General features: G+C 43.3%; 1 protein-coding gene and 1 long non-coding RNA gene across 2 annotated transcripts; one reads left to right on the forward strand and one right to left on the reverse strand.

Moving 5' to 3' along the window:
- Window positions 1–23,879: 23,879 nt before the first annotated feature.
- LOC142652755 (uncharacterized) lies at window positions 23,880–30,642 on the reverse strand. The gene is made up of 3 exons (XR_012847918.1): window positions 30,417–30,642; window positions 26,216–26,323; window positions 23,880–24,218 (listed from the first exon to the last, which is right to left on the reverse strand). It is a non-coding gene; the product is annotated as an uncharacterized LOC142652755 (long non-coding RNA).
- Window positions 30,643–30,763: 121 nt separating this feature from the next.
- On the forward strand, window positions 30,764–66,943 carry NEDD9 (neural precursor cell expressed, developmentally down-regulated 9). The gene is made up of 7 exons (XM_075828428.1): window positions 30,764–30,937; window positions 46,470–46,886; window positions 60,394–60,492; window positions 60,695–60,784; window positions 61,738–62,874; window positions 65,525–65,614; window positions 65,703–66,943. The coding sequence occupies exons 1-7, from the start codon at window positions 30,926–30,928 to the stop codon at window positions 66,210–66,212; spliced, it is 2,355 nt and encodes a 784-aa protein (XP_075684543.1). The 5' UTR covers window positions 30,764–30,925; the 3' UTR covers window positions 66,213–66,943.
- The last annotated feature ends 54,068 nt before the right edge of the window (window positions 66,944–121,011 follow it).

Consider the following 121,011-nt stretch of genomic DNA (forward strand, 5'->3'; position numbering starts at 1 on the left):
GTAGTAGGACCTTTATCCATAGAATAATCCAAACCTTAACAAGCGGTTTTCAAGAGATTTCCAAGTGATTTTCATATTACTCTCGAAGAAAAAAGATGGAACAAGGGTTAGCCAACCAGAACCAGTGAATTTGAAAAGGGAAAATGGTTCTCATCACTCATAGAGACATTTACATTTACATAAGGCATGGCTGTCTGGGGCAAGGCTTTCAAGAGAGCCGACACTATGCAATTTGTCCGGAAAAAAAAAGAGATATGGTGAAGTAGGGGTTAGCAAAAAGTAGATAAAAGGAAACTTTGCAAGAAAAAAAACAAAAACAAAAAAAAACCCTTAGGGTAAAAGGAGTAGCAGTCTACTTTGGCTAAGGAGATTGTAACAGATAAATTGCGGATACCCTAATCAGGTCTAGCTATATGGAAATAGCCATGGCAATCGCAGTGGAATTACATGTATAGCATAATAAAGCTCTGCAGTCTCTATTACCACCCACTATCTACATTGTATCCTCAATTACACCATTGATTGTGTGTATCCCCAGCTAATTTACTCTTCGTGACTATAAAATACATTCTCCAGTTCACCATCTTCAATGTCAGATTTCAGTCTTTTGCATTGTAACATGTCTGTTATAGCAGAGAACAGCAATTACCTATTGAAAGTCTGTTTAAAGGAATTCCAATTGCTCTGTGAAAGATTACAGGCATCAGCCTGTTAAATGAAGTACTTTAATAGTAACCACAATAATTCAGCAGCACAGGCACTCGAGAGCAATAGTTCAAGCGCTTTGTTGCTTGGAATTCCATTTTTAACATTCACTTAAAAATAATTGAGACAGCTTTAGAATAGGACATGAATGGGGATTATTAGTATATAATGAACAACTTTGTCCAAATGTTTAAATGGCCTGTCAATGAAATGACAATAATATTTTTAAATTAAAAAAGTTTCGATACTAAAGGGTCTCTCAGAACTTAAAACAAAATGCGCAAAGAGACGGAAAAAGGATTTAAAAAAAACAAATACCCAATACTCACCTGTTCAATCCCCCACCGATCCAGCACCGCTGCTCCCATGGTACCTGTCGATCCCTGTTGACTTTCCTGCGAGATGACTTTCCGTTCATGCACGTGACAGCGACAGCCAGTCACTGGCCCCAGCGGTAATGCTAGCAATCCCGGACAACCCATTTGACTAGATAGGTTGGCTCAGATGGACTTTTTAGAGAATACATATAGGATAACGTCCTCCCTACTGTAAATTCGACTTGAGAGTTTAATGAACATATAAAAGGATGAACCTTATGATATAACCACCAGGATAGCAGGTCAAGCATCTGCTCTGGAGCTCGCCAGCCGTGGAAGCCCACTTTCACTATTTAAAGAGGCTCTGTCACCAGATTTTGCAACCCCTATCTGCTATTGCAGCAGATCGGTGCTGCAATGTAGATAAGAGTAACATTTTTATTTTTTAAAAACGAGCATTTTTGGCCAAGTTATGACCATTTTTGTATTTATGCAAATGAGGCTTGCAAAAGTCCAAGTGGGCGTGTTTAAAGTAAAAGTCCAACTGGGCGTGTATTATGTGTGTTACATCGGGGCGTGTTTACTTCTTTTACTAGCTGGGCGTTCTGACGAGAAGTATCATCCACTTCTCTTCAGAACGCCCAGCTTCTGGCAGTGCAGACACAGCCGTGTTCTCGAGAGATCACGCTGTGACGTCACTCACTTCCTGCCCCAGGTCCTGCATCGTGTCGGACGAGCGAGGACACATCGGCACCAGAGGCTACAGTTGATTCTGCAGCAGCATCGGCGTTTGCAGGTAAGTCGATGTAGCTACTTACCTGCAAACGCTGATGCTGCTGCAGAATCAACTGTAGCCTCTGGTGCCGATGTGTCCTCGCTCATCCGACACGATGCAGGACCTGGGGCAGGAAGTGAGTGACGTCACAGCGTGATCTCTCGAGAACACGCTGTGTGTCTGCACTGCCAGAAGCTGGGTGTTAACGAACAGAAGTGGATGATGCTGATTCGTCAGCATCATACACTCCCATTCCTAACGCCCAGCTAGTAAAAGTAGTAAAAACGCCCCGATGTACGCACATAATACACGCCCAGTTGGACTTTTACTTTAAGCACGCCCACTTGGACTTTTGCAAGCCTCATTTGCATAAATACAAAAATGGTCATAACTTGGCCAAAAATGCTAGTTTTTTAAAAATAAAAACGTTACTGTAATCTACATTGCAGCGCCGATCTACTGCAATAGCAGATAGGGATTGCAAAATTTGGTGACAGAGCCTCTTTAAGGAGCCTCAGAGCTGAGGGGGTAATCAGGGATTACTGTGCATGGTAGAAAGGCAGCTTATGCACACACAAAGGATGGAGTGAAAGTCAAAATAGCTATAACATTTCCATTTCATGAATTTACTTGAAACTGAACTTGCTGCTGATGGTAAACAGTGTGTAGCTCTGCCCATTCCAAGTTTTTCTATGGTGTCTCATGGTTACTAATTACACCCCTGCATGAGGCCACAAGTGGATTGCTTTAAAATCTAAGGAAATCTATCGTGAGTTCTAGTATTTTTAATAATTTATAGTAGGGATACATTATTCTTTTTAATATACAACTCTGCAAAAACTTGTTTTGAGAAAGGTTAACGAGGAAGTGTGAGCTTTATGTCGAAAAATCTTCAAAAAGAGGTTCTTTAGCTGCTGAGACCGGCCAGATTACTCATACCAATGCAAGCCTTTAACCCCCCCAAACAGTCTCAGTCAATTTGACCCTCATACAGTTCCATTAATGGTGCATGGTGCTCCAAAAAGTGGCAGCCACAATACCACCATAACAATGCCAGCCACAGTGTCCTCTAAACTAAATGTAAGTTAGCTATGTACATATCTTTTGGGCCTGGGACTATTTAAATTCTCAGCTTCTTCCTCCTCAGGAAGTTATCACAGACCATGTGGGATACCATGTCTCCATCAGCAGCATTTACAAACCAGCATGCCTTGTAAAATGAACTATCTTTACCTACCTGTTCCTTCCTCAGCCATGTATCATCTTTACTCCCAGGAGTCGTGAGTGGTAATCTGATACAAATGTGCTGATACAAGCAAGCTGTCACGATCCATGGGTATGTGGACTCACTAGGAAGCACCGACATAGCGGGGTAGCAGCTGGCCAAACAAAAGTCTATACAAAGTCCTAATACAGCAGTACCTCTAATAGTCCAAACAGTAGCAGAGGCTTAGGCACAGATGAAACTTGAAGGTAGATAACGCCACACGTGGCGGAGGATATCAGGCGTGGTAGATGACACCAGACGTGGTGTATGACAGCAAGCATAACAGGTGGCACAACAAGACTCCAACACTCGATAAGGCTCAGGAACAAACAAAGCACGGGATACAGGATACAGGTAGCAGGGCACGTGAACACTGGGAACAGGATAACACTAAGGGACCATTTACTAAGACTAACATGGGAATACACAACAATGCTCAGGTAAGGAGTGAAAAGGCAAAGCCCTTTTTATAGTCCAGGTTGATCATGGGCTAATTAGTAACATTTTTCATGTGTGCGTGTTGGCCCTTTAAGTCGGGGAACGAGTGTGCGCGCCCTAGAGAACAATGCTGTGCGGAGAGGAACCGAGTGCCGGCGTCTCCTAGGAGGGAGATGCTGGCCTGAACTAGGAAGTCTGCGGTCGCAGCAGTCGAGGGGTAAGAGTAGGTACGACGGACCGCGGCGGCAACACAAACATTTATTGTTCATATATCTATACCTTCATTGGTCTTTATTTATATATACATATACCTTGTCCATTATTGTCCCCTGATGAACCAACGAGGGTGGAGAAACACGTTGGGAGGGTTATGAAATATCAGTGTTGGTGTTTGAATTACACAATTTGTGTGTGGTAGTAATTTTTGTATCCTTGGAGTTTGTCCACAGGAGGTGTACGGTACCACACCATCTTGATATAGGTTTCTGGACAGGTAATAATTGTGGATTGCGCAACCCCGTCTGTGTCTGGGGTATTTGTGTATCACAATAATTACCTAGAGTATTTTATTCTTAATAATGAATAAAGGTTATGTTTTATGAAGGGTTCCTACTCTGTAATATTACTTGTTTTTTTGAGGAACCCACATATTGATTGCGGTCATAATAGAGATGTAATATATCCTGATAAAGCTGCAGTGAAAGTCAATCCTGCAATGTACTTCCACCGTGTAACCTAAATGGTTTCTAAGCTGTACCGGATTTCCATCTCAGGAGCCTAGATCATCTAATGTCTGACTCCTTAGACTGCGCCAAAAAAGTAGATTACACCAATAATAGTTACTACTTTTATCATTTATTTTTGATATGTGCAAATAGCAATGATTTATATGAGCACAGTGAACAGTCAAATGTTCTGTTCTAGTGAATCGACAATTTTCACCTATCCACAGGATAGATGATATTTGTCTGATTGCTGGGGAGAACAGGGGTCCTGAACCCCCCTGTTCCTCCAAACTGCTTGACCGCAGTAAAGACAACATTAAATGGAGCATCAGTCAAGCATGCACGCTGCTGCTCCATTCACAGACTATGGGAATAACGCAAACAGCCTAGTCCGTCCCAAAGACCTTGAATGGAGCGGCGGGTGATGCTCCATTCAAGCTCCTCCTCAATGCAGGGGGTGAAGTGAGGAGGTTCTAGGGGTTCAGGAGCACCGTTTTTATGATTAGTGTGGGGCCCCCAGCTAACAGACAATTATCACCTATAATACTTGTTTCTGGAAATACCCCTTTAAGAAAATGTGATTTTGAAAAGCAGACAAAACTATTGCCACATTATTTTAATTATTTTGTATAATTAAGTAACAGAAAAATTACAAGAAGTGTAGAAACCAGATCATCTCGAATAGCACATAAACCACAACCCATTTTACATGAGTTTATATTGTGTTCAGCAGTTAACAATTTTTACACGTGATGTAAAAAAACTTCACTGTATTGCTTGTGCAGTTATTCTAAGAATTAGCAATTTTGAAATGAACTTGTTACAACAAAAATACACTTATGTTAGTTTAACCACACACATTTTATAAAAAGAATAACTGTGCTTAAAGATTTATTTATCTCATAGGGGGTAGAACGTGACAGTTTTGCGCGCATAAAAAACGCAGTGTTTTTCCTGTGTTGCAGTTCCGTGTGACATCAGTGTATGGTGCATGTCTGCGTTTTTTACCCGCGGATTTCATCAGTATGTCACGCATTTCACGTCAGCAAAATAAACTGAAGGAGGTGGTTTTCTTTTTCAAAATCATTCCTTTAGCAACTGTTGCGTGAATCACGCACAGCACACGGATGTGCGTCCGTGTGCTGTCCGTGATTTTTACGCACCCATTGACTTCAATGTGTGTGTGATGTGCAAAAAACGCACAAGTATAAGACAATGCAGTAAGTGTCACGCAGCGGACACACGCTGCGTGAAAAAAACACGGAATTTCTGAATGGCCCCATCGACTTGCATAGGTCCGTGTGACGTGCGTTATTTTCACGCGCGTAACACGGACGTGAAATACGCTCGTGTGAATTAGGCCTTAATCTGAGACTGCGCTGAATGGTTGCTGCATGATGGGGTGCAGATTTATGTTTGGCACCAATGATTACTGCACCCAACGACAACTGAAAAAAATTATCTTCCATATCTGGTTGGTATCTGATGCGGTTTTTCGTGTCAAGGAAAAGTCCAAACAACGACAATAAGTTGTAGAAATCTCTAATTTCGGACAACAAAAATCACTTGTTTATGGCTTGCTCATAGTTGCCAACATTTTTTCCAGGGACACTTAGGGTGTGACGTCTTTGGTGGGTGTGTCTTATCGGGCATGGTGTATTAGTAGGTGTGACTAGTGGGCGTGACTTTCCAGAATTTTTCATACAAAAAATACCACAAAATTTCTGCACTAGTTTGGCTGACAACTACTATGGTGGCCGGTATATCTCTGGTTATCTGGTTGTTTTATAGGCAGGTGATGTCTCACTTTATCACTAGGGTTAGGTAATATGTGCTGACCACTATTGGTAGTGTAAAAACCAGTGTAGATAGTGCCACACTCATTGCCCTTTGTAGATGGTGCTCCACACTGCCCCCAGTAGATATTGCCACACACTGCTCCCTCTAGATATTGCAACACGCTGCTCCCTGTAGATTGTACCACACACTGCTCTTTGTAGATAATGCCACAGTACCCACTGTAGATAGTTCCACATGGCCCCCTGTAGACAGTGCCACAGTGCCCTCTGTAGATAATACCACAATGCCCTCTGTAGATATTGCCACGCAGCCCCCCTGTAGATGCCACAAACACCTCCTGTAGATGATGCCACACACACACACCCTGTAGATGATGCCACACACCCTCTAGATGATGCCACACAGATCCCCTGTAGGTAATGCCACACAACTCCCTGTAGAGGACACCACATTCACCCCCTGTAGAAGATGCCACACACACCCTGCAGATGATGCCACACAGCCCCTGTAGATGCCACATAGACCTCCTGTAGATGATGCCACACAGACCCACTGTAGATGCCATACAGACCCCGTCAATGGTGACAGACACACCCCCTGTAAATGAACACACACACCCTGTAGATGATGCCACTCAGCCCCCCTGTAAATGCCACACAGACCCCCTGTAGATGATGCCACACAGACCCCCTGTAGATGATGCCACACAACCCCATGTAGATGATGCCACATTCCCCTGCAGATGATGCCACATCCCCTGAAGATGATGCCACACACCCCTGTAGATGATGCCACACACCTCCCTGTAGATAGTGCCACATGCTCCCCCTGTATATAGTGCCACATACTTCCCCTGTATATAGTGCCACATAGTCTCCCTGTAGATAGAGCCATTGTGGCTCCCTCTATGAATGGAATACCTGGCCAGGCATTGGCAATGCTCGGGCTGGGGATTCCACTGCAGGAGATGCCCCTGACATCACAACACTTATATGGACAGTGAAGTCATGGGCTCACTGTATGAGCGGAATCCCTGGCCAGGCGTCGGCAACGCTTTGGTTGGGGATTCCAGCGCTCCAAGAGGAGCCCCTAACTTCATTGTCCATTTATGGACAGTGATGTCGTCAGTGGCTCGCTCAGGTGTCGCTCAGGTGTCGGCAATGCTCTGGTCGGTGTCCCTGTCGTCACTGCCCTTATATGGACAGTGAAGTCAGGGCTTTCTCTATGAGCAGACGAGGGCGTCAGCAACGCATCAGGGGTTTACTGTATGAGCGGAATCCCCGGGCAGTGCGTCGGCAACGCTTTGGCTGGGGATTTCGCTCCAGGAGGAGTGAACGGCAGAGCAGCAAGAGGATAGGTTCCTGCTCTGCCATAGTATTCAATTGCACCTGCGTCTCGAGGATGCAGATACAATTTAATGTAGCAGTTGCCGGGACAAGTCTCGGGCAGTAATTTACTGGGAATGTCTCTGTATATTCGGGACAGTCCCGGCAAATTCGGGACAGTTGGCTAGTATGCTTGCTTTACTCATCACACTCTGAAAATTCTATAAAAAGCACATTTTGTATATATATAGTATCAAGGTGCAGACTGCTAAAACAAACAGAATTGTACCTATGTTAACCTACAGTCTACAGTAAGGGTAGTGGTGGCTAAAGTGAAGCAAATTACATAATCAATAAATTATGTTTTTACAGCATGTATTATAGTCCTAAACTGCACTCAATGTTCTGATGGCTTCATTACTGAAATTTTGCAGCATTCCGAGTTAACCCAATGTCTGCACAGAGCTTATTCTGGTGATTTGCATTTTGGGAAGTACAAGGCACTGTACAGTCATCCGACATGAGAAAAACAAACTCTCCCATTACTTCACCTAAGCTGTAATGTGTCTACCAACAGCTTTTTGACACACTCAATATACCACCCATTGCATTGCGTAGGGTGGTATACTGTACAAATAAAATGAGTCATTGTTGAATGGAATCAATTATTTGATAGAAGAAAAAAGGAAATTAATCTAAAACCAGAAAATAAGGCACAGGCAGCCTGCCACAAATAGATATGACGTGCAGAGGTATACTTCAGTTCCCACAGGTGCATTCAATCGCTGCTAATAACTAGTGAAAAAGTATTTAAACTCTTTGATTTGATAGGTCCTGCCCAAAAATATGTAGAATTACCTGAATGTATAATGAATGAAACTCTTTATAGATGTGTGAGGGGTGAACTTAAGGCCCTTTTACACGGGCCAATGATTGGGCGAACGAGCACTTATACGAATGCTTGATCCTGATCATTGCCCTTTTTAGCAGGACAGCGATCAGCCGAAAAACAAACAAATACTTGTTAATCGGCTGATAGCATCATTTATTTGGCCAAAAATGGTCGCATCTCGACAGCACATCTCCCTGTGTAAAAAAAGGGAAGCTTCTGAGGACAAAATGCAAACGTATGGGGATGAACGATCGTAAAAACGATAGTTCGTCCCCATATATTACAACCATTGCTCCATGTAAATGGGGCTAAACAAGTACCGATTGACATGTTATAACATAGATCAGCGCTCGTTACCGGCCAGAAAATCTGCTAATGTAAAGCTACCCTTAGTCATTGGAAATATCTTCAATAGTTAAGCTGGCCATAGACGAGATAGCTGTTGGCTTGTTCAGCCAAAAGCAATTGCTCCCGACTCCACCAGAAATATGCATTTTTGTTTTTGCCAAACATGCATGTATTTTTCAAAGGGGAGAGGGGAATAAACTACTGCCATACCCCCATGGCAATATCTTCCCTCACGTGGAAACAAAGGATTGGGCATGTTGAAATCCAACATACAGTATCTGATGCTTCTTTTCCCTGACATATGCCGTGGGGGAGAGCCGGACAATCCCGCGACGTTCTCTAATGTGTATGGTTAGCTTAAGGTGAGGTTGTGAAGATGTGAAGACAATCACCTAATGTCTATGGGCACTAAAACTGTTGAAGACAGACGCAGCCTTGGATCTGTGAGCTCACTTCCTCACTTCCTCTGCGTTCTGCTGTGTTCCGTAGGGTGCCCAGCCTTAAAGGGCCAACACGCACACATGAAAATAATCATCAATTAACCCATGATCACCCTGGACTATAAAAAGGGCTCTGCCCTTTCACTCATTGCCTGAGCGTTGTTGTGTTCACCGGTGAAAGTCTTGCAAATGGTCCCTTAGTGTTATCCTGTTCCCAGTGTTCCCGTACCTGCTACATGTATGCTTTATCCCGTGCTACCGTTGTCCCTGTGCTTTAGAATGTTGGAGTCGTGTTGTGCCATCGGTCACACCTGCTGTGTTACACCACGCCTGGTGTCTGCTGCAAAGGTCCCATCTGAGCCTAGCCGTTATTACTGTCTGAACCTCTACAGATACTCTTGTGCTTGGACTATATAGACATTGACTTAGTACACTGTTTGGCCAGCTGCTATCCCGCTACGGCGTTACGGCCCAGTGGGTCCACATACCCACAGATCACGATCACCCACTCACATGCCCAATATTTATAAAGCTCATGGCAACCTGCTTTTGGAGGTTTTGCTTATGTTTTATTAAGTGTGTGTGAAATTTTTTATCACAAAAGACTATTGGACATGCTAGACCAGGTCAGAGCAAGTGTACAATTGCAAAAAATGACAAATGTGATATATTCATTGGAAGATAATTAATCTTTTTCATTTATTTTATAACATTTGTGCAAGAAAAACTAGTACTTGCAGAAAATGTACGCATATCTGTATGATGATTTTGAGAATTTTCCACATATACAAAAGATTTGTTTGTACAAAGATACCTTTTATACAGGTGCCCCAATGTGTCTCCTAGTCCAAACCCCTTCTACAGCTTTCAAATACATAACAATAGAACGCAAAATAATGGCAATGACTCCAACCCCGTGGACAGTGCTAGGAGTGGTGGAGGCTGTAAGGAAGGTGACCATACTAAATGTACATAAGTGCATACCGACCCAATGTTGTCAGCTTTCCTGGTTGCTATGTACTCCCAGAGCATAATTGTAATTGGAAACCGTATTTTTATAGTCATAACTTATGTGAATACTGTATATTATGAGATAGTCTGTAACTTCAGCACACACATGGTCAGCAGAAACATTATTCACAATCGCTTTCCATTACCATTACAATACATTGTTCCATTACTATATAATAACAGTTTTCCTATTAGAATATGCTTTTCTACAAATACGAAAATTATTTTTGGGTTATTCTATTTTGTTTTCTTCGTTTTGTAGATGGATATAAATATTTGAGAAATGAAAGCAGTTTCAGCAGTAAGCTCCATTCATTCAAGCTTATTCATTGAAAAACTCTGAACTGAATTTGTTCCTATGGTACATAGTAAAATGATTACATATTTGCCAACTTTTATCTTTATTCTTCATTGTATGCCACAATTCCTTAATGTAAACTGTGTGTTAGAAATGGGACCTGTGTCACTCTATGAAATACTGAAAATTTAGCATGAAAATTATGATGGTGATGATGATTATTATTATTAATAATAATAATAATAATAATATTATAATCATACTAAATAATCCATAAATGTACAGAGAAAATGGTCAAGTAGGGGCCCCCATCCTAGTGCTCGGTTACCCCTTTGCGTACTTCCATGCCATAATCAACATTATCCACCATTTATTATAGATTTAAAACAGATAAGTTTCTTTTATTGTATGATTTTTCTCCTTCACATTGTGCATTTGTAAAAGACAAGGACTCATAGATCAGCAAAGAAAATATGTAGGTTTGTATAGAGAAAATAACCTGTAATTTCACAATTCACTGCTCTGTAGAATGTGATCTTTAAATATTCTTTCTTTGTGGGACGCCAGCTTGAGCAAGTTGAGGAGCATCAAAAGCCAATTTACAGCCATTTGCTTCCTGCTCTGCCTACAAAGGCAACAATCGGTATACTGTACCAGCAAATGACTCAGGGATATTGCAATGATAGTGGGTGCTGATCAGTCACTTCAAAAACAATTGATACTTTATGTAAAGTTTACAAAATGGAATTGGCTTAGGCACAATCATATCAAGGAAATGCTGGCACTCTTGAAGACTCTCTGATTGCCCAGCAGTGGGCAAGAAAATAGTGCAGATTACATCTGCATAAGGACAAATAAGGGAAATGTGTCATCAGAAAATGACCTATTATTGAAATCAAGTTTTTACGTTCCAAAAAATTTTTGGGGGTGATTTTCTATGTCATTATCTATACTAAAAAATTATCCTAAAATCTTACTGTTTTCACTCTGGTCATTGAGCCTCACAATAGGCTGACACTTCCTGTTCTGTAGAGATCACTTCTCAGCATTCATCTCATTATCATCACTGGCAGGATTGCAATAAGTGTATGTTCACACGGCAAACGAAAAACGTCCGTAAAATACAGAGCTGTTTTCAAGGGAAAACATCCCCTGATTTTCAGTCGTTTTTTATGCATCAAGCGTTTTTCGATGCATTTTTTTACGGCCGTTTTTTAAGCTGATTTTCTACTGAGACAATGAAAAACGGCTCCAAAAATGGCTTGACATGCACTTATTCTTTAAGGGGCGTATGTTTTAGCGCTGTTTATTCAAACAGTCGCATAAAAAAACGCCCTATGGGAATGGAACGCTGCCCCATGGGAACTTATTTTCAGCCCCCGTAATTTCAGCAGTTTTTTCGGGGTGTTCACGGCCTGAAAAATGGCTGAAAATAAGCCGTGTGTCACGATCTATGGGTATGTGGACCCACTAGGCCGCACCGTCGTAGCGGAGTAGCAGCTGGCCAAACAACAGTGTACCAAGTCTCTACAAAGTCCAAGCACAAGGGTAGTACCTGTAATAGTCCAAACAGTAGCAAGGCTAGGCTCAGATGGTACTTTGACCGCAGTTAATGCAAAACGTGGCAGGAGGTACCAGGCGTGGCAGATGACACCAGACGTGGTGTATGACCTCAGGCATAGCAGACGGCACAACACAACCCCAACACTAGAGAGGGCACGGGAACAAATACAGCACGGGATACAGGAACACTGGGAACAGGATATGACTAAGGAACGATTTGCAAGACTAACATAGGAATACAAACAATGCTCAGGCAAGGAGTGAAAGGGCAGGGCCCTTTATATAGTCCAGGGGGATCTGGGAGTAATTTACATGTGCGCGCGCTGGCCCTTTAAGGCCAGGAATGAGTTAGCGTGCGCACCCTAGTGGCAGGACGGCCGCAGGACGGCCGCATGTGCTTGCATCTCCAAGGAGGGAGATGTCGGCAGGATGAGAATGGTCTGTGGCCCATGACCGTGGCCGTTACACCGTGTGAACGTACCCTGAAAGGTAAGGCTGACCTTTTATTATAGATAGCTGTCGGCTGAACGATTGTTAGGCCAACAGCTATTTCTCCCGACTCCCGCATACACTTGAATGCTCAATTTGTCGAGTGTACAGTATATGTGTTTTCAATAGGGAGAAGTGAGAAAGCCGCTGCCAGAATCCTCTTGCAACGGTTTATCAAATTGCATGTTTCAAAAGCCTGATCCTTCTTTTCCTCAGCATCTGCCATCAGGGCAGAACCGGGACGCCCCTATACACATTACATGGTTGACTGGTCCTACCGAAATCAACGGGTTCGGGCAAAATACATCTAATGTGTATGGCCAGCTTAACACCTCTATATAGATAATACAGCATCCACCATTGACAATAGGTGATACACACAGCTTCCCTCCAATCCCTTTCTGTGCAATGTCCTCTGCACAGGTCACAGAGCATGCATAGAAAACTTTCTCATAGAAGTCAATGGGTCCCCTCCTGTTGACAGGTTCCTATGGCCATGTGGCTGCTGTAAAGCATATCTCTAAATGCTGTTAACAACAGCTCCAGCAACTAGTCAAATGATCATGTGTACGTCAGTGAATCTCCTATATAAAATACAATAAAATGATTAGTTCTTCAGCTGTTCTCCGATCCTTAGTTCCAGATGTTGTAGTACAGTTCCTAGCGGAGGGCCATTGAGTAATGGAGTACAATATGTGATTTCGCAGGCGGCCATACATGGTTTGATACCATCAGGCAGACAATCAATGCGATGTGTTTAGAGAGATTTTAAGTACTTTGACAACCTACATCATTTAACATTACACATGTTCCAAATTGGAAATATTTGTGTTATTAGCTGATGCTGCCCCTTACAAATTAGAAGGATCAGACTCCTGCTGTGTCAGTGGTACAAAGGGTGTTAAAGAGGCTCTGTCACCAGATTCTCAAATCCCTATCTCCTATTGCATGTGATTGGCGCTGCAATGTAGATAACAGTAACGTTTTTGTTTTGTTTTTAAAACGTAGATTTTTGGCCAAGTTATGAGCTATTTTATATATATGCAAATGAGCTTTGAAATGGACAACTGGGCGTGTTTTTTTTCGTATGTCCAACTGGGCGTGTATTGTGTTTTTAACTCGGCGTGTTTACGTGTATGACGCTGACCAATCAGTGACCAGTCAGCGTCATACACTCCTCTCCATTCATTTACACAGCACATAGTGTTCTTATTAGAACGATGTGCAGCCACATACACAAGTGTCCTGATAATGAATAAACATGACCTCCAGCCTGGACGTCATGTGTATTCAGAATCCTGACACTTCTGACTCTTTACTGTTATCTACATTGCAGCGCCGATCACATGCAATAGGAGATAGGGATTTGAGAATCTGGTGACAGAGCCTCTTTAATAATGAAAATATTTCTCACCACCTATAAGTATTGATGAGACATATCGACATGCTGTACCATCTAAATACACACATATTTTGCTTGCTGGCATCAGAATCAGTAGGGCTCCATCCTATCTAAAATCATATTTTTCTTATTTATCAAATAAGAACATTTTACAAGAGGTTAGATCCCAAAAGGGTTTGAAAGTTATTAAAGGGGTTTTCCAGCTTCTGACAGCAGTTAGCTCCGGCCACGGAATAGCGGCCGAGCTGCAGTACTGCAGCTCTGCTCTTATTCAAGTGAATAGGAGCAGACCTGCAGTTCTGCATCATGGCCGTTATGCTATGCATGGAGCAAACTGCTTCCGGGCTCCGTACATAGCATTACGTGCCACAACATCTGGTGCCCGCAGGTCACCGGAGCGGCTTATCGGTGCGGGGTCCGGGTGTCGGACCCGCACTGATGACATACTGATGACCTATCCGGTGGATAGGTCATCAGTTTTCAGAAGGTGGACAACCCCTTTAAGAGGTTTGTTGCATCAGGACAACCCCACAGTGCTTATATAGCTTCTCTGATGTTGAACTGATCACTGAGGGTCTGACCACTGGAACACCCAGTGATCTGCTGTATCCTTCCACACAGCGATAACCGCATTTTGCAGTGTCTCTTTGCTCTAAGCTAATAAAGGTGAGTTTGAGTAGAAACACTTCCCCAAATCACACCAATATGCCCTTATAGGCCTATTGGAGAGGGGTTGTACTTTAATACATGTGGAAATGTTACTCTTATTTGCCAAATTATATATTTTTCTGGAGAATAAACATGCAATTACATTCATCTTCTATTTATAGGCAAGGTTCGCTCCCTAAGATGAGGTCTTCTTTCGTGTTATAGCAATCAAAAATGTTTCTATGGCTTTAGTTACAGCCTGTGGGAAAAATTACTCATGACTAAACTACGCCTATTTCATTTCAAATCGATCACACCGCCACTTTTATCTCTTTGTACTGGAAAATGTATCAAATATTTTTGGAAACAGGAGAGCAAATGATTCCAGAACTAATTAGAGTTGCTTTATTTATTTTACTATTCTTAGGAAAATACAATGTATCCCCTCTTTAAGATGAATGTTGTTTGGTATTTATGACTTATCGCTTCGTGTCTTGTTTCTATCTTGTCCTTTGGTTGCCGCTTCAGTTTACCTCGTTTTCCTTGTAAAACTTATGACATCATGGTCAGAAACATGCTTTGGTCTGCTTCCTGGCACCACATTGTGCACCTTTTGGTTTGACCTCGGTTCCCGTCTCACCAATCAGAAGCTACTCTGAGGACTACAACTCTGGGATTCCCCTGCAGTGGTGTTAAAGTGTAGCTAAACTTTCAGATAACTTCTGACATGTCATAGTGACATGTCATAAGTTTTGATCGGTGGGGGTCCGAGCACTGAGACCCCCACAGATTGCTAAAACAAAGCGGCACAAGTGCTCGCATGAGCGCTGAGCCTCTTGGTTTCTGTTCGGGTTATCTCGGAAAGCTGATGTAACAGTGTACAGAATCAATAGAAAGTCTATGGGCTCGTACACCGTTACATCAGCTCTCCAAGAAAAGCCAATCAGAAAGTAAGCGGGTCAGCGCTCACACGAGCTCTTCTGCTGTTCGTTTTAGCAATCGTTGGGGGTCTCAGTGCCCGGACTCCCACCGATAAAAACTTCTGACATGTCACTGTGACATGTCAGAAGTTTTCTGAAAGTTTTGTTACCCTTTAAAAGCTCTGTGAGGGGATCGCTTTAAAGACGATTGAATCCCTTTAGATCCAATTACACTGCGTGATATGGGCCGTAATGTAGGACTCCGTTATGTAGGAGACAGGGCACTTATAGTGGTGACAGAGTTCAGCACGACTTCTAAAAGTAAGCTAACTTTTGGGTATTTAGGTATGTTTCTCCTTGCTTTATTTATAAGACTTTGCAGACTCCAATGCTGTCTATGAATGAGTATCACTGGAGCAAATACAACTCTGCTGTGTCTCAGAATGACCAGTCAATTCCGCCACGTAGTACCACCAGACAACTGCCCAGAGGCAGCTAATAGGTCTGCCTGCTTGTCCTCCTGAGCCCATAATAAGATAGTTAAAACTTGCACACACTTCCCTTGTCACACTTTTTGTCCAGAATGTTCGTCTAATTTTCCCATATTTCTGTTACTTCTAGATAACAATGTTGTGCTAGATATTTTAATAGTTCATCTATTCTAGTCATACTTCCCAACTTTTGGAAATGACATTTTGTTCAGTTGTGATCTAAAGAGAAAACACAAGAAAAATATAAAACACACAAATAAAAAAAATAAAAAGACCATAAAACCCAGGCTGGAATAAAACAACCTAAAAACAACCATCTACACTGTTAGAGTACGTTTACACGCTTAATAAAAAACATCTGAAAATACGGAGCTGGTTTCAAGGGAAAACAGCTCCTGATTTTCAGCCGTTTTTTAACCCCTTAAGGACGCAGCCTAGTTTGGGCCTTAAGGCTCAGAGCCCATTTTTCAAATCTGACATATTTCACTTTATGTGGTAATAACGTCGGAATGCTTAAACCTATCCAAGCGATTCCGAGATTGTTTTCTCATGACACTTTGGGCTTCATGTTCGTGGTAAAATTTGGTCGATATATTCAGTCTTTATTTGAGAAAAATTGCAAAATTTAGAGAAAATTTAGAAAAAATAGCATTTTTCAGAATTTAAATGCATCTGCTTGAAAAACAGACGGTTATACCACCCAAAATAGTTACTAGTTCACATTTCCCATATGTCTACTTTAGATTGGCATCGTTGTTTGAACATTCTTTTATTTTTCTTGGACGTTACAAGGCTTAGAACATAAACAGCAATTTCTCATATTTTTAAGAAAATTTCAAAAGCCTTTTTTTTAAGGTACCTGTTCAGTTCTGAAGTGGCTTAGAGCGGCCTATGTATTAGAAACCCCCATAAAGCACCCCATTTAAAAAACTAGACCCCTCAAAGTATTCAAAACAGCATTTAGAAAGTTTTTTAACCCTTCAGGCATTTCACAGGAATTAAAGCAAAGTGGAGGTGAAATTTGCAAATTTCGTTTTTCTTTCTGAATTTCAATTTTATTCTATTTTTTTTCTGTAACAAAGAAGGTTTTACCAGAGAAACACAACTAAATATGTATTGTCCAGATTCTTCCGTTTTTAGAAATGTCCCACATGTGGCTCTAGTGCGCTCGTGGACTAAAACACAAGCCCCAGAAGCAAAGAAGCACCTAGTGCATTTTGGTGGTGCTTTTTTATTAGCATATATTTTAGGCAGCATGCCAGGTTTGAAGAGGTGTTGAGGTGCCAAAACAGTAGGAATCCCCCAAAACTGACCCCATTTTGGAAACTGCACCCCTCAAGGAATTAATTTATGGTTATTGTTACAATTTTGACCCCGTAGTTTTTTCACAGCGCGTATTTGAATTGGGCTGTGAAATTAAAAGAATGACAATTTTTCCAATAAGATGTCATTTTTGATCAGAATTTCTTATTTTCACAACGAATAAAATACCCCATTTTGTTGCCAAATTTGTCCTGAGTGCGGCAATACCCTATTTGTGGCCATAAACTGCCGTTTGGGCCCATGGGAGGTATTAGAAGGAAAGGAGCGCTATGTGTTCTTTGGAGCCCAGATTTTGCTGGATTGGTTTTCGGGTGCCATGTCGCATTTGCAGAGCCCCAAAGGTATCAAAGCAATGGAAACCCACCAGAAGTGACCCCATTTTGGAAACTACACCCCTCAAGGAATTCATTTATGGGTGTTGTGACCATTTAGACTCCACAGTTTTTTCACAGAATTTATTTGAATTGGGCTGTGAATTCAAAAAAATGTAATTTTTTCCAATAAGAGGTAGTTTTGGCTCAAAATTTCTTATTTTCACAAGGAATAAAATACCCCAATTTGTTGCCCAATTTGTCCTGAGTGCGGCAATAGCCCATTTGTGGTGATAAACTGCCGTTTGGGCCCATGGGAGGCCTCAGAAGGAAAGGAGCGCTATGTGTTCTTTGGAGCCCAGATTTTGCTGGATTGGTTTTCGGGTGCCATGTCGCATTTGCAGAGCCCCAAAGGTATCAAAGCAATGGAAACCCACCAGAAGTCACCCTATTTTGGAAACTACACCCCTCAAAGAATTTATTTATGGGTGTTGTGACCATTTAGACCCCACAGTTTTTTCACAGAATTTATTTGAATTGGGCTGTGAATTAAAAAAATATATATTTTTTCCAATAAGAGGTAGTTTTGGCTCAAAATTTCTTATTTTCACAAGGAATAAAATACCGCATTTTGTTGCCCAATTTGTCCTGAGTGTGGCAATACCCTATTTGTGGTGATAAACTGCCGTTTGGGCCCATGGGAGGGCTCAGAAGGAAAGGACCACCATGTGGCCTAGTGGAAATTTTCTGGTGCTAAGTCGTGTGTGCAGAAGCCCCTGAGGTATCAGTACAGTTGAAACCCCCGAGAAGTGACCCCATTTTAAAAACGACACCCCTTAAGGAATTCATCTAGAGGTGTAGTGAGCATTTTGACCCCACAGGTATTGTGTAAAAGATTATGCGCAGCACATGGTGCAGAGTGAGATTTGCAATTTTCTATATATATGCCATGTCAGTGTCCGATATATTGTGCCCAGCATGTGCCACCGGAGACATACACCCCATAAACTGTAATGTGGGCTCTCCCAGGTACGGCAATACCCTACATGTGGCTGTTATTAGCTGCCTGGGCACACGGCAGGGCTCAGAAGGAAAGGACCACCATTTGGCCTACTGGAGCTTTTCTGGTGCTAAGTCTTGTACGCAGAAGCCCCTAAGGTACCAGTACAGTTGAAACCCCCAAGAAGTGACCCTGTTTTAAAATCTACACCCCTTAAGGCATTCATCTAGAGGTGTAGTGAGCATTTTGACCCCACAGGTATTGTGTAAAAGATAATGTGCAGCAGTTGGTGCAGAGTGAAATTTGCAATTTTCTATACATATATGCCAATTCGGTGTCCGATATATTGTGCCCAGCATGCGCCACCGGAGATATACACCTCATAAACTGTAATGTTGGCTCTCCCGGGTACGGCAATACCCTACATGTGGCTGTTATCAGCTGCCTGGGCACACAGCAGGGCACAGAGGGGAAAGATGAGGAGGGGTAAGCTGTGCGAAGTGGATCAGAGCGAGTAAAACTGGGGTAAATTAAAAATAAAGGAATGGATGATAAATTTTAAAACACTCTTTCATACAGAGCTCTGGTTTTTCGGGACACGTGTCACATTGATATATTGTGTCGTTCGTTATCCCCCTCTTATAGCAGACTCTGCACCTCTTTTGACTTTTTCCCTTCTTGCCAGTTTGGGGAACTTCTCCTAAAAAGTGTTGCCCTGGTACGATGCCTGTGGCCCCGCTTCCAGAAGTACTGTAAGGCTTCAGGACTTGATCTGACAAGTCCACCCCTCCCATGTACCTATTGTAGTCCAGGATGCAGTCTGGTTTGGGGGTCTCTGTACTGGTACCTCGTACAGGTACATGGGTACTGGTGTGGCATCTCCCTGGTCTTGTACTTGACACACAATATGTTGCTGCTAGATTGTGCCCTGCTCTCACCCCTTCTGAGTGTTTGCCCAAGCAGAGTCTTAGGGAGGCCTCTCAGGTTTCTTCTAGCAGTGCCGCATGCCGCAGGACTTCTGGAAGCGAGGCACTTGAAGAGTGGGACGCTGGTATAAAAATTATCCAGGTAGAGGTGGTAACCCTGGTCCAGCAGTGGGTGCACCAAATCCCACACAATTTTTGTATTAACTCCCAGTAAGGGGGGGCATTCTGGGGGCTGAGCACTGGTGTCCTTCCCTTTATATATCCTAAATTTGTAGGTATACCCTGATGCACTCTCGCACAGCTCATACATCTTCACGCCATACCTTGCCCTCTTACCCGGCAGGTACTCGCGGAATTGAAGCCTCCCTTTCAAATGTACCAAGAACTCATCAATAGAAATATACTTCTCGGGGGTGAATGCTGGGAAAACCGGGCACTGAAATGGTCTAATAGGGGTCTCCGTTTATACAAACGGTCAAAACTGGGGTCATCTCGGGGTGGGCACGGCTCATTATCAGTATAATGTAAGAAGCGAAGTATTGCCTCATTTTTATTTTATTTTTTAGTTTCCAGCTCAGTTCTGAAGTTGCTTTGAGGGGCCCATATATTAGACACCCTTATCAAACACCCCATTTCAGAAACTAGACCCCTCAAAGTATTCACAACAGCATTTAAAAAGTTTATTAACCCTTTAGGTGTTTCACAGGAATTTAGAGCAAAGTAGAGGTGACATTTAATTAATTTAATTTAATTTATTAGGCACCATTTCCGGTTTGAAGAGGTCTTGTGGTGCTAAAACAGTGGAAACCCCCAAAAGTGACCCCTTTTTGGAAACTAGAGACCTTGAGGAATCCATTGTAGTTTTCTTGGGGTGCATGCGACTTTTTGATCAGTTTTTATTCTAATTTTAGGTGGCGTGGGGACTAAAAAAACAGCAATTTTACTATTGTTTTTTATTCAATTTTTTTTACAGCGTTCACCGTGCGCTATAAATGACATATTCACTTTATTCTGCGGGGCGATACGATTACGGCGATACCAGATGTTTATAGTTTTTTTTTTATGTCTTATGGCGTTTGCACAATAAAATACATTTTGTAAAATATCATTTACTTTTTGTGTTACCTTATTCTAAGAGCCATAACGTTTTTATTTTTCCATCAGGAAAGCCGTGCGAGGACTTATTTTTTGCGTAACGAACTGTAGTTTCCATCAGTACCATTTTTAGGGACATGCGACTTTTTGATCTCTTTTTATTCCATTTTTTGGGAGGTGAAGTGACCAAACAATTGTGATTGTGGTACGGTTTATTATTATTTTCTCTTACGGCGTTCACCGCGCGGGATAAATAAAGACATTGTTTTGTAGTTCAGGACGTTACGGACGCGGCGATACCAATTATGTATAGTTTATTTGTTTATTTATATATTTTTATTAATAATAAAGAACTGATAAGGGAAAAAGGGGGACTTTTACTTTTATTACTTTTAAATCTTTTATTTTCTTATTTTTACACAACTTTTTTTTACTTTTTTACACTTTTTTTACTTTGTCCCACTAGGGGACATGAGGGCAGGAGGCTCTGATCGCTATTCTAATACACTGCACTACATACGTAGTGCAGTGTATTAGAGCTGTCAGCTGTTCGCTGACAGCAAGCATAGTGGGTCCTGACTTTGTCGGGACCCACTAGGCTTCCGTCGATGGCGTAGCCAGAGTCCATTGTTAGGATTCTGGTTGCCATAGTAGCCATCACGGCCCGCTATCGTGTAGCAGGCCGGCGATGGCAGCTTAACCCCTAAGAAGCCGCGATCGCTATTGAACGCGGCTTCTAAGGGGTTAATCGGCGGGGACCACCGCGATCGGTCCCTGCACACTAAGCTGTGATAGCCTGCTGTCGGAAACAGCAGGTATCACAGCTCAAGCACGCGCCGGGATTAAATGGCGCCGTGTTTACTCAGGTCAGTAAGGGTATGTTCACACGAGGGCGTCCGTTACGGCTGTAATTGGTGCTGCTATTCATTGGAGTGAATGAATAACGGCTCCAATTACGGCCAAAGAAGTGACAGGTCACTTCTTTGACGCGGGCGTCTATTTACGCGCCGTCATTTGACAGCGGCGCGTAAATATACGCCTCGTGTGAACAGACAAACGTCTGCCCATTGCTTTCAAAGGGCAGATGTTTGTCAGCGCTATGGAGGCGCTATTTTCAGGCGTAATTCGGGTCAAAAACGCCCGATTTACGTCCGTAAATAGGCCGTGTGAACATACCCTAATAGTACTGACCTGAGCGCGAACGTTCTACTTAGCAGGACGTACTATTACTGACCTGAGCGCGAAGGGGTTAATGTATCACAATGGCTCCTCACCTCCTTTTACCAGATAACAATATCACACTTAATGTACAAAGATCGTATGTAAAAAATTACATCATAAAATGAATCCATCATATATACAAATGGGAAGGGCAAGGGCATATTTTTCTCAACATGTTTATTTGATTGGTAAATATTAGGGTGAATTCACACTGGATCTGCAGTGTCCACTTGGCGTATGTGCTGAGAAAGCTCCCGGCGCATACGTCAAATGTATTAATAGGCCACCATTCATCTGTTGGAGGCCAAATGAGTGTCCTTTTAGCCTCCGTCTGGCTGGTATACATAGGTATAGGTATACATATTTTTTGGATGTTTTTTACTCAATATATTTTGTGCTCAAAAGCCCTCAGACACCACTTTGTTTCAGATGTTGGCATGGGACCTGCAAACCTCCTCATTTGTGTATTTAATGTTTTATTAAGAAATTTTTGTACGTTTAGTGTTATAGTGTGATCTAATAAAAGTATCTTTCATTCTACCTGTGTGTAAATCCTATATGAATGTTGATTATTGCGTTATTGTGACTTATGGGTAGTAGTTACTTTTGCATTTAATGTCAGAGATATAATTTAACTGAATACCCGTTCCTATGGCCGAAACATAATAACATCTGGTAATGTGTATGGTTACTTTACTAATGGTAAGGTGTCCAGGTCTTGAGGCAGCAAAGTATACCCACACCATCACACTACCATCGTGTTGGTTGGTATTATGTTATCACTCTGGAGGGATGTATTTCATTTCACAAATTACAGCCTCGGTTATACCAAATGTCCACAGAATATATGTCAAACAGCTTGGGGATTGTCTAGGTGTGCAGTAGCATGTACGAAGGCAAATAGCGTACCCACGGCTCAGTACTATGGAACTGTAGACCCTGCGTGTCGCACAGTATGGTTCTCAATACGGCACCCCATTATGTGGTTGTTCCCCTAAAAAAACAATGCTTCTAGGGGAGAATAGCTCCATAATATGGCATACAATGGAGCATGCCATGATTTTTTTTATGTTAGATTCAGAAAATCCACTGTGGATTTTTTAGGCTGAAACTCGCATTTCTGCTACCATTTTATCCTCATGTGGATTAGCCCCATTGTAATTCAATATAGCTAATTTGCGGCTTTTCAGCACGAAATCTGCGGCAATAATCAGCTTGCTCTTGGTTTTAAAAGCCACAGCGCATTCATTATTCCATGCAGATATTTTCCTAAGTGTGTGAATGGGGTATGAAATACAGCATCTACATGCAGTGGTGGTGGAATGTTAGCGGAATCCTTTACATGTGAACATAGCCTTAACTGTACAAAGATGTTTCTGGAAGTTATCATAATTAAAAATATTGGAAATAAAGTAGCTATCGTAGAGACAGACATTTTTTTAACTTCTTGTCAGCAAATAGAAGAATACTACAGTCAGTGTTTTCCCTGTTAAAATAGCTGATAAAAGGGACCAACAGATTGAATTTAACTGCAAAGTGAATCTACATAAAATAGACGATAGAATAGATGAAAATATTGAAGCAGCATCAGAAATTAGATTAAAGGGGTTTTCTAGTCCCTAAAAATTGATAGGATAGGCCATCAATAGCTGATGGGTCGGGGTCCGACTCCCAGGACTCCCGCCCCGATCAGCTGTTTTGAAGGGGATGCAGAATTCGTACGAGCGCTGCTTCCCCTTATTTCTATTTGCTCACAGTGAATCGTCGACACAGATATAGAGGTGATTCAGAGTATTGCAGCCTTCTCCCATTCACTTCAATGGGAGAAGGCTGCAATATTGTGAAGCGCTGCTACATCTGTGTTGACGATTCACTGTTAGCAAGCAGAAATAAGGGGAAGCAGCGCTCGTACGAATTCTGAATCCCCTTCAAAACAGCTGATCGGCCGGGCTCCCGGGGGTCGGAGCCGATCCTGAGGATAAGCCATCAATTTTTAGGGACTTTAATTTGTTTTTGTATTCAGGGAGTTAAAGCAGCTAAAGATGACAGAGAACCCAAGCTCTACCACTGGGCTCTTTAACATGAGGCACCTTGAATTACAAAATCTAAAGGAGGCAAGCAAAAGAATTACCAAGAAAGAAAGCCTGCATCAGACATAAGCGATTTAATAAACAAAAAGCAATGAATTGGATCCTTTCTTAGCTGTGATTGTTTTCATTTCGCCTGCATTCCTCCTTTCTGGCCCACGCATAGCTTGGATTCCTCCTGAATGGTTTGCTTTTCCTTCCATAGTGATGCTGAGCGTGCCAAGTAGACTCAAGGAGTCCAGGCAGACCAGACATGATCTGCACACCAGCCATAGCTCACGATTTAGCTCACTGTCTGGCAGCTTTCAGACACAGTCAGATAGAAGTACGTTTTCTTTATGGTAATTGATTCAAAATTTGCATCGTCTTTAATGTTTCGGCAGAAGCTTTCTTTGCCTTTTCTAAGAAAAATACAAAGTCATTTGTATATTAGTAAATGTAAATTTATACAGGTTATTTTGCTATTATAATATGCAGCCTATTAAGTAGGTTACTGTAAATATCATATAATAATAGATAGTTATATAAATACATATTTGTTGAAATGTGAAACTGCAGTGAAGGGGCAGTTGGGCTCGCTGGATGACTCTGGTTGACAATGTTTATGGGTGTACTGTCTAGCTAACATTATTTACGGGAGAACTCCCATACTGATAATAGGGGCTGACAATGTTTATGCGGGGGAACTCTGGCTGCCAATGTTTATAGGGGCACTCTATGACTGGCACTCTTAATGGGCCATTCTCTTCCCGAGACTGTTAATGGGGCACTCTCTGACACTATAAGTTTCAGTTATTTCGGTTTTTTTTCACTGAAACAATAGCGAAGTCGACTACGCAATTGTTCCCGTGAAAAAAATGGAAACTACGGAATGGAAAAAAAACGGAAACCAACTGCAACGGAAGCATTACCATTGAAATCAATGGTAATGCAAACATAAGCTATATTTTCCGTTCATCGGTTCCTCCGACAGAAAGGTTGAACGGAACCGATGAACGGAAACCAAACGCTGATGTGAACAGGCCCTAAGTTGGAGCACATTGTTTATGGGGGGATACGTTTTGGCTGCACTTGGCATATGTTTAGAAAATATTAAACTATATATTTGTACAAATAAATTTAGACGGAAAACCTAATTAACTGGAATACCATGAATGAGGGGACATCACTATAAAGTGTTTAAGAAAGAACACCTTAAAGAATTTCAATAATATTGAACGACATCCCAGTAAAGATATTGCCACGTGATTCTAAAGTATTGTTTCATTACAATTCAATCAAACCCAAGCGATTGGAACAATATTTGCCGAGTTTAAAATGCCAACACAATCAATGATAAATGTATCATTGCTGTGAATTGGTCGATCACATAAAAAATATTGTTATCGTTTGACAAATTGTTATAAGAAAATTGCAATCCAATGACTTTTCCTATTTAACTGCACTGTTGGGTCCCCCCCGCACACGACTGTGGCCGTAATCACGGCCAGTGATTACGGGCACAGCCGGCCGCTGATGGCTGATGGACAGCCACCCGCATTTGCGGGCCGTGCACCCATATTAAGTATGAGAGCATGGTCCGTAAAAAACAAAAAATAGGATATGTTCTATCTTTTGGAGAGCCTTTACAGCACGGACACCTTCCCGTAAATATACTGAAAGGTGTCCGTCGGCCATAGAAAAGAATGGGTCCGTAATTACGAACTAAATCTATGGTCGTGTTCATGGGGCCTTAGTACGATCAAATAAGCATTGAAAGTCTGTCCTAGTACATTCTATAGCTGCAGTAAAAAACCAAATATATGCATTTTATGTTTGTAGTGTTTTTTTTAGAGTTGGGGACTGTTTCAGCGGTTTGCAAACTGAAATATGGCCTCAAACCACTTTCTCCTGACTAAGTAATGTCTACAAAAGAGTGAATGATAGACAGCACACATTTCATGTCGCCTACAGGCATATTTTTAGTCAACTTCATTTAAAACGGTGGAGTTGCACATACATTTGCAATGTAAATCAAAGACTTAATGAAGTGTATTACTAACTTAAGATGTATGTCTACAGATTCAAGAAGTGCGGCCTGTAGAATTATTATGCAGACGTCCCCGTGCTGGAATTCAGAAGCGCTGCTATTGTGGGCACGGAATCTAATTCCTACTGTGCATATTTTGGTTAGGGGAGGATGTGCTACTGTATTGTTTCGTAATCTCTTTTTGGCTGACTCTTAGTAGCCTCAGGGCCTGAATTTGTAATACACGATTAGCATAACGCTTACATGCAAATTTACTAGCATTTACACGGGGCAATAGGTTTTTACTATAGGTCACTTAACATTTGACCTGCACCTTCACATATAGTGAATGGAACAAAAGGATACAAAGGCTATAGAATTTGTACTAACAATTATGAAAAAATGGCTTTTGTCTGTATGTATTATATAGTTAGTTGATCTTGGGATCCATAGTCACATCAGCTAGCGTCTTTAATGTGAAATTAGGAACATTTCCATCTGAAATACAAGGAAACTCACATTATCCTGGTAGATGCGATCCTACTGTATATTATCTGAATAATGCTGCATAGCTACCAACATTTATTTGATATAAACACACACCTTATAACACCATAGAACAATCTCCAAGGAAGTCAGGCCTATCAATTTATATATTGTCAATGGACGCCTCCTATATGGGTGTGGGTGGTGGCTTCAAATTCTATGTCCTATGTCATTATTTATACATTTGGTAATCAGACATCTATAAGTACATTTTTAAATAAATCTTATCAAATGTCTTATGTCCACAGGACAGATCCCTGTTCATGTGAACATCAAAATTAGGAGGGCGGTGAAATCCTGAGACCTGGTTCCGACCAAAAGTTCAGTCGGGAATAGTAGTAACATATAAATATGAACACCAACCACTACATCTTTGGGCCACGATAGCTCTAAAAATGTAGTCCTAGAGATATCCCTGTTCAAGTGAACATCTAACTTAGAAGGGTGCGGAAATAATGAGACCCGGTTTTTATTTAGAATACAATCTATTTTCACCACGTTATTAGCGATTTTAGCTTTATGCTAATTAGTTTATTAATGGACAACTGGGCGTGTTTTTACTTTTGACCAAGTGGGCGTTGTACAGAGGACTGTATGACGCTGACCAATCAGCGTCATACACTTTTCCCCATTCATTTACTCCGCGCATAGTGACACTGCGTTATTTACTATGCACTGTCTTATACTGACACATTAACGTTACTGAAGTGTTTAGACAGTGAATAGACATTCCACGGGATGTCTATTCACAATCCCGACACTTCACTAACGGTTCTGTGGTACTTACAGCAGAGCAAAGCGTAATCTCGCTGTAACCTGTCATTTACAGCGTGATCTCGCAAGATTACGCTTGCTCTGCTGTAAGTACCAAACAAACGTTAGCGAAGTGTCGGGATTGTGAATAGACATCCCGTTCTGGCTGGAAGGAATGTCTATTCACTGTCTAATCACTTCAGTAACGTTAATATGTCAGTATAAGACAGCACATAGTGAACAACGCAGTGTCACAATGCGCAGAGTAAATGAATGGAGAGAAGTGTATGACGCTGATTGGTCACTGATTGGTCAGCGACATACACTTCTCTTTACAACACCCACTTGGTCCAAAGTAAAAACATGCCCAGTTGGGCATTAAGAAACTAATTAGAATAAAGCTAAAATCGCTAATAACGTGGTGAAAATAGATAGTTTTTCTAAATAAAATGCACTGCTGTCACCTACATTATAGCGCCCATCTCCTTATGTAGGCGATAGGACACTTATAATATGGTGACAGAGCCTCTTTAAGAAATCTTTGGATTTGAATAAATTAGGCGCATCTTACTCCAGCGCACTTTAGGTTAAGGCTGGCGTATAAAATGCCAGTCTTAATACATTCGCCATATGTCTACAAACTGTTGTTTACAGAGGCTCTGTCACCACATTATAAGTTCGCTATATTGTACATGTGATCGGCGCTGTGATGTAGATTACAGCAGTGGTTTTTATTTAGAAAAACTATCATTTTTGATGGAGTTATGACCTATATTAGCTTTATGCTAATGAGTTTCTTAATGGACAACTGGGCGTGTTTTACTATATGACCAAGTGGGTGTTGTACAGAGGAGTGTATGACGCTGACCAATCAGTGACCAATCAGCGTCATACACTTCTCTCCATTCATTTACACAGCACATAGCAATATAGCTATATCGTTATGTGCAGTCACATAAACACACTATAACATTACTGCAGTGTCATAACAATGAATATACATTGCCTCCAGCCAGGACGTGACGTGTATTCATTCTCCTGACCACTTCTGTAGCATCTCTGTGATTTACAGCACAGCACAGCGACATCTCGATGTGAATGACAGTTTACTTATAATGTGGAAGGAATGTCTATTCACTGTCTAATCACTTCAGTAACGTTAATATGTCAGTATAAGACAGCACATAGTGAACAACGCAGTGTCACTATGCGCTGACTAAATGAATGGAGAGAAGTGTATGACGCTGATTGGTCACTGATTGGTCAGCGACATACAGTTTACATTATAATCTCGCGAGACTACGCCTGCTATGCTGTAAATCACAGAGACGCTACAGAAGTATCAGGATTCTGAATACACATCACGTCCTGGCTGGAGGGAATGTATATTCATTGTCAGGACACTGCAGTAACGTTATAGTGTGTTTATGTGGCTGCACATAGTGATGTAATAAGATCACTATATGATGTGTAAATGAATGGAGAGAAGTGTATGACGCTGATTGGTCACTGATTGGTCAGCGACATACAGTTTACATTATAATCTCGCGAGACTACGCCTGCTATGCTGTAAATCACAGAGACGCTACAGAAGTATCAGGATTCTGAATACACATCACGTCCTGGCTGGAGGGAATGTATATTCATTGTCAGGACACTGCAGTAACGTTATAGTGTGTTTATGTGGCTGCACATAGTGATGTAATAAGATCACTATATGATGTGTAAATGAATGGAGAGAAGTGTATGACGCTGATTGGTCACTGATTGGTCAGCATCATACACTCCTCTGTACAACGCCCACTTGGTCATATGGTAAAACACGCCCAGTTGTCCATTGAGAAACTCATTAGCTTAAAGTTAATATAGGTCATAACTCCGTCAAAAATGATGGTTTTTCTAAATAAAAACCACTGCTATTATCTACATTACAGCGCCGATCACATCATGTACAAGATAGGCCACTTATAATGTGGTGACAGAGCCTCTTTAAGGAAAGGGTTTGATTCAGATGCTGCACTGGAGATTTCATGAATTCTACAGTCCACACTATGCTTTTAGCTGCTATGCAGTGGTCAGATATGGTAGATATGTGAATATTTGTAAAAGTGTACAATTGTCGTTTTTTTTCTTCTAGAAACTACCGCGTGCCCTATGTAACACATTTTGTTATTATTTTCACCATTGACTTCACAGCAACAAACAAAACAGCTGTGTTTTTTACAAGTGGTACCAAAATGCAGTTCTCTATAGAAACAATTGAGAGTTTTTCCTTGTTTGATTTCTAGCATTAGAGGCAGGTTATCCCTTACGATTTTACATTTATTGGGAATTTCATGAGCCCCGAACACACCACATTCTAGACCCTTATGTTAGGATGCTTCGCTGACACATCATTGGTACTTGAGAAGTTTGACAGCTGCTAAACTTTGAAGTTCCAAAGAGCAAAAACAAGAGCCTGAGGTAAAAAGAAGCAAGTATGGCTGACAGGGGGGAAAGGACAGACATTCCTTTGTCCCCTCATGTTCACACATCCAGGATTTGCCATAGGCAAATCTAACGTGGGTTTTTAAAAGAATCCATGGCAGAAATCTGAGAGTGACTGATTTCTCTGCAGATATGACTGAGGATCCACCTGCGGATTAGCCCCATTAGGGTACGAACGCACACAGCGTAAACACTCGCAGATTTTCCATAACGAATTCATTGGGGAAAATCCGCAGCGTATTACAGTAGCAGCAGTGTGGGTGAGATTTCAACAAATCTCGTCCCCACACTGCGGAAAAATGCTGCCGAAAAAAACGCACATTAATTGACCTGCGGTGCGGTTTCTTCAACCGCAGCTTGTCAATTAATGCTCCGGAATCGCAGCTCTTCTGTTGCGGGTTTTTCCATTGAATTCAATGAAACAAAGTTGTGTGTGTTGCGACAAAAAAAAAAAAAAGTTATACTTACCCAGAGTTTTCGGCTTCCTCTCCAGTCCGGCCTCCTGGGATGATGTTTCATCCCATGTGACCGCTGCAGCCAATCAGAGGCTGCAGCGGTCACATGGCCTGCAACGTCATCCCAGGAGGCCGGACTATGCGCAAAGAGGAGGGAGGAGGTAAGTATGAACTTTTTTTTTTACGGCGCTGCTTTGTGGTGCGTTTTTTTGAGCGGCATTCCCTGCGGTGTTCAGGGCGGATACGCTGCGCAGCTTGACGCAGTGTATCTGCCCTGAACACGCTGTGTGTGTTCCTACCCTTAGTTTAAAACTGTTTTAAATGGAATCTGCACCCAAAAATTCACATACTGCAGCTTCTTAAATCCGCATCGTCATTTTTCCGGGTGATTTTTTTTTCTGCTGCATGTGAATAGGGTATAACCCTATTCACTTGAATTGGATGCAAGTATTTTTTTTCTTTTACATGGAGACCTCTGTCAGGTTACCGGAAGCCATTTTGTCAGCACACAAGTATGCGAGCTGCTGTTTTGTGTGAGCACATTTCTGTTAAATAAAGTTATGCCCTGATATAGAAATCCCCTCACATCGCCATAACGTGAAATAATAAGTGTACACACACAATGCGGGGAAGAGAAGAGCCCGCTGCCGGGAAGTCCCGCCCCCGACCAATCAGGAGCGAGTATGCTAATGAGACTTACACTCTGCAGTGTGCAATCCAAACAGAGCCCCCAGATAGAAGCAGCAGCGGCGGCCAGTGTGACTGATTCACTTGTGTCCTCTCACAGGATTCTGCAGACATTACTGCACGCTTTACCAATGTGGACTTCTTAACTCTAGCTACCAGGAAAACTGCAAACATGAAGTACAAGGTGAGGGGACTTTTGCGTTCTTAGCGCCTATGTATAAGACGCCGTATGTTAGGACAGCGGTAGACGTCTTCTGTGAGGAAACCAGCGTGAAAAGTAGGTGTTTATTACTGCCGCCCTGCTTCTATGGCGGGTGTATGCTGGTACCGTTCTGGAGACCGTGGTCCCACCATGTGAAGTCTCTATTATATGAGCCTGGATTCCTCCCAGCTCCAGTATGTGAGTGAGGGATTGCAGTCTGACTTTATAATGAGGCTACATGACAAAGGTTAACCCCTCACTGTGATGGTGCTCCGGGCAGCTGACACAACCATCGCAGTTCCAGTAGTTTGCTGGAATTCTGGCAAGTCTTCTACTGCTAATTAGACAAAATGTCTAGTGACTGCTCTGCTCTCTGATGTCATCCTGCATTCGGTTTAAAGTTTCGTTATTTTTGTACTTAAAGTTTTTCAAAACTTTTTTTTTTTTCCCCCAATTATTAGTACCGTAGTAAGAAAAGTTTTCTGTTGGAGCTATACCCACACTTCTAGTCATGTGACATGCGTGCGATTTGCTTGCGACCGACTTTTTTTTACTGCATGAAAGTTAGATGAAAATCGCTTCGATCTGTCATTGAGAGCCATGAGCGGACCTGATGTAAAGTTCTTGTTAGGATTGATGGTGACCTATATCTGGCAATCTGACTAGCCGTGTGTGGCTACTGTGGTGGCTTATTGAGTGTAATGGTTGTGTATCTGCTGTAGACTGTCAAGTGCGCTGCAAACCCTTCATCTGACTCATGTATGTTTTATTTATGGCACACTTGTGTGTTCTGAAGCAATCCAGAGCTGATCGAGAAATCTTTGGTTTGTTAGCAATGACATTTAGCATAGATTTAGTAAGGAATGTCCATTATGGTTTGTCGATTTGATGTGTCCTGAGGGCTTGTTCGATACTTGAGTCGTGATATGATCAATATCTGCCATGAATATGTTTATCATCTGAAACAACTAAGTGATCATTGGTTCATCACAGTTTGACGGAAAACAAGACGACAGACCCCATTGACTTCTAATGCGTTACGTCGTGGTGTCCATCATTTTGGCGCTATTCTTCCCATCAATTCTGATGGTATCTGCGTTGGAGACTTTAAACAGAGTCGGAATAGAGTGCTTCCAGAAAACAGAAATAAGCTGTGACATCAGTGTGAACAGAGCCTGGGAAAAATGTCTGTCCCTAAAATGAGAACTAGGACAAGTTCACGCTAGCGCTTTTTGAACAATAATCATATACAATTTTTTTCAGTTTTTATTAGAACTGTCATGATAATTTTTTAAAGGCGATAGATCGAAAAACTGCTGAACATGTTAATTTGCCATACATTTTTGAATCTCTGGATCGGTTGCAGTGCCAAAAAGCCAAATCATACTGCAATAAAAAACACCCAAAAGTAAACCAAGGCTAAGCGCTTGAGATGGTAACATATATCGATATAGTGTATTTTTCAGATTATAAGGCCCTGTTCACACTGAGTTATTTTTGTTTTTTTTATGGCGAAACCGCCTCCCATTGATTTCAATGGGAGGCAAATTTTTTTTTTTTTTTTTATTTTTTTTTTTCAGCAGCAGATTTTAGCTGCTCGCAGTAAAAAAAAAAAAAAAAAAAGTGGTATGCTCTTTCTTGCCGCAGCTCTGCCTCTGATCTCCTATTGAAATCGGTGGGAGGCAGAGAATGCATTTTTCGTGGTTTTTTTTGCCCACGGCGCTCAATGGCCGCGAAAATAGCGGCAAGATATTGCAGGCAGGTCAAAATCTGCCTCAAAATTCCTGAAGGAAAAAACCTTGTGTGAGCAGGGCCTAAGGTTGGGTTCCCACGGGTTTTATACACTGCATAAAAATTGCGCAGCGTATCCAACATGGAACCTGCACCAAAAAACTTGCATGGAATTTCTGGCCTGCCTGGATGATGTTGTAACCCATGTGATGCTTCAGCCTGTGATTGGCTGCAGGGGTCACATGGAATGCAATGTCATCCCAGGAGGCTGGACAGCAGGAAGGAGGAGGGTGTTCTATGATTTTAATTTTTTGCGGCGTAAGCGCTGCGATTCCCCTGCAAAAGTCGCAACACTTGGCTTTCTGTTGCGGGTTTTGCATCCCCATTGAATTAAATGTGGAAAACCTGCAATGGAAAATCAACAAACGCAGCATAAATCTACATGCTGCGGATTTAAATTCCACACCGCAGGTCAATTTATTAACGTTTATGCTGCGGTTTTGTTCCGCAGTGTGGGCATGAGATTTTGTAAATCTTATCCACTTTGCTACTACTGTAAACACTGCGGAATTACAGCACAGCGTTCTGTTTCGGAAATTCCGCAACGTTTACGCAATGTGCGAACCTGGCCTGTGTGTGTGTGTGTTAGTGTGCGTGCTAAAACCAGGATCGAAACCTAAACAGTATAAATATATAAAGGAAGGCCCCTTAGCTCTGATCTCCTGGATCCAGTTTTGGGTTAGAAAAATACATGCAAAATCTGCACTGTGTGAACAAGGCATAATATTCACGTTTTTGTTGAAAAAGAAAAACCGTGACAAAATGTTTTCCAACCAAAACTTGGGTGTGTCTTTTCACCCTGTGTCTTCTAGTATGTACATAGCTTTTGTCACTGATTGTAAATATGTCAGAATATGATGGATGCAGAGCTGTTACTAACACTGACTGACTGTATGGACGCCCAAGGGTCAGCATTCACAAGTAGCAACAAGCTGAAAAGATGAGGGACTCCTGTTTCAGCATGTGTGCATGTCCCTACTTAACCTACATGACAATTGTGTCTACTGTAAGGGTATGTTCACACGGCCTGTTTTCGGCCGCTTTTGGGGCCGTAAATGCCCGAAAAATCGGAAGGAGAACGCCTCCAAACATCTGCCCATTGATTTCAATGGGAAAAACGGCGTTCTGTTCCAACGGGCCGTTTTTTTTTACACAGCCGTTTTGAAAAACAGCAGCGAAAAAGAAGTGCAGGTCACTTCTTGGGACGTTTTTGGAGCTTTTTTTCATAAACTCTATTGAAAACGGCTTCAAAAACGGCCGCGAAAATCGTGAGTGGCTTAAAATACGTCCTGAAAATCAGGAGTTGTTTTCCCTTGAATACAGCTCTGTATTTTCAGAAGTTTGAGTTTGCGTGTGAACACACCCTAAGGCTACATTTACACGAGTGTATCAGATCCACGTGCGTGAAAAACACGCGTGAATCTGGTCCGTGTGTGTTGCGTTCTGCATCAGTGTGCATTGCCAGTGGCATGCGTTATTCACACACTCGCAAATCACTTTTTTTTTACATTTTCAATTGAATTGATGCACAAATCACGCACCGCACATCCGTGTGCGGTGCGTCGTTTTCACGCACCCATTGACTTCCAATGGACGCATAGGTGCGTGAAAACGCACCAATATAGGACATGTAGTCGGTTTCACGCAGCGGACTCTCACTGTATGAAAACTTGTGTGTGTGTGTGAACTGCCCCATTGAAATCAATGGGTCCGTGTGCTGAGCGTGATTTCCATGTTCAGCACACTGATGTTGTTGGTGTGAATGGACCCTAAGCCCCAGAACAGGATCTTTATACTTTGCTCTTGACATCTTATCTGCACTGAAATAAGACTGCTCGACAAGACCGAGCAAAATAATATTCTTGAACCGCTTTGTGTCTGCTTCTCTCATTCATCTAGCTGAACCGCTTGTCGTATGTAAATATAGCATTAAACTGACACTTTCAAACAGTGTTAATACGGGTGGATGCCAAAATCTACTCCTGGTCAGTGTTTTCTTTCATGATGTCCATAAGCAGGAATATAGCATTAATATTTGGATTTATTTTAGCACTTTTGCAATGACATTGATACATAGTCTTTACATAATGAGACAAGCGATCCTTACATTAAGGGCTCATTCAGACAAGCATAATACTTGTCCATGTGCTGGCCGTTGAAATAACTGACAGCGCACGGACCCATTCATTTTAATGGGGCTATTCAGACATACCTGAGTTTTCATGAAGAGAGTGTCCGTTGCGTGAAACTCACTGCATCTCCTATATTGGTGCGTTTTTGCGCAACTTGTCACCCATTGAAGTCTATGGGTGCGTGAAAAACATGGACGACATCCCTGTGCTGTCCGTGTTTCACACTTCAGTTACAAAGAAATGCAAAGAAATTAAATAAAAAATAAAAAATCCTTGCACGGACGTGAAAAACGCATGCCGCATGCAAAGCACACTGAGAGGACATGAACTGCTGGAAATAGGGTGTTTTTTACGTGCGCAAATTGGACACGCCCGTGTGAATGTAGCCTAAGGGTAAGGCCACATGGGGTGGCCCTGATACGGCCAACAACCGCGCCGACACCATGTTCGGCGCGGCTGTGAAATACCCTGTTAATGGCTGTGCGTTATTGCAGGTAAAATGTCCCTTTACCTGCAAAATCGTGCCGCCATAAAGGGTGTATTGATTAATGGCTGGACGAGTTTGCAGGTAAAGAGATGTTTCACCCGCAATAACTCGTGGCCAATAACAGGGTGTTTGATAGTCGCGCCGAACATGGTGCCAGCACAGTTGTTGTCAGTGCCGCTCCGTGTGGCTGTACACTCTCAGGCGCTACCTCCATAGGACTGACAAGTGTTATTTGGGGACACATTCCCTATGAAGGTACAGGTTGCATGGATGGGTGGCCAGCTTAGTTAATATTGTAATGAGGGCAAAAGCATGGAATGACTATCCGGACCTGGGAATCAGATTTTCAGTTGTATATGAGAAGTTGTTTTTGGAGCTACATCTAGTCAAGTTTTGTCTATGCTTAGAATTTGGTCACATCTGTTTTGCCTTGATGACTATAATGAATTATGGGGTGACATAGAATTAAAGAAAAAAGGACACTCCTCTTAAAAGCTACTTCATTATGCCTTGTCTCAGTTGCTGTCAATCATCATAAGTTACAGAGAAACCACACAATCTCACCCAAGTGGAATATTTACATTTTATCCTTCAGAAATGCGGGGCTTTCCATTGATCTGAGTTAGAGGTGGTAGAAATTCCCCAGAGAAAATGAAACCTAATATTCTCAGTTCAGTGGATTAGTGTAATGCCTCAAGATTTAAGCTCTGTTAATTTTATGTAAATAGTGGAGAGAGCAGTTCTATATCCACTTTTACCATTTGGTCAATACCCTAACGTAAACAAAATGCAATCATTGAGAGAGCTGTCAAAATGGTCATCTAGCCCCAGCCTCCGATAGTGAAGAATCACCTTACAGCTACCGTAGTTTCAAGAGTAACAGACGCGCAAACATCATCTACTGCCTTCGTGTCCAATGTTCAGCTGGAAGAATGGAAAAGCAAGTTTTGGAGCTTCTTGAGGGCACTGGAAATCTGTCTAGAAATCCTAGTTAATGCTGATTATATAGTTTTGTTAAGTAACTTATTACAAGTATCACCAACACAATGAAAATATTCTTATTAACCTAGCTAGTATTATTGTATTTATTTACAAGGTGTGAAACAGACTTGTGTGACAGCAGTCCACTGTTGCAATTGACTTTCTTCAAGATGTTATATCGGCGGATATGTCTGACGGAACCCATGAACGGAAGGGTGGCGCTGATGGGAACACACCCTTATACTGATTTACAGCAATTTGCTATTCAAGAAGTAACAAAAGGCAATGCAGTGTTCTGGATATAGACCATTGTATCCAGACAACATGTGCGATGACTACATTAGATTAGAGTAGTAAATAGTGCTGTGCCAGGAGACGTCTTGTCCCATACATAATATGATGGCCTCGGTCTCCAACCCTCTCATTAGTATGGTTGTTATTTTATCATTACCTTCAAATAAGCATGTTAAAAGTCAGGCAAGTTAACTTCAAACAAGTTTTGCTGTTTCAATGGTAACAACTAGAACACTTTTATTACAAACTACCTATGTCTGTAGCAACATGGGAACTTTTACTGGAGAGAGTCGCAGGAATAGCAATAGAGGGACAGGAATTACCTAGGCAACACAAGACTCCATGTATTCTGCTATGTACAGAGGGAAAGAGAACAGCATGTGCTTTGTAGGCTTCGAGCCGCTTACCCCTCACATTCCTGATTCCTGTGGTTGTTCAATGTCTGCTAACTTTGTAAATCGTGCTGAGAAAAAATTCTAAAGTGTATCCTCTGGACAAACTAACCTCTAACGAAAAGAATGACATAGCTTTCCATTTCTGGCACATCTAATACCAAAATAGATGTTTAAGTCACACGTATTTTAGAGGTGATTTTATGGGAAATAGAACTATAATCATAGCTATGCAAATAGCCATTGGAAACTAAAGGTCCTCTTACATGGCCCGTCCTGGGCCATGTAAACGAGCGCCGATCAATGAGACAGATCGGTGCTCCTTTCACAAGGCGCTAGTATGGGGACGAGGGCACTTATAATCTGGTGACAGAGCCTCTTTAACGTGGTACATTAAAGTAGACATCTATGTTTGTCTTCTAGTTATTGGCAAAGCTTTTACTTTCCTACGAGGCTGGGGGCGTCACTGTAGAGGTAGGAAGTTGGTGGGATATTAGAAATTCTTTCTGGATGTATACTTTTATTTGAGAAGTACACAGAGCTTCAGAAGATGATACTTCCCCACAGAGCTCCAACAGGGGGGCATAGTCATTGATATCTACTGAAGGAGGTGACCCTTTTTGTGGTGGCCGAATATTTTCTAAGAGTTGACATGCACTGCTAAAGTCGGCGCAGTTAACAAACACAAAGATCCAATGAGAGAGTTGTTTTCTGAGAGGCAGGAAAGCATTGGTCACGCTCATGCATGCATTAATATAGATTAAACGTATTTTAGGAAAAAGTGTCCTATTCACTGCAAGTCGGGTTGCGGTGCCATGAATTTCAATGGGTGCTGAAGGATGCAAGATTTTACAGGGAATTTAGAAGGTCTGCAATGAAAGCTTTTGTGCAGCAGATATTAGTGTGTGAAGTCACTGGAAGCTCCTATCGAATAACTTTCGCATTAGTTAGAAAAACATTAGGTGTCTCTGGCCATGGGTGGAAGAATTTAATGTATATCAACATATGCAGATGATAATCTATAAAAAGGTTCACTTCTTTTTTTTTTTTTTTTTTTTTTATATATATGCAGATAAATGTAGTGAAGGGTGGGACATTGTACTAACCATTGTTTTGGTGTGCATAGGGAGGATACAGGAATGTCACAATTTATGATTAGAGATAGAGGTGCTATGACTGGTGTTGGGCTGAATAGATAGAGCAGGTGTGGGTTCTAACCACTCACTAGTATTTCAAAGTCTTTTTCATCTTATAGCTACTTACTTGCTTTATTAATTTACTCCGTGCTCCCGCTCCAGTTCTAGTAGCCTATGGCATCATCACCTATTACTTTAAGTACATAATAACACACCTTGCCAGTGCCTGGAGTAATGAACCTACGATTTCACACACGCCTATGAGTAGATGTTTGTGTTTTTACTTGGTGTGGTGTCTTTTAGTCACAGTGAGATCATTTTATTGTATCATAATGCTGTGTTTCTTGCTTTTTTAGGCTTGTGCTGTCATGGATTCAAACAGCTTTCAATGAGCGAACGTAAACATGATTATATATATATATGTATTACATACATTTTATTTTTATTCCTGTCAAGTCCTGGTTGGATGTCGGCTAATAGTGTTTCCTATTCAACCCTTCGGGTAGAAGTTTCTACTTCTTCATATTTATATATTTTAGGCATACAATTAAGTTAGCATTCTTACTGGAAGGGAAATGGCATTCTCCCCCTTTTTTTTTTTTTTATAGTGTAGAGAACTATTAAGAATGTGCGTTTACACAGACTAGCTTTTCTAGCCAGAGATAAAGGTAAGCCCCCTGCACTTGGGACGGAAATGCTGCAGATTTTCCATGCGGATTGGTGCACCAAAAATCTGCATTGGATTACAGTACATGACAACAGTATTTGAACAAATCTCATCCTCATGCTGCGGAACATTTTCTGCACGGAAATCCGAACATGCTGCAGATTTTCAAATCTGCAACATTGTCATTATGGAAAAAACCTGTTCACTGTAGATTTCACCCTTTTCAATGTAGAAGGGGATTAATCCTTGGTGAATCTGCAGCAAATTCTACATAGAACACATGCAGATTCTGCTGTGGAAAAGTCTGCAACCAATCCACCATGTGTGTAGGTACCTATTGCTTGGATCTGTTCTTTATTAAATAAGTTAGAGCAGAAACCTGCCAAGTTCCCCCATAGATCAGATGAGTATGCATGTTTATATCGATAGAGCGAATGCGCTGACAGACAAACTTGGCAGTGTTTATTCCTGGGTTTACAAAGGAACGGTCATGTTGAAATCCAACATGGCCATTCCTTGTTATCCTCAATGAAAAGCGTTGAGGGCAGATGTCGAGCTGTCCCCATACCCAATAGGGTATCTAACACAAGATCTTGCTGGTTATCGTGAGATCATACAACTAACTAAAAGAGCGCTGTCTACAGTATTAAAAGAGCAGTTATCAATCGACAACTTCTGTATTGGGCTACATGCACACGTTGAGTAATTTGGTGCAGATAAAAAGTGCGTGTTTTAAAGCGTTTAGTTTTTTTAAAAAAACTTGTCTGAGATGGAAACGCAAGATAAATTAACATGCTGCAGATTTTAAAATCCACACCACAGGTGAATTTACGTGTAGAAAAAAATCTGCAACATGTAGATGAGATTACTTGAAATTTCATTTACTTTGCTGGTACTGTAATACGCTGAACATACCCTTAGGGTCGCGAGATCTAGTGGTCTGATGTTGTATGCTGCTGTAGGAGGTTGCTCAGCACGCCCTTACCAGGATCACGACACTTTGTTAATGTTTCTGTGGTAGTTACAGCAGAGCAAGCGTAATCTCGCGAGATCATGCTGTAAATGACAGGTTACAGCGAGATTACGCTTGCTCTGCTGTAACTACCACAGAAACATTAACGAAGTGTCGGGATTGTGAATAGACATCCCGTGGAATGTCTACTCACTGTCTAAACACTTCAGTATCGTTAATGTGTTTAGTATAAGACAGCACATAGAGATCTAACAGGATCCCTATGCGCTGACTAAATGAATGGAGAGGAGTGCATGATGCTGATTGGTCAGCGTCATACACTCCTGTACAGTGCCCACTTGGTCAATAGTAAAACACGCCCAGTTGTCCATTGAGAAACTCATTAGCATAAAGCTAAAATCGCTAATAAAGTGGTGAAAACAGATCATTTAAAAAATAAAAGAAATAAAAACCACTGCTGTCACCTACATTATAGCGCCGATCTCCTTATGTAGGAGATAGGGAACTTATAATGTGGTGACAGAGCCTCTAACTTTAAAAGGAATAACCGCCGCAGATAACTGATCAACTATTGAATTGATTGACCTCCCGCAAATCTTGAGTAGTCGCCTCTATCCACCCATTTTCATCCTATTTCATTGATATTCAGCTGTTTAGCCTTGCTTATGGGCCAGAATAAGTTAATGAATCGGGTGTCATTTTAATTTTGTGACCTATATTTCATGTTTTTGTTTTCCCTGGGAAAAAAAATGGAAATAGTAGATCAACATGCCGATAATGTTAACCTCCATGGGACGTGACTATTTGCAGCTTTACCGGATTACAGTGGCTACAGACAGACTTATGTTTTATCATCGTTTTGTTCAAGGTGTTTTAGATCTAACTCCTTTCTTTTTCATAAGTGAATTATTAACTTAGTTTTATTGTTATGCTTTTGAAACACCAAGTCTGATACATTGGACATTGCACTCATTTCAGTTTGTGAATTCTATTGGTCATGGAGTCATACATTTAAATCCTACTTGAAAAACACTAAGGCTATGTTCACACGGAGTATTTTGGGGAGGAATATCTGCCTCAAAATTCCGTTTGGAACTTTGAGGCAGATATTCCTCTCCCTGCACGCCGATTTTCGCGGCAATTATCGCGCCGTTTTTCGCCCGCGGCCATTGAGCGCCGCGGGCATAAAACAGCGAGATATACGCTTTCTCCTGCCTCCCATTGAAGTCAATGGGAGGTCGGAGGCGGAAGCGCCCGAAGATAGGGCATGTCGCTTCTTTTTCCCGCGAGGCAGTTTTACTGCTCGCGGGAAGCCGACGCCTCCCATTGAAATCAATGGGAGGCGTTCTCGGGCCGTTTCTGCCGAGTTTTGCGACGCGGTTTCCGCGTCAAAAAACTCGGCAAAATACCCCGTGTGAACATAGCCTAAAGTTTCCATATTAAATCCAGTTAGTCATAACCATGAAATGGCAAACTGAAGTGCAAGGTAAACTGTAAATATTCTCACTCTGCTTTTATTCATGGCTTACTGCAAGATCAGTCCTATACACAAAGAAGTCGGCCATCATAACTTTTTATTCGATGGTTTGTAGGATATATAAATGTTTACGAATAAGGGTGGAGTTTTTTGGACTTTTTGCTCATTTATAATTATTTTAGGGTTATTATCCACACAAACATTCTGATTTAAGACTATCGGCCTCCCACCTGACATGTATGGGCAGATTTATATGGACTATAGTCTATCATTTTGACTTTGTTAGGAGGTGGCCATACACATTAATTGAATGTTCCCAAACACGCTAATTTCGCTGGGACAGGCCGATCATCTAATGGGTAAGGCAGTGTCCTGACAAAACCACCCCCCCGTCTGCAGATATCTGGGGAAAGAGAGGTCGGCATGTTGGATTTCAACATTCCCGATCCAGCAGATTTCTCCCTACTGAGAACATGCACGATCGGCCGACAGCTGTCTAATAGAAGTAAAGCTGGCCATACTCTTTAATGTTAGCATGTCTGTTGTAATTGGTACATGTGCCTTTATGAAACCTGCAAATCATATAGTTTCTTTGTTGTAAGGGCCTGTTCACATCCGCGTTGATTTCTGTTCATGGGTTCTGTCAGACCTTTCCGTCGTAGGAATCCATAAACGGAAACCATAGCTTCAATTTGCATTAACATTGATTTCAATGGTAATGCTTCCGTTGCAAATGGTTTTGGTTTGTCCCCGTTCCGTAAGGTTTCACGTTTTTTATCGGAAACCATAGCGTAGTCGAGTGCTATTTACGCGGAAAAAAAACCTGAAACCTTTACTGAACGTAGATAAACAGAAACCATTTGCAACAGAAGCATTACCATTGACATCAATGTTAAGTCAAATGGAAGTAATGGTTTCTGTTTGCCTTTCCGTTCATGGGTTCCTCCGATGGAAAGGTTTGACGTAACTCATGAACGGAAGGGTGACGCTCGTGTGAACAGGCCCTAACCAGTTCGGGAGTCAGTGGTAAAGTTTAGTTTACCAAAGGTGTAAAGTTAAGCCAGCCAGCGCCTTATAATAGAAAGAGAAGTCCCGTCAGAGAAAGACAGATGGATAACAAGCATTTTATGTTTGACTAGTCTAGGTTCTTGCTGCTAGCAGAAACTGCGCGCTGTTCATTCTCTCCTGGTGGTAAAGATGCCCTTGGAAAGTAGCTTTTATGGTTTTGTTTTTCCTGCTTTTAATGCCAAAAAGTTATTGTCTCCTGACAGTAAATCTCATAAATAATCTAATGAATGGACTGATACATTTAAACATACCCATAATGCACCTGCTAACGTCAGTCCTATTGTTTACTGGTTGGCATTTGTCTCCTGCTATCATTTGATCATGCTGACTCAGTACTGCATATATCCTTTTTATTAGGGTATATTCACATGGGCTATTTTCAGCTGTTTTTCAGGCCGTAAATGCACCGAAAAACGGCTAAAAATGCGGGGACTGAACGCCTCCAAACATCTGCCATTGATTTAAACAGGAAAAACGGCGTTCCATTCCCACGGGGCGTTTTTTACGCAGCCATTTTTAAAAACGGCCGCGTAAAAAAGCGCCTTTTAAAAAGAAGTGCATGTCATTTTTTCAGCTGTTTTTCATTTGACTCAATAGAAAAACCGCTCCAAAAAACGGCCAAAAATGCAAGTTGATAATCAGAGGCTGTTTTCCCTTGAAAACAGCTCCGTATTTTCAGCCGTTTTTTGTTAAGCGTGTGAACATAACCTGACTGCATTATTATAAGACTGTTACAAGACTAAAAAAAGACAATTCTCATATTCGGCTCCCCTTTTTTTTTTTGTCTTGCCCTTATTTGGAGAAGTTGCTGAAACGTAGTTCTCTAGTCCGAAGTATTATGACATTCCTGAGGATCACGTTCTTTCTCTCGATGAAGGAGTTATTAAATATGCTGCCAGCATTACCGAGGGTGGGGGGGCGGGTAATCACACTTTAATACTGTAGAAGAGACCTTAAGAATTGTGCTTTCTGCATGAACCAGATTAGTGGAACTGATTAAAGAGGCTCTGTCACCAGATTCTCAAACCCCTATCTCCTATTGCATGTGATCGGCGCTGCAAAGTAGATAACCGTAACGTTTTTTGTTTTTCTTGAAAAACGTTCATTTTTGGCCAAGTTGAGCTATTTTATATATAGCTTTGAAATGGCCAACTGGGCGTGTTTTTTTTCGTATATGTCTAACTGGGCGTGTTTACTTGTTTTACTAACTGGGCGTTGTGAATAGAAGTGTATGATGCTGACGAATCAGTGACCAATCAGAATCATGCACTCCTCTCCATTCATTTACACAGCACATAGTGTTCTTACTAGAACGATCTGCAGCCACATACACAAGTGTCCTGATAATGAATACACATGACCTCCAGCCTGGACGTCATGTGTATTCAGAATCCTTCTGAATCTTTTCTGTGAGATTCCAGCAAGCCACGCGTAATCTCGTGAGATTACGAGGTAAACGAGATTTCATTTCCCTTGCTGGAAATCTCACAGAAAAGATTCAGAAGTGTCAGGATTCTGAATACACATGACGTCCAGGCTGGAGGTCATGTGTATTCATTATCAGGACACTTGTGTATGTGGCTGCACATCGTTCTAGTAAGAACACTATGTGCCGTGTAAATGAATGGAGAGGAGTGCATGATTCTGATTGGTCACTGATTCGTCAGCATCATACACTTCTATTCACAACGCCCAATTAGTAAAACAAGTAAACACGCCCAGTTAAAAACACAATACACGCCCAGTTGGCCATATACGAAAAAAAGCACGCCCAGTTGTCCATTTCAAAGCTCATTTGCATATATATATATATCTCATAACTTGGCCAAAAATTAACGTTTTAAAAAACAAAAACGTTACTGTTATCTACATTGCAGCGCCGATCACATGCAATAGGAGATAGGGATTTGAGAATCTGGTGACAGAGCCTCTTTAAGCTGCAGAAATTTCTGCAACAAAGTGTGTAGGGGACGTTAGAGTAAATTCACACATGGCAGATTTTTTGCAGAAATTTATGCGATTGAAACTGTTACATCCATCTGAATGGGGCTTGCAGGAATTCATGCACCTGATGTTGAAATAACCTTATTCAAATGAATGGGACTGATTTTTGAATAAAATTATTTCTGTAACAAATCTGCCAGGTGTGAATCTACCCTAAGGCTGGATTCACAAGGGACTGAAATTCTGCAGATTTTCTGTGTGGAAAATCTGCAGTGGATTACAGTCCCAGCCATGTGGATGAGATTTTAACAAATCTCATCCACGTGATGCTGAACGGTTTTTCCAGACAGAAATGATCGCATGCATGTTTTATTCTGTTCTCGATGTTCCCTGCGGATTTCACCCAAAATCTGCGACACATGCAGAAGTCCTGTGAAAATGCTGCGGAAAATTTGCGTTATTTCTGACCTAGCAAGTCAGCCAAGAGGATGGTAGTGTAGGCAATCCTGCGCTAGGGCTCCTTTCCGTCTGAGCTTTCTGTCGGAACGGAGCCATGACGGAAACCACAGGTTTCCGTTTCCATCGCCATTGATTTCAATGGTGCTGGATCCGGTGCCAGTGGTTTCCGTTCGTCTCCGTTGTGCAAGGGTTCTGTCGTTTTGACTGAATCAATAGCGATGGAAACGGAAACCCATGGTTTCCGTTTGTGTCCATCAGGGCTCCGTTCCGACAGAAAGCTCAGACGGAAAGGGGCCCTAGCGCAGATGTGAACGAAGTCTCAGTTCATGGTAACCACATTGTAAAGGAAGTGATCAGATGTTCAATGATGCCTAATTCCCATGTGAAAAAAACAAACCATGTTGCTCTGTAACACTTTAGGGTTTGGCTATTTCTAGTCAAAAATAAATCTATGAAAAATGGAAATGAAACAAGAGACCAAAACTACACGTTTCACGAAAAGACCAAGACCATGGAAAAGAGACCGATATGGATTCAGATGACTGGTCTAAAGCCCATACACTTTAGCTGTTGGCCGACCACTATTCCTCCCGACTCCACCCTAAACGTTAACACTTAACTTGGCCTTAAAGGGAATGTGGCGCTAGAATTTTTTTTATTTTTTTTTAAGTTAAACTGTTAGTATATAAATGATTAAACATTGTTCTAATTTTTTTAATTTCTTCACGAGTCAGGAAATATTATAAATTAGATTCTAATTTATAACATTTCCCTGTGCTGGTCACTAGAGGGAGCAATTCCCAAAATTTCAGCATTGGCATGTGGTAAAGCAACCACATTGCTTTATGCTGCAAAATTTGAGAAGACACACTCGCTCTAGCGTCCTCAAACAATCCCCCCTCCTTTATCCTGGCTAGTGCCAGGAGAAAGGAGGGGATTGAATGTTCAAACCTCCTACACTGTGTGCCGCCATTTTTTGAGCGAATACACAGTGTAGTAGGCTTACATACAGTGGTAATCACACACTAAAACACAAACATAACTTACCTGCTCCTGCCGCCGCCGCTCCCTCCAGTCCGTCTGCTCCCTCCGCTCCTAGTGCTTGCTTCTAATCACATGTCCGGAAGCCAAGACCAGAAGTAGTCATCTTACTGTCCGGCCGCAGCTTATGGTCCACAAGAAAATGGCGCCGGATGTCGCTCGGCCGAAGACCTTCCATATGGACTGTGTGGGAATGCGAACGGCTCCCGTTTGCATTCTCTATGGGGATGTGTGTCGTATTCCATCTCTGTATGTGTCATTAATCGACACATACAGAAATGAAAAAAAAAAATGGCAGCCCCCATAGAGAAGAAAGTTAGAAAATAAAAAAAAGTTAAACACAAATATACATTTTTTTTTAAAATAAAACACTAAAAGCAAATTGATATAAAAAAAATTATTTTCCGCGACACTCGTCCTTTAAACTACCTTTACATCTAATGTGTATACTCCGCAGCGGATCTGTTACCTCAATATGCTGCCCTAAGCAGCTTATTACAGGCATAGGTCCGTTCTCCTGATTACCAAAATGGCGTTCACACGTGGTGATTTGGTGGAAATCAGCCACGTTTACAAATCGGATAAATATATCATCATACATGTAATTGAATGTTTTTGTTTTTTTTATGGTAATCCAATTTTAACCAAAATATTTTTATTTTTCGTGTTTAGAATCTCATGGCCAGAGCTTTGTATGATAATGTTCCAGAATGTGCAGAAGAATTATCTTTCCGGAAAGGGGATATCTTAACAGTGATTGAGCAGAACACTGGAGGTTTGGAAGGGTGGTGGCTCTGCTCATTACATGGGCGCCAAGGTATTGCACCAGGAAATAGACTGAAGCTTCTTATTGGCCCTGTGTCAGACACTTCTAAACATGACACTCCAAAGCAAGAAGCATCACCTCAATCCTGCTACCCACATCAAATCTATCAAGTGCCACAAAGCTCTATTCAGGATTGTGTCTACCAGGTTCCTCCATCTCACCGTAGTCCAGCCATGTTAAAGGCCTACAAGAGTCGTGATTTAGAGGACCTAAAGCAAGCTCCACAGTTTGTGGAAAATATGGACAGTTCTCCGGGTGCTCAGGTGAGTTGGTGTTTACTCCTTTTTATTTTAATTCTATTAATGTTTTGTTTTCTCCAGGGGTTGAAAAGTTGCATTTAAAGCTCATTCAAACTTTTAGCTTTCAAATTCTAAAACTAGAAACTTTGAGGTGGAAAAGTTCATTAAAAAAAAGAAAGTATGAAGAGCAATTTTAGATTTTGTCTGGGTTTGTCCGTATTTTTGTGTGTAATTGTATAGACCACTTACTTACAAGGGTTGTCTCCTTGCAAACAACCCCTTGAGAGGCCCCAACCAAGAACCCTGGCAAACAGCTGATTTTTGCAGAGTTAGGGTATGTGCACACACACTAATTACGTCCGTAATTGACGGACGTATTTCGGCCGCAAGTCCCGGACCGAACACAGTGCAGGGAGCCGGGCTCCTAGCATCATACTTATGTACGATGCTAGGAGTCCCTGCCTTTCCGTGGAACTACTGTCCCGTACTGAAAACATGATTACAGTACGGGACAGTTGTCCTGCAGCGAGGCAGGGACTCCTAGTGTCGTACATAAGTATGATGCTAGGAGCCCGGCTCCCTGCACTGTGTTCGGTCCGGGACTTGCGGCCGAAATACGTCCGTCAATTACGGACGTAATTAGTGTGTGTGCACATACCCTTAAGATTGATTCGGCGGTCACTGCAGGGAAAAGTAGTAGTATTTGGGCCGACTGTGTTACACATTTATCAGAAGGGCCACACCAAGTCCGCTAGAGCAAGAGCCGTTGCTTGTTAGCAGCTCTCCGCTGTGGCTCATAGAGAAGGCTCCAAGGTGGGAACCCCCGCAGTAATGTTTAAATGCCCTAATATGGCATCGTACTCAGACATAGTATATTACAAAGTGGGAGTATTCGGCCCCGATCAGAGTTTTTTTCAGGCAGAAAGTTCTGCCTGTAAATATTCGCTCCAGTTTTTTAAAGTAGTTTTGCACCACAGGCGATTTTTGATGCGTTTTATGCCGTGAATTTTGCAGAGTTAAAAAAAAAAAAACTCCCCGGGGCCGTTCGCGGTGTTTATTTCTGCCTACCATTGATTTTCAATGGGGTTTTTGAGGTGGAAAACGCCTAAAGATAGGGCATGTCGCTTTTTCCCCACCAGCGTTTTTTTTCCGCTTGTGGGAAAAAAACGACACCACCTCTCGTTGAAATCAATGGGAGGCAATTTCGGCTGTTTGTTTCCACAGCAAAAAACGTGTAAAAAAAAAAAAGGTATGTGAACAGGGCCTAGAATTTGTTCTAGTTTTTATCAATATTTGTTAAAATACATGCAATACTTTTGTGTTAAACAACTTTTCAATAAGGCCCCATGCACACGAACGTGCTTTTGTGGCCGCAATTCCCCCGAAAATCCACGGGAGAATTGCGGCCCCATTCATTTATATGGGGCCATGCACACGACCGTGGTTTCCAAGGTCCGTGCATGGCCCAGGAGCCAGGACCGCAGAAAGAACGGACATGTCTTATTACGGCCGTGTTCTGCGGTCCAGGCTCATAGGAAATAATGGATGTGGCCATGTGCATGGCCCGTGATTTGCGGCCAGCTTGCGGGTGACACTCCGCCCCCAGCCGACCCGAAAATCATGGTCGTGTGCATGAGGCCTAACTCTACTAAACAATGGTTTGCAGTATTCAATGTTGTTTTTTCGTATATGGTTTGCAGTTCTGGATCTGTCACAGCATTCTTGGGTTCCAGACTTTACAGACTTGTTGTCAATCTGTTTTTACCATTCACCAGCGGACACAGGCAGGACAGTGGAGGAAATGCTTGGCTGCCTTTGCAGTTTAGATTTTGAAAAGCAGCTTGTATTGGCAGAGAGGTCAGACATTTTTCTCTCTAGACTTAATGCTGCTTACAGACCTCTGTAATAATTCTTGTGGGACTTGTACTCCAGCCGACATTTTTTTTTTTCCTCTCGCTCTAATGCATATTTGGAAAACCAAGGCTCACATGTGGAATTTTTGTTTCATAACACTTGGAGAAGCTCATCTTGGTTTTGATCAAAGCCAGGTGCAGGATTCTTTTTCAAACAGTGCATTTTACCCATAGACAGAAGATCTATAGAGCTGGTGCCTTTTGTTTACTGGTCCTTTCATTACCTTTCCTTTATTTGCCTCTCTGTTAACAGTAGTGAATGTAGCTAGGATCACTTTACTAGACAGCGGACCAGTTAATAAAGAATCTGTCAAATATCATACCATTTAAAGTTGGGCACTAATTGCCTATCTTCAATGCATTTCTTTAAGGGTCCTCAAAAAAACGTAGTGATAGTGTGCCATGTACCCAGGAACCAAAACACATTGAAACCATGTGCATCACCTGTACAAGCCTTGTGGCTAAATACTCTTGTAAATTATAATGCTTTATGTAAGAAATTGCACTTTATGGCCTCCTTCACACACAGATATATTTTCTGGAAATTTAAAGAGGCTCTGTCACCACATTATAAGTGCCTTATCTCCTATATAAAGAGATCGAGGCTGTAATGTAGGTGACAGTAATGCTTTTTATTTAGAAAAACCTATTTTAAACCACTTTGAGTGATTTTAGCTTTATGCTAATGCATTTCTTAATGCCCAAGTGGGCGTATTTTTACTTTAGACCAAGTGGGCGTTGTACAGAGGAGTGTATGACGCTGACCAATCAGTGACCAATCGGCATCATACACTTCTCTCCATTCATTTACACTGCACTAGCGATATAGTTATATTGCTATGTGCAGACACAGACACATACACAAACACATTACTGCAGTGTCCTGATAATATATATACATCACTACCAGCCTGGACGTGGTGTTTATTCAGAATCCTGACCGCTTCTGTGAGATTCCAGCAAGGCAAACGTAATCTCGTTTGAAATGACCAGTTACATCGTAATCTCGTGAGATTACGTTTCCCTTGCTGTAAATGTCACAGATGCTACAGACGTGTCAGGATTCTGAATACACATCACGTCCTGGCTGGAGGTAATGTATATTCATTATCAGGACACTGCCATAATGTTAGTGTTTGTGTATGTGGCTGCACATAGCAATATAACTATATCGCTATGTGCTGTGTAAATGAATGGAGAGAAGTGTATGACGCTGATTGGTCACTGATTGGTTTTCATGTGTATTCATTATCAGGACACTGTAGTAATGTTAGGGTTTGTGTATGTAGCTGCACATAGTGATATAACTATATCGCTAGTGCAGTGTAAATTAATGGAGAGGAGTGCATGATGCTGATTGGTCAGCGTCATGCACTCCTCTGTACAACGCCCACTTGGTCGAAAGTAAAAGTACGCCCACTTGGGCATTAAGAAACTCATTAGCATAAAGCTAAAATCACTCAAAGTGGTTTAAATAGGTTTTTCTAAATAAAAAGCACTACTGTCACCTACATTACAGCGCCCATCTCCTTATGTAGGAGATAGGGCACTTATAATGTGGTGACAGTCTCTTTAAACTGCATCAAAAAAGCTTCTAAATGTAAAATGTACCGCACATTTTTAGTGGCGTATTTCAATTCGTGTCATTTTGTACATCCTTTTTTCTGACGTTTCTATGTAACTTTTGGCTGTACTAAAAATAAAAACAGTTTTTGATTTAAAAACGCCGTTAAAAAGGCAGCAAAACGCTGTGTGTGAATCCAGCCTTAAAGAGGCTCTGTCACCACATAAATTCCCTATCTTGTACATAATCTGATCGGCGCTGTAATGTAGATTACAGCAGTGGTTTTTTTATTTAGAAAAACAAACATTTTTGACAGTTATGACCTATATTCGCTTTATGCTAATGAGTTTCTCAATGGACAACTGGGCGTGTGTTACTATATGACCAAGTGGGCGTTGTGAAGAGAAGTGTATGACGCTGACCAATCAGTGACCAATCAGCGTCATACACTTCTCTCCATTCATTTACTCTGCACATAGTGATCTTGCGTTGTTCACGCTGTGCTGTCACATACTCACACATTAACGTTACTGAAGTGTCTTGAGAGTGAATAGACATCACTGTGTAGCCTCATACACAAAGACTAACGTTATTGCAGTGTCCTGACAATGAATATACATTACCTCCAGCAAGGACGTGATGTCTATTCAGAATCCTGACATTTTTGTTTGTCTGTGTGAGATTTACAGCAAGACAAGCATAATCTAGTTTTAAATGACAGGTTACATCGTAATCTCGCGAGATTATGTTTGCCTTGCTGTAAATCTCACAAACGCTACAGAAGTGTCAGGATTCTGAATAGACCTCACGTCCTGGCTGGAGGTGATGTATATTCACTGTCAGGGCACTTCAGTAACGTTACTGTGTGTTTATGTGGCTGCACATAGTGATGTAATAAGATTACTATATGATGTGTAAATGAATGGAGAGAAGTGTATGACGCTGATTGGTCAGCGTCATACACTTCTCTCCACAACGCCCACATGGTCAAAAAGTAAAACACACCCAGTTGTCCATTAAGAAACTCATGAGCATAAAGCTAAAAGCTAAAATAGGTCATAACTCTGTCAAAAATGATCGCTTTTCTAAATAAAAAACACTTCTAATCCTACATTACAGCGCCGATCACATCATGTACAATATAGGCCACTTATAATGTAGTGACAGAGCCGCTTTAAAGAGATGAAATATAATGGTATCAAAGTTGAAAAGAATTCTGTAAATAATGGCAATTCATTAGATATTCTACTGAGTAGCTTGCAAGTAAATGATCATATATTTCTCTGCATTTTCTGAGCGTAAGCAAAACTGAGCAATTACATGATGTTAATTCCAGACAAATCCCTGCATAGTGAACAGGGGATTAGGCTCTACATTACGGAGAGCTTGAGACGTATTTTGTGAACTTGTTAAGTTCAGAGAAAGTCGATATATTACACTCATCCATCTGCTCCAAAGGAATGCAATAAAGGACTGATGAAAACCACCAACAAACCACATTGTGACCTTGAACTACTCCCTTGTAGTCTAGCCTGGAACTGCTTGAAAGTGGTGGTTGTCCGTTCACACCCAGCCTTTATTAGGTGGTTAAAAGTAAAGCTCTGCTTCTGGGAAATTATCGTCCAAAGCATGAAACCTACAAAACAAGGTCATTATACATCTGTAATGGCTTCTTTTTGTTGGACCAGGGAGTCAGTGGCAGAAAACTGCTGGTATGTAATTGGACACCGTCAGCAGGTAGGGGAATGATCAGAACACCAACATGAGTATCATCCAGTGAGTTTACGTTTTCCTGATGTAGTGGGAAGGGGATGAGGCTGAGAACAGCTACATCAGAGCAGGTTCATGTAATCATTTCTCACTACTGGTAAAATGTACATGGAAATGTATATTTCCATATGGTTTTGGTGTGATCTAGCTAAATAAAGAGAGAGTACGGTGTGATTTCCATTTAGAAGGCTCCGAACATATTTACTGAAATATTTGTTGCTTGATTTGTAGTGCATTCTGTTGAATTACACCCCTTAGTATCTCAGAATAATGACACATTGACACTTGGGATCCTGTGACAATGACTCATTGCTTCTTTTAAGGTTGATTACTTTATTATCATAAGACATTGTTACTCAGTCGGGATCTATATAGGGAACTGTTATCTAGACAACACTGTTCTTATAGCCAGCATGTAACCAAATAGTCCAAAGGTCTGAGTGATAAGACCAATGACTACACTGTTTTGTGCTTTCGTGGCCAATTCGAGCCATATCAAGAGTCCAATCATGTGATGTAGTAATGTGGTGAAATATGTTCTTTCTAAACTGCTCACGCTGTCGTCGTCCCCCCCCCCCCACGTGGCTCCATGCAGACCCACGTCTTAAATAGCTAGACCAGTGTATCTAAATTTTAACCCCTTCCCTCTTTTTAGCCACTTTTGACCTTCCTGACAGAGCATCATTTTTCAAATCTGACATGTTTCACTTTGTGGTAATAACTTCGGAATTCTTCCTTAGAATCGCTTGGATAGGTGATTGTTTTCTTGTGACACATTGGACTTCATGTTACTGGCAAAATTTGCTCGGTACATTCAGTATTTAATTGTGAAAACACCAAAATTTGGCGCAAAATTGCAAAAATTTGCATTTTTCTAAATTAAAATGTGTAAGACAGGCAGTAATACCACACATAATAGTCTAATTAACATCCCCCATATGTCTACTTTAGATTGGCATCGTTTTTTGAACATCCTTTTATTTTTCTAGGATGTTACGAGGCTTAGAACTTTAGCAGCAATTTCTCACATTTTCAAGAAAATTTCAAAAGGCTATTTTCACAGGGGCCAGTTCAGTTGTGAAGTGGCTTTTAGGGCCTTAAATATTAGAAACCTCCAAAAAGTCACCCCATTTTAAAAACTTCACCCCTAAAAGTATTCAAAACAGCATTTAGAAAGTTTCTTAACCCTTTTAGACGTTTCACAGGAATTAAACCAAACTAGAGGTGAAATTTACAAATTTAATTTTTTTTGTTGCAGAAATTCATTTTTAATCCATTTTGTAAGCTGGGCGGAGTACATCAGGGGCATAGTCAGTGGGTATAATAATGGGGTAAACCATAAAATAATCCATAGATGTGTTTTACACTGTGAAGCAATCCTTTCTGCACAGGCCGGTGTCACACTGATAAACTGTGTCTTTACTTATCCCCCTTCTCCCCGAAGCTAACTTCGGTCCCCGCCATTACATCAGGTTGTCAGCTGTCAGATACAGCTGACATCCGGGGATGATGGCACAGACTTCTGAGCCGGTGCCATGTATTTGTCGTAAGTATACTACATTTTGCGGGAAGCACTGGCTTTCCATGTCGTATACTTACGACAAATGTCGGGAAGGGGTTAAAGAATCTTTTAGGTAGTACTATCAGCAACCAGACACTGTGCTCACATATCCCAGCGTTGTAGTGAAGGTCAGTTCTAAAACTAATACAAAGAAGTGGCGTTATCAAGTCCGGTATCGATTTGTTCTTTCTGATTGGCTGATACAGACAGCACCGTTTTTTTCCATTTATATAATAGGGCATTGCTTAAAGGGGTTTTCTAGCCAGTAAGCCATCAATGGCTGATGGGTCGGGGTCCGACTCCCTATCTGTTTTCTCACTGTGAATTGTCGACACAGATGTAGCGGCCATTCACAGGTATTGCAGCCTTCTTCTCCCATTGAAGTGACTATTCACAGTGAGCAAGTAGAAATGAAGGGGAAGAAGTGTTCGTATGAGCGCTATACCCCCTTCAAAACAGACGATCCCGGGAGTCGGACCCCGACCCATCAGCTACTGCTGGCCTGTCCTATAGGCCATCAATTTTTACTGGCTGGAAAACCCCTTTTAAATATTCTTAATCTTGGTAACACTCCCTTTAATATAGCAGATTAGCTGGAGGACATCAAACTTCTCACTGCTTCCCTGGCTTCCCGCCAGCAGACCTCTGCAATTGTATTCCCCACATTACTAAATCTAAATGATCAGAACAGTCCAATTTGTGGGAGAAATAGCAACGTTATGTTAGGAATTGCTATTTATGCTCTTACCTTCCTATTCCATTCATCTAAAAGTGTTTTTTTTTTTAAATCCTTTTTACTATAGAATAATTTAGGACATTAACCCTTTCATGACAGTGTGTGTGTTTGTAACCATTAGAGTATGTTCACACGCAGTGTTTTCAGACATTTTTTGGGCTATAAACTTCCCAAAAAACAGCTGAAAAATCTGAAGCAGAACGCCTCCAAACATCTGCCCATTGATTTCAATGGGAAAAACGGCGTTCAGTTCCGACGGAGCATTTTTTACGCGCCCGTTTTTCAAAAGCAGTACGTAAAAAGACACCCACGAAAAAGTGCATGTCACTACTTCAGCCGTTTTTGGAGCCGTTTTTCATTGACTATAGAAAAACAGCTCCAAAAACGGCCGTGAAAAACGCGACTTTGATTAAAAAAACTTCTGAAAATCAGGAGCTGATTTTCCTTGAAAACAGCTCTGTATTTTCAGACGTTTTTGTGTTTGGCGTGTGAAAATACCCCTAGTCGTGTTCTCTGTCAGCCTGGATCGCTGTGAGGGTAGAGTGAAGAGGGCTATAAGGATATGTTCACACGACGTGAAAAAAAAGGGCGATAAAAACGGATCAACTGTCAGTGTTTCATGGCTGTTTTGAATCAGTGTTTCTCAAAATATCAATTCATTTCCCGGCCTTCTGACAGTTTTTAACCGCCATTTGCCATCCATGGTTCATGGCTGTTGAATAAAATTCATTATTTTTTTGTTTGTTCCAACCTCCTGAAAACCTCAGTGCCCCTGTAGATAGTGCCGCCACGGTGTCCCCTGTAGATAGTGCCGCCACGGTGTCCCCTGTAGATAGTGCCGCCACGGTGTCCCCTGTAGATAGTGCCGCCACGGTGTCCCCTGTAAGTAGTGCCACACCCTGCAGATAGATAGCGCCATCTAAGCTCCCTCTAGGAGTGGAATCTGCGACCTGAGTGCTCTGAATGGGGTTTACGCTCCTAGAAGGAGCTTAGGTGGCGCGATCTACAGGGGGACACCTATAAGTGCTGCGCTGCTTACACTGAAGCAGCCCCTCACACATTAAACCCCGCTCCAGGCTGCCAACGTTTATATATGTGACAACTGCACGGGGCATTGGCAGTTGGACCGTATATAGTTGCCACTATGTCGTGATGGGATTATCTTCTAATATAATGGGTTAATAAAGAATGAATTTTAGGAGCTGTCCACATTGATGAACCCCTCAATCTCCCATGAGGCGCTTTTACTCACGAGGCTGTTGCGATGTGTGCAAACACATTGAATCATAACCAGAACCAGAGCTGTTGCTTTTTTTTTAGCCCAGAGTCTGAGCGCACCGGTGTTGGCTAACATGATTCCGATTTTTGGCCACCCGAGTAAAATCCACCCTCAGAGAAAACTCTGCTAATGGGATACTGAAGTAAACGCCATTTGGGTAAACCTGCTGTTGGGTCAATGTGATCTGAACTACTTTATATAGACATTAAAGAGGCTCTGTCACCAGATTTTGCAACCCCTATCTGCTATTGCAGCAGATAGGCGCTGCAATGTAGATTACAGTAACATTTTTATTTTTAAAAAACGAGCATTTTTGGCCAAGTTATGACTATTTTTGTAGTTATGCAAATGAGGCTTGCAAAAGTCCAAGTGGGCGTGTATTATGTGCGTACATCGGGGCGTTTTTACTACTTTTACTAGCTGGGCGTTCTGATGAGAAGTATCATCCACTTCTCTTCAGAACGCCCAGCTTCTGGCAGTGCAGACACAGCGTGTTCTCGAGAGATCACGCTGTGTCGTCACTCACAGGTCCTGCATCGTGTCAGACGAGCGAGGACACATCGGCACCAGAGGCTACAGTTGATTCTGCAGCAGCATCGGCGTTTGCAGGTAAGTAGCTACATCGACTTACCTGCTAACGCCGATGCTGCTGCAGAATCATCTGTAGCCTCTGGTGCCGATGTGTCCTCGCTCGTCTGACACGATGCAGGACCTGTGAGTGACGTCACACGTGATCTGCCAGAAGCTGGGCGTTCTGAAGAGAAGTGGATGATACTTCTCGTCAGAAAGCCCAGCTAGTAAAAGTAGTAAACACGCCCCGATGTACGCACATAATACACGCCCAGTTGGACTTTTACTTTTAAACACGCCCATTTGGACTTTTGCAAGCCTCATTTGCATAACTACAAAAATGGTCATAACTTGGCCAAAAATGCTCGTTTTTAAAAAATAAAAACATTACTGTTATCTACATTGCAGCGCCGATCACATGCAATAGCAGATAGGGCTTGCAAAATCTGGTGACAGCCTCTTTAAATAGGTCGGTCACTTTCATGGAGAATGAAAAATTATATTTACATGTGTCAAATCATATATTTATTGTTGTCCTTTTTCCTAGACTGGCGTTCACTTGACTATCTGTACATTGTCTCATTCAGCTGAAGGTCTTGTGCTTTTTTGACCACTTTTAGCTGTATTCAAAATTTCACATGAACCGTGTCATTGGCCTTTGGTTCTCTGACAGGGTTAATTAAAAGCCATGTGGTGTAAAGATAGGCCCTGTTCAGTCTGGACTGTTTGTACAGCAGAACACCTGCTGTTTGTCCAGTCCCATACACTTCATTCTTTACCTGGGGCGGCCCCGAGTGCAGTCAGTAAAGCTTTTGTTACTCCTAAAGCCCTTCTCCGAGTGTTATTTACTTGTTTGTTTTAGTGGATTCTGTCTATATGCAGCGCTGTCTTTTATCTGTGTTTGAAGTCCTGCCAGGCGGCTATAACTTAAGACTTCATTTACATTGCAATATACAAACCCCATGGTGAATGTAGGTTACGTAGGGAAGCTATTTTTCCTGCTGTCCCCTAAAGTTTTTTTCATATATAAGAAAATTCTGCAAGGGTGGGAATAGCATTTTATTCTGTATGTGATTTTAATGCTCTGGAAATAAAACTTTTGCTTTTATGGACGCATTCTGTGTTGGACTCCATATCTCTCTTGTGGACTGTACAAAAAAGGATGCTGAACAAGGAGACGACAAGACAGTTGAAATAATTTCTTGCCGTAAGGACGGTAGCGAACATTGATGGCATTCCGACCTGGGACAGCGGTCCCTGCCTATAAGAAATGACCACAGATATTCAGGGCTAAAGGTCAGACTCCTTTCCTCTGATCTAAGTCCGGTCCATAGGCTGTCGCCTTGCCTTTCTGATGTCTGGAGCAGGTCCAGTAGCGGAAAGAAATGATTTGTTTCACTATTTTCTCACACAAAATCCCTTATTGTTCTTAACCTGCCCCTCCATGAGAAAATCAGGGTCTTAATGAAAGGACCAGGAACTGAATTGTGAGCAACAGGAAGTCTAGTAACCTCCGTGTGCGGAGGAAATTACACAGTACAGGGCGGTTACTGTAAGGCTGGTTTGATCTGCGCTTCTATATTCTTTCGCTGCTTATGACTTTATGAACTTTTCTTTCTTCTCTTTCACTATGGAGGCTCTGTTCAGGTCTTGTAAAAACAGTGGGAGGACAAGTATTATTCTCCAGCAGTGGAAAAATCATTGCGAAAAATGGCAGGGTTATAGATTTTAAGGTGTCAGTTATTTATTTTTTTTCTTTAAATAATATATAGAGACTGGTAGACAAAACACAAAGTTTGAGGAACAAATAATCTGCAGATGGCCAACGGTTACTTATAAAAATGTGCTACTTTTTGGGAAAAAAATAGAATAGAATTGTTGTTGCCATGAGAGATACAGTAAAATGGGAACATGTATTTTGTAGAAGCCACATGTGTGAAAGGGCCCTATCAAGACCCTATCTTAAAGGGGCTCTGTCACCACATTATAAGTGCTCCATCTCTTACATAATGTGATAGGTGCTGTAATGTAGATTACAGCAGTGTTTTTTTAGTTTGAAAAACTATCTACTTTCACCTAATTATGAGCGATTTTTATCTTTATTCTAATTACTTTCTTAATGCCCAACTGGGCGTGTTTTTACTTTTGACCAAGTGGGCGTTGTAAAGAAGTGTATGACGCTGACCAATCAGCATCATACACTTCTCTCCATTCATTTACTCTGCACATAGTGATCCTGCGTTGTTCACACTGTTCTGTCACATACTCAGACATTAACGTTACTGAAGTGTCTTGAGAGTGTATAGACATCGCTTCCAGCCAGGATGGGATGTCTATTCACACTCCCGACACTTCTGTAATGTTTGTGTGGGACTTACAGCACAGTAAGCGCGAGATCACGCTGTAAATGACCGCTTACAGCTAGATTACGCTTGCTGTGCTGTAAGTCCCACACAAACGTTACAGAAGTGTAGGGATTGTGAATAGACATTGCGTCCTGGCTGGAAGCGATGTCTATTCACTCTCAAGACACTTCAGTAACGTTAATGTCTGAGTATGTGACAGAACAGTGTGAACAACGCAGGATCACTATGTGCAGAGTAAATGAATGGAGAGAAGTGTATGATGCTGATTGGTCACTGATTGGTCAGCGTCATACACTTCTTTACAACGGCCACTTGGTGAAAAGTAAAAACACGCCCAGTTGGGAATTAAGAAAGTAATTAGCATAAAGCTAAAATCACTCATTACTTGGTGAAAATTGTTTTTCTAACTAAAAACCACTGCTGTCACCTACATTACAGCGCCGATCCCATTATGTAGGAGATAGGGCATTTATAATGTGGTGACCGAGCCGCTTTAAGTGATGCATTTAGGTTGCAATGTTTTTTTTGACTTGTCTGATTTTAAGATGGGATTCTGTGTAAAGCAAATCTCTAAAGTCTCTAGTTGTTACTATTTCACTGATTGAAACACTGCTACTTCTTATCTGTTCAGTGTGTAGTGAACATGTCATGCAGCCTGGTAGGTGCTCACTGTCTACGGCTGAATGTTTGGGTTACAGCAGACATTAGTAAGCTTTCCTGCTGCCTCTCTGATTACACAAACAAGTCTGAATTATTTATATGGATGGAATTCAGCGGTAACTGGTGGATTGTAGCTCATTATCATGGAAGTCAAGATGCTCATTCTGAGGGAGTGCGCACATAGGGTGAAGAAGAATGGAAATCTTTTCTTTTGCTGGAATGTCTCTGGGTATTCTTTAATGGATGAGCAGTTTACGATAAAAATATGCTCCATTCCACAGACCGTATTGTCATCCCACGCAGATGTTGGGAAGTCCGCGCTAGATGAATGAAGAAATCTTGCATGCTTGTGGATTGCTGGGATACATTTTTCACAATGCCACTTAATGTCACTGTGATGTGATTTTGTGTAAAAATAATAATTTATTATTGCAACTGGCATTAGACTTTTCTATACCCCAAAAATGACTACCAACCAACATTCTAAGTGGGTCACACGCCGACGTGTGTTCCAAACCTAACAGTAACTTGATCTAGCATGATTTTGTGCGTGCGTGCGTGTGCGCGTGCGCACCTTTGGTTAATACATCAAAATTGACCATCTACTGAGATTTTAGTCCGTTTTAAACATTCATTTTAGATTGTAATTGCAGCAACATGGCTGGTCCCTTTAATAGTAATGGCATATAATGTCTAACTGGTTTAAAATCCTGGAATCAGACTCTGTTAAACCTATAATGATTCCCACACATAATTATACCTTGTTTATACCTCATACGTACGTCAATGCAGCCCAGAGAACATTACACATAATGAATCTGCCAAGTATACTTAACCCTGTTCTGCCTGATCGCAATAACTATCACATACACTATTAATAAATACATTTTAAGATTGGTTTTTATTGAAAAATTATATATATATTTATTTTAAACCATGGTATTCCTCCATAAGTTCTAATACTGTGCAGTGGTATATACGGTATATAAAACTAAAGGTATATAGAAAATTGCACTTGCAAACTTGTTTCTTTACTTCTATTTGGCTACAAGCCTAAAGTGAAGATCATAAAATGATCTTTTTAAAATTTTATATTTGGTTTTGTATTACAGGTCATAACACCAATACGGATGGGACAAGGATACGGTTATGAATCTTCACCAAAGTGGCAGGCCAATGTCTATGATATCCCTCCTGCTCGACCTCAAGGGGTATGCCAATAAATAAAAAAAGCAAACCTATATACTTACTTTAAAAACAGATCGATAAATCAAGTCAAAGTACCGTACCATAATATACAAAAAATGTATTTAGTATATGATTTTCACTGCCCAGTGGTTCCAAATGGATTTTGTATACACTGTACCTCCTAGAATTTGCATATTAACACAATGCATTCTCATTTTATTCTAGGTATATGATGTTCCACCAGCTTCTAAAAATAACATGTATTTAAGTCCAGCCAAAGAACAAGGAATTTATGATGTTCCTCCTCCCCAAGGGGTAAGTGCGGATGCCTTTTCAAGGGGATTAAACAATACTTTTTACACGGAGTCTGATATGCAGTGTTACATCTATTACATCAATAAGTAATTTTTCTGTACAGTGCATTTTTGTACTGTATACAAATAAAAATAAATAACCGTGTGTGTATCTAGTTTAAGTTTCTATCACTAAACCATATAATTAAGACTAAAAATTGGTATTGGATTCGTAGAAAAACAGTGTAAAAAAAATTTTTTTTTGTAAACCAATAAAAGTTATGCTGAATCAATATTTTAAACGGTGCACAAATTACGTGTAGGTCATGCTTTTGAAGCCGGAGTTAGTTTTAGATCTCACTCTAAGGCCAAATTCAGACTAACGTAGAGTACGTCCGTATGACGGCCGTTAAAGCAACGGCCTTCACACAGATGCATGTATTTCTCATTCACATGGGTGTTGTTCCAACGGACCGTGTGAAGGGTCCATTGAAAAATAGAACGTGTCCTATTTTGTTCCGTTTTCACGGAACCCTCCATAGACTCAAGTCTATGGGGATCCGTGAGAACGTAACCCACATGGGGGCTCCTCCGGCCGTTTTTATTTTCCCCACGTTCGTGTTTATCTGGCTTAACATGTAACCCAATGTGATCAGCATATTGTAGTGTGAAGAAATCATGAGTTGTACTCCATGGTTATAAATACTCCTCAAATGTCAGGAGGTGTGAAAGATTCATATGTACCCAGGTCGGTGTGACTGGGTACCGATATCCCCAGGGTATAATGGCAGAAGTGCTGTATAGGTTAATTGTTGAGCGTCTAAATTTAATAGAATATAAATATACCCTGTAGTAACCATCAGGGGTTATTTATTGGTAATAAAGGTGCTTGGTATGCTGCCTGACCCATGGTGTTGCTAATGTAGACAACAAATTCCATAAACTACTAATTTTCAATACTTCTTCTATTCTCAGGTTTACAACATTTTACCCTCTGCTAAGGATAAAGCATATGACTTTCCATCATCAATAAAACAAAGGCCAGAACCAACTTATGACACCCTGCCTCCAACCTCGAAGACCTGTCAAGAGCAGTGCAAGAAAATGAATGGTGTCCGCCATTTGCATTCTGACGTTCCTTCAAGGAATGGCAGCGTATATGACTTTCCTCGTAACCAGCTCAGTCAAACCTCATCAGATGACTATGACTTTCCTCGAGGAGTCCACCTTTCTGGTGTTACTGGATCAGATGACCAGGAAGGAATCTATGATTTCCCACCACAAGTTCAGCAGGACTGTAAAGGAATGCAGGATGTAACTGATGGTGTAAATCGGTTGTCCTTCTCCAGCACTGGAAGCACTAGAAGCAACATGTCTACATCCTCCACAACGTCCAAGGAATCGTCTCTGGCATCTTCCCCCTCTCAAGACAAAAAACTAGTAATGGACCCAGACTCTGCCATAGAATTGTTGCTGAGACTTCAACAAAAAGTGGAAACGTCGGTGTCTAAGTTATTAACCTTTGTTAACGCTGAGTGGCGATCGTATGTTTTCATGGAAAGACATATAAATGAAATACACTCTGCTGTAGACCAAGTACAGCAGCATCTGTACGAATATCTCCAGTTTTCAAAAGGGGCTACGATAAATGCTGCTTGTATTTCAGAGCCTGGCCTTTATAATAAAATGAAAAGAGAATTGCAGAGACTGGATGATTCCCACCAGATCTTGGCTCAGACTTGCCAGGACCTCAACAACTTCAATTGGTCACTCAATGTTCTCTCTTACAATAAAGCAGCCAACAAATGTGATAGCCTTGAGAGATTTGTCATGGTGGCGAGGACAATTGTAGATGATGCTAAGCCGTTGACCACCACTATTGGTATTAATGCAGGACTTTTATTTAAGACCGTTAATCTCCAAAATCAAAAGCCTTCAGACACGATCAACAGTAACTCAGAGTTTATGGACAGCGGCACAAATCCCCAGATTATACAAGCAGATGGTGTTCAACCATTCAAGCAATCGGGAAAAGAGCACAACCCAAATTTTAAGAGTCGGGAAGGTTCACTGAGAAGTTGGATGGATGACTACGATTATGTCCACTTACAGGTAACAGACTAATAGGTTCCTCTACTTGTGTATATAATATGTAGTATATAATAGAATACCGCAAGTGGGTCCCTGTAAAGGACTCTATATACCTCTATTTGTGAGCAATCCATGGTACCCTGTAAGATTTCAAGAGTTTATTATCGACCAACCAAGAAAAAGACTTCATGAGATATATAAAAGATTTACATGTCAAGGTCTGTTGGATGTCCTAATAACTGTGATATAGTGGGTGATGCCCCCCAGTGGGTGATGACCCCTTTACAAGAAGGCTAGCAAGGAGTCTGTCATATAATCCCTCATGACTAATCAAATTAAAGAACACCGTTTTCTAAACAGCAAATCCTTTTTAACCCCTTAATGACCAGATAATTTTTGGCCATAATGACCAAGGAATTTTTATTTTTTCTGTTTTGTTTTTTTTTCACTGACTCAGAGTCATAACTTTTTTTTATTCTTCCGTCGACATAGCCGTATTAGGGGTTTTTTTTTGCGGGATGAGTTGTATTTTTTTAATTGAACCATTTTTAGTTGGATATAATATATATTGATTAATATTTTGTCCGAGGGAATTGAAAAAAAACCTCCGCTATTCCTGCATAGTTTTTCGCATTTTTAATTTTTACGGCGTTCACTATGCGGCATAAATAACATGTTACCTTTTATTCTATGGGTCGGTTCGATTACGGCGACAGCAAATATGTATAGTCTTTTATGTTTTACTACGTTTGCACAATAAAAAGGATTAAAAAAAATAATTATTGTGTTTGCATTGCCGCATTCCAAGAGCCGTAACTTTCTTATTTTTCTGTCATGTGGGACAAGGTGTAGTTTTCATTGGTACTATTTTGGGGTGCGTTTGACTCATTAATTAACTTTAATTTTTTTGGGGGGGGTGGAAAAAAATATGGAAATGTGATGTACTGTTTTTTAATTAAAAAAAATATATATATACATTTTTTAGTCCCACTAGGGAATTCACAATGCGATCTTATCGCAGATATAATGTAGCATTATCGCCTGTTTGTGTAAAACTGACAGGCAATCTATTAGGTAGTTTACTGATGGCAGACCTGGGGGCCTTTGTTAGGCGCCCAGCTGCCATGGAAAACCCATCGGCGCTCCGCGATCTAAACGCCTTAGATAACGTGATCGCAGTTGACCATGGCATCAAAGGGGTTAAACTACCTGAATCCGAGTGCTCTACAATTCCAGCAGTCGTGGCAGTAGACTGGCTGTGTATATCCGTCACGATGTGATAACTAGCACCAGCTTGTGACGGATATATCCGTCGCTCAACGTTAAGGCTTTATTCAGACGAACGGGAAAAACGTCCATGCAACAAGCACGCGCGTTGCACGGACCTATATCAGTCTATGGGGCCGTGCAGACATGTCCGTGATTTTTACTCAGCGTGAGTCCACTGAAAAAAAGTCACATGATGTCCGTTCTTTGTGCGTTTTTCGTGAATCAACAAAACCACGCATGGCACACGGAAGCACTTCTGTGCGAACAGCATGATTCGCGCAACCGCTGTCAAAAGGATGAATGTAAACAGAAAAGCACCACGTGCTTTTCTGTTTACAAACATCCAAATGGAGTGTCATTATGATGGCGGCTGCGCGAAAAGCACGCAGCCGCGCATCATATGCTGCAGCCACACGGTGCTGTTAAGTGGCTTTTGCGCACGCCAAACGCCGCGCTCGTGTGAATCCAGCCTAAGGGGTTATGCAATGGGTTAAATACACCCACTGCCTTAAAGAAGCCCTGTCGCCAGTTTTGGACGGAAAAATGCAGCAGAATGCAGTAGCCCCATGTGTGGATGAAATTGATCAAATCTCATCAGCATGCTGCGTAAATATTCAGAGCAGAAATTGACCTGCAGTGCGTATTTTTCAGACCGCAGTGTCTCCATTCCTGCTGCGGAAAGTGGCCAGAATTGGTGCGTTTTTCAGAGGAGCGGTCTCCATCTCCTAACATTGTAAAAAAAGGCAGGAATTGGTGCGTTTTTGCCACAGCGGAATGTCTACGTTTTTAGTTGAGCCAGTGGTGAACTTATTCGTATATAGTAGGGAATTTCATAGTCATCAGTTGCCTAATCTACTCCCTGTATGAGAAAAAGGTATCCAATATAGGAGCAGCACGTCCGCAGACCCACTACTGCCATGCTCTAATTGTGGGAATAATCCAATAATAAAGACATCCTTTTATTATCAGAAACGTTTCTTTTCTTTACACTCTGCACTTGATGTTTATTAGACTAATATTCAAGCAAAAGATGCCTCTAAATTAGCGCCATAAGTTGAGAGATCTCATGCCCTATTGTAAATGTACTTCTTTGAGTGCCCACAAGCTCCTAATATCTCCCTATCCACAGAGGACCTGCCACATACAATATAGAGCGTTAGTAAGGGTCACTGATTTCATTTCCACCGCAGACAGAATATCCCATTGATAACTTGAACATTTTCATTCAGTTGGATACAGAGTTTCGCATCCCTGTCGGGCTGGGTCTGTTTTATGACTGGAAATTTTTTGAAGAGTTGTGTTGCAGTTTCTAAATCTATAAGAGCATGAGATCATTTGTAATGTGATTCGGTATTTCCATTGCATAATGACTGACATGTACCCATTTTGTAATTTCTCTTAGGGTAAAGAAGAATTTGAACGCCACCAGAGAGATCTTCTAGAGAAGGAAAATATTATAAAGCAAGGGAAACCACAACTAGAACAGCACCAGGTAAAGTTTTTGTTTTTTTCTCAAACTGCTGGCTGCTATTTTTAGAAATGATGACGGGATCTGATGTTTTTTATTATCGGTCTTGCAGCTGAGTCAGTTCCAGCGGCTGGAGCAGGAGATTACCACACCAATGGAAAATGATATCTCAAAGTGGAAGTCGCCTCGCAGCCTTCCCGCTGAAAAGAGCACGCTGACGCCTCAAGATAAGCAGCTACTGGCTTTTTACTCCGACCAGTGCGAGACCCTCTTCATCTCTCTGCTCAACTCCATCGACGCCTTCTTCAATTGCATGAGCACCGCGCAGCCTCCCAGGATTTTCGTTGCTCACAGCAAGTTTATCATCCTGAGCGCGCACAAACTGGTGTTTATCGGTGACACTCTTTCAAGACAAGTTTCCACAAAGGAGATCTGCCATAGACTGATGAATTCCAGTAACCAGTTGTGTGAACTACTTAAGAATATTGTAATGGCCACTAAAATGGCGGCCTTGAACTACCCAAGTTCTGCGTTATTACAGGAAATGGTGGACCGTGTGACAGAACTGGCCAATCACGCGCAGCTTTTTAAACTTGCTTTGGGACAAATGGCTTCCTTATGAGACTATACATAAGAGTTGTATATATGGTTCATTATGAGGATTTCACAATGTGTATATAAATATATTCTATTTTTGTAGATTTTTATTGTTTCACAAGAACAAATGTGCTTGTCTAGGCCTTCAGGTAGAGAATGAGAATTGTAATTTTTGACATCCGCTGATCGCCCTGATGTCTGATCATTGCACCTTATGTCCTGTGTAAATACATTGAATTAACAAACCTGCCATTTACTGTAATAGGTCTCTGTAAACATACTGTTTTTGTTTTTCTTTTGCCTACTACGTTTTAAAATGGGTTGAAATTTGAAACCCTCAACAGAATATTTGTTGTATACATAGGGAGGTCGACATGAGTGGATAATATTATGCTGGAGTTAGATGTTGAGCATTATATAACCAGCTATTATTCCGCCAGGTAAGCCTACGCCATTACCACAATAAGGGAACTATTCCAATGTCCCCAGGAGTTCTGACTGGCCAGTATGTAAGATATTTGCTTTTCCTTCTAGAGTACTCTCGACTTCATCTGGAAGAATTGTACAGAAACTATTTTAGTAAGACGGACGTTTTAGTATCAAACTACGTTTTGAAGTAGCTTGTGGGAAACCGTGTCATTATTTATAAAGGAGTGTTTATAAGGTATTATTTTTTATCAAAGTATTGTTATTGAGGTAAATGGTTTATGTGCTCTATGTAAAATGTATGAAGCAAAACATGATTTTTAAAAAAACGAAACAAAAAAAACAACTTACTAAATCATCTGTATTGTTTTTTTGGTTATTGTTTCATTGCGCATTCCTTTTGCAAATGGTTTATAACAGTTTATTACATTTTATGAACTAAAAAGTTATCGAAGTTTTATAGCCAAAATATCATTTAAAGGGGTTGTCTGGCTTGGAAAGCATAACACTCTACAAAGGCATTCTGAGTATACAGATTAAATTTCCTCAATTGTGACCTCCACCAATTAGCCAGGATAGAGAGCAGCAACAAATGGCATCTTTCTGATTTCAATGAGCGCTGTGTAATTCTTAATTTCACCTGTGGTGGCTCTGCACTTTAACTTTTGCAGCCATCTTCAACCGCTAATTACTGGGGTCACAGCACGGGGACCTCTGATCAGCATATTTTCTCGGGACCGAAATAATTGTCAAAAGTGGACGAACCCTTTTTCTTGGACTTTAATATTGATGGCCTATCATTACTATAAGCTGTTAATATTTGATCTCACACCAATTATCTGAATGAGGGAGCGTGGCATCCCCTACATTGCTTACACAATCACAGTTCCGTATATACGGGTGTGGCTGTGCCTTGTACGGCCGCTCAGCACTATTCAAATGAATAGGACTGAGCTTCACTAACCGGCACAGCCATATGTATGGTATTGTCTAGTCAAACAAAGAAGAGTATTAGATGCGTAGCTAGAGACCTATGGGTCCTAGGGCAAGTTTTGCACCTGGGCCCCCCCACCCTGCTTATTCTCTGATGTGGGGACCCCCATTGCGTCGTTCTATGTATGATGATAATATCTCTAAATTATACTGTCAAAATTAATAAATAATACTGCTATACAAGAGGGATGATACTGTATGAGAAGTTTTATATGACAAGTGTTTAGGACCACATATTGCAGATAGACCGAACAATTATAAGGAATTTAGAGGTAGTCGCTATAGGGTCAAAGACTCTCTTCTGACTTTGGCTGGCTGCCTGCCTATCGCAAACACAATGCTCTCTTTCCATATATATATATATATATAGTACAGAAATAAAGCTTATATATGTGGTTCATATTGGCAGGATACGAATGATACTAAAAGTTCTTTTTTTTTTCACCCACCCGGACATGCCATTATGATGATTGGAGCACGCTCCATATGCAGTGGGTGTCAGCTGTGTTTTACAGCTGACACCCGGGACGAACAGCCAGAAACAGTGTTACTGTCGACCCCTCAAATGCTACGGTCAATTGTGACTGCAGCATCTGAGGCGTTGAAAAGATGGGGGTGGCCCCCTCCAACAGCTCACCCCCCCCCCCCCTCACAAGGAAATCGGGGGTGACCGTTTTCGTGGCAGCCCAGGGGCCGAATGAAGGCCCCCAGGAGTGCCTTCACACAGCCTGTAAAAATGACCATATACTGCAACGATCGCTGATTGAAGTCCCTTAGGAGGGCTAATAAACACTAAAAATAAAAGTGAAATTAAGTTTTTGTTTTTTTTTGTAGTGGAAAAAATAAATATGTATATATTATAAGTTCGAAAAAAAAAAACCTTTTCCCATTTTTCCTCAAGCAATGTACAAAATAAAAAGCAAACAAAATTGGTATCGCTGCATCCATAAATGTCTGAACTATTGCAATATAGCTTTATTTAATGCGCACAGCGAAAGCCGTAAAAACAAATTGAAACCGCCAACATCGCTGTTTTTTTTTTTTTTTTTTTTATCAACTTAGCCCTTAAAAAATTATCACAATTTTGTATGTACCAAAAAAAATGGTACCGATTTTAAAAACTACAGCTCACCACGCAAAAAATTGAGCAATGTGATGGCCTATTGATGGAAAAATTAAGTTATGGCGCTCAGAATATGGCGACACAAACAATTTTTTTTCCCTTTAAAATATTTTTAAAAAAACTATATAAATTTAGTATTACCGTATTGAGCCAAAGAATAAAATAAAGTTGCAGGTTTTTTTTACTGCATTTTGAAACCTGTAAACTAAACCCAAAAAACAATCGAGGAATTGCAGGTTTTTTTTCAATTTCAGCCACCAAATAATTTTTCCCAGTACATTATATGGTACTTTAAATGCTACCAATAGAAACTACAATAACTCTTGCAATAAATAAGTCCTCGCGCCACTCTTTTGATGGAAAAAAAAAAAAGTTATGGCTCTTGGAAGACGGGGAGTGAAAAAAGAAAATTCAAAATCAAAAAATGGCTATCCTGAAGGGGTTAATGTATATCAATAAAGGTTATTTTTTATTTTAATTTTCCACTATTCCAGTGAATTGTACTAATACGTGTGGGAATATATTGAAATAGTTTCAGTAATAGCCTAGGTATTCACTATACAAGCAACAACTATCACCATACTGTTACTAAACAAATCTCCCAATATACCAAGGCCAGTTTTACTAATGATACCACTATACAAGGGAAAAACTTTACGGTCGTCCCATGACCACATATTACCACCAGACCGTGCCTGAATAATACCGCCATACTTAATATTATGGCGGTAGTTCCTCAAGTGAGGGAGATAAACCATCAAGAAGTCCAGGAAAACCCCTTTTCAGACCACTTACGCTAATCTAATAGTATACCTGATATATATCAAATTTGTATTTTACTTCCTGTTAAAATGTAGGTTTTTTTTTTTTTTATCCATTCAAATTCTGTGTGAAGTTGCTGCCACTCGGTTTCGCCATTCCTGTAATCTGTTGTCCACCCCTTAGGCTATGTTCACATGGGCTATTTTCAGCTGTTTTTCGGGCCGTAAACGTCCATAAAAACGGCTGATAAATTGGAAGCAAAACGCCTACAAACATCTGCCCATTCATTTCAGTGGGAAATACGGCGTTCTGTTCCGATGGGGTGTTATTTTACGCCTCGTTTTCAAATAACGGCGTGTAAAAAGACGCCCTGTAAAAAGAAGTGCATGTCACTTCTTGAGCCGTTTTGGGGCCTTTTTTCATTGACTCAATAGAAGAACAGCCGTAAAAAACGCTAGTTGCTTTAACGACTGAAAATCAGAGGCTGTTTTCCCTTGAAAACAGCGCCGTATTTTCAGCCGTTTTTTTGTTAAGCGTGTGAACATACGGTCACGATGCGGGGTGTGGATCCACTGGGCCGTACTGCGTAGCGGATGGCAGCTGGCCAAACAGGTATGGTACCTAGTCTATAGTCCAGAAAGGTTACCTGAGGCAATGTAGACAGTAGCAAGGCAGGCTCGACTGGGACCAGGCGGCAGGTAGACGTCAGGCATGGAGTAGCAGAGCAGGCGTGGAAATGCAGCTCAGCACGGCAGTAGATCAGGATAGTACGGGATACAGGTACGGGGAACACTAGGAAGCTGGAGGACACTTTGGAGACCATTTGCATGACAGACTTTGGGAAACAACAACAACGCTTAGGCGAGGATCAGAAGGGTGGTGGCCCTCTTATAGTCCAAGAAATCATGTGAGTTCATGATGATTTTCATGTGTGCTCGCTGGCCCTTTAAGAGCGGGGCACGAGCGCGCGCACCCTCCGGGAGACTGTCTCGATACCCGTAAGTGAATGCTGGCGCTTCACAGGGGGATGACCCAGCACAGCAGCAGGATGTCCATGGCCGCGGTCGTCGAGGGGTAAGTTGGAACGACGGACCGCGGCCATAGACGTTACACATACCCTTACTGTCAAGTAAAATCCGTCTATAGTTACAGAGCAGAGGAGACGGACTGCAAAAAGTTGATGTGTCCCTTCATTGCCTGCTAATACAAGTCTATGGAGGGGGGAGAAGAGAGAGAGCCACAGATGATGCTGCCCATAGAAGTCCGTGGAAGGAGCTGGAGCAGTGTGCTAGAGAGACGCATATAGACATGCAGCTTCTGGTATGAATTAAAGGTCATCCCCAGTGCTAAATTTAGTGAAGCTCATTAAAACTGGGACAATTCGTGATTAAACCGCTTCCGTGTTTTGCTGTGTATTTCTCGACCATGTGGCAAGAACCAGAACTCAACCGCGCTTCAGCTGCACCATCTGAATAAACCCTTACACGCTATAAACTCCTTTTAGCTGTATCTCGCAGCAATAGAAAATGCAACACTGAAAGTGAAGGCTATAATATAAATATATATAATAGGCTTCTATATGCAGCCACCTCGTCATCATACTTACAAGCTTCAAGGCAGCACTAAGTGGTCCAGCTGCTCCAAGGAGTTGAATACGCTGGTCTAAATACAATAGTATTTTGCTCAAGTAGAGGGATTAGGAAAGACACCACTCTACTCTACGACCTGTCCCTCTAAACCAGGCCTCTACATCGGAGAATGCTTCCGTTTTTATCACACGACTGTTGATATTCATTAAAGCTAATTTTTACTACTCCATTGACATCACATCCATTCCATTAATTTCTTAAATACACCCTGGACATTTATTTTCCAAATTATTTTGATATTTCAAAGATACCACCCCCCGCCCCAAAGAAAAAAACTAAAATTTCCCGTTATACATAGATATATATTTAATTTTATTAAATTAGGCATTTTTTTAACTTACTTTATGTTCTGGAGCACCTGCAAACATAATGTTGCATAAAAATCATCCAAGTAAAAAGTAGGCCCTAAAAACCTCCTGGAGCTGTGTAAAAATCATATATGGAGAATTATTCAGCACAATATATATATATATATATATATATATATATATATATATATCTTCTGTGGCACAAGCTGGGCATAGCATATTGGGCCCTGAAATGGCATAATTGTGGGACATTTGCAATTTTCACTTTGCACCATCCAACTGCACATTAAATTCTGGAAAAGACCAGTGGTATTAAAATGCTCACTAACCTGCAATAATTCCTTGAGGGGTGTAGTTTCCAAACTAGGGTCACTTTTGGGACATTCAACTGTACTGGCACTTCAGGGGTACTGCAAATGAGATGTAGTGCGCAAAATCCATGCTCCAAAAAATAAAATGGTGGGCCTTCCCTTCTGAGACCTAACGTGTGCCCAGGCTGCAGATAATGGCCACATATGGGGTATTGGCCTTATCCGGAAAAAGCATAACAAATTTTGGGGGGCCTTTTTTTTTTTTTTATTACACCTTGTATAAAAGAAAAGTTTGCAAATAAATCAACGTTTTATTGGAGAAAATGAAATCCTGCATGTTCACAGCCCAGTGTTTCTAACTTCTATGAAACTCCTTTGGGGTCCAAATGCTCAATACACACCTAAATCAATTCCTTAATGGGTGTAGTTTCCAAAATGGGGTCACTTCTTGGGGGGTTTCCACTGTACTGGTACCTAAGGAGCTCTGCAAACGTGACATGGCACCCGAAAACCATTCCAGCTAAATCTGTGCTCCAAAAAGGGCACCTTCTCTTCTCAGCCCTGCCGTAGGTCCGAAGAGCAATTTAATACCACATATGGGGTATTGCCATAATTGGGAGAAATTGCTTTACAAATGGTGGGGTGCTTTTTCTCCTTTATTTCTTCACAGACAAATTCCAGTAAATTCAGCAAAAAACCTGTGGGGTCAAAGTGCTAACTATGCCACTAGAAAAATTGAGGAGTGTAGTTTCCAAAATGGGGTCACTTTTGGGGGGTTGAAAATGTGACATGGCACTGTAAATTATTCCAGCAAAATTTGCGCGACAAAATCCAAATGGCGCTCCTTCGCTTCTGAGCCCTGCCCTGGGTCCAAACAGCAGTTTCATACCACATATGGGGTCTTGCTGTAATCGGGAGAAATTACTTTACAAATGTTGGGGTGTTTTTTCTCCTTTATACCTTGTAAAAATGTCTGGGTTTTTTTTTATTTTGTTTTTTTTTTATGTAGATTTTCATTTCCACAGACTAATTTGAGTAAATTTAGCAAAAACACTGTGGGGTCAAAATGCTAACTATACACCTTGATAAATTCCTTGAGGGGTGTAGTTTCCAAAATGGAGTCACTTTTGTGGGGTTTCCACTGTTTTGGCACCACAAGACCTCTTCAAACCTGACATGGTGCCTAAAATATATTCTTAAAAAAAAGGAGGCCCCAAAACCCACTAGGTGCTCCGTTGCTTTTGAGGCCGGTGTTTCAGTCCATCAGCACACTAGGGCCACATGTGGGATATTTCTAAAAACTGCAGAATCTGGTCAATTAATATTGAGTTGCGTTTCTCTAGCAAAATCTTCTGTGGTACAAAAAAAAATTTAGTACATATTAATTTCCTCAAAGAAAATAGTGTAGTACCGTGTTTTTTTAAGTCATTCATTGGTAAACTTGCCTGAAGAAGGGGCCTTGGTGTTCTGAAAGCTTGCACATATAATTTTAAGGTATCATACGTACTATACTAAAAAGTATTTAACATTGCAAAAAAAATGAAATTTGTAAATTTCACCTCTACATTGCTTTAATTCCTGTGAAACGCCTAAAGGGCTGAGAAACTTTCTGAATGCTGTTTGGAATACATTGAGGGGTGCAGTTTTTAAAATTTGGTGAGTTATGGGGACTTTCAAATATATAAGGTGCTCAAAGCCACTTCAGACCTGAAGTGGTCCCTGAAAAAATTGTGTTTTGAAATTTTCTTGACAATGTGAGAAATTGCTGCTAAACTTATGTTTTTTAGCCTCCTAGGAAAATAAATGGACATTCAAAAACATTCAAAAACCAATGCAAACATAAAGTAGACATATGGGAAAAGTAACTATTTTGTGTGGTATTACTATCTGTTTTTCAAGCAGATACATTTAAATTTAGAAAAATTAACTTTTCTCAAAATTTTGGTATTTTTCACAAATAAATACAGAATTTATTGACCAAATTTTTTCATTAACACAAAGTACAATATGTCACGAGAAGACAATCTAAGAATTACTTGGATCGGTAAAAGCATTCCAAAGTTATTACCACAGAAAGTAACACATGTCAGATTTGAAAAAAATCGTCTATGTCCTAAAGGCCAAAACAGGCTGTGTCCTTAAAGAGGCTCTGTCACCAGATTATAGCTGAGCTACGCTGTTTCCCTAACTCCCATAGAAGGGAATGGGAGTTATGGAAATCCATAAATCTTCTACAATAGAGGACAAAGAAAGGCAAAGGAAATCCTTCCTAGATTTGCAAGAAAAAAAGCCACTGTCGAACTTGAGGTTGTATAAGTATTTATGTATTTTAAATTTGTTACAGGTGCTTCACTGCCTTGTAGTTTACACTTGTTGAAGTCTTACATAATAAAATAAAATTATGACATACAGATGTAGCCATCTTTATCTTGACTCTTAATCCCTTAAAGAAGCTCTGTCATCAGATTATAAATGCCCTATCTCCTACATAATCGGATTAGCGCTGTAATGTGGACAACAACACTGGTTTTTATTTTGAAAAAGGATAATTTCTGAGCAAGTTATGAGCAATTTTAGATTTATACTAATTAGTTTCTTAATAGACAACTGGGCGTTTTTTACCTTTTGAACAAGTGGGTGTTGTAAAGAGAAGTGTATGACGCTGACCAATCGGCGTCATACACTTCTCTCCATTCATGTCCATTTGTACTCAGCACAACGTGATCTCGCGAGATCACTCTGTGCTGCATGAGTAAGTCCCACAAAAACTTTACCGAAGTGTCGGGAGTGTGAATAGACATCGCGTTCTGGCTGGAGGTGATGTCTATTCACACTCAAGACACTTCAGTAAAGTTAATGTGTGAGTAAGTGACAGCACAGCGTGATCTCTTGTGATCACGCTGTGCTGAGTAAAAAATGGACACGAATGGAGAGAAGTGTATGATGCTGATTGGTTAGAATCATACACTTCTCTTTACAACGCCCACTTGGTCAAAAGGTAAAAAACGCCCAGTTGTCTATTAAGAAACTAATCGGCATAAATCTAAAATTGCTCATAACTTGCTAAAAAATGATTGTTTTTCAAAATAAAAACCACTGTTGTTATCTACATTACAGGGCCGATCAAATTATGTAGGAGATGGATAGATAGATAATCTGATGACACGGCCTCTTTAAGGGATTAAGAGTCAAGATGAAGATGGCTACTTCTGTATGTCATTATTTTATTATATAAGACTTCAACAAGTGTCAACTACAAGGCAGTGAAGCACCTGTAACAAAGTTAAAATACATAAATACTTATACAACCTCAAGTTCGACAGTGGCTTTTTCTATGTAAATATAGGAAGGATTTCCTTTGCCTTTCTTTGTCCTCTATTGTAGAAAATGTATGGATTTCCATAACTCCCATTCGCTTCTATGGGAGTTACGGAAACAACGTAGCTCAGCGAGCTCGGCTGTTTCCATAACTCCCGACCACCTCATCAGGAAGTGGAAGGGAAGCAGTGGGAGCTGAGCAAGCTAGAACGTGGTTCAGGGGGCCCCGTTCTAGAGGGACCCAGAGGTGGGACACACATTTATCAGACTTTCATGACTTATCCTGTGGATATTCCATACATTTTGAAAAAGGAAAATCCCCTTTAAAAGATGGGCTGGTGTCTGCAGAGGGCCACTGTCTTATTCATCCCCAGCAGGCTTTTGCAGCTTCTCCACCTTCTCTCTGAGCTGTCTCTGCATAGTGCCACACTGATTAGGGAGCTAAAGCTGCCCAGAGTTTTAACAAGATTTTTTTAAAAGAAGTGATGTTGTGAGGGGCATGGCTTAATAGTGAAGTGGGCAGGGCTTCACAGATTCAGGGGAGGGCCTTTATTTCAACCTGTAGGAATTCTAACAGGGTTCAGTAGTTGGAAGAAAGAGACCTGATGTGTTATTGATTGATCTTTAGTGCAAGTAGTTAATTTGTTGTATGTGTACTGTGTGCGGGTGGTGCGCCAATGGCACATCCAATGTGCTGTTCGTAAGTGGCGCATGTACTGCATGTGTCCTACTTGTGTTGTTTGTGTCCAGCGCGTGAGTGATGCTTGAATGGTGCTTGTTCATGATGTGTGAGTGGTATATGCAGGGCCGGCCTTAGGGGTGTGCGACGTTTGTCATTGCACAGGGCGCATCACTCCAGCAGATGGAAAGGGGCGGTGTACTGGCTCCCTTCCCCTGCTTGTGGTGCCCGGGCCCGGAGACTCAGCAGTGCCTAGGGCTGTGCCACATGAATAATAAAAATGTAATATAAAAATTAATTTTTTTGCAAGCCCCTTCCTTGCTCCCCGCCGGACTAACAAGTAAAAAGGGAGCGGGGGAGGGGGTTCACGTATGGGCCGCACATCAGAGAGGAGAAATTTTCCTTCCTCTCCTCTGCAGTGTGAAGCGAGCGCTGATTGGTGGAGCAGCGCTCCACCAATCAGCACATCCTGTCCGTCCTGCACAGCCACAAAGACTCAGCGTCTCCCGCAGCTCCTCCCTGCTCTGCTGCTGCCACAGTGAAGACTCCTCCACGGAGTTCCAGAGTCCGGTAAGAGCAGCAGCTTTAGGTTAATCTTTGTTCATTTATGTGCTGTGTGAGGGAGGAGGAAAGATTGATCTATAAATGATTTGTGTAACAGGATGGTTTTTTTTTGCATAGATCGATTTAGTGGGGGAGGGCATACTAAGTTATAAGTGCTTTGTGTGGGGATTCTTTATAGATCGATTTTGTGGTGGAGGGGACATTGCTCTAAATGCTATAGGAGTGTGGGGGGATTCTTTTTAAATCTATTTTGTGGGGAGAGGGACTTCTGTATAGTTTATTTTGTGGTGTCGGAGATTATTATGAATCATATGGGGGAGGGGAACTTGGCTGCAAATGTTATGTATGGGGAGAAAGGATTCTTTAGAGATAATTTTTGTGGGGGAGGGCAACTTGATTATAAGGGTAGGAACACACAGGGCGGATACACTGCGTAAAACGTATCCATCCTGGAAACCGCAGGGAATTCCACCTGAAAAATAAAATTTTGCTGCAGTTTTTCGGGCTGCATGTCCTCTGCGGAAAGACTGCAGAAATAAAAGAAAAAATACTCCCGGCCGTAGTCGTGGCGACGCACCGCTCTATTCTGAGAATAGCTCGGCGTCCTGGGATGACGCTGTAGTCCATGTGACCGCTGCAGCCTTTGATTGGCTGCAGCAGTCACATGAGATGAATCGTCATCCCAGGAGGTCGGGCTACGCTCTGAACAGATTACGCATCGCTATGACTACGGCCGGGAGTATTACCTTTTTTTTTTTTTTTTTTTTTTTTTTTTTTTTTTTTTGTGGCAGAATCGCAGCATATCTGCCGAACCACATGACTTTGTTGAGGGTTTTACCTCCCCTTGAATTTAATGGGGAAATCTTACTATAAAAGAGCAGCGATTCTGCAGCATAAATTGACATGCTGCAGATAAAAAAAAGCGCAGGTCAATTTATGTACTGTTTCAGTGTGTAGATGAGATTTGTTTTATCTCATCCACTCTGCTGCTGCTGTATTATGCTGCAGATTTTCCGAAATGAAATCCGTTGTGGAAAATCTTCAGTGTTTATGATGTGTGTATTCCTACCCGAAGAGTATATTCACGTGTTGCAGCCATATTGCAGTGACATCAGGGGCAACACCTGAAGTGGAACCGCCGCCCACAGAATTGCCACGCGGTGGCCGGTGATTTGGCTCCAGGAGAAGCCCTCTACAAGGGGGATGTGGGGGCTGTATGGGAATGTCTACGAGGAGGTGGGGGCTGTATGGCACTGTCTACAAGGAGGTGGGGGGCTGTATGGCACTCTACAAGGGGGAAGTGGGGGCTGTATGTCACTCTCTACAAGGGCGAGGTAGGGGCTGTATGACACTGACGACAAGGGGGAGGTGGAGGCTGTATGACTGTCTACAACGGGGAGGTGGGGGGCACTGTACAAGAGGGAGGTGGAGGCTGTATGGCACTTTCTACAAGGAGCAGGTGGGGGATTATGGTACTGTCTACAGGAAGGCTGTATGGTACAATCTACAGGGGGCACTATCTACAAAGGGGCGCTGTGGGGGGCATTATACTGTGGAGACCACTAAGCAGACATACTGTGTAGGGGCACTACATTGGGAAATATAATGTGTGTGGCACTTAGGGGGCATAATACTGTGTCCTTGAAAGGGTTATATTATATTATTAAATATTATTATTATACTGTATGTGGGGCACTAAAGGGGCATTATACTGTGTAGGGCATTATACTTTTTTATGGGGCATTTTTTTTATGATGGCGTGGGGCGCCAAAAGATAATTTTGCACGGGGCGCCTCCTTTCCTAAGTCCGGCCCTCGGTACATGTGCGTAATATGTCCTACTTTCTGTGAGTGGCGCATTAGCGTTAAGTGTTCTATGTGTAAGTGGTTCATATGCTGCATTTGTTCTGATTATGGATGGCATATGTTCAGGACGGGTCTAGGCTGTGGGTGACTCATGTGTAAAGCCTGTGAGTGTCATGTGGTCAGCATGCCTCCAGCGCGAGTGTAGTATGTTTTCAGAATTGGTACAGCTTGTCAGTGGTGTGTGTGTTAAAGAGAACCTTTCACCTGCCCATACATGTGCAGCCGAGTGCAGCATGTAATGGGCAGGGCTTCACAAACACTGTCTCACTTTAACCCCTTAATGACCGCCTATACGGGCGCCCATTAAGGGTACTTATACGCTTTGGCGGCGCTTTGGCATAAGATAGCGCCCCCAGGAGGCGCTTAAATTCTGTGTACTCAGCTACGGAGGTAGCTGAGGCCTCGGTGCAGAGACCGAGGACTGTTTCGTCCGGTCCCCGGTCACATGAGCGCCCTTATTCACCGAATAACGGCGATCACTATAAAAACAGCGGCGCTTAGTTTTCTCTGTTCTCTCACAGAATATATTCTGTGAGAGAAGAGAGAAATTGTAAAAATAAGGGTCAGCACCCCCTATTACACCCCACGATCACTCCCCCATCCGCCCCCGTCCCTGATAATCAAAATGGCGCACGCATGCGCCGTTAGCACATTGCCAATGCTGCCTGTGGCAGCATGTGGCAAATAGTAACAGGCAGGGACCAATCTGAGTGGTCCCTGCTGACATACCTATAACAGTGATCTATGTTATTATATTTAGAAAATACAGCCAGCACATGGGCTGTTTGTTCCAATCGCCTCACTATAGTTGATCTGTGAGATGAGAGAGAGTCACTATACAAAATCCTGATATGTAAAAGTGAAGTGAATTGAAAAATTACACAAACTTCAAGTCTGTGCCCCCTGATCACCCCGTTTGTGCCCCCTGATCACCCCGTTTGTGCCCCCTCATCCCCTGTGTGAGCACAAGTGATCTGTATGTTTTCTGGCAGCGTCAGGTTATTTATTACCTGTAGTTAGCCAGTTTTACGTAATTTTTCCTACGCTGCTGTTAGAAATCTATTTATCTATCTAGTAATAGGCAGGGTATCTTTTTTTTTCTTTCTTAGTTTAAAATAAATAAATAAAATAAACGTAAAAAAGTTACAGGTTAATGGTTACAGTTCAACCTAAATAATGGCTCGGAGAATGTTTGCTGCGGAGCAAGCGTACACCTTGTTGTGCTCCGGTAGTTCAGGTAGTGACACCGACTCTGCTTCAGGAGGTAGAACATTTTTCAGACAGTGACGTCTCAAGTTTTACCTCTGGACCCCATAGCCCTATGGTGGTGGAGTCAGTCGTCGCTGTCGAATCCCCATGTGCAGGGGCTAGTGGTGCAGGGCCTACTAATGCAGTCCCTCCCGTGTTCTGGGATCCTGCAATTTAATTTTCACCCCAGGTCCCGCAACTGTCAGCAAACCCAGGAATAAAAGTGGATGTTTCTCATTATACCCCTTTGGACTTCTTCCACATATTTGTCAGTGACCAAGTCCTTGAGTTGATTGTCCAACAGACAAATATATATGCAAGACAATTCATTGCACAAAAACTCACATCCATGTACTCATCATGGACCCCCACTAGTGTCCCTGAGCGTAATTTTTTTTTAGGCCTAACGCTAAATATTGGGTTGGTCAAAAATTCAACTATCCGCTCCTACTGGGCATTAAGAGCTGTCCACGTTACCCCTGTATTTGCAGCAGTTATGTCCCGACACCGATATGAATCCATAAAGCGCTTCATGCATTTTACAGATAACTCCCAAGTCCCCCAAAGAAATGACCCAGGCTACGATTGCCTTAATAAATTGAGACTGTTAATTTCCCTCCTACAAGAATCTTTCTTCAAATCCTACACCCCAGATCAAAATTTATCGGTGGATGAATCCCTGATGAGCTACAAAGGCCGTCTTTTATTCCGGTAGTGCATCCCCTCCAAACATGGGCTCCCGTTCGCATTCTCTATGGCAGGGGTCTCAAGCATGCGACCCGCGGGACACATTCGGCCCCTGGGGCTGTCATCTGCGGCCCGCGGGATACAGAGCCACTAGTATCGGCTCTGCTCGAGACTCTGGAATTCCCTGACATCGCTGTCAAAATATGAACAGCGATGTCTGGGGCTTCCCCAGAGCCGGAGTCCCGTGCAGAGCGCTAGTACAGGCTCTGCTCCGGGACTCTGTGGAATTCCCTGACATTGCTGTCCATATATGGACAGTGTGTCAGGGTCTTCCCCAGAGCGGAGTCCCGGGCAGAGCGCTAGTATAGGCTCTGCTCCGGGACTCTGTGGAATTCACTGACATCACTGTCCATATATGGACAGTGTGGCAGGGTCTTCCCCAGAGCGGGGACCCGGGCAGAGCGCTAGTATCGGCTCTGCTCCAGGACTCTTTGGAATTCCCTGACATCAGTGTCCATACATTGACAATGATGTCAGGGGCTTCCCCAGAGCAAGAGTCCCAGTGATGTCAGGATCACAGCTGGAGTCAGGAAGAGCCTACTAGCGCTCTGCCCGGGACTCCAGCTCTGGGGTTGCCCCTGACATCTCTGTCCATATATGGCCAGTGATGTCAGGAGCAGAGCTGGAATCCCAGGCAGAGTGCTAGAAGTTACTCTGCTCCGGGACTCCAGCTCTGGGCAAGCCCCTGACATCACTGTGGCAGCATCTGCGGAGGGCACTGTAGCAGCATCTGCGGAGGGCCCTGTGGCAGCATCTACGGAGGGCACTGTGGCAGCATCTGCGGAGGGCACTGTGGCAGCATCTGCGGAGGGCACTGTGGCAGCATCTACAGAGGGCACTGTGGCAGCATCTACAGAGGGCACTGTGGCAGCATCTACAGAGGACACTGTGGCAGCATCTACAGAGGGCACTGTGGCTTTATCTACAGAGGGCACTGTGGCAGTATGTACAGAGGACACTGTGGCATTATCTAGGGGTGTGTTGCATTATCTACAGAGGGCACTGTGGCATTATCTACAGAGGGCACTGTGGCATTATCTAGGAGTGTGTTAAATTATCTACAGAGGGCACTGTGGCATTATCTACAGAGGGCACTGTGGCAGCATCTACAGAGGACTCTGCGGCAGCATCCACAGAGGGCACTGCGGCAGCATCCCCTGAGGGCACTGTGGCACTATCTAAAAAGGGGCTGCCCAATCTTGACATGTGTGTCTGCCAAACGCTGCCAACTGAGCCGCCGGACTGGATTTAGCGACACTTAAACTGGAAAATTGGATTGTTGAAATAAGCACGTGAAGAAATATCTCAAATTTTAAACCTAGCGCTATTATTATAGTAATGTAGTATTACTACAGTAATATGGTGTTATAGTAGATCAAAGAACTAATTGATTAACAATAATTTTGTATTGTATCAAATAATGCAGCCCGTCAACTTCCCATTTTTGCTATATGCGGCACACTTACCCGGCCGAGTTTGAGACCCCTGCTCTATGGGGTTGTATGTGCCGTATTCCATCTCTGTATGTGTCGTTAATCGACACATACAGAAATGAAAAAAAAATGGGAGCCCCCATAGTGAAGTAAAAGTAAGAACACAGTAAAAAGTAGAACATGAGAACACAAATAAATAAAATTTATGTTAATATCATATTAAAAGCAATATGATAAAAAAAATAATAATTTCATGACACCTTCCCTTTAGGGCTTATTCAGACGAACGTGATATACGTCCGTGCAACGTGCGTGATTTTCACGCGACTCGCACGGACCTATATTATTCTATGGGGCCGTGCAGACAGTCCGTGATTTTTACGCAGCGTGAGTCCGCTGCGTAAAACTCACGACATATCCGTTCTTTGTGCGTATTTCGCGCATCACGCACCAATTGAAGTCAATGGGTGCGTGAAAATCACACGCACCACACGGAAGCACTTCCGTGGGACGCACGTGATTCGCGCAACAGCTGTAAAACTATGAATGAAAACTGAAAAGCACCACGTGCTTTTCTGTTTACAAACATCCAAACGGAGTGTCATAATGATGGCGGCTGCGCGAAAATCACCCAGCCGCGCATCATACGGGGCTGACACACGGAGCTGTTAAGTACCTTTTGCGCGCGCAAAACGCCGCATTTTGTGCACGCGCAAAACGCACACGCTCGTGTGAATCTGGCCTTAAGCGTATGTTTCGCATGTGTTCAGTGTGTGGGAGGCATGTGTGTAGCATGTGTTTACCAGATGGGGGGCATGTGTACAGTGTTGTGAGAGGCACGTGTGCATTCCTAAACATTAGCCCTAGCACTACCAAGCACCTGAGGAATCCTGAAGTCTGGCTCTCCTGCACAGTCTTAGGCTGGGTTCACACGACCTATTTTCAGACGTAAACGAGGCGTATTATGCCTCGTTTTACGTCTGAAAATAGGGCTACAATACGTCGGCAAACATCTGCCCATTCATTTGAATGCGTTTGCCGACGTACTGTGCATACAACCTGTCGTTTACGCGTCGTCGTTTGACAGCTGTCAAACGACGACGCGTAAAAATACAGCCTCTTCAAAAGAAGTGCAGGACACTTCTTTCAGACGTAATTTGAGCCGTTCTTCATTGAACTCAATGAAGCGCAGCTCAAAATTTACGGCTGTCAGAGAAGCCTCGCAAAATGCGAGGAGGAGCATTTACGTCTGAAACAAGGCAGCTGTTTTCTCCTGAAAACAGTCTGTCTTTTCAGACGTAAAAGCCTGCTACCGTGTGCACATACCCTTAGGCCCCATGCACACGACCGTAAAAAATCTCCGTAATTGCGGACCGCAATACAGTCCGCAGTTACGAACCCACCTGGTTCTATTGGCCGCGGACACCTTTCCGTATCACTACGGAAGGGTGTCCGTGCTCTAGAACTGTGTCGTGAATTATGGAGCATGTCCTGCTTTTCGTTTTTTTACGGGCCGTGCTCCCATACTGTGTGCATGAGGCCTTAGGGTATGTTCACACGGCCTATTTTCAGATGTAATTCGGGCGTTTTGCGCCTCGAATTACGCCTGAAAAAACGCCCCTAATACGCCTACAAACATCTGCCAATTGTTTTCAATGGGAATTACGATGTTCTGTTCTCACGAGCCTTTATTTTATGCGTTGCTGTCAAAATACGGCGCGTAAAATGACGGCACGTCAAAAGAAGTGCAGAACACTTCTTGGGACGTTTTTGGAGGCGTTTTTCATTGACTCCATTTTACGTGCCAAAAAGCACATTAAAAAAAATGCTTGATTACACTTGATTTTGCGTGTTTGGGGGATTTGTGTGTGTGTGTGTTTGGGGGGGGGTGCTCGCCGCTGATTCTTCAAAACAGCTGATAAGCGGCTATGAAGTATCAGCGGCGCCCGTGCACACTCCGCTCTGCCACACACACGCACGCGGGAAAAGTCTTACAGGGGTCGTCCAGGAAAACATGGCGCCGCACCTGTCCTCAGGTCGTGTGTGGTATTACAGCTCTGTCCTATTCACTTCAATGGAGGTGAACTGCAATACCAGACACAACCTGAGGATGGGTGCGGCGCTGTGTCTCCAATCCGGACACCCCTTCTGTCCTGAGATGACCCGACGAGGGAGGCGTATGTCAGAGCCACCCAGCGACATCACTGCAGACAGAACCACACAATTACGGCATGAGGGCAGGGCTTGTCCTGTATGAACTGTCTCTTGTTATGGACAGATTTATAGTCACATGAACCCCATCTGATGAACCGGTAACCTAGGTCCGATCACATGACAGAGGGGGTCACCAAAAACCCTGTGCACCCTCAGCCCGTCCATCCAGCCCTTTCCTGTTTATATCTGCTTCTGGGAAAGCTGGGTGACCACCATTACCCCTCCTACTGGAGTGTGTTTAGGGATGTGACTAATGAACCTCTCACAAACCAGTAGGAGGGGTAATGGTGGTCACCCAGCTTTCCCAGACCCAGGGGCGTAGCTAAAGGCTCATGGGCCACGATGCAAAAATTCTTACTGGGCCCCCCCCCCCCGCAAACTTCTCATGGCCGACGGTCCGCAGCTTTCACCTGCATCGCTGGGTCTCCTAAGTGACCCAACAATGCAGCACTAACAGCCGGGGGCGTCACTAAGGCTGGGTTCACACACCCCATTTACGGACGTAATTCGGGCGTTTTAGCATTGAATTACGTCCGAAAATGCGGCTCAAAAGCGTTGGCAAACATCTGCCCATTCATTAGAATGGGTCTTACGATGTTCTGTGCCGACGGTCATTTTTTTTTACGCGCCGCTGTCAAAAGGCGGCGCGTAAAAAAGACGCCCGCGTCAAAGAAGTGCCTGTCACTTCTTCAGACGTAAATGGAGCTGTTTTCCATGGACTCCATAGAAAAACAGCTCCAATTACGTCCGTAATGGACGCTGCGAAAGACGCCTGCACATGCCATTACGGCTGAAATTACGGTGCTGTTTTCTCCTGAAAACAGCACCGTAATTTCAGCCGTAACAGACGCTGCCGTGTGAACATACCCTAGGGCTTAAAATGTCAGGGGAAGTAGCCCAAATACATATGTGTCCGCCCAAAAAAATGTGTGTATATGAGACAGCATAACATATCTATAGCACTACGACCCTATAAACTATGGATAGGATTAGATACAGTGGCTCAGAAGGCAGTATCACACATGATAGGATTAGATACAGTGGCCCAGCAGACAGTATCACACATGATAGGATTAGATACAGTGGCTCAGCAGACAGTACCACACATGATAGGATTAGATACAGTGGCTCAGCAGACAGTACCACACATGATAGGATTAGATACAGTGGCTCAGAAGGCAGTATCACACATGATAGGATTAGATACAGTGGCTCAGCAGACAGTATCACACATGATCGGATTAGATATAGGGCCCAGCAGACAGTATCACACAAGATACGATTAGATACAGGGCCCAGCAGACAGTATCACACATGATTGGATTAGATACACAGCTCAGCAGACAGTATCGCACATGATTGGATTAGATACAGGGCCCAGCTCGCTGACATTGCGTCTCCAGCGCTGGACCCAGGATAGGTAAGAATAATAATTTTGCTTCTTTATGTGTTACTGATTATTTTTGTGTGTTTTTTTTCACAGGTTCGGTTGTTGGACTTCGGATTCGAGGACTTCAATGACGGCGTTTTTTTTATTCTCAATAAAATGGTTAATGAGTGTTGTGTTTTTTTATTTCAATAAAATATTTTTTCGATGTGCTTGTATCTTTTTAAACTTTATTATCACCGCCTTAGTAATGGCCGCTGGCTGATTGACAACCTCCATTACTAAGGCGGGGCTTAATGTTCGCCGGTGCAGAGGCTACATTAACCCCCATTATTACCCCGGTACCCACCGCCACCAGGAGTACTGGGAAGAGCCGGGTACGAACCAGTACCCGACCATCTGTAGTGACGGGCAGGCACCGGGGTGGCCGCAGGCTGGTAGTATTAGGCTGGGGAAGGCCAAAAACAGTGGCCCCTACCACCCTGGTAATGCTGCCTGCTGCTGCTGTGTTGTATCTGGCTGGTTATGAAAATTGGGGGGGACCCCACATCGTTCTTTCCAATTATTTTTTATTTTATTCTTTTTTAAATGACGTGGGGTCCCACCCATTTTTCATAACCAGCCAGATACTATAAAGCAGCAGCAGCAGCCTAGCATCACCAGGGTAGGAAAGGCCACTGTTTTTGGCCTTTCCCCTCCTGATAATACCAGCCTGCGGCCACCCCAGTGCCCGACCATCACTACAGATGGTCAGGTACTGGATCGTACCCGGCTCTTCCCAGCACCCCTGGTGGCGGTGGGTACCGGGGTAATAAAGGGGGTTAGTGTTCGCCTCTGCATCGGCTAACACTAAGCCCACCTTAGCAATGGAAGCTGTCAATCAGCCGGCGGCCATTACTAAGGCGGTAGTAATATAGTTTAAAAAAAAACACAAAGACATAGAAAAAATATTTTATTGAAATTAAAAAAAAAACGCACAGCCCTCATTAACCATTTTATTGATAATAAAAAAATTGCCGTCATCGAAGTAGTCCTGGAATCCGCCGTAGTCCAACGACCGAACCTGTAAGAAAACACAGAAAAAATGATTAGTAACACGTGTGTTAGGCTTAGATACAGGACCCATGTGTGATACTGTCTGTGGGACCCTGTATCTAAGCCTGCCACAACGTAGGCTTAGATACAGGGTCCAGCAGACAGTAATCTTATACAGTATAAGATTACTGTGTGCTGGGGCCCTGTATCTAAACCTAGTGTGGTAGGCTTATATACAGGGTCCATCAGACAGGATCACACATGGGCCATGTATCTAAGCCTACCGTGTGATTGGCTTAGATACAGGGCCCAGCAGACAGGATCACGCATGGGCCATGTATCTAAGCCTACCATGTGATCGGCTTAGATACAGGGCCCAGCAGACAGGATCACGCATGGGCCATGTATCTAAGTCTACCATGTGATTGGCTTAGATACAGGGCCCAGCAGACAGGATCACACAATCTGTGATCCTGTCTCATGGGCCCCCTAAGCCTGCTACATCGTAGGCTTAGGGGTTGTACAGTCCCTAAACATTGATGGCCTATCCTCAGGATAGGCCATCAATAGCTGATGTGTCTCTCGGGACCCGCAAATCAGCTGTTTTGAAGGGGCCGCAGCACTTGTACGGGAGCTGCTTCCCCTTCATTTCACTACTCGCCCACACTGTGAATCGCCGACACGGATTCACAGTGTGACCGGAATGAAGTGACCGGAATGAAGGGGAGCAGCTCTCGTACGAGTGCTGCGGCCCCTTCAAAACAGCTGATTGGCGGGTCCCGGGAGTCGGACCCCGCCAGTCAGGGCTAACCTTACCTTCCTCTTCGGCCGCGGCGGGAGATCTGTCGCCTCGATGCTGTGCGCGGCGCATAGCGCTGTGACGTCATGCGCTGCGCACAGCGCTTGACGTCAGGACCTCCGCTGCGATCCGGAACCAGGAAGGTAAGTAAAGTATGTTACTATAGTAACAGGGGCCAGCGGCCCGAGTTACTATAGTAACTTTTTATTGATGTGGTGCGGGGGGCCGTGGGCCCCCCTGGCTTCGGGACCCGGTCGCAATTGCGACCGCTGCGACCCCTATAGCTACGCCAGTGCCCAGACCCCTGAACAGTAAATCTCTCTAGTTGTGCTGAGACTGTTTGGAGATGTGACTAATGAACCTCTCAGTCTCAGCACAACTAGAGAGATTTATCGTTCAGGGGCCTGGGAAAGCTGGGTGACCACCATTACCCCTCCAACTGGAGTGTGTTTGGGGATGTGCTAATGAACCTCTCACACTCCAGTAGGAGGGGTAATGGTGGTCATCCAGCTTTCCCAGACCCCTGAACGGTAAATCTCTCTAGTTGTGCTGAGACTGAGAGGTTCATTAGTCACATCCCCAGACAGTCTCAGCACAACTAGAGAGATTTATCGTTCAGGGCTCTCCCAGTACAGTTGCACCATGTGTCCTTCATACAGGGGGGGGGCCCGTCGGGGGGGGGGGTGTCGGGGGTCACGAGAGCGGCGGTCTGTGAGATAGACAGTGGGACATGCAGAGACACAGACCTTACCTGCAGTGCAGCTGCTCTTCATGATGGCGCCTGCTCTCTCCCTGCAAATAACTGATCTGCTGTGTCACTCTGACCTGCGTCTGCGCAGTACAGAGCCAGAGAGCAGAGTCAATGGAACGGCTCCCGTTCATTGACTCCTATGCACTGTAGCTGCTGTATTCCATCTCTGTATGTGTCGTTAATCGACACATACAGAGATGAAAAAAAAATGGCAGCCCCCATAGTGAAGTAAAAGAAAGAAAAAAATAAAAAGTACAACACAAAAACACAAATAAATAAAATTTATTTTAATTACATACTAAAAGAAATATTATATAAAAAAATATTTTTCTGTGACACCCGTCCTTTAAGCTGTCTAAATGAGTAAATATGCCCCAGTGTTCTAGTGAGGTGGGTAAGATGGTAGCAGGTGCTAACAGATCTGATACATGTGAAAGATTTAGGCCGGATTAAAACGTGCGTGTTCGGTTCCATAATCATGCTTTCAGCACGGGACAGTTGTCCCACAGGGAGGCAGGGACTCCTAGCATTGTAGATAACTATGATGCTAGGAGCCCGGCTCCCTGAACAATGGTCGGTCAGGGAAATACGGCTGACATACGGTCCATATATCACGGACCAGACATTTTAACATTTGAGGATATTTCTTAAGACCTAGCAAATCAAGATGCTGGAGAATTGGCCATGGCAACAAACTGGTCAATGTTTTTGTCTGTCAACATGCCGGAAAACACCAGTGTTTTTACTTGCACTAGTTATTAGTTACTGACCTGAACCCTGAATTTGCCTTTATAGTAAAAATGCTCAGACGATAAAGTGGCTCCGTTTGCTTTACAGTACTTAGAAATTCGTTTTTAAAAACAAAATAACACAATGTACTGTTATAATTCATTACAACAGCGCCACCTAGTGCATTTTAAGTCACACTTTTTCCAGTAATGAGCAAATTTGTCTGTTTGCCCACCAGGAAAATTCCCTTAACTACTATTATAGAAGCATATTTTAACCTTATACTGGCGACTTTATTGTTTTAAATAGAGATACGGTTTTGTAGTGTGGAATGGGGAGAGTGACACAATAGGTACATGGTGCAAATTTTGCCAAGGGGACCAGCCCCTTATGTTGGCAAAGGAAATTATAAATAAAGCTGCATGAACCAGTCACCCAGCCAGTATCTGAGCCAACATGGATATAAAGTGCAGAGTGATGTAACATGGACAGAGTGGAGATATCTGTGACCAACTCAGACTGTGTATGGGCCATGGATTATTGTTATGTCACATAGGCCTCCGTGAAAAATTGGAAAAAACTGGCAATGTTATGAGTAAGTCTAGTGGTCTCAGCAGCAGGGGCGTTGCTAGGGTCTTAAAAGATCAGGGGCACAAGCCCCAAGACATATGTTTACCCCCACCCCCCCCAGAAAAAAGATATATATCTCGGAGATATCTATAAGACTATGGCCCCTATATTTACCCCCCTGTAGATAGTCCTATGTACACACATACACCCTGTAGATAATGCTACACATTGCCCCTGTAGATGGTGCCACACGCAGAGACGGGACCCTTGCGCAGGCTGGCCTGATCCAGTGACGTCATCATGTTGGCCTGTTCAGGGATCTTGTCCCAGCGTCTTAAAGGCTGCAGGCATGGGCTGACTGGCAAATTTTAGCTTTGGGGCCAAGCATACTGCACTGCCCTTAAAGAGGCTCTGTCACCAGATTTTGCAACCCTTTCTGCTATTGCAGCAGATAGGCGCTGCAATGTAGATTACAGTAACGTTTTTATTTTTAAAAAACGAGCATTTTTGGCCAAGTTATGACCATTTTTGTAGTTATGCAAATGAGGCTTGCAAAAGTCCAAGTGGGTGTGTTTAAAAGTAAAAGTCCAAGTGGGCGTGTATTATGTGCGTACATCGGGGCGTTTTTAATACTTTTACTAGCTGGGCGTTCTGAAGAGAAGTATCATCCACTTCTCTTCAGAACGCCCAGCTTCTGCCAGATCACGCTGTGATGTCACTCACAGGTCCTGCATCGTGTCAGACGAGCGAGGACACATCGGCACCAGAGGCTACAGTTGATTCTGCAGCAGCATCAGCGTTTGCAGGTAAGTAGCTACATCGACTTACCTGCTAACGCCGATGCTGCTGCAGAATCAACTGAAGCCTCTGGTGCCGATGTGTCCTCGCTCGTCTGACACGATGCAGGACCTGTGAGTGACGTCACAGCGTGATCTGGCAGAAGCTGGGCGTTCTGAAGAGAAGTGGATGATACTTCTCATCAGAACGCCCAGCTAGTAAAAGTATTAAAAACGTCCCGATGTACGCACATAATACACGCCCACTTGGACTTTTACTTTTAAACACACCCACTTGGACTTTTGCAAGCCTCATTTGCATAACTACAAAAATGGTCATAACTTGGCCAAAAATGCTCGTTTTTTAAAAATAAAAACGTTACTGTAATCTACATTGCAGCGCCTATCTGCTGCAATAGCAGATAGCGGTTGCAAAATCTGGTGACAGAGCCTCTTTAAGTAGCGACCTATCTTTAATCTGTTTAGCTCCACCTGCCGTATAAAGGTGGCAGGAGTAACTGCTTACCTCCCAACCGTCCCGGATCCGGCGGGACAGTCCCGGTTTCTCACCACTGTCCTGCCATCCCGGGTGGTCTGCAAAATGTCCCGCTGGGCACTGCAGCTGTATCAAAACAGCTGATCGTTTCTGACAGGCGCCCTGCAGCAATAAGAAGAAGGCAGGAGTCTTGCGGCCGTGTTCTGACTGGGATCGATGCCTGCCCGGGAGTGGACCAGTCCAGTCACCTGACCTGTCATCTGACCTCACCAGTCAGGGGACTAGACTGGTCCACTCCCAGGCCGGCATCGACACCAGTGAGAATGCCGCGGCAAGACTCCTGCCTTCTTCTGACGGTGAGTGACATCAAAGCAGAGCGGAGAGTGGTAGCAGTAGGGCCGGCTACCTCTACCGCCAGGGGCGTAGCTAGGGGGGGGCAAGCGGGGCATGTGCCCCGGGCGCAGTTCAGAGGGGGGCGCCAGCGCCCCCTCCTCCTGCACTATAATTGTACCTGTGTCGCAAGGACACAGGTACAATTAGAAGCAATGAATGACCGGGCACGTTCCGTGCCCGGCCATTCAGCGCCTCTCCACGAATGAAGCGACTGGTACCTTTTGTACCAGTGACGCTTCCGTCGATGAAAGGCGCTGACTGACTGGCAGGGAAAGTCATCCTGCCCAGCCAATCAGCGCCTTTCATAGACGCCGCGTTCAACCCCCAGGAGACCTGCGCAGAAGAGAGCAGGTCTCCATGGCTGCCGGACGGCGTGGGAGCGGGAATAAGGTGAGTTTGAAATGTTTTATTTTTTTTAAATTGTAATAGAAGTGTGGCTGTATCTGCGGGGGGGACTTTGTCTACACGGTGGACTTGATCTACAGGGGGTGTCTATCTACAGGGGGACTAAATGTACAGGGCTGGGCTATATACAGGGGGACTATATCTGCTGGGCTATATACAGGGGGACTATATCTACAGGGGGACTATATCTACAGGGCTGGGCTATATACAGGGGGACTATATCTGATGGGCTATATACAGGGGGACTATATCTACAGGGGGGCTATATACAGGGGGACTATATCTACAGGGGTGGGCTATATACAGGGGAACTATATCTGCTGGGCTATATACAGGGGGACTATATCTACAGGGGGACTATATCTACAGGGGGACTATATCTACAGGGGGGCTATATACAGGGGGACTATATCTACAGGGCTGGGCTATATACAGGGGAACTATATCTGCTGGGCTATATACAGGGGGACTATATCTACAGGGGGACTATATCTACAGGGGGGCTATATACAGGGGGACTATATCTACAGTGGGGCTATATACTGGAGTGGGCTGTCTATAGAGCACCATATACAGGGGTGGGCTATATAGTATATAGCCCCCTGTAGATATAGCCCACCCCTGTATATGGTGCTCCATAGATAGCCCACCCCAGTATATAGCCCCCCCTGTAGATATAGTCGCCCTGTATATAGCCCAGCCCTGTAGATATAGCCCCCTGTAGATATATTCCCCCTGTATATAGCTCACCCCTGTATATAGCCCACCCCTGTATATAGCCCCCCTATGTATAGCCCACCCCTGTAGATATAGCCCCCCTGTGTATAGCCCCCCTGTGTATATCCCAGCCCTGTGTATAGCCCAGCCCTGTGTATAGCCCAGCCCTGTAGATATGGTCCCCCTGTAGATATGGTCCCCCTGTAGATATGGTCCCCCTGTAGATATAGCCCACCCCTGTAGATATAGCCCACCCCTGTATATAGTATCCCACAAATAGCTCCCCCTATAGTGCTCCACAGAAAGCCCACCCCTGTATATAGCCCCCTTGTACATATAGTCCACCCCTGTATATAGTGCTCCACAGATAGCCCACCCTTGTATATAGTATATACAGGGGTGGGCTATCTGTGGAGCACTATATACAGGGGTGGACTATCTAGTGGAGCACTATATACAGGGGTGGACTATATGTACAAGGGGGGGCTATATACAGGGGTGGGCTATCTGTGAAACACTATATACAGGGGTGGACTATATGTGGAGCACTATATACAGGGGTGGGCTATATCTACAGGGGGGCTACATACATGGTTGGGCTATCTGTAGAGCTCTATATACAGGGGTGGGCTATATCTACAGGGGGCTATATACGGGGGTGGGCTATCTGTAGAGCACTATAGGGGGAGATATTTGTAGGACACTATACAGGGGTGGTCTGTATGGCGGCACTATCTACAGGGGCTCTATGGCAGGCACTATCTACAGGGGGCACAGTGTGTGTGTGGGACACGGTGTATGGTGCTATTATAATTAGAGGTGCAGTGTATGGCACTATTATATTTAGGGGTGTAGTGTGTGGTATAATGATAACTTTATATTTATTTATAGGTGCAGAAATGTTGGAAAAGTGAGAAGCTGAAGACATGTGAGCGGCAAACTGCAGAAATGGACCGGGAGAAGTCATCATAGAGGTCTAGACCAAATGGAGAAAAAGAACTAGAATCTGAGACGTCACCGGTGAGTCACTGAATGTAAATGTTCATTCTGCCTCTAATCAGCACTGTAGTCACTGTACGATGTGCAGCGAGATGATGGGGGGTATGATTATGATAGGATTTATTTTTTGTGAAACGGCATCTCCCAGCATATCCTTACCATTGTTCGGGTCATGCTGGGAGCTGTAGTTTTACGCCGTACACACCTATACAGCAGGGGTTGCACGAAATTGAGCTGTATTTGTGCTGGTGTTGTATATATGTAGTGAGCTTGGTTCTTGTGTTGTGTATAGAACCATATTGCTTGTGAAATGTACAAATAATTTTATGCTCGCGCTACATAAAAAGAAATGACACGTCGATTGGTAGAGAAAACAAACACGGCGAGGGGGAAGGAGATGTCGGGAAAGAGGTTGGGGGGGGGGGGGGCGCCAAACTGAATCTTTGCCCCGGGTGCTGGAGAACCTAGCTACGCCTCTGTCTACCGCTCTCCACTCTGGCGGAATTTTGGCACAAAGTATAAGGGGGTTGTGTGGCACTATGTACAAGGGGGAAGGGGGGTTGTGTGGCACTATGTACAAGGGGGAAGGGGGGTTGTGTGACACTATGTACAAGGGGGAGGGGGTTTGTGTGGCACTATGTACAAGGGGGAGGGGGGTTGTGTGGCACTATGTACAAGGGGAGGGGGGTTGTGTGGCACTATGTACTAGGGGTAGGGGGCTGTGTGGCGCTATGTACAAAAGAGGGGCTGTGTGTGGCGCTATCTACAGGGGGCTGTGTGTGGAGCTATCTACAGGGGGCTGTGTGTGAAGCAATCTACAGGGGGGCTGTGTCTGGCACTATCTACAGGGGGCTGTGTGTGGAGTGATCTACAGGGGGGCTGGGTGTTGAGCTATCTACAGGGGGCTGTGTGTGGAGTTATCTACAGGGGGGCTGTGTGTGGAGTGATCTATAGGGGGCTGTGTGTGGCGCTATCTACAGTGGGGGCTGTGTCTGGCGCTATCTACAGGGGGCTGTGTGTGGAGCCATCTACAGGGGGGCTGTGTCTGGCACTATCTATAGAGGGGCTGTGTCAGACGCTATCTACAGGGGGCTGTGTGTGGAGCTATCTACAGATGGCTGTGTGTGGAGCTCTCTACAGGGGGCTGTGTGTGGAGTGTTCTACAGGGGGGCTGTGTGTGGAGCGATCTACAAGGGTGCTCATGTGCATGATTTTTCCATTGATCGGTAGCAGAGTTACACAACTGGAAATAAAAAATCCTCATCATGTAACTCTGCTACCTGTCAGCTGAAAAGTCATCCACCACAGGGTCTCCCTCTTGACTTTCATTGTTCTCAGCCTTTTGGTTTGTCCTGCAGTTGCGGTGATGAGCAAATGTTATACCCAACATAGGAAAAGTAACATAAAGACAATATAACCGGATCCATAATATCTGTGATATCCAGACAGTCTAGAGATCCGCAGTGACAATGTGCGCGTGTTATTTGCAGGAGGATCTGGCCGCGATTTGATGTGTTTATGCCGGATATTGGGCGTGGTTAGGGGCGTGGCTTAAAATTTCCCCCTTTTCCGAATTCAAAAGTTGGTTGGTATGTAACTGGGCTTTGTATACAGCCATCATCAAAAGACAACGGCGGCTGGCGGTGATGTTTTCATGATACGTTTTATTTTTTAAAGCTCATATTAACAGAACATGAATACATAAGACACATTGTGCCATTGACTATCGTCCATAACAATCCCACATTACCACAGACATTGTTACAGATGACAGACATGACCCCAGAGTATAAATAAAGGAGCAGCAGGGGAACCAGGAAACCATTAGTGGTGGAACAGACAAGAAATTGCAACTTAAGTGGATCATATGACAAGATTTATCAACAAAGAAATACAGAAACCCCTTCAACTATTGCATTTCTCTAGGGTCCTTTTACACGGCCTGACAAGGGCCATGAAAATGAGCGCTGATCCACGAAACAGCTCGTCAAACTGCGCTTTTTAGTAACTTTCACGAGCTATGATTGGTTATGTATGGGGGAGAGAGCTCATTACTACGATAGCTCGTCCCCATACATTTCCATCATGTCGGCAGCACAACTCCCTGTTTACACAGAGAGATGTGCTGCCGACTAGCGACCATTTTATTAACTGCATAAACAAGTCGATTAGCCGATGAACGAGCGCTTGCTCATTCATGGGCTGATTGTTGCGATGATTACACAGGTAAATGATTGGAAAGAATTATGTTATTATCGATCACATCTAAGTTCATGAACTTAGATGTGATCAATATTAGCTGTTTCCTGCTTGCTAGAGACACTTAGGATCAGCATTCGTTTAAAGGTGTTTTCCAGCCAGTAAAAATTGATGGCCTATCCTCAGGATAGGCCGTCAATAGCTGACTACCGGGACCCCCGCCGATCAGCTGTTTAAAAAGGGGTGCAGCGCTCCCCCTTCATTTCTTCTTGCTCACTGTCAGTCGTCGACACGCAGCGTCGATTCACAGCTATTGCAGCCTTTTCCTACGATTCACTTCAATTGGAGAAAAAGTTGTAATGCCTGTGAATCGCCACTAAATGCGTAACGACGATTCATAGTAAGAAATTAGAAATGAAGGGGAAGCAGCGCTCACACGAGCGCTGCACTCTCTTCAAAACAGCAGATCGTTGGGGGTCCCGGGAGTCGGACCACGACCCATCAGCTATTGATGGCCTATTCTGAGGATAGAACAAAAGAAGAAAGAATATCCTATTTGTATAACCCAAAAAATGCAATGAATTAATGCACGGTGCCGTCCAATATAATAATATAGCAAACATGAAAAAAAAAAAAATATTGAACAAAACCAGCACACTTTGGGTAAGAAATAAGTGCAAGGTACAAAATTATTTAACAAGATACAAAATTATTTAATTATTAAAATATGAAACATTAATCAATAAATATGAAAATACAGTGAAAACATGATAACATATCATTAACATCGTACGGGCGCTATTCCGATATACCGAGCAATAGATGCATGAATCCAAGCAATTCTTTAAACCGTATTTGACTTGGGGGAACAGTCATCCATATATCATCCATATGAAGCTGAAGATGGCCAGGTAGTGAAGGTATGTGCCAAGAAAAGAACCAATCGATCTTTTTGTGAGATTTAGCAACGTCCAGTTCTCTTCATGTGTTTGCGGGAGAGACGTATAAGACACTCCCCAAGTATGCTTAGAGAGAATGATTTCAAACTCTTGGCTAGATATTAATTCACCGGTACCTTTATGTTACAAGTGTAGTCTAGGTTCCAACGGGATTTTAGGACGGGATCCAGTTAGCATAAGGTCCGGGCAAGCCTCCGTCCTCCATAGTATTTCTTATAGCCTTTACGGCTCTGTCCAGATCTGTCTCCTTTTGTGCCTTCTCACGTTCAGGTGTGGTGCAGGTTAGACTGAACTCATTACAGCCTAGAGTTAGATCCAGCATAGGTACACAGTGTGTGACGTCAAACACACACGTGTCAGGAAAGAATTCGATTGGCTTTCGAAAAACGGTCCAAGTGTCGGCCGCATTTCCGGCCCAACCATGGTACAGGTGAACGGGACTCCTGGCATCATAGACATTTTATGATGCTAGGATTCTCTGCCTCCCCACGGAACTGCTGTTCCGTACTGAACAAAATGATACAGTACAGAACAGCAGGAGGCAGATACTCCTAGCATCATAAATGTTTATGATGCCAGGAGTCCCGTTCACCTGCACCGCAGTCGGGCCGGGAAATGCGGCCGACACTCAGACTGTTTTTCACTCCCCCACACAACATTCATAGCCAAGTCACCCCTCTCCCGCAAAAACGTTTTACACAGAATCCCCTCCCCCCACACATAATATTTACAGTAAAGTCCACCCTCCCCCACAAAAAAACGTTTTACACAGAATCCACTTCCCACACATAATATTTACAGTTAAGTCCCCCCTCCCCCACAAAAACGTTTTGCACAGAATCCCCTCCCCCACACATAACATTACAGTTCCCTCTTACCTGTCCTGAGCTCGGTGAAGAAATCTTCATCAGCTGCCTGGTAATAGTTGCAGGCAGGAGGGGAGGAGAGCTGTGTTACAGTTGCCAACATTTAATTTTTTTTTCCAGGGACACTTAGGGTGTGTTGTCTTTGGTGGGTGTTTCTTACGGGGGCAGGGTTTATCTGGCGGGGACGTGGCTTTCCAGAATTTCTGCATACAATTAAACGAACAAAAATTTCTGCACTAGTTTGGCTGACAACTACTATGGTATCTGTCTCTGGTTTTCTGTTTTTTTACAGCAAGTTATGTCTCACTTTATCACTAGGGCTAGCCGACATGTGCTGACTACTACTGGTAGTGTAAAAACTAGAGTAGATAGTGCCACATTCAGTGCCCCTTGTAGATGGTGCTCCACAGTGCCCACCAGTAGATAGTGCCATGCACTGCTCCCTGTAGATAATGCCACATGGCCCCCCTGTAGATAGCGCCACACACTGCTCCCTGTAGATATTGCCATGCACTGCTTCCTGTAGATAATTCCACAATGCACCCTGTATATAGTGCCACAGTGCCCTCTGTAGATAGTTCCACACAGCCCCCTGTAGATAGAGCCACACAGACACCCCTGTAGATGATGCCAGACAACCCCCTGTAGATAGTGCCACAAAGCCCCCTATAAATAGTGCCACACAGCCCCCTTGTAGATAGTGCCACACTGCCCCCTGTAGATAGTGCCCCACAGCCCCTGTAGATAGTGCCACACAGCCCCATGTAGATAGTGCCACACAGCCCGCTGTAGATAGAGCCACACAGACACCCCTGTAGATGATGCCAGACAACCCCCTGTAGATAGTGCCACAAAGCCCCCTATAAATAGTGCCACACAGTCCCCTTGTAGATAGTGTCACACAGCCCCCTTGTAGATAGTGCCACACAGCCCCCTTGTAGATAGTGCCACACAGCCCCCTGTAAATAGTGCCACACAGCCCCCTGTAGATAGTGCCACACAGCCCCCTGTAGATAGAGCCACACAGCCCCCTGTAGATAGTGCCACACAGCCCTCTGTAGATAGAGCCACAGAGACCCCCTGTAGATAGAGCCACACAGCCCCCTATGAATATGTGGATAGGTGATTAATGTTGTTTATGGGAAAACCCCTTCTAACAGGAGTTACGAAAACAGCCAAGCTACGCTGTTTCCGTAACTCCCAACTTGCGAGCAACTGAAACAGTGTAGTTCGCTGTGCTCTGCTTTTTCCATTCACTTCTATAGGAGTTACGGTAACTCAGCGAGCTAGGCTGTTTCTGTAACTCCTGACCACCTCATCAGGAAGTGGCTGGGAAGCAGAGGGAGCCGAGCAAGGTAGAACGGGGTTCAGAGGGCCTTGTTCTAGAGATAGGTGCGGCTCTTCGATGTGGGACCCGCATCTATCGGACATTTATGGCATATGCTGTGGATATGCCATTAATGTCCAAGATGGGAAAACCAATGGAATGCTTTTACTTATCCAAGTTCTGAGATTGTTTTTTTGTTACACATTGTATTTTATGTTAGTGGTAAATTTTGGTTGATATGTTTACTCTTTATTTATAAAAAAAAACATATCCTAAATGTATAAGAAAATTTGGAAAAATGTGCATTTTTCTAAATTTGAAAATCTCTGCTTCTAAAATGGATAATGACAGCACACAAATTATTAAATCAATAAGGTTTACCATATGTCTTCTTCTACCATAAAACAACTAAGATTCGCAGGGGGGGGGGGCTTTTTCAATTTTAAAATCAATATGTTCTGATAATTCTAAGTCCCTACTCAAGCGTACTGCAGCCGGGAATCTTAGTTGTTTTATATAGGTAGTGCGGCCACCAGAGAGGGTGGCTTGACTTTGCACTTAGACGGTACTGACGACGGAATATCATTAGTATCATTTCATGGAGACTTTCCAGTTCACATTGTGTTTTTAATCTTCATTTGTATACTTATAGTTATTCATAAATAAGTTACACGTCACAATACTGGTAAGCATTCAATACGTGTCTGGGAAACAAGGGCTAATCTTTTTGCCTTTGCCGATATTGATGTGTTTTTGTGTGTACCTCAGCCCACCAGATACCTGGGTACTCTCCTTGTTGTTTAACGGGGTCTCCCAAGTATGGTAATATCCTATATGTGGTCAAACTACAATTTATAATATGGGGCATATGTAAGCTGGGCGGGGTACATCAGGGCATAATAAGGTGGTGTAATAATAAGGTAAATAAATAATAAAATAATGAATCCATGGATGTGTGCTATGCTTTGAAGGAATCTTTTCCGCACAGGTCAGGTTTTTTAGGTCAGGTATCCCACTAATAAATGTTATCAATATTCTGCACCTTTTTTTAGGTCCTTCTCTTGTTTGCAGCTTGGGGAACTTAGATGGGAAAGTGTTGCCCTGGTACAATGCAGGCGCCCTAGCTTCCAGCGGAGATGATGATATTTTGAGACAGATGTGCTTGGACTTTCCCCTGTTCCCAAATATTAGGATCTTGATAACCACCTCTTGAAACTGAAGGAATGTTCTCATCTGGCCTGCACATTTGGATTGCACGTGAGCATTATACAATGCCATCTGTACAATGTGCACGGTCTGCTTTTTTACCATGGGACATTGCTATATTGTAAATCGGGGTATTGTACAAAATATCCACATTCCAGTATTGCTTAATCCATACCTACCAACCGTCCCGGTTTCAGCGGGCAGTCCTGGATTCCAGGCGGTGTCCCGCTGTCCCGGCAGCCATTGGTATGTCCCAAGGTCAACTGTATCTGCGTCCCCAGGACGCAGATACAGTTCAACCCAATGCTGAAGCATGGAACAGTCAGCTCCCTGCTTCAGCATTAGTACAGGGCCGAGGAGCAGAGGGAGCTCCTCCACTCGTCGAGGACTCCCCAGGCACATTGCTACTTTAAGCGCTGAGCCTGGGGAAGCCCTTGCCGTCACTGTCCATTTATGGACAGTGACGTCAGCAGCTCCTCCAGGAGTGGAATCCCCTGCCAGAGCATTGCCAATGCTCGGACCAGGGATTCCGCTCGTAGAGGGAACCCCTGACGTTACTGTCCATATACGGACAGTGACGTCAGGGGCTACTCATGGAGTGGAATCTCCTGCCAGAGCATTGCCGATGCTCTGGCCGAGGATTCCGCTCCTAGAGGAAACCCCTGTCGTCACTGTCCGTATATGGACAGTGTCATCAGGGGCTCCTCCTGGAGTGGAATCCACGGCCACAGTGTGGTCGATGCTCTGGCTGTGGATTCCGCTCCTAGATGGAGCCCCAATGGCACTACCTACAGGGGGTTGTGGCACTATCTACATGGGCACTGTGGCACTATATAGGGGCACTATCTACAGAGGACACTGTGGTGCTATCTACATGGGCACTGTGGCACTATCTACGTGGGTACAGGCACCTTATACTGTATGGGAGCAGCTAAGGTATCATTATACTGTATGGGGCAGCTATAGGGCATTATATTGTATCGGGCAGCTGTGGGGGCATTATACTGTATAAGGGCAGCTATGGGGGCATTATGCTGTATGGGGCAGCTATGGGGCAATATTCTGTATGGGGGCAGCTATGGGGGCATTATACTGTATGAGTCAGCTATGGGGGCAATTATGCTGTATGGGGGCAGCTACGGGGTATTATGCTGTACGGGGTAAATTGTTTGTGCATTATACTGCATGGGGGCATATGTGTGGGCATTATACTGTATGGTGGCAGCTATGGGGCATTATACAGTATGATAGCAGCTAGAGGGCATTATGCTATATGGAGGAATTTATTTGGCCATTATATTGCATCAGGGCATCTGTGTGGGCATTATACTGTATAGGGGCATCTGAGTTGGCTTTATACTGTATAGGTGCATCTGTGGGGGCATTATAGTGAATGGTGGCAGCTATGGGGGTATTATACTGTATGGTGGCAGCTAGAGGGCACTGTACTGTGTGGGGGAAGCTATTTGGCATTATACTGTGTGAGAGGTACTATGGGAGCATGATACTGTGTGGACTGTACCGGGTGTGTATGAGCGGGGATTGGCCGAAATTAAAGGTGTGGCTTAAATCGAAAAAAAATGGCCACATAAGTTGTCCCTTTTTGAAAGTTGGGAGGTATGGTTAATCTTTGGTTTCACTGGCCCTATATGCAGCACAAGGCCCAAAAACATCACAATCTCTGTTGCATCTACAGAGTCCACTAGTAAGTCTAGCAAATGATGACTTCGGGTTTAGGAAAAAAAACTGCTGGATGTATAAATTAGTCTAGGCCATTATTCAGCATCATTGCGCTCTGAGAGTCATAACATTTTCATTTTCAGTTGACGGAGTTGTGTGAGGTTATTGTTATTTGCAGGGCAAGATATAGTTATTATTGGTACCCTTTTGGCGTACATTCAAGTTTTTGATCACTTTTTATTTCAACGTCGCCACATTCTAAAAGCCATAACATTTTTATTTTTTCGCCAATGTAGCTGTCTGAGGGCTTATATTTTGCGGAACACTTTTTAATCGCATTGTTTCGAAGGCTGGGTGAACAGAAAACAGCAATTCTGGCATTGTTTTTTGTTTACATTTTTACGGTGATTAACGTGCGGATAAAATAACGTAATGGTTTTATAGTTTGTGTCGTTATGGACGCCTCTGTCATTAAACAGCCCGACACCCGCTCTACCTGGCACAGGACTCCCATGCCGGGGTTATTTCACAGCACTGTCTTTTCATGGCGTTGTAGCATAAGTACCCTTATTGACTGCAGTAAAAATGCGTATGAGCAGTCATTAAGGGGTTAACAATACCTCCCAACTTTCAAGTATCACAAAGAGGGACAATTTTTTTTCTTTCAAGCCATGCCTCTAATCCCACCCAATCCCCGCTCATACACACCCCATTCAGCCCACACAGTATCATGCTCCCATAGTGCCACCCACACAATATAATACCAAATAGGTGCCCCTACACAGTATAATGCCCTCTAGCTGCCACCATACAGTATAATGCCCATACAGATGCCCCATGCAGTACAATGCCCAAACAAATTCCCCCATGCAGCATAATGCCCCCATAGTTTCCCCCATACAGCATAATGCCCCCATAGCTGCCTCTATACAGTATAATGCCCCCTAGCTGCCCTTATATAGTATAATACCCCCAAAGCTGCCCCTAGAGCTAGTGCCCTTGTAGATAGTGACACAGTGCCCATGTAGGTAGTGCCACAGTATATTGCCCTCTTGCTGCCACCATACAGTATAATGCCCCTATACAGTATGAGGCCAACACAAATTCCCCTATACAGCATAATGCCCCATAGCTGCCCCATACAGCATAATGCCCCTATAGCTGCTCCATACAGTATAATGCCCCATGACTGCCCCATACAGTATAAAGCCCATAGCTGCCCCGTGTAGCTTAAAGCCCCCTACAGCATAATGCTCCCATGGCTGCCCCATACAGTATAATGCCCCCCTAGCTGCCCTTAAACACTCTAATACCCCCAAAGCTGCCCCTAGAGCCAGTGCCATATATAGTGCCAATGCCCTCTCGATATTGCCACAGTGCCCATGTAGATAGTGCCCATATTTAGTGCCACAGTTTCCATGTTGATAGTGCCACCCCCCTGTAGATAGCGCTACCCCCGCCCTGTCATTGGAACTCCCTCTAGAAGCGGAATCTCCAGCCAGAGCATAGGCCAGGGATTCCTAGAGGGAAGCCCTAATGTCACGGTCCATAGTGCCGACTCTGGCCGGGATCTCCACTCCAGGAGGAGCCACTGACGTCAATGTCCATATACAGTGGATAAAAAAGTCTGCACACCCCTGTTAAAATGCCAGGTTTTTGTCATGTTACAAAGTCAGTACTAGATGAATAATTTCAGAACTTTTTCCACCTTTAATGTCACCTATAATCTCTACAATTTAATTGAAAAAAAACCTGAAATCTTTTAGGGTGGAAAAATAAAAATAAAAAACAAAAATAATGTGGTTGCATAAATATGCACACCCTTAAACTAATACTTTATTGAATTACCCTTGGACTTTATTACAGCATTCAGTCATTTTGGGTAGAAGTCTATCAGCATGGCACATCTTGACTTGGCAATTGTTGCCCACTGTTCTTTGTAAAAGAGCTCCAAGTGTGTCAAATTGCAGGCATCTCCTGTGTACAGCCACCTTCAGGTCACCTCACAGATTTTGAATGGGATTCAGGTCTGGGCTCTGGCTGGGCCATTCCAAAACTTTGATCTTCTTCTGGTGAAGCCATTCTTTTGTTGATTTGGGGGTATGCTTTGGGTGGTTGTTGTGCTGAAAGGTGAAATTCCTCTTTATCTTCAGCTTTTTAGCAGAGGCTGCAGGTTTTGTGCCAATGTTGATTGATATTTGGAACTGTTCATAATTCCATTCACCTTGACCAAAGCCCCAGTTCCAGCTGCAGTAAAACAGCCCCAAAGCATAATGCTGCCTCCACCATGCTGCACTGTGGGTATGGTGTTCTTTTCATGATGTGCAGTGTTGGCTTTGCGACAAACATAGCTTTTGGAATTATGGCCCAAAATTTCAACCTTGGTCTCATCAGACCATAGCACGTTTTCCCACATGCTTTTGGCAGACTTGATGTAGGTCTTTGCAAACCATAGCCGGGCTTGGATGCTTTTCTTTGTTAGAAAAGGCCACATTGCCACCCTACTCCTCAGCCCAGACATATGAAGAATACAGGTGATTGTTGTCACATGCACTACACAACCAGTACCTGCCAGAAAGTCCTACAGCTCCTTTAATGTTGCTGTAGACCTCTTGGTAGCCTTCCAGACCAATTTTCGTCTTGTCTTTTCATCAAGTTTTGAGGGACGTCCAGCTCTTGGTAATGTCACTGTTGTGCCAATTGTTATCCACTTCCTGATGACCGTCTTCATTGTGTTCCATGGTAGATCTAATGCCTTGGAAATTCTTTGGTACCCTTCGCTTGACTGATGCCTTTCAACAATCAGATCCCTTTAATGTGTTGTAAGCTCTTTACGGACCATGGCTTTTGCTGTCACATGCAACAAAGAAAATGTCAGGGAAATGCTAATAGAACAGCTGAACTTTATACGGGGTAACTCAGAATCACTTTAGATAATGGCAGCTGTTTACTGACTACTACTTAACATGAGTTTGAATGTGATTGGCTAATTCTGAACACAACCACATCCCCAATTATAAAAGGGTGTTCACACTTATGCAACCACATTATTTTTGTTTTTTATTTTTATGTTTCCCCTCTAAATGATTTCATTTTGTTTTTCAATGGAATTGTATAGATTATGGGTCACATTAAAGATGGAAAAAGTTCTGAAATTATCCATCTTGTACTATCTTTGTAACATGACAAAAACTAGCATTTTAACAGGGGTGTGTAGACTTTTTATATCCACTGTATGGACAGTGACCTCAGGGGTTTCCTCTAGGAGCAGAATCCCCGGCCAGATCATCGTCAACGGGGATTCCGCTCAAGGAGTAGCCACTAATTCTAAAGCAGGGAACTATCAGCTCCCTGCTTCAGAATTAGTTCAGAGCGGAGAGCACTCCTCCGCTCGCCAAAGACTCCCCGGACACAGCGCTACTTTAAGCGCTGTGCTCGGGGAAGCCCTTAACGGTACTGTCCATATATGGGAGGATGGGTCGCGAGGGGGGGCGGCAGACGCAAAAAGAATTAGCCTGGAGACACAAGAGTTTCTAAAATCATAAAATAATGTAATTTAGTTTATGATTTTAGAAACGCTAGTGTTCCCAGGCACTCAATTGTTTAAACTGTGTAATCACCACTGTCCTGTGGCTTCTTTTCCTCTGCAGTGCTCCGCTCCGGTATGTCTGCTACACCCTGCATCCTCGCTCCAGGCAGACTGCTACGCAGGCAGAGTTGTTACAGGGGGGTGTGGCTGGCAACAGGGAGGGTCCGGGGCAGGGAGGGACATTGCTCAGACCGCCCGGGACAGTGGGACAGCTGTGAAAAACCGGTACTTTCCTGCCGGATCCGGGACGGTTGGGAGCTATGGGTTAACTAAATTACTTTGTGGGGGACTTGGAGCATGCATGGGCATGCGCAGATACAGGAGATTTTGTTTCCTGTATATGCGAATGTGCTTGACACATTCAGCGCTGGCGCAAAAGAGCAGGCTGCCAGGTAGTCAGTCATGCGGGTAAATCATGTGACCGACACCATCTTGAGAGCTATGGACTGCATCACCACTGCCGTGCACTGTTCACACCTGTAAGGGGGTGATACCGCCCTGTTTAAATTGAACTGTCTTCCATGTGCATCTGTCATGTTTGTTGGTACTTTCAGTCTGTATTTCCTCTTGTGTGGAGTGATGACTGCTCCTGTTTTATCTGCACTTACGTGTTATCTAGTGTATGCCTGCCATGTTATTAACAGCCACTAGGTGTCACTGCAGAACCAGTGACTTAAAGAGAACCTTTCATCTGCCCATACACGTGCAGCTGAGTGCAGCATGTAATAAGCAGGGCTTCACAAACACTGTCTCACCTTACATTTTCTTCCTATCTTCCTCCGTTATTTACATATCGGTGCCGTAATATTTGGCGCCCGATATGTAAATAAGCCCCTGAACTGTCAATGGGGCGTTTCTATCTAACTGATATGGCAACGGGGCGTGAGGTCTTCGCTCTGACACTGTCCAGTCAGCTACGGACAGTGTCAGGGCGGCTTGGGACCACACCACACTACTACTACCTACTACTACTGCTGCTGCTGCTGCTGCTACTACTACTACTACTACTACTACTACTACTACTACTACTACTACTACTACTACTACTACTACTACTACTACTACTACTGCTACTGCTACTACTACTACTACTACTACCACTACTACTACTACTACTACTATTGCTGCTGCTGCTGCTACTACTACTACTACTATTGCTGCTACTGCTACTACTACTACTACTACTACTACTACTACTACTACTATTGCTGCTGCTGCTGCTGCTACTGCTACTACTACTACTATTGCTGCTACTGCTACTACTACTACTACTACTACTACTACTACTACTGCTGCTGCTGCTGCTGCTGCTGCTACTGCTACTACTACTACTATTGCTGCTGCTGCTACTACTATTGCTGCTGCTGCTGCTGCTACTACTACTATTGCTGCTGCTGCTGCTACTACTACTACTGCTGCTGCTGCTGCTACTACTACTACTACTACTGCTACAACACTACCACTGCTGCAACAACAACACTACTACAACACCACTTTCACTACTACAACACTACTACTACTACTACTACTACTACTACTACTACTACTACTACTACTACTACTACTACAACAACAACAACAACACCACTACTACTACTACAACACTACCACTGCAACAACAACACTACTACTACAACACCACTTTCACAACTACAACACTACTACTACTACTACTACTACTACTAAAACAACAACACCACCACTACTACTACTACTACTACTGCTGCTGCTACTACTACTACAACTGCAACAACAACAACAACACTACTACTACTACGACAACACCACTTTCACTACTACAACTACTACCACTACTACTACTACAACTACTACTACTACTACAACAACACCACCACTACTACTACAACAACACTACAACATTACTACTACTACAATATCACTACTACTACAACTACACCATCATCACTACTAATACTATTACTACAATATCACTACTACTACTACTGCTACTACTATTACTACTACTAGAACAACAACACTACTACTACAACAGTACTACGACTAAGATAACAATTCTACTACAACAACACTACTACTATTACCACAAAAAAAGCAAATGCAGGACATCCTAAAGTGACAGAGTCCCTGCATTAGCTATGTGACCGTGGGTTATTAGCAGTCACATTAACCCCTTTCCGCTCCTGGACATACTATTAGGTCATGGTAACCATAGCGTTCGCGCTCCATGACCTAATAGTACGTCTCGGGAGTAACGGCCGTTTCGGCCGTCCTCCCGACACATACATGAGCTGTGACAGCTGCTGTCTCGTACAGCGGCTGCCGCAGCGCCTACAGCGGGTACCGACCGCTGTGTCCCCGCTGATTAACCCCTTAAAAGCCGCGTTCAATAGAGATTGCGGCTTTTTAGGGGTTAAGCTACCATCGCCGGCCTGCTACACGATAGCGGCCGTCGATGGTGACTATGGCAACTGGACACCAAACAATGGCATCCGGCTATGCCATCGACGGAAGCCTAGTGTGTCCTGACAAAGTCAGGACCCACTATGCTTGCTGTCAGTGAGTAGCTGACAGCTCTAATACACTGCACTACGCATGTATTAGAATAGCGAACAGGGCCTCCTGCCCTCAAGTCCCCTAGTGGGACAAAGTAATAAAGAAAAAAAAGATGTGCAAAAATAAGAAAATAAAAGTTTTAAAAGTAATAAAAGTAAAAATCCCCCTTTTTCCCTTATCAGTCCTTTATTATTAATAAAAATAGATAAATAAACAAATAAACTATACATAATTGGTATCGCCGCGTCCGTAACGGCCTGAACTACAAAATTATTTCGTTATTTATCCCACACGGTGAACGCCGTAAAAATAATAATAATAATAAACCGTACCACAATCACAATTGTTTGGTCACTTCACCTCCCAAAAAATGGAATAAAAAGAGATAAAAAAGTCGCATGTACCTAAAAATGGTACTGATGGAAACTACAGTTCGTTACGCAAAAAATAAGTCCTCGCACGGCTTTATTGATGGAAAAATAAAAAAGTTCTGGCTCTTAGAATAAGGTAACACAAAAAGTGAAGGATTTTTTACAAAACGTATTTTATTGTGCAAACGCCATAAGACATAAAAAAAACTATAGACATAAGGTATCGCCGTAATCGTATCGCCATGCAGAATAAAGTGAATATGTCATTTATAGCGCACGGTGAACACTGTAAAAAAAATTTAATATAAAAACAATAGTAGAATTGCTGTTTTGTAGTCACCACGCCACCTAAAAATAGAATAAAAACTGACCAAAAAGCCGCATGCACCCCAAGAAAACTACAATGAATTCCTCAAGGGGTCTAGTTTCCAAAATTGGGTCACTTTTTGGGGGTTTCCACTGTTTTGGCACCACAAGAACTCTTCAAACCGGACATGGTACCTAATAAAAAGGAGGCCTCAAAATCCACTAGGTGCTCCTTTGATTCGGAGGCCGGTGCTTCGGTCCATTACCGCACTAGGGCCACATGTGGGATATTTCTCAAAACTGCAGAATCTGGGCAATAAGTATTAAGTTGCGTTTCTCTGGTAAAACCTTTTGTGTTATAGAAAAAAATGGTATGAAAAGGATTTTCTGGCAAAAATAAATATGTAAATTTCACCTCTACTTTGCTCTAAATTCCTGTGAAACACCTAGAGGGTTTATAAACTTTCTAAATGCTGTTGTGAATACTTTGAGGGGTCTAGTTTCTAAGATGGGGTGTTTCATAGGGGTGCCTAATATATAGGCACCCTCAAAGCAACTTCAGAACTGAACTGGAACCTAAAAAAAAATAAAATCGAGGCAATACTTCGCTTCTCCTAATGAGCATTGCCTACTCCAAGACGACCCCAGTTTTGACCGTTTGTATAAACGGAGACCCCAATTAGACCGTTTCAGTGCCTGGTTTTCCCAAGCATACACCACCGAGACGTGTATTTCTATTGAGGAGTCCTTGGTACATTTTAAAGGGAGGCTTCAATTCCGCCAGTACCTGCCGGGTAGGAGGGCAAGGTATGGCATGAAGATGTATAAGCTGTGTGAGAGTGCATCAGGGTATACCTACAAATTTAGGATATATGAAAGGAAGGACACCAGTGCTCAGCCCCCAGAATGCCCCCCCCCCCCTTACTGGGAGTTAATGCAAAAATTGTGTGGGATTTGGTGCACCCACTGCTGGACCAGGGTTACCAACTCTACCTGGATAATTTTTATACCAGCGTCCCGCTCTTCAAGTGCCTCGCTTCCAGAAGTCCTGCGGCATGCGGCACTGCTAGAAGAAATCTGAGAGGCCTCCCTAAGACTCTGCAGGGCAAACACTCAGAAGGGGTGAGAGCAGGGCACAATCTAGCAGCAACATATTGTGTGTCAAGTACAAGGACAAGAGAGATGTCACACCAGTACCCATGTACCTGTACGAGGTACCAGTACAGAGACCCCCAAACCAGACTGCATTCTGCACTACAATAGGTACATGGGAGGGGTAGACTTGTCAGATCAAGTCCTGAAGCCCTACAGCGCCATGCGGTGTGGTATAAGAAGCTGGCCGTGCACATCATACAGATGGCATTGTACAATGTGTACGTTCTACGTCGATGTGCAGGCCAGACGGGAACTTTTCTGGAATTTCAAGAGGTGGTTATCAAGAAACAAATTTTTAGGGACCAAGAAGGGGGGGCACCCAGTATTTCTGGAAGCGGGGCCACACGCATCGTACCAGGGCGGCAACACTTTCCAGGAGAAGTTCCCCAAACTGGCAAGAAAGGAAAAAGTCAAAAGAGGTACAAAGTCTGCTATAAGAGGGGGATAAGGGAGGACACAATATATCAATGTGACACGTGTCCCGAAAAACTAAGGCTCCGTATGAAAGAGTGCTTCAAAATGTATCATACATCCCTTGATTTTTAATCTACCCCAGTTTTACTTACCCTGATGCACTCCGCACATCTTATCCCCCTCATCTTTCCCTTCTGAGCCCTGCCGTGTGCCCAGGCAGCTGATAACAGCCACATTGAGGGTATTGCCATACCCGTGAGAACCCACATTACAGTTTATGGGGTGTATGTTCCGGTAAAAATGCTCACTACACCTCTAGATGAATGCCTTAAGGGGTGTAGTTTTTAAAACGGGGTCACTTCTCAGAGGTTTCAACTGTACTGGTACCTCAGGGGCTTCTGCATACATGACTTCGCACCAGAAAATCCCCAGTAGGCCAAATGGTGGTCCTTTCCTTCTGAGCCCTCCCATGGGCCCAAACCTCAGTTTATCACCACAAATTGAGCATTGCCGAACTCAGGACAAATTTTATTTCTTGTGAAAATAAGAAATTTTGAGCTAAAACTACATCCTATTGGAAAAAATGAAATTTTTTTAATTTCACAGCCCAATTCAAATAGGTACTGTGAAAAAACTGTGCAGTCAAAATGGTAACAACAACCATAAATGAATTCCTTGAGGGGTGTAGTTTCTAAAATGGGGTCACTTCTGGTGGGTTTCCATTGCTTTGATACCTCTGGGGCTCTGCAAATGCGACATGGCACACGAAAACCAATACAGCAAAATCTGAACTCCAAATAACACACAGCACTCCTTCCCTTCTGAGGCCACCCATGGGCCCAAACGGCAGTTTATCGCCACTAATGGGGTATTGCTGCACTCAGGAGAAATTGGGCTACAAAATGGGGTATTTTGTTCCCTGTGAAAATAAGACATTTTTATCAAAAATGACATCTTATTGGAAATAATGTCATTTTTTTAATTTCACAGCCCAATTCAAATACGTGCTGTGTAAAAACTATGGGGTCAAAATGGTAACAACAACCATGAATTATTTCCTTGAGGGGTGTAGTTTCCGAAATGGGGTCACTTTTGTGGGATTCATACTGTTTTGGCACCTCAACACCTCTTCAAACCTGGCATGCTGCCTAAAATATATTCTAATAAAAAAAAGAGGCTTCAAAATGTACTAGGTCCTTCTTTGCTTCTGGGGCTTGTGTTTTAGTCCACGAGCGCACTAGAGACACATGTGGGATATTTCTAAAAACTGCAGAATCTGGGCAATACATATTTAGTAGTCTTTCTCTGGTAAAACCTTCTGTGTTACAATTGAAATTCAGCAAGAAAAATTAAATTTGCAAATTTAACCTCTACTTTGCTTTAATTTCTGTGAAATGCCTAAAGGGTTAAATAAACTTTCTAAATGCTGTTTTGAATACTTTGAGGGGTCTAGTTTTCAAAATGGGGTGTTTTATGGGGTTTTCTAATACATAGGCCCCTCAAAGCCACTTCTGAACTCAACAGGTACCTTAAAAAATAGGCTTTTGAAATTTTCTTAAAAATATGAGAAATTGCTGTTTATGTTCTAAGCCTTGTAACGTCCAAGAAAAATAAAAGAATGTTCAAAAAACAATGCCAATCTAAAGTAGACATATGGGAAATGTGAACTAGTAACTATTTTACAAGCAGATGCATTTAAATTCTGAAAAATACTATTTTTTATACATTTTCTCTAAATTTTGCAATTTTTCACCAATAAACACTGAATATATCGTCCAAATTTTACCACTAACATAAAGCCCAATGTGTCACGAGAAAATCTCAGAATCGCTTGGATAGGTTTAAGCATTCCGACGTTATTACCACATAAAGTGAAATATGTCAGATTTGAAAAATGGACTCTGAGCCTTAAGGCCAAAACAATGCTGCGTCCTTAAGGGGTTAAGAACAGGTCAGTGACCTACTTTTAGTGTGACCGCTGGTAACCCCGGTCACATTGTACTCTCCATTCATAAAAAATTGATGGCATATTCTTAGGATAGGCCATCAATATCTGATCGGCGGGGGTCGGACTCCCGGCACCCCCAGCTGCTTTGAAGGATCAGCTGTGCATTTCATTCCTTCCTCCTGCTGTGGATCGCCGTTATGCTTGTAGTGGCAGTTCACAGTATTCTTCCATTCACTTGAAATTATACAGCAATAACGAGCAGTGTAGCTGAGCATTCAGCACTGGGGTGGGACAGTAACACTTACCACAAAGCTGCAGCACATTTGTTGGTCATTCTCACGCTGCTCCTGCCTTGCCCTCCCCATAGACTTCTAAGAGCAACATGTCTCTGTCTTTCTCACTCTGCTCCTGCTCCCCCATCCCCTCTCCATATACTTTTATGGGCAGGCAGTACAGAGACATATCCCCACTTTCTGTTGTCCATCTCCTCTGCTCTGTAACTAGGGACACATTTTGATTGAGAATAAGGGGTGGACAGCAGATTACAGGAAGGGAGAGACCTAGTGGCAGTAACTTCACACATAATTTGCAAGGCAAAAACAATAAACTTTTAACAGTACGTAAATTACAAAGTTGATATATATTAGGTACTGTATACTATTAGATTATAATAACTTAGTATGAAAAGTTAGTGTCTATTTAAGTCTAATGACCCAAATTGACAGCATCAGAGATGCTTATGATGCTGTTTTGGTCATTATACTTATTTTAGAACCGTAAGGGCTGAAGGGGCATATTAAATTTGTCCGGGTTCTGACAACTGTTGTTTATTGCATTTAAGCATCTGTTAAATGGTTGCAAGAAATGAACTACAGCCGTCTGAATCAGGGAGATTTCTACAGCATTTGTCCCGGTAATCAATACTCTAGGGCAGGGGTCTCAAACTCGGCCGGGTAAGTGGGCCGCATATAGAAAAAATGGGAAGTTGATGGGCCGCATTACTTTCAAATTTGATACAATACAAAATTCCAGCTTTCCAGTTTAAGTGTCGCTAAATGCAGTCTGGCGCCTCAGTTGGCAGCGTTTGGCCGACACACGTCAAGATTGGGCAGCCCCTTTTTAGATAGTGCCACAGAGCCCTCGGTGGATGCTGCCGCAGTGTCCTCTGTGGATGCTGCCGCAGTGCCCTCGGTGGATGCTGCCGCAGTGCCCTCGGTGCATGCTGCCGCAGTGCCCTCGGTGCATGCTGCCGCTGTGCCCTCGGTGCATGCTGCCGCTGTGCCCTCTGTAGATGCTGTCGCAGTGCCCTCTGTAGATAATGCAACACACCCCTAGATACTGCCACAGTGCCCTCTGTAGATGCTGCCACAGTGCCCTCCGTAGATGCTGCCACAGTGCCCTCCGTAGATGCTGCCACAGTGCCCTCCGTAGATGCTGCCACAGTGCCCTCCGCAGATGCTGCCACAGTGATGTCAGGGGCTTGCCCAGAGCTGGAGTCCCGGAGCAGAGCCGCTTCTGGCACTCTGCCTGGGATTCCAGCTCTGCTCCTGACATCACTGTCCATATATGGACAGAGATGTCAGGGGCAACCCCAGAGCTGGAGTCCCAAGCAGAGCGCTAGTAGGCTCTTCCTGGGACTCCAGCTGTGCTCCTGACATCACTGGGACTCCTGCTCTGGGGAAGCCCCTGACATCATTGTCGATGTATGGACAGCGATGTCAGAGGCTTCCCCAGAGTCCCGGAGCAGAGCCGATAATAGCACTCTGCCCAGGACTCCGCTCTGGGGAAGACCCTGACACACTGTCCATATATGGGAATTCCATAGAGTCCCGGAGCAGAGCCTGTACTAGCGCTCTGCCGGGGACTCCGGCTCTGGGGAATTCCCAGACATCGCTGTTCATATGTGGGCAGCGATGTCAGGGAATTCCACAGAGTCCCGGAGCAGAGCCTGTACTAGCGCTCTGCCCGGGACTCCGCTCTGGGGAAGACACTGACACACTGTCCTTATATGAACAGCGATGTCAGGGAATTCCACAGAGTCCCGGAGCAGAGCCGATACTAGCGCTCTGCCCGGGACTCCGCTCTGGGGAAGACCCTGACACACTGTCCATATATGGGCAGCGATGTCAGGGAATTCCACAGAGTCCCGAAGCAGAGGCTGTACTAGCGCTCTGCACGGGACTCCGGCTCTGGGGAAGCCCCAGACACACTGTCCGTATGTGGACAGCGATGTCAGGGAATTCCAGAGTCTCGGAGCAGAGCCGATACTAGCGGCTCTGTGTCCCGCGGGCCGCAGATGACAGCCCCAGGGGCCGCATGCGGCCCGCGTGCTTGAGACCCCTGCTCTAGGGTGACATGAATGGGCTTTGCTGAAGTTCTCTGCATGGTGGGTAGCCTAGAGTGTTGTGTAAGACAAATTAATGAAAGTATCACAGCACTTCCTTATGACCTTCCTCATAAAGTGTGGGTGCAATCTGTTAGAACCCCAACAATCTGTATAGCGTGGACATATATTAGCAATATATCTCACACACTTTTAACATCCCTTGGTGAAAGGCCTCTTTCACACGGCAGTATTATGGTCGGTATTTTGCATCACTATTTGAAAGCCAAAACTATGAGTGAATCAGAACAGTCAAAAGTATAAAAAAATATATATAATGGAAAGATTTTCACCTCTTTAGTGTTTTGGGCCCACTACTGGTTTTGTCTTAGAAATACGGACCAAAATACTGACGTATAAAAGATTTGTAATGTTTCTTGCAGGGCCTGATGGAACCATTAGGCTCCGTAGTAAGTGGACCTGCAGGGGGCATTAATTTTGCATATCCATTCTCTCACGCATAAAATCTAATCTGACAAATATTTTCGGTGAAAGAAAATATTTTTTTTTTTACTAATAGCGATAGTTTTTTTTTATGATTGTAATGACGGGATAGGGAGACAGACCGGTGAGCCCTAATCTACCCACCACTCAGTCCCTGCCTACTTGCAACGGCCCGTACTAGGCGACGGCGTACAACTGGGCGACGGTCCCTACGCTCACTATGTACACGACAGACAGACAGACAAGGGTACAAAGAAGCTAAGGGAAAAGGGGCAGATGCCCACAGCAACACCGTGAGCTACAAGAGAAGTGAACGAGCCGAGTCAAACCAGGAGTGTACGAGGTACCAAACGCAGAGCAAGAGAGTAGTCAGTAAAGCCAGGGTCAATATGAAGCAGAGGACAAATAGTACAAGCAGCAGCAGCAGAGCCAGGAAACAAGCAGAATCACAGGCAAAGGAGAAGCAGGAAATGAAGGTATAGACAGAGGGCGGGAGCTAGCTCCATCTGGCCAGGCTGTGATAGGCTCTCCCACTCCTCAGCCTCCCAGCCTGAGTGGTAGACGAAGGAGTCACTCTATCAGACTTAGGAGCAGGTGCAGACTTACTAACCATGGGCGTCGACACAGAAGCTGTGTCTGGCAGATCCTTTACAGTACCCCCTCTTTTATGAGGGGCCACTGGACCCTTTCTAGGTGGACCTGGCTTATTGGGGAACCGAAGATGGAACCTCTTGAGCAATACCCCAGCGTGAACATCCCGGGCGGGTACCCAAGTCCTCTCCTCAGGCCCTTATCCTCTGCAATGGACCAGGTACTGGAGGGAGCCTTGGACCATCCTGCTGTCCACAATCTTGGCCACTTCGAATTCTACCCCTTCAGGGGTGAGAACAGGGACCGGAGGTTTCCTCAAGGGAGCCAAGGACGGGGAGCAGCGTTTCAGGAGGGAGTCATGAAACACGTTGTGTATTCGAAAAGACGGGGGTAACTCCAGTCGGAAGGAGACAGGGTTAAGGACTTCAATGACCTTGTACGGCCCTATATACCGGGGAGCTAATTTTTTGGATGGGACTTTAAGGCACAAATTTTTAGAAGACAGCCACACCAGATCCCCGACCACAAACAAGGGGTTAGCAGAACGTCTTCTATCTGCCTGAGTCTTTTGTATGCTCTGGGACGCCTCTAGGTTCTTCTGAACCTGGGCCCAGACTGTGCACAGTTCCTGATGAACGACATCTACCTCGGGATTGTTGGAACCACCAGGTGAAACGGAGGAGAACCGTGGATTAAACCCAAAATTACAGAAAAAGGGGGAGACCCCTGACGAGTTACTGAAACGGTTATTAAGGGAAAATTCAGCGAGGGAAATGAAGGAGACCCAATCATATTGACAGTCAGAGATAAAACACCTTAAATATTGTTCTAGAGACTGATTAGTCCTCTCAGTTTGGCCATTAGTTTCAGGATGGAAGGCCGAGGAGAAGGACAGATCAATCTCCAACTTCTTACAGAAGGCTCTCCAAAACAATGAAACAAATTGTACCCCTCTGTCAGAAACAGTATTGACAGGAACCCCATGGAGATGCAGGATGTGTTTGACAAACAAGGTAGCTAACGTCTTAGTATTGGGTAGTTTCTTGAGGGGCACATCTTACTGAAGCGGTCTACTACAACCCACACCACCGACTTGCCTTGAGATGGAGGCAGATTTAATGGCTAAGAGTTCGTGGTTGCCAATGTCATAGTTACTCTCAGTGGGCGAGAACTTCCTGGAGAAGTAGGCACAGGGACGGAGATGGGTGAGGGACCTGGTACCCTGGGACAAGACAGCACCCACTCCCACCTCGGAGGCGTCAACCTCCACGATGAACGGCTCCATTTGGTTAGGCTGAATCAGCACTGGGGCCGAGATAAAGCACTTCTTAAAGACCTCAAAAGCCTGGACCGCCTCAGGAGGCCAGTGGAGGAGATCAGCACCTTTGCGAGTGAGATCCGTAAGAGGCTTAGCGATGACCGAGAAGTTAGCAATAAATCTCCTGTAATAATTAGCAAACCCCAGCAAGCACCGTAACGCCTTCAGGGAGGCAGGTTGGACCCATTCACCCACAGCCTGAACCTTGGCAGGGTCCATGCGGAATTCATGAGGAGTGAGGATTTGACCCAAAAATGGTATCTCTTGCACCCAAAACACACATTTTTCGGATTTAGCAAACAGTTTGTTTTCCCGAAGGACCTGGAGCACCTTCCTGACATGCTCAATGTGGGAGGACCAGTCCTTGGAAAACACCAGTATGTCATCAAGGTACACTACAAGAAATACCCCCAGGTAGTCTCTTAAAATCTAATTTATGAAATTCTGGAAGACCGCGGGAGCATTACACAACCCAAAGGGCATGACGAGGTATTCGAAATGACCTTCGGGTGTGTTAAACGCAGTCTTCCACTCATCCCCCTCTTTGATGCGGATAAGGTTATAAGCCCCCCATAGATCAAACTTAGAGAACCATTGGGCCCCCTGAACCTGATTGAACAGATCAGGAATCAAAGGAAGGGGATACTGGTTCCTTACAGTGACCTTATTCAAGTTTCGGTAATCGATGCACGGCCTAAGACCACCATCCTTCTTCCCTACGAAGAAGCCAGCACCTACCGGAGAAGTAGAGGGGCGAATGTAACCCTTGGCCAGGCATTCCTGGATATACTCTCTCATGGCTTCACGTTCGGGACAAGACAAATTAAATATCATACCCTTAGGGAGCTTAGCTCCTGGTACCAAATCGATTGCGCAATCGTACTCTCTATGAGGAGGTAACACTTCGGAGGCCTTTTTAGAAAAAACATCAGCGAAGTCCTGAATAAACTCAGGTAGAGTGTTCACCTCCTCAGGGAGAGAAATAAAATTAAACAGAAAAACATGACGTCATGCATTCATTACCCCATTTGGTAAGATCCCCAGTATTCCAGTTAAACGTGGGATTATGCATCTGCAACCAGGATAGGCCTAAAACCAAATCGGACGATAATCCCTGCATCACCAGTACAGAGCACTGATCCAAATGCATGGAGCAAACAAGGAGTTCAAAAACAGGGGTATAATGCGTAAAATAACCATTAGCAAGAGGAGTGGAGTCGATACCCACTACCGGGACAGGTTTAGGCAATTCAATCAATGGCATAGCTAGAGACATAGCAAATTCCACAGACATAATATTAGCAGAAGACCCTGAATCCACGAAGGCATTGCCGGTAGCAGACCTACCACCAAAAGAGACCTGAAAGGGAAGAAAGCTCTTATTAGGTTTCATATTCACGGGAAATACCTGTGCGCCCAAGCGACCTCCCCGATGGTCACTTAGGCGCGGAAGTTTTCCGGCTGCTTATTCTTCCGCTTAGGACAGTTGTTCACTTGATGCTTGTCATCCCCACAGTAGAAGCAGAGACCATTCTTCCTGCGGAATTCTCTAAGTTGTTGGGGAGACATGGAGGCCCCGAGTTGCATAGGTTCATCCGAGTTTTCCGTGGAAGAACGAAGCAACGGCACCTCGGGAGCCATCATGGGGCAGCCAGAGAAGGCACAAAAACGTTCAAGTCGTCGTTCCCTGAGACGTCGGTCAAGACGTACCGCTAAAGCCATTACCTGATCTAGAGAGTCAGAAGAGGGATAGCTAACTAACAGGTCCTTCAGGGCGTTTGACAGACCCAATCTAAACTGGCACCTCAAGGCAGGGTCATTCCACCGAGAAGCTACACAACACTTCCTAAAGTCCGAACAGTACTCCTCAACGGGTCTCTTACCCTGACGTAAGGTCACCAGCTGACTCTCGGCAAAGGCAGTCTTGTCAGTCTCGTCATATATGAGCCCGAGAGCAGAAAAAAAAAGGTCAACAGAGGAAAGCTCAGGGGCGTCGGAAGCCAAGGAGAAGGCCCATTCTTGGGGCCCGTCCTGGAGCCGGGACATAATTATACCCACTCATTGGCTCTCAGAACCGGAGGAGTGGGGATTTAGACGGAAATAGAGCCTACAACTCTCCCGAAAGGAGAAAAAAGTCTTCCGGTCCCCTGAGAACCGGTCAGGCAACTTGAGGTGGGGTTCAAGAGGTGAGGTGGGGGGCACTACTAGGGTAGCATCATGCAGGTTGCCCCTTTGAGTCAGGGCTTGGACCTGTAGGGAGAGGCCCTGCATTTGCTGAGCCAGGGTCTCAAGGGGGTCCATAGTTGTGTCAGGGACCAGGGTAGAAAAGGTATATGGGCCTGTGATTATGTAATGATGGGGTAGGGAGATAGACAGGTGAACCCTAATCTACCCGCCACTCAGTCCCTGCCTACTTGCAACAGCCCGTACTAGGAGACGGCGTACAACTGGGCGACGGTCCCTACTCTCACTATGTGCACGACAGACAGACAAGGGTACAAAGAAGCTAAGGGAAAAGGGGCAGATGCCCACGGCAACACCGTGAGCTAAAAGAGAAGTGAACGAGCCGAGTCAAACCAGGAGTGTACGAGGTACCAAACGCAGAGCAAGAGAGTAGTCAGTAAAGCCAGGGTCAATATGAAGCAGAGGACAAATAGTACAAGCAGCAGCAGAGTCAGGAAACAAGCAGAATCACAGGCAAAGAAGAAGCAGGAAATGAAGGTATAAATAGACAGAGGGCAGGAGCTAGCTCCGTCTGGCCAGGCTGTGATAGGCTCTCCCACTCCTCAGCCTCCCAGCCTGAGTGGTAGACGAAGGAGTCACTCTATCAGATTTAGGAGCAGGTGCAGACTGACTAACCACGAACGTCGACACAGAAGCTGTGTCTGGCAGATCCTTTACAATGATACAAACAATGTATTAATGAAAAAAAAAAAGCTAAATCTGCAAAGATGAACACATCAGGGGTCTTCCAAACATAGAATTAAGGAGGTTGTCCTCTACCGGACAACTGATGAGATATCCACCGGATAGGTCATCAGTATACAATCAGTGGGGGTCTGACACCCGGACGTCCATGCCGGAAGCAGATAGCTCTGGTCACGGAATAGCGGCCGAGCTGCAGCTCTGCTCCTATTCAAGTGAATAGGAGCAGAGCTGCAGCTATGCAATGTACAGAGCCAACTGCATCCAGCTCCGTACATTGCATAATGTGCCATAACATCCGGTACCCGCAGGTCAGTGTAGTAGCTGATCGGTGCGGGGTTCGGGTAACGTAAATGCACCGATGATATACTGGTGACCTATCCGGTGGATAGGTCATAAGTTGTCCGCTAGTGGACAACCCCTTTAAGTAATCCATCCCAGCAGCGTCAAAGATTCATCACGGTTAGATAAAAGGTACAAAATAGTCAGCGAAGGTTTCTATAAAATGGACATCAGAACGGTGTAAAAAAAAAAAAAAAGCCCTGTGTAACTCCACCTCTATGTCTTGACTGTAATCTCAAGCATAGTTTTGGAGTACACAGAACGCATTGATCACAGCGTTAACGGTGTCCGGATCCAATTATATAGCAGTGATAAAGACCCTCCACTGACTAGCCATTCTATAGATGCACTGCATCTTGCTGTAGTGCCCGGCTCAGCCAATGGTTAAAAATTCTCCTTCGGGCATTCAGTCACCTTTGTAGTAGTAGGCGCTGCAGGTTGGGCATCAAAGGGAAAGCTTCATCCAATACCATCACAAAGGGGACACATAACATGCAGAAGAGGTCTCGTCACTGGAAGAGACACGCTAGCTCAGAGAATTTGCAGTCCTATCTGTTGTGGACAAAGCAGATGACCCTCCATTTTGAGACAATGGGAATCAGACTTGATGAGGGCCTTCCATGCTGGAAAAGTAAATTTTTTTAGTAAACTCACAAACTGTACACTAGTGGCCAAAGTTGTGGAAACCTTTTGAGAAAAGTGAATTTTTGATGTTTAATAGATCAGAACACCATTAAATTATATATCATTGGAAAGATAATTTAATGTAGAATGTAATGCAAATTTTATAAAAGTATTTATAGTAGAACAGCAGTTATAGACAAGAAAAGTGAAGCATAGTAATAAATAAATATTCAAAAATACCTTCACCATGTCAGTTAGTACTTATTCGGGAAATCTTTAGCCTTAATTTTGGCCTTACAACGCCTACGCATGGAGTGAACAAAGTTTTTTAGTTCTTCAAGTGTTAGAATGTATTGGCTGGACCTAGGCTGAAAACCATAAGGGTAGGTCAGCATGAACAGGGTTGCAGGAAGGGAAGAGTTAACTATAGGGAGAAGTTGGAGGGGGTGGTATGGGTGGGTCAGAGTAGGGAGTGATTTGCGCCATTACCGGAGCAGACAGCAGGTGTCAGTTTGTCCCTCCCTCCTTCCTTTTGCTTGTTATGGTAATGGACTCCCCATCCGAGTCATTTAAAATGGTGTTTTTTATATATAAAATTAAAGTTTTGTTTATTTATGTTTGTTAATAACATGGCTGCTGTGGCCAACTTAATCCAACCCGAAGTTTCAGTGTTGTTTTTGGGAAATGGTGGGTTAGGGGTTATAGTCACCTGATTAGTTAAAGGGTCTATGGCTTGGGGCTCGGAACGTACTCTGCCATCCCATGGTCATGTAAAACCAAGATTGTATTATTGCATCTCTTGTGTTTTATTCCTTAGTTGCTTCTGACTAAGGGCCTGTTCAAATCACGTTTGCCTTCCATTTGGTCTTTCGTTCATCAATTCCATCGGAAGAAAAGATGAACGGAAAGACATATGTAAAATATTATTTACATTTGTAATACCAT

The sequence above is a fragment of the Rhinoderma darwinii genome, chromosome 5, assembly GCF_050947455.1.
Source record: "Rhinoderma darwinii isolate aRhiDar2 chromosome 5, aRhiDar2.hap1, whole genome shotgun sequence".
Lineage (NCBI taxonomy): Eukaryota > Metazoa > Chordata > Amphibia > Anura > Rhinodermatidae > Rhinoderma > Rhinoderma darwinii.

Excerpts from the sequence above, each read along its gene's own strand:
- NEDD9 (XM_075828428.1), top strand. Across the intron at positions 60,493-60,694 it reads CTCCTGCTCGACCTCAAGGG|GTATATGATGTTCCACCAGC; the intron begins GTATGCCAATAA and ends ATTTTATTCTAG. Across the intron at positions 60,785-61,737 it reads ATGTTCCTCCTCCCCAAGGG|GTTTACAACATTTTACCCTC; the intron begins GTAAGTGCGGAT and ends TTCTATTCTCAG.